This window comes from Stenella coeruleoalba (genome assembly GCF_951394435.1).
Source record: "Stenella coeruleoalba genome assembly, chromosome: 6".
In the NCBI taxonomy this organism is placed as follows: Eukaryota; Metazoa; Chordata; class Mammalia; order Artiodactyla; family Delphinidae; genus Stenella; species Stenella coeruleoalba.
In genome coordinates, this window is record NC_137151.1 from 1,070,771 (window position 1) to 1,196,560 (window position 125,790).

At 47.5% G+C, this 125,790-nt stretch overlaps 2 protein-coding genes across 2 annotated transcripts; both read left to right on the plus strand.

Moving 5' to 3' along the window:
• The first annotated feature begins 13,729 nt into the window (after positions 1-13,729).
• CFAP221 (cilia and flagella associated protein 221) lies at positions 13,730-89,613 on the plus strand. The gene is made up of 22 exons (XM_079924100.1): positions 13,730-13,784; positions 15,329-15,511; positions 18,083-18,183; positions 27,965-28,051; positions 28,212-28,310; positions 29,867-29,967; positions 51,867-51,970; positions 57,830-57,989; positions 60,162-60,282; positions 60,366-60,477; positions 60,640-60,748; positions 63,947-64,034; positions 65,515-65,604; positions 68,447-68,545; positions 72,072-72,177; positions 73,539-73,672; positions 75,296-75,376; positions 76,155-76,262; positions 76,348-76,482; positions 81,594-81,752; positions 83,122-83,213; positions 89,433-89,613. The coding sequence occupies exons 2-22, from the start codon at positions 15,373-15,375 to the stop codon at positions 89,551-89,553; spliced, it is 2,346 nt and encodes a 781-aa protein (XP_079780226.1). The 5' UTR covers positions 13,730-13,784; positions 15,329-15,372; the 3' UTR covers positions 89,554-89,613.
• Positions 89,614-104,063: 14,450 nt separating this feature from the next.
• TMEM177 (transmembrane protein 177) lies at positions 104,064-108,593 on the plus strand. Its single transcript, XM_079925326.1, has 3 exons — positions 104,064-104,083; positions 105,557-106,549; positions 107,174-108,593. The coding sequence occupies exon 2, from the start codon at positions 105,579-105,581 to the stop codon at positions 106,512-106,514; it is 936 nt and encodes a 311-aa protein (XP_079781452.1). The 5' UTR covers positions 104,064-104,083; positions 105,557-105,578; the 3' UTR covers positions 106,515-106,549; positions 107,174-108,593.
• The last annotated feature ends 17,197 nt before the right edge of the window (positions 108,594-125,790 follow it).

The following is a 125,790-nucleotide window of genomic DNA, read 5'->3' on the forward strand; positions in this document are numbered from 1 at the left end:
GTGTGAGCAGGACTGAGGGAACCGAGAGGGGACGTGAGGTGCCGGGCTCGGCCGCAGCGGGCCTGACAGGTGACAGAGACCCTCTCCTTGACCAGACGTTGGTCGGGCTCCTCTGAGCCTCTTCTCGACTAGGCTCTGACCTGGGCCCGTCTGTCTTTGGCCTGCACGCCCAGCCTCAGCGAGACTCCGGCCTTCGGTTCCTGGGAATCCTTCCCCCTTGATGTCTGATTGAGCTCCTCGTCCCCCACCTGTGATGTCTAATCCCACCCTGCCTTCAGCAAGAAGGCTGTTCTCTCAGTTTAGCAGGAAATCTCCCTGTCTTGATGCCTCCTCTGAGTAGTCTTCTATCCACTGCCGCCCTCACCCTGCTCCCTGGCTACGAATCCCCGCTTGTTCTTGCTGTATTTGAAGTTGAGCCCCAGCTCTCTGCCCTATTGTAATACCTCTGTTGTAACAGTCTTTTTTTAATTAATTTTTATTGGAGTATAGTTGATTTACAATGTCGTGTTAATTTCTGCTGTGCATACAGCAAAGTGAATCAGTTATATGTATATCCACTCTTTTTTAGATTTGTTACCCGTATAGGTCATTACAGAATACTGAGTAGAGTTCCTTTGGCTATACAGTAGGTTCTTATTAGTTATCTATTTTATACATGGTGGTGTGTATAAGTCAATCCCAACTTCCCAATGTGTCCCTCCCTCCCCTTATCCCCTGGTAATCTGCATGTTTGTTTTTTGTACAGCCGTGACTCTACTTCTCTTCTGTAAATAAGTTCATTTGTACCCGTTTCTTAGATTCCACATATAAGCAATACCATATGGTATTTGTCTTTCTCTGTCAGACTTAATAACATCACTTAGTATGATAATCTCTAGGTCCATCCATGTAGCTGCAGATGGCATTATTTCATTCCTTTTTATGGCTGAGTAATATGCCATTGTGTATATACACCACATCTTCTTTATCCATTCCTCTGTCGATGGACATTTAGGTTGCTTCCGTGTCCTGGCTATTGTAACAGTCTCGAATAAAGGCTTCCTTACCGTTTTAATAAGAATCAGAATAATCCTCCTTTAACAAGGAGCAGAGAGAGAAAGCAGTGTGCCCCGAAGCTGGCAAGAGCTGCCCTTGGGAATGCAGCCCCTGTCACAGCTGTGGCCTGGCAAGGGGTCAGGTTGGGATAAATACCCTGACCTCTCCTCTGCCCGCAGAATCTCCTGGCAGTGTCCTCCATCGGCTGGACCCAACCCAAAGCCAGAAACAAGGCAGACAGAGGGGGAAGAAACTATCCACAGAGTTTAACCTTCTGCGTGGAGAAGGTAGGGTTGAGGCAAAAGGAGAATAACCCCACTTGGATATATCATTGTGCCCATTTAACAGATGAAGAAACCAAAGTGGATGGGGCCAAAGGTCCAGATCACACAGGACTGTCTGTACTGAAACGCTGGTCTTTTGATTCCCAGCCCTGAGTTGTCTCCATCATGCTTATACCCCTTACACCTGAATCTAGTGATGGACAATCAGAGCAATGATTTGCTATCCTTTCGAAGTCCCGGGGGCTAACTGGGCTCGGCAGGCAGTTCTGGTTCGGGGTGTCTCACGTGGTTGCAGTCAGAGTCACCCTAAGACATGCTTGCTTGGATGGCTGGGGCTGGAGTGGCTGGGGTTCCTCGGGGTCCCCCTCTATCTCTGCGTGGATCTCTGCGTGGATCTCTGCGTGCTCCCTCCACATGGTCCCAGCGTCAGGCAGCCTCAGGGTGCCTGGGCTTCTTTTTTTTTTTTAACTTATCTTTTATTTATTATTTATTTATTTATTTATTTATTTTTGACCACACTGTGTGGCATGTGGGATCTTCGTTCCCCGACAAGGGATCTATCCTGCGGCCCTTGCGTTGGAAGCCCAGAGTCCTAACCACTGTACCACCAGGGAAGTCCCCTGCCTGGGCTTCTTACATCGTGGCTCTTGATCCCCAAGGTGCTTGTCCCAAGAGAGAGCCGGTGGACAGTATACCGTAAGTTATGACCCAGCCTCAGAGGTCATACAGTGCTGCTTCCGCTGCTTTCTGTTGTCTAGACAATCACAAAAGCCGGCCCCTGTTCTAGGCGAGGCAGAATAGATGCCGCCTCTTGATGGAAGAGTAGGAAGATCCTGGAGGAGCATGTGAAACCCTAAGTACTGCTAGGTGGGATGTGGAAAGAAACTGTATGTCCACCCTCTAAATTCATTATAACCCCTGTGAGCGTCAGAGAGGGGCATCTATTTGATTTTGATGATTTTCAAGGTCTTCAGTCCTATCCCTTTCTCCAAGTTACACTGCAGAGGTGGAGTGGGGCATATAAACCTAAGTCATGACCGCTTCAAACGCTAGAAGTCATGTTCTCACAACAGTAACTTAAAAGTTACCCTGAAACTCTAATTCGAAAAGATATATGCACCCCAATGTTCATAGCAGCACTATTTACAGCAGCCAAGATGTGGAAGCAACCTAAGTGTAAGCGTCCATCGACAGAGGAATGGCTAAAGAAGATGTGGTATATATAAACAATGGAATACTACTCAGCCATAAAAAAGAATGAAATAATGCCATTTGCAGCAACATGGATGGACCTAGACATTATCATACTAAGTGAAGTAAGTCAGAAAGAGAAAGACAAATACTGTATGATATCACTTATATGTGGAATCTAAAATATGATACAAATGAACTTATTTACAAAACAGAAACAGACTCGCAGACATAGAAAACAAACATAAGTTTACCAAAGGGGAAAGGGGGTGGAGGAAGGGCAAATTAGGAGTTTGGGATTAGCAGATACAAACTACTATATATAAAATAGATAAACAACAAGGACCTACTGTATAGCATGGAAACTATACTCAGTATTTTGTAATAACCTCTAATGGAAAAGAATCTAAAAAGACTATCTATCTATCTATAAATTATATATCTGAATCACTTTGCTGTACACCTGCAACTAACACAACATTGTAAATCAACTATACTTCAATAAAAAAAATTTTTTTAAGTTACCCTGAGGATGGGAGATCCTGTATTTGATTCCAGGGTAACTTGTTCCCTAACTGTTTCATACAGATATTCTTATCACCCCTGTAAGGCAGAGTGTAAGGCTAAATACTGAAGGGCACCAGCACGTCACCCCAAATATGCCGCTTTGGCATAAGGATTCTTTTGAGCTAAAGGGAACTGAGAAGCAGCAGACACAGGAAGAGCTCTTCACCTCCCCAGAACTGCCCAAAGTAAAGTCCAAAGCTGCCCTTATGTAAAGGAAATTTCCATTTATAAGAAGTCTCTGTAGCAGGAAGAGAGCTACTCCTGAAGACAAGCCTTATCATCTGAGAGAGCCTTACCTGCACAGCGAGACAAACCTCATTCACCATGCAGCCACCCCTCCTTCCTAGCTCAGCTCCCCACCCAGAAGCCCCGAAACCACTTTTCCTTTGTTTAGCCTAAGACGGTATATAAACCTCAATCACCTGGGGACTTCCCTGGTGCCCAGTGGTGAAGACTCCGCGCTCCCAAAGCAGGGGAGCCGAGTTCGATCTCTGGTCAGGGAACTAGATCCCACATGCCGCAACTAAGACCCGGCGCAGCCAAATAATTAAATATTTTTTAAAATAATAAATAAACCCCAATCATCTGGCTGCCTCCTGGACTCTGGTTTCCTTGTGAAAGTCCGTGCATAAGTGGGTAATTAAAACTGTTTTTTCTCCTGTTAATCTGTCTTTTACCAGACCGATTCGCACAGGCTTCAGCCATTGAAACTGGGAGGGGAAAGGGAATGAGGTTTCTCCTCCCCTACAGTGCAAATCCCCACCCCCTACCAAAATGAAATATAAACATTTCCCTGGCATCAAAAGGGAAAGAGAGCTTTTCCTCTCTCCCTTTTCTTTCAACAGTTCCTCTAGAAAACTTATAAATCCCATTTGTCTCTTTGAGATGTATGTAGATCTTTATAAAAGCTCAACAGCCTCTTGCCAGTTTTGCATCCCAGGAATGTCTTTCATGAAGGTCTTGGAACCATCTCTTTGCAATGTGAATGTCAAGGAGGATGGTGCCCTGTCTTCCTAATACTGTGGGAGTTTAGCCCAAGCACTTGGCTCCAAGTTGTAATTTCCTGCTTGTCAAAAGGATAGGAGAAGTTTTATTTTTCCTTTGTTAAAGACAATTAGCATGTGTGCTATGGATTGTATCTGTCTGGCTTTATAAAAGGGTAAGATTTCTATTTGTCTTTGCCATGGGATTGCCAGTGATGTGCATCAGAGTCTGGTTATTCATGGCCACTCAATAATAAAACGGATTCATTCTTTTCTTCATTTTGTGGAGAGGGGTCACATGGTTGGCTGGAGATTTATGTTTAACTACTTCAACAAGAAATTAGGATATATATATAGAGAGAGAGAGAGAACGTAGCTAAGCACATCCACTCAGTGCTTATTTATTGAGCAGCTACTGTGTTCCACGTGCTGTGCCGGACCAATAGAGGCCTGGGGAAATTGCCTGCATGAAGCCCATGGTGCTGTGATTGCACCCCGCTCCCGGGAGGCCTGGAAAGATGACTGAGGCTGGTAGTCAAGACTTCAGAAGTTTGCACAACCACACTTTTAACAAACCAATTGGTTGGCTGAAGTAAGCAACTGCAGAATGTATGGTGGGTATCATAAACTGGGATAAATTCTGTGGGAGCGTATACATACTAAAGGACCAGACTAAGCCTTGAGGGTTAATGTATTAGGCTGCCATGTCACTCATCATCTTTGTAGATAAATTACATTTGGATAGTGATGATTTTACAAGGTTCAACCTCCTAGGCGTGTGTTGGTTGTGTCTGGCCAACCGCCATTCCCTCTTCTTCTGCTACAAGGAGCTCCCTTGGCCGTCCCCACTCGCAGACCACGTGGCTTGGGTGGGACTTGCACCACAGGCAGCCCAGGCGTGAGCATGTGACCCAGACCTGGGCAAGGAGAGTCGCCCCCGCCAACTGACCACAGTGACTGCTTCAGGGCTGGACACACGGCTGAAGCAGGGCCAATAGGAGGGGCACCAACAGAACCTACGTGATGGCGTATTACGCAGAAGCTGGTAGCAAGATGGCAGCCTTCCAACGTTATGGAGAGACCCAAGGGACACAGAAGCCATCCTCTGGCACCTGCCCGCAGCTGTGGTGGACGCCTCGATAGATAGGTAGGTAGGTAGATAGATAGATACGTAGATAAACAGATAGATCATTTTTATTATTTTATTTTATTTTTAAATGTTGAGCATAGTTGATTTACAGTGTTGTGTTAATTTCTGCTGTGCAGCTAAGTGAATTAGCTATACATACATATGTATTCTTTTTCATATTCTTTTCCATTGTGGATTATCACAGGGTATTGAATAGAGTTCCCTCAGATAGATAGTTTTTAAACTTTTATTTTTTTAACTTTCGAATTCATTTCTGTCACTTGTAACAAAAAGAGCCCTGCATACACTATGGAAGCTTCCCAGGACAGTGATGCTTGAGCTGCAGGGGTTGGTTTGGGGGCGGGGGGATGAAGAGAGTGCTGGGGGAGGGGTGTGGTGGGGGAGCGAGGAGCTGGCCTGGGGGTCCAGGTCTAAGCCCCCTGAACGAACTACACCAGTGAAACCTCACTGAACTTGCTCTGCCCCTTCAGCTAATCAATAAACCAAACAAAAAGGTCTGTTCTCCCTTGAGGGTGAGCTCCTCTGGGACTCAAGCTAATGCATTATTGATGAGCCATAAATGATGGGGCCGGCATGCTTTCCTATTCAGTGCTGAAGTGCAAAGGTGTACACTGACGTTTGCATGAGGTTTTAGGGCTCGGGCCCACTGGTTACTTTGGTATGGGGGCTGGCTTTTTCAGGAAAGCAGTTTTTACTTCTCTAACTTTCCTCCTCCATTTGTCAGCATCCGTTTAAACATTTGCATGAAATATTATCATTAAAAGAGATCAGATAAAAGAGAGCAAATAAAACCATATCGGAAAGACAGCGTTGCTAATGCTCTCCAGGCCTTATCTTCACTGGACGGAGCGAAGAAAGGTCAGGTGCACGCTGGCCTCCCAGAGGCTCCCTGCTTTTCTGCCTACTAAGGCAGTTTGACTTGGCACACAGAAAAGAAGGTTGGCAACAGACAAACTTGGATTCTGTTCCTAATTTAGTCATCAATTACTGTGACCCTGGGCAAGTTACTTTAGCCCTTTAAGCCTCGATTTCCTCATCTGTAAAGTGGGGAAAATAATACCAATCTTTCAGCATTGCATGAGGTTGAAAATAATCCAGTGCAATTAAATTATCTAGCGATACTAATTAAGATGCATGTGGCGGGACTTCCCTGGTGGCACAGTGGTTAAGAATCCACCTGCTAATGCAGGTGAAACGGGTTCGAGCCCTGGTCCGGGAAGATCCCACATGCCGTGGAGCAACTAAGCCTGCACACCACAACTACTGAGCCTGCGCTCTAAAGCCCATGAGCCATAACTACTGAAGCCTGCTCACCTAGAACCCGTGCTCTGCAACAAGAGAAGCCACCGCAATGAGAAGCCCATACACCACAATGAAGAGTAGCCCCCACTCACCACAACTAGAGATCGTCCGTGCTCAGCAACAAAGACCCAACACAGCCAAAAATAAATAAATAAATAAATAAATAAAATAAAAAGATGTGATACACACACACACACACACACACACACACACACACACACAATGGAATACTACTCAGCCATAAAAAAGAATGAAATAATGCAATTTGCAGAAACTTGGATGGACCTAGGTATGATCATACTAAGTGACATAAGTCAGACAAAGACAAATATCATATGATATCACTTATATGTGGAATCTAAAAAAATGATAGAAATAGAAACAGAAGTAGACCCACAGACATAGAAAACAAAATTATGGTTACCAAAGGAGCTAGTGGGGGGTTGGGAGATAAATTAAGAGTTTGGGATTAACATATACACACTACTCTATATAAAATAGATAACCAACAAGGACCTACTGTATAGCACAGGGAACTCTACTCAATATCTTGAAATAACCTATAAGGGAAAAGAATCTGAAAAAGGATATATACATATATACGAATTACTTTGCTATACACTTGAAACTAACACATTGCAAATTAACTATACTTCAATTTAAAAAAATTTTAAAAAGGAAATACAGCTTAAACCTGGCTCTCTCCTGGGATACTTGCCCTGTGAACCCAGCAACCATGTTGTGAAGAAGTCCAGGCCACTTGTTGGTATTTTGGGCAAGATCTTCATCTACGCTTGCAGCTGGCAGCTTTAGCGTCAACTGCCTTCCGACAACTTCACCTCCCCGAATTTCGGGTCTTCCAACTGAAGCCCCAGACATTATGGAGCAGAAACAAGCCATCTCTGCTGTGCCCTGTCTGAACTCCTGTCCCACAGAAATCGCGACAGATAGTAAGTGTTTGCAGTTTTTTTTTAATTTTTTTTTTTTTTTTTTTTTTTACTATTTACTTATTTATTGGCCGCACCGCGTGGCATGTAGGATCTTAATTCCTGGACCAGGGATCGAACCCATGCCCCCTGCAGTGGAAGTGCAGAGTCTTAACCACTAGACCGTGATGGAATTCCCCATAGTTGTTTTAAGTCACTAAGTTTTGGGGTAATTTGTTATGGAGCAATACATGATGAATACAACATAAATTTTTTTAAAATTCTGCAAGGCAAAAACCATTAACAGCAAAGTCAAATAACAAGTGTTGGAAAAATTTTTGCAACACTTATCAAGGAATGAAAGACAAATTCCCTGATATATAAAGAGCTTCAACAAGTCAATAAGAAAAAGATCAAGAATCCAATGGAAAAATGAGTAAGGGACATGGATTACAGAAAAGGAAACACAAATGTCTCCTAAACATGTGAAAACATGCTCACCTTCACTGATCATTAGAGAGATATAAAATCAAACCAAACTGAAATACCATTTTTCACCTATCAGATTGGCAAAAGTATAAATGTTTTGTAATATATTCTGTTAGTGAGGCTGTAAGGAAACAAATGACCTCACACTTTGCAAGTAGGAGCAAAAATTAATGCAAAGCCCATGATGGGTGACCCAACAATAGTTATCAATAGGACAGAGGCACAGACCCTTTGGCCTAGCACTTCTACTTTAGGGACGTTTCCTACAGATATACTCACATGTACGTGAATGTATATATGCAAAAGTCTGTAGAAATGATATATGCATTGTATAAACCATTACAACACTTTTTTTTTTTTTTTGGCTGTGTTGGGTCTTCGTTGATGCACACAGGCTTTCTCTAGTTGTGGCGCGTGGGGGCTACTCTTCGTTGCGGTGTGCGGGCTTCTCATTGTGGTGGCTTCTCTTGTTGTGGAGCACAAGCTGTAGGCGAGCAGGCTCAGTAGTTGTGGCACGTGGGCTCAGTAGTTGTGGCTTGCAGGCTCTAGAGTGCAGGCTCAGTAGTTGTGGCGCACAGGCTTCGTTGCTCCGCAGCATGTGGGATCCTCCCGGACCAGGACTCAGACCCATGTCCCCTGCATTGGCAGGCGGGTTCTTCACCTCTGTGCCACCAGGGAAATCCTACAACATTGTTTATAATGGTGAAAGATCAGGAACAACCACATATCCAACGATAGGGGACAGGTTACATAAAATACTGAATATACGCAGCCATAAAATAAGAATGAGGAGGTACCTTATGTACAGACACGGAATGACTGTTACAGAACGGCCCATTCGCCGGACTCACAGCAAGCCAACCGCTAGGCGCCAAGGTTTACAGCAGAGAAAGAGTTTATTCACAAGGCAGCCAAGTGAAGAGATGGGAGAACCAGTCTCAGATCCACCTCCCCAAAGGCAAGGGGCTTGGGATATTCATGGGATAAGCAGGGTGGTCTTAGGCGTGAGGAAAGGGGATTGGAGGTAGAGGAAAGGTCAGATAATTGCTGTTCTGTGCAGGCGCATCTCGGATACCTGCTTCTGGATATTCAAAATGGAGGCACTGACCATGATTGGGGGGTGCGGTTTTCCAGTCCTCTGAGGTCAACAGGCCATTCATAGGGCATCTGCACAGGCCCAGTCTTAGGGTCTGTGGTCTCAACCAGCCCCAGCTGGCTCACACAGGGCAGGAGCTGAAAGATCTTGTAAAATAAGTGGGCTGAGTGAGGCTGGGAAGGTATGCAATTAAAGAGAGAGAGAGAAAGGAAGGGAGGGAAGGAGGGAGGGAGGAAAGAAACTAAAGCAAACGTCATCAGTGAAGGCTGTTGACAATGAAGACAGAAGCAAAGTGCTTTACAAGCTGTGCCCTTAGCTATTGTTCTGTAAGACAAGTTCAAGAATTTCTATCAGTTATCAGCTCCTGTGGGGCACAGTTTCATGATCACTCAGATTTATTGTAAGTGGAAAAAAGAGGAGACAGAAGAGTGAGCAATTTGGCTTTTAAACAGGGGATGAACTGCTTACAAGTAGAAGCATACATATAATTGCTTGTGTATGCATAGCATATGCCTGGTAAGATAAATAAGAATCTGGCAACATGTGTTACCTCTAGGAAAGGGAACCTGGTGGCTTATGGACAGGGGTAGGGGGGAGATTTTTTTACTTTTTGAATTTTGAACCATATGAATATATTGCCTATATTTCAAACACATATGTGTGTGTGTTCTAAATATATATGTGTGTGTGTATGTGTGTGTGTGTATATATATGTGTGTGTATATGTGTGTGTATGTATATGTGTGTGTATATATGTGTGTATGTGTGTGTATATACATGTGTGTATGTGTATATCTGTGTGTGTATATATGCGTGTGTGTTCTAAATATATGTGTGTGTGTGTTTGTGTATATGTGTGTATATATGTGTGTGTTTGTGTATATATATGTGTGTATATGGGTATATATATGTGTGTGTGTATATATACTGTGTGTATATATATGTGTGTTTGTGTATATATATATGTGTGTGTGTATGTGTATATACGTGTGTGTGTATATGTGTGTGTGTGTATATATATATATATATATATATATATATATAAAAGTTTAGGACTCTCTTGGCATAATTCATTAATGACTTAATTCTCTGAATATTTTGGAGGTCCCACCACGTGCCAGGCAGTGTGTAAGGTGATGAGTATATGGTGGTGAGCAAGTCAAACTTCGCTGAGCTTATGGTCTAGGAAGACAGAGGTCAAAGAGGTAAAGCCATCGGTCTAGAATCACACTGCGAAAAATGCAATGAAGGAAAAGAACCTGGGGCTGGGAGAGAGGATGATGGGGTAGGACATGATTTAGCTAGGGAAGCCAGGAAAAGCCCCTCTAAGGAAGGGATCCTTAGGCTGAGTAGGACTTAGCCAAGTTTTCCATTATTCATTGCTGCAGCTAGATGTATCCCAGAGCTTGCAGGCTTGAAACAACAACCATTTTATTCTATTGCATGAATTTTGGGGTCAGAAATTCCGGCAGGACTGGACTGGGCCGTTAAAGTAGTCGCAGACCCACCCAGATTCAAAGGGAGGGCACAGGGTCCCCACTTCTCATGGGAGGAGTGTCAGAGAACCTTCAGCCAGCTTTAACTCACCACACCAGGCAAAGGGCTGTGGGGGGAGAAGAGTGGAGCCAGGGGTGAGGGAGAAGGTGGAGAGAGGGGCCAGCAGTCAGGTCCTGCAGAGCCTTGAATGTTGTGTTAAGGATTTTGAATTTTATTTTCTGCACAATGTGAAGCCACCGAGGAGTTTCAGGCAAGGAAATTCACCGCTCCCCTGTGCATCAGCTTCCGTGCCTCTTGTCACACCCATTTTATTGCATTAGTTTGTCAGAGGCTGGGATACCCTTGTATTCTGCTCACTGCAAACGCTAAGTGAAATAAATGTGAAATACGTAAATGAATCGATTAAATAATTGATGATCTAGAACAGCTGGAATTGTACGGCATCAGTTCAGTCATTTCCAAACTTTAATGTGTCCATGAATCTCCTGGTGAGGGGCTCTTATTAAAATGCAGATTGTGATTCGGGCGTTCCGAGGTGACCTGAAATTCTGCATTTCTAACAAGCCTCTGTGCTACCACTTTTGATTAGTGAGTGTTTAGAAATCATTGTATGTCAGAATGTTTTCAGCTGAAAGAAAGAGGTCATGGGATTTGGGTACCAAACAATCAGAGTTGAGATGACGTCATCCAGGTGGAGTCTCATTCCTGCTCTGCTATCCTCGCCACCGCCACCTTCACCATAACACTAGGACCCCTCAATGCCTCTGGGGGCTGCTGCACTTCCAAGGAATCACTTCTGGATACTACACTGTCCAGAAAGAGAAAGATACTGTATGTCTCTTTCTTAGGAGAAAGGAAGCCTTTTTCCAGGGTCCCCTGGAAGCCTTACTCTAATGTCTCTGTGGCCAGAATTGAGTTACGTACTCAACCATAAATCAATCGTGGGCAAGAAGATTGGAAATTCGATGATTGGTATAGACTAATCAGAATCTAAGTGGGGTCTACGGAACTGGGGATTAGGGAGAAATCTTAGCAAAGCTGCGGTTCTGTTTGTAAGAAAGTGGAAGCAGATGACCAACAGTGAATACTACACAATAATATGCAATTTGCTTAATTGATTGTACAGAGACCTACATGTTATATGTATATCCCTATCTATCTATCTTTACATATAAAATAGGGAATTTGGCAAATTTATTTAAAAACTTAAGGGAAAATCAGGGAATTCCCTGGTGGTCCAGTGGTTAGGACTCTGCATTACCACTGCTGAGGGCCCAGGTTCGATCCCTGGTCCAGAAACTAAGATCTTGCAAGCTGCGAGGTGTGGCCAAAAAAACAAAACAAAACAAAAAACTTAAAGGAAAATTTTAAAATGTTACCCAATACCCCTTAAAAAGTGTATGGAGATAAGCATTTGATGATTTGATCTCAGGTGGAAAGGTCCGGGAATATGGGAAACATAATACTTGTTCTGAAATCTACATCCTTGTTGGGGCAACGAAACAGAAAAGTAAAAAGCAATCTACTATATAAGCAAGTGAATTAATTTTTTTGCCCACTTGACCAACAGTTACTGGGTACTCACTCTGAACAAAGAACTGTGCCAATGGCTGTGGGAGATGCAAAGATAAGGCATGGTCTCCTCCTCCTAAGAATTCTGCGGCTTCAAACACACACATAATGATGTGTTTGGCATATAAAAAGTGCCCCCAAAGATGACAAAACAAAGTGAATAGGAGCCCAGAGGAAGGAAACAGTCCTTGTGGTCTGGATGCTTAAGGAGCAGGTAGAGGTTACACCATCTCTACTGATACCCTTGAAAGATAGGGAGATTTTTAATCAGGGATGATGGTAGGGAGAAGGGAGGTGCTGGAAAATGGGAAGATGGGAAAAATGAGCATTCCAGGGTGGGGGAGGGGGAGGGGCACAAAAGCGCATGCAACACAAGTGATGTGGGTTTGGGAAAGGCAGGTATCCTTATTGGATTCCTACGATAATCTCTTATCAACATGAAGCCGTAAATAACATCAAGCAAGTGCCAAGTCATACAAGGAGGGAGCAGGACAAGGGCAGCTCCCAGGAAGAGAGACCTGAGCTGTCTGTGTAAGGAAAAATGTCCATGCATGAGCAGGGTGGAGCAAACAGGGCAAGAGGTCTGGGGAGCTGGCCCAGTTTCATGGTTTACAATCCCTAAATACCATTATTAAACAGAAACAGTTTCTTCAATGAATAAATTGCAACAACAACAAAAAGACATGGAGAGAGAATCTATTGATGAAGAGACCTAAAGGACATATCAATCTATTGTAATGTGTGGATTCTATTTGAATTGTGATTCAAAGTGTCAAACTAAAAGAATATTTTATGACGTTTATGAGACAATTGAGTACTCAGTATTTGAAGATGTTAAGAAATTATTGTAATGTTTTCGGTACTGATTGTGGTTATATTTTTAAAACGAGGCCTTTTCTTTTGGAGGTATATTCTGAAATATTTATTGTTGATACGATGTCTGGGATTTCAGACATGAAAAAAATACAGGAAGTAGAGGAAAGGTATAGATGAAACAAGATTGGCCATGATTTGATAATTGTTGCAGGTTGGTGTTGAAGGTTAATCAACTATTCTGCCTGTATATGTTTGAAATTTGTCATAATAGAAAGTGTATATGTTTGAAACTTGTATATGTTTGGAATTTGTCATAATAGAAAGTGTAAAATGAACTATATTACAGTAGGATGTCTAGGACTGAATGTCCCTCGGGGAAGCTCCACCCACTGAGCTTGGTAGGCCCCGCCCCCTTCGGTCCCGCCCCACCCCTTCAGCTTCAGCTCCGCCCCGTCAGCTTCAGCACCACCCCCTTAAGCCCCGCCCGTTTCAGCCCAGCTCTCCCGCCATCTGCTCTCAGGGTATGCAGTTTATGGTGTGTTCCGACTTCCTCATGTCCGCTCGGGAATTCCTTGTCTTCACACGCTATAAGTCGCTCTCTTTGTTCTTTCCCAGGCCGCAGAGACTGCTCCGAGTCCCCAGAACTGACCCACGGCCTCCAGACCTCCAGCAGCGGCCGCCCGGGTCCCCCCACGTCCCAGGGGAGTTTGGTCGCGTCCGGTCGTGACCCAGGGAGCGCGTCCGCGTCGTCATGGCGACGCTCGGGGAAGGTGGCGGCGCCCGCGGAATCCCACCCGGGAACCCGCTCCGGGGTGAGCGGCCTGGGACCTGGGGCCGTGAAGGCAGCCTGAACCCCGGACGGGTGTCCAGCCGCAAGTCAGCCTGGGTGGGGGGCGGAGGAGAGCTCGGGCCCAAAGGGTTAAATGAGGATGCGGGTGGCACGTGGGTCTGGGTTCGACCCTGCTCTGGGGTAAAGGGGTGCTGAGGGGAGCAGGCGTTTGCCGAGGGTGAGAGGGCCTGCCCCGTAAAGCATGGGGCCGCGAAACCGAGGATGCCTGGCGGGGGGGGGGGGAGGTGGGGGGAAGGGGGACAGTTCACCTTGGGGGTGAGTGACCTGGGATGGGAGCTTGGATGACAACGGTTTAGCTATTGTGTCTCCCTGAAGTACAGGCAGGGAAAGTGAGGGGAGGGGGCTGGAGAGTGAACCGGGGCGGGTGTTGAAGGGGTCGAGGGGAAGGAGCTGGGCGAGGTGAATCTTCAGCCGTGCTGGCGAGAGGGGAAGGGCCGAGAGTAGAAAGGAGAACCTTCCTTAAGAAAGTGATTGTTAAGCACCTCTTCAGTGTGGTCAGTGTATTTTGCTTGATGCTGTACTCTTTGGGGAATCTAAAGCTATGAGCCTTCTCAAAACAAAAAACAAAAGAACACACGTAAAGATCCACACGTGATTTCACGTCAGTCTCAGGGGCTTCACAGAGCAGCCCCCGAGCTTAGAGACGCAGCTGTGGGAGATATAAAGATGTGTGGGATTTGTAAAATGCCATCACAAGGCAATACATTATTAATGCCAGAAGTAGTGGAGGCAGCAATTGCTAAAGAACGTTAAGGGGCATTGGGATCAGTGTGAACTTTATGAAGGCAAGTCTGGCAAAGGGTGTGACGGAACCAGGACCCTCGGTCTTAGGACAGAGCTCCTAGGAAAGCACCCAGTGGCGGGGGAGGAGGTCTATGGCTCTCCACCTCCTCTCCCCAGAGAGGGGCCCAGGAAGGTGGCTCAAAAATGCCAGTGTCTGGGCTTCCCTGGTGGCGCAGTGGTTGAGAGTCCGCCTGCCGATGCAGGGGTCGCGGGTTCGTGCCCCGGTCTGGGAAGATCCCACATGCCGCGGAGCGGCTGGGCCCGTGAGCCATGGCCGCTGAGCCTGCGCGTCCGGAGCCTGTGCTCCGCAACGGGAGAGGCCACAGCAGTGAGAGGCCCGCTTACCGCAAAAAAAAAAAAAAAAAAAAAAAAAAAAAAAAATGCCAGTGTCTCCCAGTGTTGAAGGGTTTCATGGTCACGTCCATCCAAGAAACTGATTCGGAGAAATCTCAGAAAGAAAAGCCCCGTTTAACTGCTGACTTCAATATTTTCCAAACTTCATCAACTGTGAGAGCCTCAGGAAGCATCAGGGCTACATTTTGGGAAAAGCTCTTGAACAGAATGAAGGACCACGGAAGGGTTTTGAGCAACGGCACGGCACTGGGTTCCATGTGTGACACAAGATGAATGGGACCACCTGTGTGGGAACGGAGCGGCGAGAGAGGAGGGGGGGGGGCCCTGAGCCACAGTAAACCACACAGTGACAAGAAGTACATTTGTCAAGGGTTGAGAAAAAACAGTGTGTGGTTTCCTGTGGATGATTATACGACTACTGTTTTCTTCCCAGGAAATGACCTTTGGCTCTAAAAAGAAGACTCCATTTTTCATAAAATGGCAGCGGTGAAAACCCCCAGCAGAGAAGTAAAGAATGCTGAAGAACCATTTCATGATGTATCGCCCCTCCTTTTAAGGAGCCTAGTGGAGGAACCCAAGAAACCAAAAGAAGTACCTAATCACCTCCTGGAATCAAGTAGGTGGTTAGGAAACAGATCTGCTTTACAACTCACATCTTCCCAGAGGATCCAAAGTCCAGAAAGCATAAAGGAATGTTGGGTGCTGATTTATCTGTATTGTTTTACAGGCTGGTGATAGTGTTCATCATTAAGAACAATGGTTCCATTTAGATCCATCCACTTCACTGGTAGACTTTTTTTTTTTATATTTATTTATTTATTTTTGGCTGCATCAGGTCTTAGTTGCAGCACATGGGATTTTCCGTTGCGGTGTGGGCTCTTCGTTGTGGTGCTCGGGCTTCTCTCTAGTTGTGGTGGCGGGTTTTCTCTCTAGTTGTGGCGCTTGGGCTCCAGAGCGCGTGAGGTCTGTAGTTTGCGACACGCGGGCTCTCTCTTTGAGACGCGTGAGCTCAGTAGTTGTAGTGCGTGGGCTTAGTTGCCTGGCCACATGTGGGATCTTGGTTCCCTTGACCATAGATCAAACCCGCTTCCCCTGCATGGGAGGAGCGTGGGGTCTTATCCACTGGACAGCAGGGAAGTTCTGTAACTGGTAGACTTTTGTGGTGGAAATTGGTCGCCAAGTTCTGCCACCTCCACTTCCTCCAATATCTTTCCTCTCTGTCCCCATTGCATCCTCAGCAGGTCACCAGGACTATTGCAGGGCCCTCCTCCCTGGCCACACTCTTCACAGCCCTGGCATTCTCCTTCCTAGAATCCATGCTGGCTCCTGCCCCCATCCTGTTTGGATGCTCTCAGGGGATCCCCTGTGTGCAGTTCCTTTGCTTGGCACTTGGCCCTCTCTGCCGTTGGTCTAAGCCTGCCCACCCAGGGCCCCTCCAGTCCCCCAGCTCCGGCCATGCCTGTTACTCCTGCTTCTTCAAGGATACGTGCCTTTTCCCACGCGCATCCCTGAGCCTGGAAAGCCTGTTAAATCCTATGGCTGTTGTGCAGAAGGCTAATCATTTTGCCTGCGGTCTTCTCACTGAATCCATCACATCATCATGATACCGTCTATGTCCATTTTACTGTTGGGGAAGCTGGAGTGGCCCAGCTAAGCGGAGAGGTGGTGTTCAGCTGTTGCAGCCCAGTGTCCCGCTCCCTACGTCCCACTAGCTTGCTTCCCACTTGCCGTTCAAGGCCCATCACAAATGCTGGAAATGCAGCATTTGCTGTGGCTCTGTTGTCACTGAAGAACACACTGAGTGCGAGTTAGTATACTTGACTATTTCTGGGCATTAACAGAAAAATGCCCATTTTACATCTGTTTTGTGGCCCTACAAACAAAATCTTCAGCATTAAAAAAAATTACCAAGGGACTTCCCCGGTGGTCCAGTGGGTAAGACTCCACGCTCCCAATGTAGGGGGCCCGGGTTTGATCCCTGGTCAGGGATCTAGATCCCGCGTGCATGCCGCAACTAAGAAGCCCACATGCCACAGTAAGACCTGGTGCAGCCAAAATAAATATAAATAAATAAATTTTTAAAAAATTACCAAGTAATGTTCAATACTTAAAAGTAATTACCGATACTTACAAATTTGCCAAATAAACTACGGAGATCCTAATCCCCCTGAGACCCCACCCTTACCCCAGTCCAGCCCTTCAGTTTGGCCCACAGTTGATGACAGTGACCATTCGCCCGCAGAGGAGAAAAACACCAAATGTTTCACACCCACTGTAGATGGGTACGAAACATGGCGGGCGAAGGGTGGGGTCAGAGTGCCAGTGACTCACAAGATTTAGCTATAGCCAAAGGGGAAGGGTCGTCATTTGTAGGAAACTGGACAGGGCATTCATACCGCAGGAGGCAGTTTACTGGTCGGAGCCAGGCCTGGGTTTGATTTTTACAAAATGGAAAGAACGGGGGGTTATAAACAGATGCCTGGCGTGAAGCACGGAAGGCACGGAAAGGCTTGTGACCCAGTGTCTTCTCCACACATCTCAGTTCCTGCTGCGTGAAGAGCCGGGACAAGTTTTGTAGACCTGGACTCTTCTGTGAGCTCAGCTGTCCTAACCTTGTTCTCAAAACTGGGAGCAAAAAAAGACACTCACGTGACAAGAGCAGTTCGGGACTTTACCGTCCAGAGGCATAATTTTTCAGAGCCTTAGGATTACTCTGTATGGCACTGTAATTCAGTTCAGAGGAAATCAAATAATAGCAGTTAAATACGCAGTAATAAAATTAAACCCTTGCTGTTTGGATTCTTTGAAGTGGATATTCTTTACATAATAAGCAATTGCAGCGTTATACAGAGAAAACACAGGGTGTGTGCTCTTCACAACCTTGTTTTATTATGAAGACTTGTATAAAATGTGTACAGAGCAAGTTATTTTAATAGATAATAATAAATGTGAATTTGTATCGTGATGATAATATCCCCCAAGTGATGTGTAAAAATCGAGGGAGAAGCAGTCCAGTTCTTGTGGAACAATCATTAATCTTGTTGACAGCTGTATCCTCTGTCTGAAACCTTCGTATGCTTAAAATACCCTAGATTAAAGGGAGCTCATGTTGATAGGATCTTCTTTCATTTAATATACGTTTTTATGTCTAAACTCATGATATACTTAATCTGCATTGTTTTTATAGAGGTTTATGCAAATCTTCTGAATAATAAGGTCATACAGGCAAAACCTGGCATATTGCATTTTGGAGGCTATCAAGTAGAAAAACACCACCAGCAGATACTGGTAAGTACTTTAAAAAAAATTTTTTTTTTTAAATTTCGTTGAAATATAGTTGATTTACAATGTTGTGATAGTTTCTGCTGTACAACAAAGTGATTCAGTTATACATATATATACATTCTTTTTCATATTCTTTTCCATTACGGTTTATCCCAGGATATTGAATATAGTTCCCTGTGCTCTACAGGAGGACCTTGCTGTTTCTCTCTATAATAATTTGCATCTGCTGACCCCAAACTCCCGATCCATCCCTCCCCCACCCCTGGGTAGGTGCTTTCTAAGTGGGATAATTAGTCATAATAATGAAATGCCATGAATGTTCTACATTTATATTACTCATTCATCTAAAGAGAAGCATAATCAGCAGAAGTGCAGATGTAAATTGGACCAGAAAGGTAGTTCTAGGATGAGAAATTTTAAAGTTGCATCAGTGTCCTTGGACAGCTTTCCTCCCCCTGCCAAAGGCTCCTCCCAGCACTCTCTCCAAACTGGTGCCGTTGCTGAGTGACCATAGGGGCCAGGAACTGTGCTTTGCATCTCACGTGGTCCAGTTTAGTCTTTATACTAGCTTTGTGGAGGTTGTATTGTGGCTCTCTTTGTAGAGATGAGGAAACCGTGATTCCAGAATGTTAAATACAGTACTTGCCTCAAGAACACGGGGACAGAGACAGAGTGACTCTTAGGCTGCCTGCCTCCCAACCAGTGACCTTTTTTTTTTAGATTTATTTCATTTATTTATTTTTTGGCTGTGTTGGGTCTCTTGCTGTGTACAGGCTTTCTCTAGTTGCGGCGAGCAGGGGCTGCTCTGTTGCGGCGTGCAGGCTTCTCATCGTGGTGGCTTCTCTTGTTGTGGAGCACGGGTTCTAGGCGCACAGGCTCAGTAGTTGTGGCGCACAGGCTTAGCTGTTGCATGGCACGTGGGCTCTTCCCGATCCAGGGCTCGAACCCGTGTCCCCTGCATCGGCAGGCGGGTTCTTAACCGCTGCGCCCCCAGGGAAGCCCCTCAGGTGCACTTGCGCTCCACGCCTCTACCACCAGGGAAGGGGTGTCCCTTTCTTCGAAGGGCCCAGCAAAGCTTCCGTTTTGCCTGCTCAGGTCAGATGCCCAGGCCTAAATCAGTCACTGTGGCCAGAGACACTCTGGCCTGACCTGGGGCAGCAGCTCCGCTGAAAGGGCTCGGGAAGGGACAGGTGAAAGGACGCACCGAGGAGTGGCTGAAGCTGTGGGGACAGCAGTCCACCGCAGAGCCACATGAGTCCGGGCCTTTCTGGCTCCCCGTCCTTGACCCGGATGTCCAGACTGGGGAGGGCCCCCGGTGGCTACAGCACTCCTAATCCGCCACGAAAAGGGGGCCTGAGCATTAAAGCAGCTGTAACGCCTCAGAGACCCCGCCGTGACCCTCCAAAGTCACACTGAGCAGGACGTCAGAACTACGGCAGCCGGCCGTGGAGCTGGGCTAGACCGGGCTGCGGGCATGTGCTGGAGTGGGGCCGATAGGCGTGGGCCCTCTCGTGTGGGCCCTGCGGCTCCGGCTTTGTGGATGGCGTCCCCTCCCAGCGCAGGCGTCTCTGCGTTTACGCACAGTGCGTTCTTATCGGCCATGTCTTTCACTTATTTATTTTTGTTTTCACATAGCGTCTTTTCTAAAATTTTTTTAATTTAATTTTTATTTTATATTGGAGTATAGTTGATTTACAATGTATTCATTTCAGGCGTACAGTGAAGTGATTCAGTTATACACATACGTATATCCACTCTTTTTTAGATTCTGTTCCCATATAGGTCATTACAGAGTATTGAGTAGAGTTCCCTGTGCTGTACAGTAGGTCCTTGTTGATTATTTTATATATATAGTGTGTATATGTCGATCCCAAAGTCCTCATTTATCCCTCCCGCCGAAACCGTGTCTTAAAGTGGATCATTTAGAGCCAGAATTCCAACTATGGTGTTAGACTCATCCTCAGAGTGAGGAAAATCGCTGGAGGAAACTGACAAATGGTAAAGCTGTCAGGAAGTGAGGCCAGGTTCTATGGGGCAGACCCCTGCCGACAGAGAATGCAGCTTCCAGAGAATGCAGCGTCTGCGAGTCCTTACGCATCCAAGAGGGTGGAGAGAGAAGGGATCGGGAGAGGAGCCTGTTAGATGCCCAGTGCTTCCTCCTAGGAAAAGGGTCAGGATTTAAAACCGCAATTGGGAACTTTACCCCTCAATCTATCAGGACACATTCCTTAGAACACAGCATCAAAGACCAAAGTTAATCATTCATTTTGGAACTTGCTTTTCCTGGTTATTAGGTTTGCTATCTAGATGATGGTAGGGTAAATCTAAAATAATTATTGTTCATAATTACTCATTGTTTGCAATGAGTGAACAATTCACTACCCGTTCCCACCCGCCTCACTCTCCTCATTCCTTTACCCACCCACCCCCAACCTGGGCAGCCACTGATCCGCCTTCTGTTGGTATAGATTTGCCTCTTCTGGACGTTTCACATAAGTGGAATCACACAACATGTGGTCTTTTGCGACTGGCTTCTTTCATTCAGCGTGTTTTCCAGGCTCATTCAATTTGTAGCATGAATCAGTACTTCATTCCTTTTTCTGGCCAAATAATATTCTGTTGTATGGCTTTATTACATTTTGTTTTGTTTAAAAAATTTTTTTATTGAAATATACTTGATTTACAATGCTGTGTTAGTTTCAGATGCACAGTAAAGTGATTCAATTATACATATCTATGTAACTATATATATTCTTATTGTACATTCTCTTCCACTAAAGGTTATTGCAAGATATTGAGTATAGTTCCCTGTGCTATACAGTAGGTCCTTGTTGGTTATCTATTTTATATATAGTGGTGTGTCTCTTTTAATCCCAAACTCCTAATTTATCCCTCCCCCACCTTTCCTCTTTGGGAGTCATAAGTTTGTTTTCTATGTCTGTGTGTATATTTCTGTTTTGTAAATAAGTTCATTTGTATCAAATTTTAGATTCCACATATAAGTGATATCATATGATATTTCTCTTTCTTTTTCTGACTGACTTCACTTAGTATGAGAATCTCTAGGTCCATCCATGTTGCTGCAAATGGCGTTATTTCATTCCTTTTTAGGGCTGAGTGGTATTCCATTGTATATATGTACCACATCTTCTTTATCCATTCCTCTGTCAGTGGACATTTAGGTTGCTTCCATGTCTTGGCTGTTGTAAACAGTGTTGCTATGAACATTGGAGTGCATGTATCTTTTCAAGTTATGGCTTTCTCTGGTTATATGCCCAGGAGTGGGGTTGCTAGATGATATGGTAGCTCTATTTTTAGTTTTTTAAGGAACCTTCACACTGTTCACATTTCATCGGTTGATGGACGTTTGGATTTTGTCTTTGGGGCTGCTAGGAATAATGTCATCGTGGACATTCGTGTCCATGTTTTTGTGTGGATATATTTTTAATTCTCTCGGATATATATTAAGAAGTGGAATTGGGTTGTATGGTATGCTAGTTTTCTGTGGCTGCCATAACAAATTACCACAAATTTAGGGGCTTAGAAAACTAGAAACTTAGTCTGGAGACCAGAGTCCGAAGTCAGGCTGTGAGCCGGGCCTCGCTCCTTCCACGGGCTCTTGGGAGGAATCTTTCCTTGCCTCTTCCAGGTTGTGGTGGCTCTAGGTGTTCTCTGTTTTGAGGCTTCATGACCCTAAACCTTGGCCTCCATCTTCACATGGCTTCTCCTCCCACTCCCTTTTGTCTTCTCTTCTGTCTCTAAAAGGATACTTGTCGTTGGACTTAGGGCCCATCCGGGTAATCCAGGATGATCTCATCTCAAGCTCCTTAACTTAATAGCATCTGCAATCAGTCTTTTCCCAAATAAGGTCCCATTCACAAGTTCCAGTTATTAGGGTGTGGCTGTATCTTTTTGAGTTCACCATTCAACTTACTGTTGTTCTATTTGCATTTCCTTAATCACGAATGATGTTGAGCATCTTTCATGAGCTTACTGGTCACATGGCACCAAAGGCTTGTGGTGGAGAAGCCATTTGGGATAGCCTAGAGCAAAGTGAGAGTTGGGGAGCTGACACCCAGGGCATAGAGGGAGATGAGGAGAGAGGCTCGGAGGGAAAGCATGTGGCATATTTGGAGACCAGTGTGAGGTCTGCTTTACCTAGATCGTAGGCTTTTCGGAGGGAGGTAAAAACTTCATTCTGCTGAAGAACAGAGGCCGTCTCTGTCTTTTGTACAACACAATGCCTAACACACACAAAGCACTCAATAAACACTTGTCAAGATATTGACCTCACTTTATTGGAAGAGAGTGACTTGGTAGAGACTCGTGAATTCCAAGTAAATACAGGCTAGCATCTAAATAATCACACTGCTTCTATCAGACATTGAAACAAGCAGAAATGGATGCAAGTACAAAATTATTTCATCTTAATAACGTTCTGGGAGAGCCAGCCTCCTGTTTCTATCAGCAAACTCAAGCAGAAACCTAAGGGAATTACCTTGAGACTCTTGCCAAACAAGGGGGGGAAATCCAACTCTGCCTTTATCTTGGTTTTGTTACAGGAAACGGTGTAAATTACCCAAGAATGGAATGATTGCATGTGTATTTAAAAGGACAATAAATTGTTCATTAACATTTGAGATTGATCCAGATCTGGTTAAAGGCTTTAAAGCCTTTTACTTGGATTCATATCAAAATCAAGCTTTCGATTTAAAAGTTGAAATAATGGTTCCCACTTTTCTCAAAACCAAGACCTCTTAAAATCCCTTTCCCTCTGCGGAAAGACGTTGTCTGGGAAACTATATTTATTAAGGAAATAATTAATCAGTTTTCCCATGAGGCAACCGGTGTTACTGTGGCCAGCCCCAAACGAAGTTGTCAGCCGCTACAGCCTTATCTCACGCAGAGCAGCATTCCCTTCAGGCTTTCTGCAATAATTGTATTAGTTTTCAGGCCCCTGTTGCAGCATTCAGAGACACCCCTGCCCCAGGATCTTGCTTCTCAAACTGGAGCCACGAATCCCAGTGGCTTCTAGTCAGTGTGCGAGGGTGGGGACTTGAAGCTGCAGTGTAAAAAAACATGCTGCATCCTTCTGGAGCATCAAGTTTCCTCTCCCATTTCGGAGAAATGCAGTAGAGAGCAAAATTTTAGAGTAAAATCCATTACCAACCTGCATTTTAAGGTAAAACTGTTACTGGCCAGGGTTCTTGGACTCCGTAATCAGTAGAAATTAATAGGAGGCCAGAGGAGACATTCAGGCAAGGCTTTACTGGGGCCCTTGCTGTAGCAGGGGGGAGCGAGAACAGGTAGCCGGTTCCCTGTTCCCTTTCTGGCTCCTCGAGGCGGTGCGGGCTGGTTCCTTATATGAGGTGAGGCTGGGGGCAGGTCCAGGGGTCGGGCCTGAGGGGTGGCCTAGGTGCTCTGCCCACCCCCTTGGTGGGCTGTGTGCAGGCATCCTACGCAGGGCCCTGCTTTTGCTCCTGGCTCCTCAGAAGTGGCAGTTGGGTTTTTCTGTTTGTTTGTTTTTTGTTTTTCTTTGGTCTTTTTGTATCTTGTCCACAATTTGCCCCAGCTACACATGCACGCAGTTATTTTTAGTCCCTTATAGTTTCTTTGTATCTGTTGCTCCAGGAGACGCCTGTCCCCGTGCCAGCACTGCAGCAAAGGGTCCCGGGTCCCAGGTCCCAGCCTGTCTCAAAACACTTTAAAGAACTTATAGAGCTGCTTGCACTTTGCCCCCAGATCCCTGGCGTTGGGTATTAACCTCTGAGAAGCTGTGTCCCTGAAGGGAGGGGTCGAAGGACCCCGACTTGGAGGCTGAGCTGTGTTTGGAAAATACTATGATTAGTGCCCGGGGTTGAAGGTTAGGCCCGACGCTCTGCCCGGTGGAGGGGCTGGAAGGAAGGAGCAGAGTGGGGACGGAGGGGCGGGAGCTCTGAGCAGCCCTTGGGAGAGCCCTGTGACCCTCGAGTAAAAGCTGTTCAACCCGGGACTGCCTGGTTGGTGGTCCCATGCTTGCTTGCCTGTTCTGGGGGCCCGTTCTGAAACACTGAAGCGGGGGCTGTCAGTTGGGGCCCGGGGGGGTCAGGGGAGGGAGTGTCAAGGTCGTGAGGACCCACGGGGCCAGGAGGAGGTCAGCTCCCAGGGGCGCAGAGAGCTTGCAGGGGGAAGTAAGGACATCTATTGACCCCAGAATTGCGGGACAGAATAGGGTTTTAGGTGAGTTTATCTTGTCTCGCCTCAAGGGCAATCCTGGGTTGCTCACGTTTTCAAATAAACTTTCAATATTAATTTAACATACACTTTCTAAACACTTGATCTTCCCAAGGCTTTTTTTCCCCTTTCAATGATGATTATTTCACCCCCAGTTTTAGTTATAAATGAAAAGGCAGGAATGCCATTTTAGCCCTGAAAGCATATTACTTTTTAAAAAGAAATCAAACTGACCTGCTGACAAAGTGTAAAAAAAAAAAGATAGATAGGGAATGTAGTTTGGGTACTGAGACATCCTGAGCTCTGAGACGGGAAGAGCCCTAGGTTCCAGGCATCCTGGGCTCCAGCATACCAGTGTCTCCTGGAAGGACCATTCTCCTGGGTAGGAGATCCAGGAGCCCACACCTCACCAAGATTCCCCCATGCAGAACCCCTGGAGGTCAAGAGAGGCCTGGGCAACTTTTATTTTTTCAGGCTTCTCACATATTAAAGAGATATGCCAGACTTCCCCGGTGGCACAGTGGTTAAGAATCTGCCTGCCAATTCAGGGGACACGGGTTCAGGCCCTGGTCCGGGAAGATCCCACATGCCGTGGAGCAACGAAGCCCGTGCACCACAACTACTGAGCCTGTGCTCTAGAGCCCGCAAGCCACAACTATTGAGCCTGCATGTTGCAACTATGAAGCCCACATGCCTAGAGCCCGTGCTCTGCAACAAGAGAAGCCACTGCAATGAGAAGCCCGTGCACCACAACAAAGAGTAGCCCCCGCTCACCGCAACTAGAGAAAGCCTGCGCACAGCAGCGAAGACCCAACACAGCCAGAAATAAATTTTAAAAAAAAGTAACTTTAAAAATAAAATTAAAAAAATAAAGAGATATGCCATGTTGCTGCAAATGGCAATATTTCCTTCTTTTTTATGGCTGAGTGATATTCCATTATATGTGTGCACCACATCTTCTTTATCCATTCATCTGTTGATGGACACTTAGGTTTGCAGCAACACGGATGGACCTAGAGATTATCATACTAAGTGAAGTGAGGCAGAGAAAGACAGATATTATATCACTTATATGTGGAATCCAAAAAAAAATACAAATCAACTTATTTACAAAACAAAAACAGACTCATAGACAAAGAAAATAAGCTTATGGTTACCAGAGGGGAAAGGGGATGGGGGAGGAGATAAATTAGGAGTTTGGGATTAACAGATACACACTACTGTATATAAAATAGATAAATAACAGGCTTTTACTGTATAGCATAGGGAACTATTTTCATTATCTTGTAATGATCTATAATGGAAAAGAATCTGAAGCTTGAATTTGACACTTGAAACTAACACAGTATTGTAAATCAACTATAGTTAAATTAAAAAAATTTTAAAAAGATATGCCAAAACAGGGTCACAAAAATTGTGGTCCTTTAAGAATATTCACAGGTGAACAGATAACTAATAAGAACCTGCTGTATAAAAAAATAAAATAAGATAAAATTAAAAAATATATATTCACAGGTGACAAATGAGAACTTTTAACAAATGCAAGCATTGGTATAATCTCATCAAGAGATTGTGTCTTAAGTCTGACTTAGGGCCTCAGTGAACTCGAGGCCTTGGGCAGTGGCCGTGTGACAGGCTCAGCCTCTGGCCTGGACTTTGGAGACCAAGAGCCTCTTAGCTGTCCTCTGGCCCAGGTGAAGGCCACATCCCAGAACCCAAGGTCCTTGCTCTCCTTTCATGTAGAGGAAGGAAAAACCCCTCTACTCAGAGACCTTGTTAACTTACCCAGCAGGTTGTCCTGCCTTGAACGAGGGCCTCCTCCCGACCCCATCAGAGAACTCCTGACTTTGTGTTCTTTTTTATCAGCCCTAGCAATGGATTGGAGGCTGTCCTCTCCACACTTCTTTTCCTGATTTTTTGACTGCCTTAGTGTCACCAGGTCCCCAGGACAAGTGGCATGTAATTAGAGAAACTGGGAGTGGGTGGGTGGCTGGCTTCTTAGCTCAGCTGAACCACAGGACTAAGTTGAGTTCAACAAAAAGGTGCACAGGTAACCAGTCAGGGCAGGAGGAGGGGAGTGTGCAAGGCCATGCCGGGGGGTACCTGGGGCTGTAGCTCTGGAAAAGTCTTAGGTTGGGCAGAGACATATGGGCATATTTCAGTATTCTTTAAGTGGTGTTGTGTTTATTTTATTATTCGTTAAGTGGTGTATGATAGATTTTGAATCTCTTAAAGCGTTTAAACGTGCACTGAAGCCAGAGCAATCTTGAGAAAGAAAAAATGGAGCGAGAGGAATCAGGGTCCCTGACTTCAGACTATACTAGAAAGCCACAGTAATCAAAACAGTATGGAACTGGCACAAAAACAGACACACAAATCAATGGAACGGGATAGAAAACTCAGAGATAAACCCACACACGTATGGTCACCTTATTTTTGATAAAGGAGTCAGGATATATAATGGAGAAATGACAGCCTCTTGGATAAGTGGTGCTGGGAAAACTGGACAGCCTCATGTAAAAGAATGAAATTAGAACACTCCCTAACACCATACACAAAAATAAACTCAAAATGGATTAAAGACCTAAATGTAAGGCCAGACACTGTCTTCCTCTTAGAGGAAGACATAGGCAGAACACTCTCTGACATAAATCACAGCAAGATCTTTTTGGATCCACCTCCTAGAGGAATAATGAAATAATGCCATTTGCAGCAACATGGTTGGACTTAGAGATTATCATACTTAGTGAAGTAGGTCAGACAGAGGAAGACAAATACCATATGATATCACTTATATGTGGAATCTTAATGATACAAATGAATTTATTTATGTACAAAACAGAAATAGACTCAGAGACTCATAGACATAGAAAACAAACTTATGGGGACTTCCCGTGTGGCGCAGTGGTTAAGAATCTGCCTGCCATTGCAGGGGACACAGGTTCGATTCCTGGTCCAGGAAGATCCCACATGCCATGGAGCAGCTAAACCGGTGCGCCACAACTGCTGAAGCCCACGCGCCTAGAGCCCGTGCTCCGCAACAAGAGAAGCCACCGCAATGAGAAGCCTGCGCACCAATGAAGAGTAGCCCCCGCTGGCTGCAACTAGAGAAAGCCCGCGTGCAGCAACGAAGACCCAATGCAGCCAAAAAAAAAAAAAAAAAAATCATAAAAAAAACCCCTTATGGTTACCAAGGGGAAAGGTTGGGGGGAGAAATAAATTAGGAGTTTGGGATTAATATATACATACTCCTATAGATAAAATAAACAACAAGGATCTACCGTATAGCACAGGGAACTCTACTCAATATTCTGTAATGACCTAAATGGGAAAATGATCTGAAAAAGAATAGATATATGTATAACTGAATCACTTTGCTGTACACCTGAAATTAAGGCAACATTGTAAATCAACTATACATCAATATAGAATAAAAATTTAAAAAATAATAAAAGTGCACCGTATCTCCTCACATCCCTTTAGGAACAAGATGAGGTAAAGATAAATGAGGAGGTGCACGTGCAGGTAGATGAAGCAGTGTATTCATGTGAATGCTTCTTTTTCTCTCCAGCACGTGGTCAATATTTGCAATGAAGATTTACACGTTCATATTTTACCCCCACAAACCAAACACTTTCAGATCAAATATGTGAAAAAGGTAAGTGTCCCTGGGGGGCATATTCTCCCAAGGTGTTCATTGCCAGGTGTGGTTTTGTGTGCCGCAGGTCTGCCCGGGGCGGCGTGTAGCGTGTTGTCCGCGTGGTCCTGCTCCCTTGGGCGCTGGGGCTCGTCCGGACAGGAACCCCCTTGTCTTCTAGGAGCACCGCCTTATCCCTGGCTTGTCCCTCACGGTCACCGTTACATTTACTCCAGATGAGTGGCGATACTACTATGATTGCATCCGCATTCACTGTAAGGTATGTCCCTTAATATCAGGGGTTTTTGGGGGCTTGGGGGTGGCATCAAACCTTACATCTTCAAGGGAAGAAGAGAGACGGAGTGACAAGTATGAAGTTTCTCAGCCTGATGCCTTGGGCAGCCGGTCTGAGTGGCTTGAGGGTCCTAGTCCGGTGACGTGGGTCCCAGCTGGGGAAGCTCCAGGCTGCCGAGAACTGGGGCAGAGCCAGAGACACTGCTTGCTGCAGGTTCCCACCTGCCCTGGCCTAAAAATCTCATTTATCTTGTGGTGCTGGGAGTCGAGGAAGGCTTGTCAAATAACTTAAACATCGTCCTTTAAGAGCTAGGTGAGAAGATCAGCAACAACCCCGAGTTGTCACTGGGCACCAGCAGCAAATGTTCTCCGAGGTAGCCCTGGGGGTCTGCAGGGAGGCTACTTGTGTGGTCCGACCCCAGAGGCTGTGCTGTAGGAGCTCTCGAAGGCCTTTTCCAGGTCACCTAATTCATCCCCGGCCTCCAGCCTCCAGCCCCACGTGCTGTCAGTCCTTCCCTTAAAACTGGCACCTCCACACCCCTCCGCTCTGGGTTCCACGCCCAGCCCTTACAAGCTGAGAAGCCTTAAGGTTAAGGAAATTTACCTTTTCAAAATTAAAGTGGAAGAGTGTGCTTTAGTAACAGATGAGTCTCAGTTTTTAAAAAGAGGGGGAAAAAAAACTAAAAATGAAACCAGAATAGTGCTTTCAGGAGGAATATTCCGTACCAAGAACAAAAATCCTCAGGACAGGCATTGCGTAGAGCCCCAGGGCAGGCGTCCTGCTACTTCACAGCAATGCTATTAGTACCTTGTATTTATGTGGTGCCTTAAACTTTTTAAGGCCAGTGTCTGCTTTAATTCTCAAAAATACCTTTAAAGAAAGGTGGCCTTATCCCCACTTGAAAGCAAAGGAAGAGACGAGCTGTGGAGAGGTCAGAGGTCTTACTCGAGGTCACGCACTGTGCAGGTCTAGAAGCAGGCCTCTGTGCCTCTGGCTGGCCCAGTGCTTACTGTTCGGCACTGTCTGGATCAGCTGATTCTGTGCTGGTTTCTGTTTATCTCAGGCCGCTCACAATTGTGTTTCCCTATAACTTTCTGAAATCGAAACAGATGACTGTTTTCATCTCTAACGTGAAGGCATCATTAGCTTTCCTGGATAATATTGAATATCATTTCAGTGAAATACGCTAAAAATTTTCTATACTTTGTTTATAGCTAAGAAAACTCAATATTTCAACGTTATATTTAAGCACTCAGTGTTTTTTTTTTTAAGGAAATGTTTTCCCTTTTTTTCTGGAGGTATTTTTTAATGATAGAAAACAAGATAAGAAATAAAGGATCTACAAATTCATCTTTGAAAATTATAGTCTTGGGACTTCCCTGGCGGTCCAGTTGTTCCAAAGCAGGGGGCGTGGGTTCAACCCCTGGTCGGGGAACTAAGTTCCCACATGCTGCGAGACGCAGCCAAAAACAAAGAAAAAGAAAAAAAGAAAATTATAGTCTCAAGCATGGTAAACTTGACTTTTTTCCCATTAATTTTAGGGAGATGAGACTTTGCTTGTCCCCATCCACGCCTATCCTGTCATAAATAGACTGGACTTTCCCTCATTTATAAATCTATCAAATGTTCTACTTGGTGAAAGGTAAGTTATCAAAATGAATCACCAAACTGTCATGGGATGTGAAAAGTTAAGAGAGACTCACATAGATAAAAACTTAGGTTTCTGTTTTTCCTAATGGAAAGTTTTCCTTCTAGCTGAGTTAGACTGGACTTGTAGTTGCAAAGGCAAAGCAAACAACCAACAAACAAACCCAACCGAGTCAAAATATCGTTAAGCAAGAAAGGAATTTATTGGGTCATCAACCTGAAAGGTGCAAGATGGCACGCACCTTCAGGCACGGCTGCGTCTAGGGTTTTAACAGGGGTTGCTGGGACCTGACCCTCCCCGGATCTTGGTTTTGCTGCCCTGTGCAGGCTTCTTTCTCCACAGGCTCCCCTTCACAGGGCACGGTAGCTGCCAGAAGGTCCAAATACTGTTGGCAACAGCGGTAGTTGGAGGGCCTGCAGGGTTGGGAGTATTAGTGTCGGAGTCCCAGGGAGGCATCTCATGCCTGTGCATTAACCAGCATGTGTTTTTGGACGGAATGGCCACAGGGAAGGCCAAGACCCTGGACAGTCACTATGGAAGCCAAATCTCAAATCCGCCCTCCTTGTTGGGAAAATAGTTGATGACTCTAGTTGTATTTCAAGGTGTGTCTTGTTTCAGCAGTAAATATTTACTAAATACCTACTACCAGGCACAGTGCTGTCTGTCCCTAGGGACATAAAGAAGGTGACTATTGAGCTGTTAGATACCGAGATACAATGGCCGTGCCGGTTGTTAAAATCTTGTTAAACGCTGAAATATTTCTGTACTGGTTGGGAAATATATACTGTCCTGAGCCCCCAATCCCTCCCTGCCATCTGCTTGGCCCCTCTCCTGCCGCCCCTCACCTCCAATGATTCTGTAACTAAGTTGTTAATACCTAGCCATCTGGTGGTGGGGGGGGGGGGGGGGAGGGACCTGCAGGACCTGGCTCCAGCTTTGTATCCACACTAGTGGCGCACTGCCCGTGAAGTCCTGTTTGGGTGATATTTGGAATATCACCTGGGGTAAAAAGATGAATAGACAAAAGTTCTCATTCTGAAGGTCTTAAAGTCTGATGGGGACAGAACCACGTCACTGATTAATTACACCGCGTGCCAGTGTTGTAATCAGGGCACACACGGGGTCTCGTGCAGGAGGGATGGGGAAAGTCCTCACGCCTAAGCAGGGGACGTCCGGTTATCCTATCTGGTTAGCCACCACGGGGCGGGCTGTGAGGGTGGCATTCCAAGCAGGGAAACAGCACGTACAAAAGCACAGTGGTGGCAAAGAGTGTGGACTACATCTTGCAGGTGATGAAGCCACCCAGTAGCTGGTAGATACTAGATGCCTTGTGGTCTAGGCCCAGACAGTGAGCAAAGACTGTGGGCTTCAGCCTGTGTTTGGGGGTGAAAGCAAGTTCAGGTGCCTGCAGGCAGCTCTGAGCAGGGGATACAAGTTGCTAGTGACTGGGTAGTAGAGGTAGAGAGGGGGCAACTGAAGCTTTTTGGTGCTGGCGGGGGACCAAGGTGTATGAGCTTCAGAGCCCTTGAATGAAACTCACCATCTAGATCTGAACAATCGCGTCGGTTCAGCTGACGTGAGATCCCATCCCCCGCCCAGCGGCTTCGCATGAGCTTCTGATGCACCATCTCTCTTTACTTATTTTTTTAAAAACAGCTCTTTAAGAATTGTCAATAAGGGACTTCCTTGGTGGTCCAGTGGTTAAGACTCTGCACTTCAAACGCAGGGGATGTGGGTTCGATCCCTGGTCAGGGAACTAAGATCCCTGCACGGTGTGGCCAAAAACTAAAATTAAAATAAAATAAAATAAAAATTCCCCCCAAAAATAATTGTCAATAAATTATCCATACAAAAGGGGCTAATAGAGGTGAATCCCTCCTGGCAGGACCCACTCACTCTATGCATTTTGAGGCCAAACATAGCTATTTCCTTTAAATGGGTGAATAAGCAATTTTTAACCAAAATTGAAGTGGCAGGAAACAACTAACTTCCTAGTTCCTCTGTCTTCCTCCCTCCCTCCCTCCCTCTCTCCCTTCCTCTCTCTCTCTCCCTGTTTTTCTTTCTTTCCCTCCACAAATCACTCCTTGTCTGAACCGTAAGCAAGGCTGTTGAGGTTGAGAGCACTGGTCCATAGGCAGGAGGAAATGATGCAGAAATCAGCCTTGGTTCTTCTTCTTATTTTTTTTAGTGGGGTATAATTGCTTTACAATGTTGTGTTAGTTTCTGCTGTACAACAAAGTGATTCAGCCATACAGATACATACATCCCCTCCCTCTTGGACCTTCTTAACAGATAAACCTGCCCACTTCCCTGGAGGCTTCTCCCAAGCTGTTTTATACATCATGCCCTTCATTTGTAATCAGAATGAAAATTTCAGCTGAACAGTTTATGAAGCTGACTTACTGTGGGTAACACTGTGATATTTTAAAATTTTTCCAAAAGCTAAGTGTGCTACTTTGTTTCTCCAAGCATTCTGGCAGCAGCGCCTTCCCAAGACTTGATGCACTTGACTTAATGGCTTTTCCCCAACTTTTAACTATGCAAACTGCCCAGCACTGCATTCCATCCACAATGTCTGGCGTCGGGGGCGGTGGTGGTGGTGACTATTTGAAAGGGTTTTCACCTGAAATGTCCTCTGTTAATCCTAGGCCGCCTTGGGGGTTGAAGGTATTATTTGGGTAGGTTCCTTATTCAACATTCATTCATTTAACAAACCTTTATTGAATGCCTACTGTGTGCCAGGCACAATGGTAGGTACTAAGGATGTAGAGGTGATTAAACCCTCATCTCATGATTAAATAGACAATTCTTTATTTGTATTTTATTGAAGTATAGTTGATTTACAATGCTGTGTTAATTACTGCTGTATAGCAAAGTGATTCATATATATATATATATACACACACACACACACACACACACACACACATTCTTTTTTTTTTTTTCTGGCCGCACCACATGATATGCGGGATCGTAGTTCCCCAACCAGGGATCAAACCCGTGCCCCCTGCAGTGGAAGTGTGGAGTCTTAACCACTGGACCACCAGGGAAGCTCCCTATACACACATTCTTTTTCATAGTCTTTTCCATTATGGTTTATCACAGGATATTGAGTAGAGTTCCCTGTGCTCTGCAGTACGACCTTGTTGTTATCCATCCTCTATGTACTAGTTTGCACCTGCTGACCCCAAACTCCCACTCCTTCCCCCCACACCCCGCTCCTCAGCGACCACAAGTCTCTACATCTGCAAGTCTGTTTCTGTCTCGTAAGTTCATTTGTGTCATATTTTAGATTCCACGTATAAGCGGTATCATATGGCATTTGTCTTTCTCTTTCTGACTTACTTCACTTAGTATGAGGATCTCTAGGTCCATCCGTGTTGCTGCAAATAGCATTATTTCATTATCTTTTATGGCTGAGTAGTGTTCCATTGTATATGTACTACATATTGTTTATCCATTCCTCTGTCGATGGACACTTACGTTGCTTCCATGTCTTGGCTGTTGTGAATAGTGCTGCTATGAACATAGGGGTGCATGTATCTTTTGGAATTACAGTTTTGTCTGGATATATGCCCAGGAGTGGGATTGCAGGATCATATGGCAGCTCTATTTTTAGTTTTTTAAGGAGCCTCCATACTGTTCTCCATAGTGGCTGCACCAATTTACATTCCCACCAACAGTGTAGGGGGTTTCCCGTTTCTCCACACCCTCTCCAGCATTTATTGTTTGTAGACTTTTTGATGATGGCCATTCTGACCTGTGTGAGGTGGTACCTCGTTGTAGTTTTGATCTGCATTTCTTTAATAAGTAGTGATGATGAGCATCTTTTCACATGCCTCCTGGCCATCTGTATTCTTCTTTTTTTTTTTTTAAATAAATTTATTTATTTATTTTTGGCTGCTTTGGGTCTTCGTTGCTGCACGCGGGCTTTCTCTAGTTGCAGCGACTGGGGGCTACTCATCATTGCCGTGCGCAGGCTTCTCATTGCAGTGGCTTCTCTTGTTGCGGAGCATGGGCTCTAGGTGCATGGGCTTTGGTAGTTGTGGCACGTGGGCTCAGTAGTTGCGGCGCACGGGCTTAGTTGCTCTGCAGCATGTGGGATCTTCCCAGACCAGGGCTCGAACTCATGTCCTCTGCATTGGCAGGCAGATTCTTAACCACTGTGCCCCTAGGGAAGCCCTGTATGTCTTCTTTGGAGAAATGTCTATTTGGGTCTTCTGCCCATTTTTTGATTAGGAGGTTTGCTTTTTTGTTGTTGAGTTGTTTGAGCTGTTTGTTAACTGGACGATTCTAATTTCTAATTCAGTGTGTTCTGAGGAAGGACACGTAACCCAGCTCAGTGTGGCTGGGTGAGTTGGGGGCAGGTGGGACGGCGGAGCTCAGACAAGACTTCCTAGAGGAGAGTGCACCTGCCCTAAGCTTTTGAAGCGTGACTAGACATCAGGCAGCGGAAGGGAGCAGGAGGGAAGAAGGGTGTTTCAGGCAGTGTGGAGGCTTGGGCACAGACAGAGGTGTGGATGGAACGGCACCTGTGGACCGCTCTGGGGCGTTCGTGAGCCTGGACCTGGGTTATCAGCGCTGTGGCAGGGCAAGGGCTGAGCGAGAAGGGCCTCAGAGGCTTTGCTGGCAAAGGTGGATTTCACTGAGGCCACCACTGAACAAGGGAAGCAGAGAAATGCACGGTCGTGTGTACCTTGTAGAAACTGCACTCTGGGGACTTCCCTGGTGGTCCAGCGGCTAAGGCTCGGTGCTCCCAATGAGGGGCCCAGGTTTGATCCCTGGTCAGGGAACTAGATCCCGCATGCATGCCGCAGCCGAGTCCACGTGCCGCAGCTAAGACCAGCGCAGCCAAATAAATATTTTTTAAAAAGAAACCGCTTCTCTTTGAAATTTGGGGCATATTATATTGCATGTGATTGTCAGACTTTTAAGAGTTTGACTTTTCAAAGCTTACATTCACGTCATATTTGTGTGGGCTTATGTGACTATAGTAAAACTGTTTTGTACCTTTCTTTAAAATTTGCTTATAAGAGGTAAAAATACTACAACGATCATCAGAAGTATAATCATTTCACTGGTGTCTTTGAGCTAATGGATTGTATCTGAAAGCTATGTGAAAGCCAGGCGTTGAATAGAAGAGATTGTGAATTGAAACAGTGTTTTTATTTATTTACTTATTTATTTACTTATTTATTTATTATACAGCGGGTTCTTATTAGTTATCTATTTTATACATGTTAGTGTGTATATGTCCATCCCAATCTCCCAATTCGTTCCACCCCCACCCCCCGCCCACTTTCCCCCCTTGGTGCCCATACGTTTGTTGTCTACATCTGAAACAGTGTTTTTAATTAATTATAAATATTGCTGACATATTGTTTATTTTAAAATTTGGATTTTTTTTTTTTTTGCGGTACGCGGGCCTCTCACTGTTGTGGCCTCTCCCGTTTTGGAGCACAGGCTCCAGACGCGCAGGCTCAGCGGCCATGGCTCACGGGCCCAGCTGCTCCGCGGCATGTGGGATCTTCCCGGACCGGGGCACGAAGTCGTGTCCCCCGCATCGGCAGGCAGACTCTCAACCACTGCGCCACCAGGGAAGCCCAAAATTTGGATTTTTTTATACTCTTTACCTACCTCAGTTATCAGTGAGTTTCAGAAGGGGGCTTTGAAGTGTAATCTTATGTTCTACTTGATACTGTAGCAATTTCTATATATAGTATAACAACTCTATTAAATAAATACATCATGTACTTAACACTGCTGTGGAGAGGGGCCTGGGACACCTCAAAATCAGGCACTGATTGCAAGTATTTAAATGTAGTCGTGGGGCCTTAGGTTCCTTAGAAGCAGAAATAAGGATTCGTTGCACCTGACTTACTAAGGCATAACCCATAAAGGAGTGCAGGACAGGGATGGGGGTGGCCAGCCCCTCAGCCAAGGGCACTTCTCTGGAGAAGGTCAAGCGTGAGTCCTCAGCGCCAGCCCTCCCAGAGCCGGGCGATGGGTCCACCAGCTGGCCAAGGGGAGGGCACGCAGCAGCACCACAAATCCACAGCAGGCGGACAGGCCCTCGATTCACACACTCGCCTGTCCACCCTCCGTCCGGCTTCATCGGGCTCTGGAATTGTCCTTCTCTGGAGTGATGGTGTGGATTTGTGCGAGGTTGAGCTGGTGTGAGCTGCGGCCTGGCAGAGGGGACGGTCTTCCGGTGGACGGTGTCATGATGGAGAGTGTGGGGTGACTACGTGGCGGTCCATCTCTGGGCTGCCTTCCCTCCCTGGGGCAGAGGGGCGTTTGAATGTGGCCATGCACTGTTCAAAGGTTATTTATTGTTTTAGCTGGTGTAACACCTGGGTAGTTGCTGCGTTATTTATGTAGATTTTTCTTTTTTACATCACATGGCAATGTACACTCTTCTGATACATACAGTACATAAAATAAGATTCTTTAGAACGGTTATGCACAAGACATGCAGTACTGGATTTATACATTAGGTCCCAGGATGTGATTAATTGGAGGAAAAAAACGTTGGACTAGGCATTTTGACTACAGCAACCAGAAGTTTTATAACACAGAGCAGACACACATCTGGTTTGAAGGGCAGATGCTAAACATTAGCCGTGAGAAAACACTCCTCCCACAAGGGCGGGTTGGCTGCAGCCACTGCTAGGTGCATAAGAAGCGGCGATGCCTCATCTGTGACCTCCAGTCTCACTGTGGTCCCAAGGTCCCAAGCGTGCCACTCGCCTCGGAGCCCATCAGCCCTCACCCTCGAGGCTGCATTGCAGTCCGGCTCCTGCTGTTTCTCTGCCTCAGGCCTGCAGCCCCCAGTCCCACGCACACACGAATACCCCCGCTCTGCTCCGTCACTTCTTCAGGGGCTGCTGGTGAGGCCCGGCTGCGGGACCAGGAACGACACACCTGCAGGTGCTGCGTCTCTGTGCTTGTCCCAGCTGCTCGGCAGCTTCTGCGCCCAACCTCACCCACTGTCGCCCCCACCCCGCCCACCCAGAGGACCAGCACGCCCTCCAGCAGCACCGCCAACCTGTCACTGTGTCTTACGAGGTGGGCATCTGGCTGCTGGCAGCTGTACCTCTGGCTCCTTCGCCCATCTCATCCCCTCAACCTCAGTCTTTCCCTTTGTAGCTCCCTGTGGGGAGTAAAGTCCAGGATGGTTCTCTGAGGAATTTTTAGATTGTTGGGGAGAGTGGGGAGCGTCCCACCAATCCTCCTGTCTAGTCTGGTGCAGACAGTTTATCCCTCAGCCTGCCAGCCATCCATCCGTTCTGAATTTGTGGCTCTGATCTCATTAAACTGCTGACCTGCTTCATTTGTTCCACATGGTTGGGGACCACATGATTTATTTTTTGTAAACATTTCAGGCTTGTGGTTGCCAAAGGGGAAAGGTGGGGGGGGGGTGGACTGGGAGTTTGGGATTAGCAGATGCAAACTATTATGTATAGAATGGGTAAACAATAAGGTCCTACTGTAGGGCACAGGGAACTATATCCAATCTCCTGGGATAAACCATTATGGAAAAGAGTATGCAAAAGAATGTATACATATGTATAACTGAGTCACTTTGCTTACAGCAGAAGTTAGCACAACATTGTAAATCAACTAGACTCCAATAAAATAAATTTTAAAAATTTCAGTTAGTTGCCAACATTTAGAAATCAGAAGATTGCACATGAAAATTTAGATTTCCACTCTTTGTTAAAAGAAAAAAAAAAAGAGGAAGATCCAGCAGTACTAGGCACACATTCCTGCATGACCACAATCGGTTCCTCAGGGACGAACTGGAAGCTGCCCCGTCAGAGGGCAGTACCTTTGCCAGGCTGCCGCAGTCCCCACCACTCCCTGTTACCTCACACGTAGCCCTCTCCTCTCACTGTTACCTGCCTGGCCTGTGAGGACCCTCAATAAAGAAACTAAAAAGGAGACGAGGCAGTGCAGTGTCTAGATTCCAATCCAGGCTTTGCTTCGTGATGGCTATACGACCCTAAAAGTGACCCAAAAAATTAGGGGTTTTTTTCAAGTTTTTCTCACAAAATGTTGAATCCCAGACTTTCGACTCCTGGAGAAAGCCATCAAAAGGCTGAAAAACTGAAATTTGGGAAAGTAATACTGACCTTATTAGAGCCTAGCTTGGAAATTGTAATACTGGATACTGCTTTTCTCCCTTTGATTTTGTGCAAATTTTTTTTAATTTTATTTATTTATTTATTTAATTTTTGGCTGCGTTGGGTCTTCTCACTTAAAATTCTTAGAGACTGCAATTTCAGAACCAAAAGTATTTGAAAATACGCTGCTTTGCTTTAAAAATTCATTTCTTATTCCACTGCCGAGTGATTTTTTTGTCCTTATAATTGCTGGTGGGTGAGCGGCAGGGACTTGGAGCTGTAGCTGGGCGCCCGGCCGGCAGGACAGGTCATTCATCTCCAGCCGAGTGTGTGTGTGTGTGTTTTTTTGTTTTTTGTTTTTTTGCGGTACGTGGGCCTCTCACCGTTGTGGCCTCTCCCGCCGCGGAGCACAGGCTCCGGACGCGCAGGCTCAGCGGCCATGGCTCACGGGCCCAGCCGCTCGGCGGCATGTGGGATCCTCCCGGACCGGGGCACGAACCCGTGTCCCCCGCACTGGCAGGCGGACTCTCAACCACTGCGCCACCAGGGAAGCCCCAGCCGAGTGTGTTTTTAACACCTTCGGTGTGGGCTTGCTTCTCCCTTGTCTCCTAAAAGAGGAAAAGACCGTCAGTAGTTCTTAGTGTATCCTCTTATCTTCTCCCAATAAGTGCTATATTTTTCTCGACTAAAAGGGAACTGGATCTGCAGGAGGCTTTTCAAGCCTTTTCAAGGCCTTTTTGGTGACGGTTGTGTAACAGTGTGAATGCGCCTAATTCCACTAAAGTGTACCTTAGAAAATGGGTGAAATGGTAAATTTTGTGTTATGTACATTTTACCACATTTTTTAAAAGGTGTTTAACCAGTATGAATAGGGTACATACTGTCTCTGCAGACGACATGTCATCTGGTCACCTCTAACTTTTCCAGAATTCAGTTACCTTCCACCCCCCAGAGAAATACCGTAACTTCCTTTACCAAGTATGCAAAGGGGACCTCATTTAATTCCCACTGTTCCCTAGTGATTTCAGCAGAACTCCACCTTTTCCTAAACTACTGGGGTGTGGGAGAGGGTGAGGTTTTACCAGTAGGAAGAACTAAGTAGGGTTGGGGAAGGAATTGAAGTAAGGGCAAGAAAGGAGCTTGAAGGCCAGGCCAGCAAGAGAAAACACATCCAACCTCCCTGACGCCTTGATTCTTTATCGGTCTTTGCCTCTAACACTGGTCTAAGCCTAGTCTAAAATGAGTGTGGCGTTTAATTCTATAAGGGAAAAAGAATAATTAGACGCCTGTTCCCTGAACGTTTCTTTATGTGAATTTGTGCTTGTCTTTATTTGACTATATCATTAGGATCATGGGTCCACTGTGCTTCTGGTTTCAGGCCCCAATCCCAGTGAAGTTAATTATGTCTCTGAAAACAAGATAAGCAGCCTATGAAAGTTCACAAGAACATAAATCATCTGAGATAAAAGAGCGTACTTTGAAATTGGAAACATAATTTACTCTCCACTCTTTGTATCTTTTCAAATTGTGGCCCATTCGTTTGGGGGTTTGGGGGTCTGGCTTATCCGGCAACTAATCATTATGTCTGATTTCTTTCTGTTTTTGTTGGTCATATTCTGAATACAGCAATGTACATCTCAAGCTTAAAGGAAAATAACTGGCCAGGCCCCAGATTTCCCCCTTTCTCTCTACATGCATGCCAGGACTTGAGGGGAGGTGGGTAACATCCGAGAAAAGGTCTTGGGACTTTATAACCCTTTGTTGCTGATGGGCTAATTAAAGGACACGTCTTTCAAAAAGCTCAATAAATAAAGCACAGAGGGATCAGGGTTTTTTGTTTGTTTTGAATTTTATTCTATTTATATTTTTATACAGCGGGTTCTTATTAGTTATCCATTTTTTACATATTAGTGTATATATGCCAATCCCAATCTCCCAATTCATCACACCACCACCCCTCCCCCTGCCACTTTCCCCCCTTGGTGTCCATACGTTTGTTCTGTACATCTGTGTCTGAATTTCTGCCCTGCAAACTGATTCATCTGTACCATTTTTCTAGATTCCACATATATGAATTAATATACGATATTTGTTTTTCTCTTTCTGACTTACTTCACTCCGTATGACAGTCTCTAGATCCATCCACATCTCTACAAATGACTCAATTTTGTTCCTTTTTATGGCTGAGTAATATTCCATTGTATATATGTACGACATCTTCTTTATCCATTCTTCTGTCTTCTGGGCATTTAGGTTGCTTCCATGACCTGGCTATTGTAAATAGTACTGCAGTGAACATTGGGGTGCATATGTCTTTTTGAATTATGGTTTTCTCTGGGTATATGCCCAGTAGTGGGATTGCTGGGTCATATGGTAATTCTATTTTTAGTTTTTTAAGGAACCTCTATACTGTTCTCCATAGTGGCTGAATCAATTTACATTTCTACCTACAGTGCAAGAGGGTTCCCTTTTCTCCACACCCTCTCTAGCATTTATTGTTTGTAAATTTTCTGATGATGCCCATTCTAACTGGTGTAAGGTGATACCTCACTGTAGTTTTGATTGCATGTCTCTAATAATTAGTGATGTTGGGCAGCTTTTCATGTGCTTCTTGGCCATCCGTATGTCTTCTTGGAAAAAATGTCTATTTAGATCTTCTGCCCATTTTTCGATTGGGTTGTTTGTTTTTTTAATATTGAGCTGCAACAGCTGTTTATATATTTTGGAGATTAATCCTTTGTCCATTGATTCGTTTGCAAATATTTTCTCCCATTCTGAGGGTTGTCTTTTCATCTTGTTTGTAGTTTCCTTTGCTTTGAAAAAGCTTTTGTTTCATTAGGTCCTATTTGTTATTTTTGTTTCTATTTCCATTACTCTAGGAGGTGGATCAAAAAAGATCTTGCTGTGATTTATGTCAAAGAGTGTTCTTCCTATGTTTTCCTCTAAGAGTTTTATAGTGTCCGGTCTTACATTTAGGTCTCTAATCCATTTTGAGTTTATTTTTGTGTATGGTGTTAGGGAGTGTTCTAATTTCATTCTTTTATATGTAGCTGTCCAGTTTTCCCAGCACCACTTATTGAAGAGACTGTCTTTTCTCCGTTGTATATCCTTGCCTCCTTTGTCATAGATTAGTTGACCATAGGGTGTGGGGTTATCTCTGGGCTTTCTATCCTGTTCCATTGATCTATATTTCTGTTTTTGTGCCAGTACCATATTGTGTTGATTACTGTTGCTTTGTAGTATAGTCTGAAGTCAGGGAGTCTGATTCCTCCAGCTCCATTTTTTTCCCTCAAGACCGCTTTGGCTATTCGGGGTCTGTTGTGTCTCCACACAAATTTTAAGATTTTTTTCTTCTAGTTCTGTAAAAAATGCCATTGGTAATTTGATAGGGATTGCATTGAATCTGTAGATTGCTTTGGGTAGTATAGTCATTTTCACAATATTGATTCTTCCAATCCAAGAACATGGTATATCTCTCCATCTGTTGGTATCATCCTTAATTTCTTTCATCAGTGTCTTATAGTTTTCTGCATACAGGTCTTTTGTCTCCCTAGGTAGGTTAATTCCTAGGTATTTTATTCTTTTTGTTGCGATGGTAAATGGGAGTGTTTCCTTAATTTCTCTTTCAGATTTTTCATCATTAGTGTATAGGAATGCCAGAGATTTCTGTGCATTAATTTTGTATCCTGCAACTTTACCAAATTCATTGATTAGCTCTAGTAGTTTTCTGGTGGCAATTTTAGGATTCTCTATGTATAGTATCATGTCATCTGCAAACACTGACAGTTTTACTTCTTCTTTTCCAATTTGTATTCCTTTTATTTCTTTTTCTTCTCTGATTGCTGTGGCTAGGACTTCCAAAACTATGTTGAATAAGAGTGGTGAGAGTGGACATCCTTGTCTTATTCCTGATCTTAGAGGAAATGCTTTCAGTTTTTCAACATTGAGAATGATGTTTGCTGTGGGTTTGTTGTATATGGCCTTTATTATGTTGAGGTAGGTTTCCTCTACGCCCACTTTCTGGAGAGTTTTTATCATAAATGGGTGTTGAATTTTGCCAAAAGCTTTTTCTGCATCTATTGAGATGATCATATGGTTTTTCCTCTTCAATTTGCTAATACAGTGTATCACATTGATTGATTCGTGTATGTTGAAGAATCCTTGCATCCCTGGGATAAATCCCACTTGAACATGGTGTATGATTCTTTTAATGTGTTGTTGGATTCTGTTTGCTAGTATTTTGTTGAGGATTTTTGAATCTATATTCGTCAGTGATATTGGTTTGTAATTTTTTTTTGTAGTATCTTCGTCTGGTTTTGGGATCAGTGTGATGGTGGCCTCATAGAATGAGTTTGGGAGTGTTCCTTCCTCTGCAATTTTTTGGAAGACTTTGAGAAGGATGGGTGTTAGCTCTTCTCTAAATGTTTCATAGAATTCACCTGTGAAGCCATCTGGTCCTGGACTTTTGTTTGTTGGAAGATTTTTAGTCACAGTTTCAATTTCGTTACTTGTGATTGGTCTGTACATATTTTCTATTTCTTCTTGGTTCAGTCTCGGAAAGTTATACCTTTCTAAGAATTTGTCCATTTCTTCCAGGTGTCTATTTTATTGGCATAGAGTTGATTGTAGTAGTCTCTTACGATGTTTTGTATTTATGCAGTGTCTATTGTAACTTCTTTTTCATTTCTAGTTTCATTGATTTGAGTCCTCTCCCTCTTTTTCTTGAAGAGTCTGGCTAATGGTTTATCGATTTTGTTTATCTTCTTAAAGAACCAGCTCTTAGTTTTATTGATCTTTGCTATTGTTTTCTTTGTTTCTATTTCATTTATTTCTGCTCTGATCTTTATGACTTCTTTCCTTCTACTAACTTTGGGTTTTGTTTATTCTTCCTTCTCTAGTTCCTTTAGGTGTAAGGTTAGGTTGTTTATTTGAGATGTTTGTTCTTTCTTGAGGTAGGATTGTATTGCTATAAACTTCTCTCTTAGAACTGCTTTCGCTGCATCCCATAGGTTTCGGATCATCGTGTTTTCATTGTCATTTGTCTCTAGGTATTTTTTCATTTCCTCTTTGATTTCTTCAGTGATCTCTTGGTTATTTAGTAATGTATTGTTTAGCCTCATATGTTTGTGTTTTTTATGTTTTGTTCCCTGTATTGATTTCTAATCTCATAGCGTTGTGGTCGGAAAAGTTGCTTGACATAATTTCAATTCTCTTAAATTTACTGAGGCTTGATCTGTTCCCCAAGATGTGATCTATCCTGGTGAATGTTTCATGCGCACTTGAGAAGAAAGTGTAATCTGCTGTTTTTGGATGGAATGTCCTAAAAATATCAATTAAATCTATCTGGTCTATTGTGTCATTTAAAGCTTGTGTTTCCTTCTTAATTTTCTGTTTGGATGATCTGTCCATTGGTGTAAGTGAGGTACTAAAGTCCCCCACTATTATTGTGTTACTGTTGATTTCCTCTTTTATAGCTATTAGCAGTTGCCTTATGTATTAAGGTGCTTCTGTGTTGGGTGCATATATATTTACAATTGTTGTATCTTCTTCTTGGATCGATCCCTTGATCATTATGTAGTGTCCTTCCTTGTCTCTGGCAACATTATTCATTTTGAAGTCTATTTTATCTAATACGAGTATTGCTACTCCAGCTTTCTTTTGATTTCCATTTGCATGGAATATCTTTTTCCATCCCCTCACTTTCAGTCTGTGTGTGTCCCTAGGTCTGAAGTGGGTCCCTTGTAGACAGCATATATATGGGTCTTTTTTTGTATCCATTTAGTGAGCCCGTGTCTTTTGGTTGGAGCATTTAATCCATGCATGTTTAAGGTAATTATTGATATGTATGTTCCTATTACCATTTTCTTGATTGTTTTGGGTTTGTTTTTGTAGGTCCTTTTCTTCTCTTGTGTTTCCCACTTAGAGAAGTTCCTTTAGCATTTGTTGTAGAGCTGGTTTGGTGGTGCTGAGTTCTCTTAGCTTTTGCTTGTCTGTAAAGCTTTTGATTTCTCCATAGAATCTGAATGAGATCCTTGCCAGGTAGAGTAATCTTGATTGTAGGTTCTTCCCTTTCATCACTTTAAATATGTCATGCCAGTCCCTTCTGACTTGTAGAGTTTCTGCTGAGAAATCAGCTGTTAACCTTATGGGAGTTCCCTTGTATGTTATTTGGTTATTTGTCTTTTTTCCCTTGCTGCTTTCAATAATTTTTCTTTGTCTTTAATTTTTTCCAGTTTGATTACTATGTGTCTTGTTGTGTTTCTCCTTGGGTTTATCCTGTATGGGACTCTCTGAGCTTCCTGAACTTTGGTGGCTATTTCCTTTCCCATGTTAGGGAAGTTTTTGACTATAATCTCCTCAAATATTTTCTCAGGTCCTTTCTCTCTTCTCCTTCTGGGACCCCTATAATGCAAATGTTGTTGCATTTAATGTTGTCCCAGAGGTCTCTTAGGCTGTCTTCATTTCTTTTCATTCTTTGTTCTTTATTCTGTTCTGCAACAGTGAATTCCACCATTCTGTCTTCCAGGTCACTTATCCGTTCTTCTGCCTCAGTTATTCTGCTATTGATTCCTTCTAGTGTAGTTATCATGTCAGTTATTGTATTGTTCATCTCTGTTTGTTTGTTCTTTAATTCTTCTAGGTCTTTGTTATTCATTTCTTGCATCTTCTCGATCTTTGCCTCCATTCTTTTTCCAGAGTCCTGGATCATCTTCACTATCATTATTCTTTATTCTTTTTCTGGAAGGTTGCCTATCTCCACTTCATTTAGTTGTTTTTCTGGGGTTTTATTTTGTTCCTTCATCTGGTACATCTGCCTTTTCATCTTGTCTATCTTTCTGTGAATGTGGTTTTTGTTCCACAGGCTGCAGGATTGTAGTTCTTCTTGCTTCTGCTGTCTGCCCTCTAGTGGATGAGGCTATCTAAGAGGTTTGTGCAAGTTTCCTGATGGGAGGGACTGGTGGTGGGTAGAGCTGGCTGTTGCTCTGGTGGGCAGAGCTCAGTAAAACTTTAATCCACTTGTCTGCTGATGGGTGGGGCTGGGTTCCCTCCCTGTTGGTTGTTTGGCCTGAGGGGACCCAACACTGGAGCCTACCTTGGCTCTTTGGTGGGGCTAATGGTGGACTCTGGGAGGGCTCACGCCAAGGAGTACTTTCCAGAACTTGTGCTGCCAGTGTCCTTGTCCCCACAGTGAGCCACAGCCACTCCCCACCTCTGCAGGAGACCCTCCAACACTAGCAGGTAGGTCTGGTTCAGTCTCCCCTGGTGTCACTGCTCCTTCCCCTGGGTCCCGATCCACACACTACTTTGTGTGTGCCCTCCAAGAGTGGAGTCTCTGTTTCCCCCAGTCCTGTTGAAGTCCTGCAATCAAATCCCGCTAGCCTTCAAAGTCTGATTCTCTAGGAATTCCTCCTCCCATTGCCAGACCCCCAGGTTGGGAAGCCTGACGTGGGGCTCAGAACCTTCACTCTAGTGGGTGGACTTCTGTGGTATAAGTGTTCTCCAGTCTGTGAGTCACCCACCCAGCAGTAATGGGATTTGATTTTATTGTGATTGCACCCCTTCTATCATCCCACTGTGGCTTCTCCTTTGTCTTTGGATGTGGGGTATCTTTTTAGGTGAGTTCCAGTGTCTTCCTGTCAATGACTGTTCAGCAGTTAGTTGTGATTCTGGTGCTCTCGCAAGAGGGAGTGAGAGTACGTCCTCCTACTACACCATCTTGAACCAATCCTCAATTGAGTTTTAAATCGAGGGATCGGTTTTAAAGAGAAAGTCAATAGGGAAGAAGACGGCAGTGCTAACAGTGAGATGTTCTTAGCTCTTGGTTGCTATTAGAGACTGAGAAGAGAGGTATAGTATCGCAGTTAAGGGTCCTGGGGTCCTGGCTTTAATTTCCACCTCATCTCTTATTAACTGTGTGTCCTTGGACGGGCCCACAGATCAGTTTGTTTGTCCATGAAATGGGCATAGTAATAGTACTCACCTCACAGGGTTGTTAAGAGGGTTAGCTGAGGGGCAAGCACAGTGTGACTGGGACATATGAAGGGCTACTACCAAAAAGAGAAAAAAGACTTAAAAAATTGCCAAATTATTATTCCAACCAGAAGTGGGGTAAGGTAATCATTCACTAAAGGAGAAATGAGATGAGAAAGAGAGAATGCTGTTTGGGTCCGTTTTTTCCTTACTGCTGTGTAACAAAACACCCTACAAGTAGTGGCTTAGAGTAACAGCAGTTGTTTGTTTTGCTCCTGGATCTACTATTTGAATATGGCCTGATGGAGAAGGCTGCTTTGCTTCGTGCAGAGTTAGCTGGGGACTCAGACATCCACTTCCTGAGATGGTCCACTCACACGCTGGCCATTTTCTGGGCTCAGCTGGGTGGAGGGCGGGAGCCTCAGTTCTCTCCACATGGGCCTCTCCACAGGCTGCTTGGGCTTCCTGAGGGCATGGCAACGAGGTGAGTGTCCAGGAGGAGCGAGAGATAGCAGTTTCCCAGGCGTGGCCTTTAGAAAGCAGTATGGCATCATTCCACTGCATTCTAGTAGCTGAGTGGCCAGAGAGCCCAGATTCCAGGGAAGGAAACCTCTCAATAGAAGAAACGTTGAAGAGTTCATAGACTTTTTTGTTGTTGTTTGTTTGTTTTTTAATATTTATTTATTTACTTATTTGGCTGTGCTGGGTCTTAGTTGCCACGTGTGGGCTCTTAGCTGTGGCATGCAGGATCTAGGTCCCTGGCCAGGGATTGAACCCGGGTCCCCTGCATTGAGCGCACAGACTCTTAACCGCTGGGCCACCAGGGAAGTCCCAATAGATGCGTTTTTAAACTGCCATAATATGTAGTCCCAAAGCTCGCTCAGATTTGATTTTCCCATGAGTCTTCTGTACGTTTGGTAGGGAATGGATGTCACGCAAACATCATTGCTGTCCACATCTTCTGATCTATAAATGGTTCCTGTATCAGTGAGTAGTTGACAAAGGAGAAGTCCTGCTAAATTGACATGTTATAGTCTACGTTATAGTTTAAATTATACATATGTCTCTGTGGGAAGGCTTCCCTTTTTCTTGATGGTGTTTCTCTCAAAGTTTTGTACATGTGTAATAGCTAATGATTAATTTATTGTGCTGTCTGAATCCAGCATCTTGTGATAGTTAGCATTTGTCATGCTTATTATTGTTATCGAACCAAGCTTGGATCTGCTCACCCATGTGCAGCAAAGCCAATCTACAGACACCGGGTCGTGGTGAAGGAAAGTGCAGCATTTATTGCAGGTGCCAAGCAAGGAGTCCAGGCAGCTAGTGCTTAAAAGGGCCAAACTCCTTGGAAGCTTTCAGGGAAAATTTTTTTAAAGACAGAGTGAGGGAGGGGGGTCGTGGGGTGTGTGATCAGCTCGTGGGCATTCTGCTCGGCTGGTGGTGAGGTGATTTGGAGTCAGTGTCATCAACCTTCCAGTTCCAGTGGGTCTGGGGTCTATGTGCTTGTGGGCAGTGTGCAGTTAAGCTCTCCCACCTGGCGGGGGTTTCAGTATCTGCAAAACAGCTCAAAGGACATGGCTCAGAATATTCTCTACAGCCCTTGAGGAGGAACTAAAGATCCTTGAGATTGTATAATGGCTAAACTATTATTGTTTTGTCTTGCTTGACGGTTTTCCTTCCTTTCTGCATTTTCTCACTTCTCTTATTAAATTTACTCTTTGGAACTCAGGGAAGGCCTAGGAGGCTACAGGTTTTCTACAGCAAAGAAGCAGGTAGAGGACGTGAGTGGGGGGGGGGGGGGGGCTGTCTGTTCCGGGAAGGCCCCATGGTGTCCTGCTCACTTACATTATCAGTTATTACCATAATTCTCCAAAAAGGAGTCCAGCGCTATTGATGGCAAGATGGTTCACTCATTCCACTCTCTAAACATTGAGACTTTTTAATTAGGGAGGAAATTTGATTTCGTGTTATATACAATAAGTTCACAAGATGATTCATTCTCTCAGAAAAACCTTGATTACTCCTGAGACAAACACAATGTTAGATTTTAGGGTAAATGATAAAATAAGATCAGAGTAAAGTAAAAACAAATGTTATATAATTTACTAGAAATTACTGTGGTGTCTGGCCCTCTACTTGCATTTATTTAGAGAAGGGACAAGAAAGAAATTTGAGTTTATGTTAAGTCATTTTATAATCTTTCCTTTCTGTGAGGCAAATTTATACTCTTTTCTTCTAATAGGCACAGAGTTTGTACATGATCATAATGTATGAGTCTAGTATTTAAAAGGTGTGGGTTGGATTTTACTAAAAATAGGGAATAATTCTTTTAAAATACTTAATATATTTTTATACATAGCCTTAGCATGTTTGGTTAAATGTTTAAATACTAAAGTAGCAGGGGACTTCCCCGGTGGTCCAATGGTTAAGACTCTGCACTTCCACTGCAGGGGGCGCAGGTTCGATCCCTGGTCGGAGAAGTTCCGCATGCCTTGCAGTGCGGCCAAAAAAAAAAAACCACATAGAGTATCAGGGATAAAAGTTGTCATTACCTCCAAAAGGACTAACTTCTATCCGCTTTACTATGTTAATTGACTGCTTTCTGTAAGTTATGGAAGAACGCTTAATTCAGGCTCCTATTTGCATCTGAAGATTAATAGGCATAAGATATGTATATTTATTCACGTTTCTTCACCGCAGATCAGTTTTAATTGTATTTAGCAATGGGGATTTCGTTGATAATTTTTAAGTTCCCCCAGAATTGAACGGTATTCTGTTTCTTGACATATGGAAAACTTCTAAAAATACTAAACTTCATATTTGCCAAAATTGCTCTTGAGCCAAATTAATCCAGACTGTCCTTGATTTATGATGAAGGAAGCCAGCCACACTAATTTGACATCCGTAATGTGAACAGCAGCAATGAAAGCAAAGGTCAGTGCTTCCACTGAATTGGCATTTCTTGCACTGCTGTGTCTCTTTCTGAATCAAGGCCCTTGGAATTTTGTGCCCTTAAGGAACTGTTTGTTTTTCCAACTGGTTAATGCATCAGGAACTTGGCTTCATGTAATCATCATTAAACAAATACTCTGACACTTTTTCTATGGGAATTATCGGAGCTCTGAAATTAGCTACAGATTAGGCATACATAAAAAGCCCTAGCAGTTTTTGTTTGTTTGTTCAGGAAAATGCAAACATTCAGCTTCTAGCAGGAGAACCCTGAGCAGCTGCTGGGGCAGCTCTGAGCAGACCCCTGGGGGTACCAACTGGAGGTCCACGTAGCCCAGGTGGCCTGGGGGTCACTGGCCTGATCTTCAGGGACCAGGTTTGGGCAGTTTCATGCTTCACGTTGACCATTACCCAAAGCTGCTTACATCTTGAGAGGCATGTGTCATTTGTAGTGTTAGTTTTATCTACCCAGTGCTGTAAAGGACCTGATGCTCAGTGGGGCCTGAGTGTCTGTTAGGTTGAACTGCCTTGCAAATGTAACGACTTTTATGTACCCTGTATTTCAGAATTAGAAAGCGTCTCAGAGTGTTAAGATGGATGAACTGGTACTTCTAGTAGAGCCTGATTTAGGACAGAGTCTAGGAGTTTGGTAAGACAAAACAAAACAAACGAACAAACAAAACTATGAAGTATTCATCTCACTGTTGGCTGAAGTGATCACTCTCTATAATGACCCTTGTCTAGAATTTATACCAATGGATGTAATTGGCAAAATGAATATCTAGAATTTCCAAATTAATAAGAGAACAGAACAACCCAATAGAAAAATGGGCAAAGAATATGCACAGGCAGTTCATAGGAGAGGGAACCCAAATGGGTACCCATGAGCAGAAGCTCAACCTCAAAGAAATGAAAATGAAAATAAAATGAGATACCATTTCACCCCCATCAGGTTGGAAGAAGTTAATATGTCTGAGAATGCTGTGCTGGTAATCAGATGCTGCTTGTGGAAGGATAAATTGGTCCAAGTGCTTTGGAGGGTGTTTTGGCCGTATGTAGTAAAGCTGATATTTTCACTTTACTGCTAACCAGTAATTCCATTTCTTGGTTATAGCTAGAGCAGCTCTGGTCCAGATGCATAAGGAGTCCCACCCAAGGACTGTCCCCACCACATTGCAGTAGCGAAATGGTGCAAACAACCTAAACGCTTTCAGCATGGGAGTAGAGAAACAAGGATGATGTCGTCATACAATGGACTACTCGTCACTGGTGAAAGCGAACCAACAGAACTTCATGAGTCAACCTCAAAAGCATAGTGCTGGGCAAAACCAGCACGTTTTAGAACCATATTGTTGAAAACAAACAGTAAATATTATACATTTTATGGGCACATACGTATGTGGTGATACTATAAAAATCTGTGGGATTGATGGTGCATCCAGGTGAGGTCACCCCCGGGAAGGCAGGAAGGACCAGAGGCCCCGGGACAGGGGGACAGGGAGCTTCAGCTGTTCCACAGTGTTTTGTTTCTTTACGAATACGACATTGATTTACCCAAAGCAGAAGATTTGATAGGGGTTTGTAGTGGATAAAGGGATCTTTATTTATTCTTCTCAATATTTTTCTTTATATTTGGAATATTTCAGAAATGTTTAAAAGATAAGGAGTTTAAGGCCAAATAAAAATGCTCTTGGCATCGTTTTTCAAACCATGTTTGCACTGTACCGTATCCCCAAAGTCCTACTGACAAAGGGTGATTTCACTTTGCTCCGACAGGTCCTCGTTGGGCTCTGTGCGGGACTCGGCTTGGCTGAGGCCGAGCAGGGGAAGCCAGTCGACTCGGCTGTGCCTTCCATGAAGCTTGGAGCTCCCAGGCAGACGGGCGCTGGCCGCTGAGGGAGTGGGCCGCGATGTGAAAGCCCACAGCCAGCTCGGCGGCAGCACGAGAGCTGCCCAAACCCCCTGCGATCGAGCTGGCTCTCCCGGAGTCGGAGCCGGGTGCGAGGGGCAGAGCGGCCGCGCGCGACGGCGGGCGCTTTGGACGTGCGGAAGGGAGCACGCAGCCCCGGAGGGGGAGGAGCTGCCGGACGGGCCGGGGTGACCTGCCCCAGCCGCGCTCCGGATGCCACCGGACGCCTGGAGGGCTCTGTTCTCCTGCAAACGCGTCCCGCACACTCGGGCCGCCCGGGCGCGCCCCGTAGAAGGAGGGGCCGTCAGGGGAAGCGCAGGGCTCTCTAAGGAGAGCGGGTGGCCTTGTCCCCGTGAGAGCATTTCTCTCCAGCTCCTCTGCCGGTTTGCAGCTTCTAACCGAATAGCCTCTAGCATATTTCGGCCAACGAAAGCCACCGTGTGGTTTCTTCAACACGGGCCAGTTCCAGGCTCTGCAGGGGCCACGGCTTCCCAGGCTGTCCATGACGCCTGCTTCTGCAGCGTCCCCAGGCTCCCCGGGGCCCGTCGTGTGGCAGAGACGCCCTTTCCCTGCGACTGAGCACCCGTAGGTTAAAGCTGCCCGACTCGACAGGTGGCCGACAGAGCTGTTGTCGGGACAGTGGACCTGCACTGAATCCTGGTTCTGTCGCAAACCAGCTGTGTCCCCGTGGACAGGACAGAAACCTGCGCGGCGCCTTGGTTTCCTCTTCTGTCAGTGGAGAAATCATCTTACCACCTGACAGGATTAGCCTAGTTTACTGGCGGCTAGCCGTCACCGGGAATTACTGTATGAGTGTTGGCTGTCCTCATGGTTGTGGTTGTTTATTACATAACCTGGGTTTCTTTTCCTTGATACCAAAACATCTAGTTATAAAGAAAAATAATATTTTCCATTTTTCTTTTCTTTTCTTTCTGCAGCAAAAGCTATGTGATTCCTTTGCAATGCAGTTGTCCTGTAGATTTCGAGTTTCATGTTGCGTTGGTTCAGTCTCATCAAGCCTTTACTGTTGAGCCAACGGCAGGTAAGGAGAATTAATTCTCAAGTTGCCAGAGTTCTCAGATCGAAGATGATTTGGAAAGTAGCTCTCAAGTTATGGAGAAGAATAAGCCACATTTGAATAGTTATTTTCAAATGTGTAAGAGTAGCAGACTTTACATGTCTGACATAATGTGAATTGGACCCAGCAATTTGGGAGTAAAAACAGTTTGGGATAATTTGTGTCATGCAGATAATTTATAATAATGCCCAGGTAAATTTCTCCCAGAGTCAAAACTTGAAATCAGAAGTTAATCCATTCTAATTCTAGTTTTGACTCTTGGTACATCCTTGGTTTTGTAGTCACCTTTAATTCATGTCCAGATAAAAGGGAAAATTATTTCTTTCCAAGCCTTCAGAATCGTAGTGAAGGGTGTAAGGAATCTGTCTCACAGGTGGCGTAGACCATCTGTCTTTGCACGCCCCGAAGGATATAGGCCCCAGAGATGCTCAGGACCTCTGAGAGTGAAATCGCCACCTGAGCTGACTTCTGCTTCCCAGTTTCTGTCTCTTGACGTTTAGGTTTCAGATTTAAATATCTGCCCACTGTGATCTGCTGTGAATGCTAAAATCGTTTTGTTTTTATTTTGTATTTTTTCTTATTTTTTGAGGTATAGTTGACACATAAAATTGTTATCTTTTTAAAGTGTACAGTGTGATGATTTGGCATATGTACACATTGTGAAAGGATTCCTTCATTGAGTTAATTAATATATCCATCACATCACATAGTTCCTTTTTTTTGGGGGGTGAAACATTTAAGTTCTACTCTACTCTTAGCAAGTTTCCATTATACAGTAGGATGTTACCAACTATAGTCACCATGTTTTACATGAGGCCCTCAGACCTTATTCATCCTGCAGTTGGAAGTCTACACCCTCTTATCAACCTCTCCTTTTTCCCTCACCCCTCAGCCCCTGGAAGTCACTTTTCTACTCTCTGTTTCTAAGAACTGGGCTTTTTTCTTTTAGATATGCATATAAGCGATACCATGCAGTCTTTGTCTCTGTCTGGCTTATTTTACTCAGCATAATGCCCTCCAGGTTCGTACATATTGTCGTAAATAGCGGGGTTTCCTTCTTTTTTAAGGCTGAATAATATTCCATTGTATATATGTACCACATCTTCTTTTCCATTCAACTGTTGATGGACACAGATTGTTTCCATACCTTGGATATTGTGAATAATGCTGCAATGAACATAGGAGTACAGCTATCTCTTCAAAATAATGATTTCATTTCCTTTGCATATATACCCAGATGTAGGATTGCTGGACCATATGGTAGTTCTATTTTTTTTTAACGTTTTGAGGAACCTCCATACTGTTCTCTGTAGTGGCTGTGCCAGCTTGTATTTCCAACAGTGCACAGGGCTCCCTTTTCTCCACACCCTCACCAGGATTTGTTATCTCTTCTTTTCGATAATAGCCATTCTAATAGGTGTGAGGTGATATCTCGTTATGTTTTTATTTGCATTTCCCTGATGATTAGTGTTGTTGAACACGTACCTGTTGGCCATTTGCATATCTTCTTTGGAAAAATGTTTATTCAGGTCCTTTGCTCATGGAAAAAAATTGGGTTATTTGGGTTTTTCTGCTACTGAGTTATATGAGATCCTTGTATATCTGGGGTGTTAATGCCTGACTGGATACGTAGTTTGCAAATATTTCCTTCCATTCCATAGGTTGCCTTTTCATTTTGTTGATGGTTTCCTTTACTGTGCAGAAGCTTTTGAATTTGATGTAGTCTCACTTGTTTATTTTTGCTTTTGTTGCTTTTGCTTTTGGTATCAAATCCCCAAAATCATTGCCGAGACCAGTGTCAGGGAGCTTTTTTCTGTGTTTTGTTCTAGGAGTTTTATGGTCAAGTCTTACATTCAAGTCTTTAATCCACTTTGAAGTCATGTTTTTTAATGTTTTAAATTTTTATTGAAATATAGTTGATTTACAATGTTGTGTTAGGGTAGGGTGTACAGCAAAGTGATTCAGTTATACATTCATATATATATTCTTTTTTAGATTATTTTCCCTTATAGGGTATTATAAACTATTGAGTAGAGTTCCCTGTGCTATACAGTAGGTCCTTGTTGGTTGTCTGTTTTATATACAGTAGTGTGTACATGTCAATCCCAAACTCCTAAGTAATCCGCTTCCCACATTCACTTTTGTATGTGGTATAAGATAGTGGTTCAGTTTTGTTCTCTTACATGTGGCTGTTAAGTTTTCCCAACACTATTTATTGAAGAGACTGTCCTTTCCCCTGTGTATGTTCTGGGATCCTTTGTTGCCAATTAATTGACCACGTATGCATGGGTTTATTCCTGGGCTCTCTGTTCTTTTCCATAAATCTATTTATCTATCTTTATGTCACTATCATTCTATTTTGATTACTGTAGCTTTGTGATAGGATTTGAAATCACAAAGCATGATGCTTTAGCTCCATTCTATCCCAAGATTGTTTTAGCTACTCTGAGTCTTTTGTGATTCCATACAAATTTTAGAATTGTTTGTTCTATTTCTATGAAAAGTACCATTAGAAGTCTGATAAGGTTGCATTGAATTGTATATCTCTTTAGATAGCATGGACATTTTAACAATATTAATTCTTCTAATCCATGAACATGGAATATCTTTCCATTTATTTGTGTCTTCTTCAATTTCTTTCATCAATGTCTTATAGTGTACAGGTCTTTCACTTCCTTGATTAAATTTAGGCCTCATCACAAGAAGAATTTTTTCTTTTCTTCTTATTGTATCTATTTGAGATAGTAAACATTAATTAAACCTGTTGTGGTCATCGTTTCACAAATATGTAAATCAAACCATCATGCTGTGTACCTTAAACTTATACAGAAATGTATGTCAATTATTTCTCAATAAAACTGGAAAAAATTTATTCCTAGGTATTTTATTCTTTGTGTTGCTATTGTAAATGGGATTGTTTTGGGGGGTTTTGTTTTTAATTTTTATTTTATTTTTGGCTGTGTTGGGTCTTCATTGCTGTGTGCGGGCTTTCTCTAGTTGCGGCGAGCGGGGGCTACTCTTCATTGCGGTGTGTGGGCTTCTCATTGCGGTGGCTTCTCTTGTTGCGGAGCACGGGCGCAAGGGCTAGCGGGCTTCAGCAGTTGTGGCTCGCGGGCTCAGTAGTTGTGGCTCGTGGGCTCCAGAGAGCAGGCTCAGTAGTTGTGGCTCACGGGCCCAGCTGCTCTGCGGCATGTGGGATCCTCCCAGACCAGGGATCAAACCAGTGTTCCCTGCATTGGCAGGCGGATTCTTAACCACTGTGCCACCAGCGAAGTCCCCAGTGGGATTGTTTTCTTAATTTCACTTTCTGATGGTTTGTTGTTGGTGTATAGAAACACAAGTGATTTTTCTATATTGATTTGTATCCTGCAACTTTACTGACTTTTTAAATTAATTCTAACAGGTGTTTTTGGCGGAGTCTTTAGGGTTTTCTGTAGTTTTCTGAAGCACCGTGCCTGGGATCTGGGAAGATAAAAGAGCTCTGGGGCCTGGTGTCTGCCTTAGGGGCTTGCAGTCTAGTTGGGCGACTGGTAAACATAGCAGGGTGACAGCTGGAGTGGCACCCGGGGATCGCGGGGTGATGGAGTGTCGGGGGTGGAGGCTCCTGGGGGTGGTGCTGTAACACATAGGCTGGCGCAGGCTTTGAAGTTTTATTTACGGAGCTGGGACACCTGTAACGAGCAGGCACTTGCTTTTGTGAGACTTAGTAGGGGAGGCAGACGGCAGAGAGATGGTTTCAGGGGTGGGAATCAGCGGCTGAAAGAAGACTTGGAGGAAGGGCTTTCCAGGTCGGGGAACGGCGATGCCAAGGCCCTGGGGTGCAGGAGCCCGTGTCTGGGGATTGGAGCAGAGGCCGCTCTCCTCTTCACCTGAGCCTGATGTCCCCGGCGCTCAGACAGCTCCTTGTGCTTCACTTGCTTCCCCAAGTCCTGCTCTGTACTCATGCCATGACTTGAGAGTTTATCTTCACTTGCTTATTTCTTTTTGTTTGCTATCCCGACTAGCATGTAAACTCTGGGAACTCTGGGACTTTGCTTTGTTTATTGCTGTATCTCAAATGCCTAAAAGAGTGCCTGGCACCCAGCAGTGCTCAGTGAGTGCTTGGATGGCTGAAGGAAAGGGCTGTGCGGTTGGCACAGAGAGAAAGGCAGAGGGTGGACCACGATTCAGAGGCCATGGATGGGAAGGGGGGTGCCAGGCATTTATGAGGGGGTACAAGGCCTCTGCAGGGGCCATAGGAAGGCCCGATGCACCGGACAGAGGGAACCACCTAGAAAGCAAACCAGAGAGCCTTCAGTGGAAGTCAGAAACATTAGCCCCTCTCACACTTAGGGCATGGATCCTCCCTCCCTCCCTGCCTTTTATTTTCCTTTCCACGTTTTTTGAACACTTACTGGGTTCCAAGCCCTGCTGGCGCCAGAGATACAAAGGAGAAATAAACATCGTGTGATAGCTGACTTTGGAGAGAACAGTCATCCATCCTGAAGATTTGAAAGGAGAGAATCAAATTACACGAAAATATAGGGAACTGAATAATTTGGACACGAGCTTTTATGTGTGTTCCTTGCTTTTCCTTGTGGCTTACAGCATGAACATTGACATGTGGGAATTAGCTTAAAGATTATGGTTCTGGGAATTCACTTCTGAGTCAGTAACGCTGATTGATAGGTATATGTTTATATAACTGACACAATCGAGTTGTTATTATAAAGAATTAAGGTAGTAGTTGGATAAATAAGATCAGTGTAAACATGCAGCAGTTGATTCACGTGTATTTAATGAAAAGACTGTATAAAGATAGTAGAAACACCGGTGCTTCTCACGGGGAGAATGTATTTGTGTGTGTGGTGTGTGTGGTGTGGTGTGTGTGTATATGGTGTGTGTGTGTATGGTGTGTGTGTGTGGTGTGGGGTGTGTGTGTGTGTATGGTGTGTGTGTGTGTATGGTGTGGTGTGTGTGGTGTGTGTGTATAGTATAGTGTGTGTGTATGGTGTGTGTGTGTGTATGGTGTGTATGTGTGGTGTGTGTGGTGTGTATGGTGTGTGTGGGGTGTGTGGAGTGTGTGTGTGTATATGGTGTGTGTGTGTGTGGTGTGTGTGTATGGTGTGTGTGGTGTGTGTGGGGGGGTGTGGGGGGGTGTGTGTGTGTATGGTGTGTGTGTGGGGTGTGTGTGTTATGGTGTGTATGTGTGGTGTGTGTGTGTATGGTGTGTCTGTGTGTGGTGTGTGTGTATGGTGTGTGTGTATAGTGTGTGTGTGTGTGTGTGTGGCGGGGTGTGTGTGTGTGTGGTGTGTGTGTGTATGGTGTGTGTGTGTGGTGTGTGTGTGGTGTGTGTGTATAGTGTGTGTGTATGGTGTGTGTGTGTGTATGGTGTGTGTGTATGGTGTGTGTGTGGTGTGTGTGTATAGTGTGTGTGTGTATGGTGTGTGTGTGTGTATGGTGTGTGTGGAGGGTGTGTGGGGTGTGTGTGTGTGTATGGTGTGTGTGGGGTGTGTGTGGGGTGTGTGTGTGTGTGTATGGTTTGTGTGTGTGTTTATGGTGTGTGTGTGTGTGTGTATGGTGTGTGTGTATAGTGTGTGTGGGGGGGTGTGGGGTGTGTGTGTATGGTGTGTGTGTGTATGGTGTGTGTGTGTGTATGGTGTGTGTGTGTGTGTGGTGTGTGTGTGTGTGTGTATGGTGTGTGTGTATAGTGTGTGTGGGGGTGTGTGTGTGTATGGGGTGTGTGTGTACGGTATGTGTGGGGGATGTGTGTGTGTGTCAGCCTCTTTGCTGGGACTTGGCAGGAAGAGAACGCATCACGTTTTCTCATGTCTTTCCTCCCAGGAATAATACCAGCGAACGGGAAGATGGATGTGACAGTGACGTTTACCCCCTTTCAGTGTGGGATCGCACAGATAAAAGTGCAGCTGTGGATTGCACAGTTCAACTCGCAACCATACGAGTGTGTCTTCACCGGCACGTGCTACCCCAATATGGCTTTAAAGTACGGCTGCCTTGGGGGGCTTCTGTGTATTCTTCAAACTTTTTCAAAAGCCCAGGTCTTCCTTCCTTCCATTCTGTGTTTCTTTCTTGTAGCAGAATGCCATCAAAAGCGTACTTACTATGCCTGAAACTAATATACTGTTTTCTGTCAATTCTATGTCAGTTTTAAAAACTTATTTAAACGATGAACCTTCATAAAATACACTTAAGATACAACAGCAATGCAGAGGATAGCTCTGCACTTGGAGCTGTAGTTGCTTCTGGCAAGAGGGGAAGAGATGACTGAGGAAAGGAAAATTTCACAGTAGAAACCCCAATCTTGGAAAACCCTTACAAATATTTTGAAAACGATAAAGAAAAAGTTTGATTTTCTCCTCTCCCCTCCATGCACAGGTACACATCACACAGTAATATCATTAGGCATATTAAATAAAGTGGAGTAACAACCTAGTATCAAAATAAGAACTAACTCCACGGTTTATTATATATTTATGTTATTATTCTTTTTCTAAAGAGCCAAAGCAGCTCAAGTCAACTATAGACTCTTCGTGTGGCCCGCTGAACCCAAATCTTGGAAGTTCCCACAGTAGAACTAACATGAGTCAGCCGATGAAGAAGTGGCATTGGATGTAACTGAAAAGCAGTGCTCATTCTTCTGGTGTCAGTTACTGGCCGAGCAGAACGCCACTGACCAGCTCGGGTCACGTGCTGCGACACACAAACTGCCTCCTTAACGGCATCGCCTGAGTGGGACGTTGACTTGCCCCTCTTTGACCTTGACTTCCACAGGCGTGTTCGTACATGCAATGGCGCAGTGCGCGGCCCAGCCTCCGTACGAGAGTGGGAGCAGACCTTTCGTAACTGATGTTTTGGTTTCCCAACTGGAGTTTAACGTCTTGTTTAGAGCACTCTTGATGTTTTCCAGGACTGTGTCTCCCCAGGCTGCAGGTGGGGCTAGAACAGACATTCCACCAGGAAGGTGAAAAGTGACCCAGCTGCAGTGTGTTCTGAAGGTGTCATAGTTGCTTTTCTGTTTCAGAGTTGGGTATGTGATGGATGCACTCACGTATGTCCTGACTTTGGCACTGCCAATTCCACATAACTCTTTGGTTTCTCGTTTTCTCATTTCCATCCTTAACACTAGCAATTAGACTTCCTAAGGAGACTGGGCTTTTTGCTGTTGCTGTTAATTTTCATTGGAGTATGGTTGCTTTAGGAGACTGGTTTTTAACACCCTCAGAAATTTGGGGTTGTTTCCCAGATATTTACGGCAGAGGTGGTATCAGAGCTCTGTTGAGATGCAGATGCCGGGCCACAGCTCACTTGTCCCTGCACCTCACAGCGCGTCAGTCAGTGTGGACAGGTTCTCCCGTGCCGTGACCTTTCAGGACTCTCACACAGGCCACGTTAAGTTTGGGATCGCAGGCCTATGGCCCGTGTTGTGCAGTGGGGCCGGGTCAGTAGGCACTAGGCCAATGCACCTGGCATGTCAGAATGCATGAATGGTCGCAGTCTCTCATCTTACCTCTGTAACGTCATGGACACGTGTCATCCCACCAAACACGTGTTCACACATTCTTGCTTAAGAAAATGCTTTCATGGGTAGCATTTATAAACATACGTGGTTCTACTACATCTCATGATGAATAAGCAGCTTCTGCAGACATGGAAGCAGCCCTGTCTATACCTGCCTATGTTTAAAGCAGTTTTCATTCACAGAAAAGATCTCAAACATTAACCTGAATCACTTTTTTTTTTTAAAGATCTTGCTACAAACAGTGGGAAAAATTATTCTTTTACTAGGAACATAAATCAATGTAAGAGTTTTTAAATGTGGTAAGTAAATTTAGCTGTGGAAATCCAACAGCCCAGAAATGATTATGCTGGACGCTGAGAGCATTTTTCAGCATGTCCTGTTTTCCACTTGTTAGGTTCTTTGAGAACATAAGGAAAACAGCCATCGAGCAGCTGTTTGTATATGATTATGCTCTGTTATCCTGACCTTGCATTTATTTTAGTAAACCACTGTTTTAGCACTCAGATTGATTTCTAGTTTAGATATAGTATTGATATTTAATGGACTATAAGTCATGGTATTATTGGAAAGAACTAAAATTAGGAGCCTTGAGTTGTTGCATTACATACTAATTTAATAATCTGTTTTCAACTCTAGGTTAGAAGAATTTGAAAGATTCAATACTCTTTCTAGGAAAGTAGTTGTTCCTCCAGAAAAGGCAAGGACACATGTACATTTTCACCGATTGCCAGCAAAGGCAAAGCCTCCCAAGATTAAGGTAAAGTGGGCGTTATGTGAACCACGATGGAAGGAATGACAGAGAAGGCAAATAATGACTTTTCCCTCCTGGTTTGGTCTCAGGAAATCGAATATCAGAACTTGAGATTTCCAGTAGATTTATCGAATCCATTTGCTGTGGCAACTGTTCTAAACCAAGAACCGGGAAAATTGAAGATTAAAGAATTAAGAGAAGGTAAGCAGTTGATCCTCCGTAAATCAGCCCCTGGGCAGAATCTGAAGCAGCAGCAAAACTCAGTTAGATCGCTGTTTTGTTTTGCCATTAGAAATGTGTTTTTCTCTCAGCCAGTGATTCTGATTTGATTACTGGTATAATCGTGTTTGCTCCCTCCCTCAGTTTTGGACCAAGGCACTGAGGTTTCAAAAACAAGACAGATGAAGGAAACACTCTTTGAACAGAAAGTCAGACAGAACACTTACGAAGAGCTCAGAAATCACCTTAAGTGGTAAATATCGCACAATTATTTGCATCAAGTGACGGTGGTTTTGGTAATCCATGAGACATGAGACACAATGAAATGTAATACCTTTTTATGCCCTTTGAAAATTTTGATTATTCTCTCCCCTTTAATGGACCTTCTGTTTCAGAGTGAAGTTTCTTTTGGGAATAAACTAATGTGACCAAACCATGCTGTTTCCTAAGCATGACCAGTGGCAGAGCCAGAGTGCACCCCCCTTGCTCAGGACCGATCTGGGTGACAGGCACCCCGGGTCTTGCCCCGTCACCTCTCACCCCACCCCGAGCCCCCTGTGTCCTGGGCTGTGTGCCTCAGAGGCCATCCGGGGATCCCGGCAGTGCAGGCTGGGCTCGGGGAGGCTCCCGGTGGAGGTTTTCAAACTCAGATGCGAGGCTTCTTCTTTGCGCTCCTGCAAACAAAATGGAACCCTTTTTACAAATTTTTACCAGATCATACCAGGCGTATCTACGTGTACAGATTCAGCTGAAGTAACTTTAGAAACTCTTAAACTGAGTTCAAACGGAGACTCCTGGAGGAACTTCCCTGGTGGTCCAGTGGTTAAGACTCTGGGCTTCCACTGCAGAGGGTACGGGTCCCATCCCTGGTCGGGGAACTAAGAGCCCACATGCCGCCCAGACAGGCCACGCACCCTGAGCTCTGGGGCCGGCCCAGGTGTCCCCACCCTGCCACCCCCTCAGGAGAAACAGCCCCTTCTGTGAATTCACAGAATCCTGTGTGAGCCTGTACTCGGGGTCTGGCCTCAGTTGAACAGGGCGTATGCCAGGTTACCCAGGACCATTTTTTAAAAATACTCTTTCCCTGTTGTAAAAAAAGTGGACACATTGTCATTGTAGAAACTTGGAGATTTTATTTTGAGTGTAGAAGAGGAAAAAAAAAATCACTGTTAGTACAGTGACCACTGTTAACCCTCGTGTTTTCCCTTCCACGTATGCTTCTTTGTAACAGACTCAAAATCACATCCTAAATTTTGTTTTTTGTTTATTTATTTATTTATCTATTTATCTATCTATTTATTTGTTTTGGGCTGTGTTGGGTCTTCGTTGCTGTGCGTGGGCTTCTCATTGTGGTGACTTCTCTTGTTGCAGAGCACGGGCTCCAGGTGCGCGGGCTCAGTAGTTGTGGCGCGTGGACTTAGTTGATCCGCGGCATGTGGGATCTTCCTGGACCAGGGCTCAAACCCGTGTTCCCTGCATTGGCAGGCGATTCTTAACCACTGCACCACCAGGGAAGTCCCTAAATTCACTTTTTTTTTTGCAGTACGTGGGCCTCTCACTGTTGTGGCCTCTCCCGTTGCGGAGCACAGGCTCCGGACGCGCAGGCTCAGCGGCCATGGCTCACGGGCCCAGCCGCTCCGCGGCACGTGGGATCTTCCCAGACCGGGGCACGAACCCGTGTCCCCTGCATCGGCAGGCGGACTCTCAACCACAGCCCCACCAGGGAAGCCCCCTAAATTTACTTTTGATCATGTGTTGTTCACTTAATACTTTCTCCCTACTTTTTTGTTAAAAGATTTTAACCCCGCCAGTAAGAGGCACACACATTGATGTAGGGTCAGTGGTTAACGCCACGCGCGTGCACACGCGCACAAATGCACAGGCGCAGACACCCCCTTTATCCCCCTGAGCCCTTTGAAAGCGAGTTGCAGGTACAAGTGCCATGAACCCTCGCCCCTAAAGGCTTTAGCATGTAGCTCCTAAAAGCAGGGACGTTCTCCAACATCACCATAATCACGTCCAAGAGGTTTACCATTGATGAAGCACCAAATAATCAGCCTATATGCAGATTTACCTTGTTGTCCCAGTAATGACTCTTATACCAGGGGGTTTTGGGTTTTAAAGTGGGGAATCCAAGGTCCAATCAAAGATCATACAATTTGTGTGTAGTTTCCATATCTCTTTAGTTTCCTTTAATCTAAGACAGTTCTCCAGAACTTTAAAAACCACAGCTACTGTATCCTTGTTTTGTTCTCTTTTTTTTTTGGCCACGCCGTGCAGCTTTCGGGATCTTAGCTCCCCAACCAGGGATCGAACCCAGGCCCTCGGCGGTGAAAGCCGAGAATCCTAACCACTGGACCTCCAGGGAACTCTGTTACTATATACTTTGAACACATATCAGACTCCATGATGGGTACATTACATACCAGAGGTGTTTTAAGTGTGATGACATTCACATCACATAAAATGAACCATTTTAACCATTTTAAAGTGTACAAGAAATTATTAGCACGTTCACGGTGTTGTGCAACGGTCACCACTTTTTTCCAGAACATTTTCATCCCTCCAGAAAGGAAGCCCGTCATAAGCATGAAGCAGTCACGCCCCGTCCTCTTTCCCCAGCCCCTGGCGACCGCTAATCCGCTTTCTGTCTCTGTGACATTGCCCCTTATTTCACATGAATGCAATCGTAGGACACATGGCCTTTAGTAACTGGCTTCTTCCACCATTCGTGTGTTCAAGCTTCATCCACATCACAGCACCTGTCAGTACTTCATTCATGTTTATGGCTGAATAAGATTCTATTTTAGGGACATACTACATTGTGTTTATTCACTCATCAGTTGATGGACACTTGGGTGGTTTCCACCTCTTGGCTATTTTAAATAATGCTGCTACGAACATTTATATACAGGTTTTTGTGGGAACTTATCTTTTCAGGACACTTGGGTGTATGCGTAAGAGAGGAATCGCTGGGTCGTACGGTCATTGTATGTTTACCTTTTTGAGAACGGCCAAGCTGTGCTCTACGCGGCTGCAGCAGTTTACATTCCCACCCGCAACGTGCGAAGCTTCCAGTTTCTCCCCCTCCTTGGCATTCCTGTTATTTCCCTTCATTATGATTGTTGTCACCGTCATCATCATGAATCGTCACCCAAGGGGGTGTGCAGTAGTGGTCCATCACTGTGCTTTGATTTGCATTTCCCTGATGGCGACTGGGGTTGAGCATCCAGGTTTCTCTATCCATAAATATTTTGGTGTGTGTCACTAGAAGCTGAGCTTCGTCTTGTGGACACATTATTCACCCGAGTTGTGTTGCTGTGGTCTCTGCAGCTTCTCTGCGCCACGGTGTGTCCTCCCTCTTCAGCTGTGCAGTATGGCTAAGACACTCCATCCTGAAGTCGACTATGGTATTCTGATGGGTTCTGGAAGCTGGTTTTTTTCTCCCCAGGCAGGTACACCTCGGTAAAGATCACATGTCCCTTAAATTCAAAAAAGACCTTACTGAGGAGCGGCAGAGAGTAAACAACAAATACAAGGTCAGAATCACTGCTAATTCGATGTCATTTATTTCACTAAACATTGTTAATTCCTGCTGTATGCAAGATGTCATATAAGGAGAGAAAACCTTACAATTAAGTTGGGACGGGAGGCTGATAACCAGCCCTCGGTTAACTGTAAATCGAGGCTGCCTGTAACTGTCACCGAGACCACTGCTAAGCAGTGTGGGCCTTCAGAGTCCAGCTAGCAGGGGACTCATCTAGCTGGAAAGCTTCCTAGAAGACACGGTATACGTTTGAAAAGCAGTAAAGAGGAGAAAGGCGCCCAACTTAGAGGCAGGGAATGGCTCTGGTCTGGGCTGGAATGCTGGGCGTGAGCTGCAGAGCACGAAGGTAAGAGAGACCCAGAGACGGTGACCAGGAGCGAAGCCAGAGCCAAGTCCAGACCAAAGCTGGAGGCCGCGCCCTGTGGCAGGAAACCGAGCAAAAGCGAGAGGGAGGGAGGGTGCAGAGCTAGTGGGCACAGGAACCGCGCGGCCCAGACCCTCGGGGGCGGCGGCCAGTAGTGCTACATTCTGAGTGCTCATCGTAAGTGAGTGGAGTCTAAGTAGAGGCACAAGAAGTCTCCCTCCTCTTTCGTCTAACAACGCGTTTGCCAATCCCGTCTTTAAAGTCCCTCTATTTTATTTGACTTTTAGTCGTCCTGGAGTTCAGGGTCTCTCCCCACGGAATCTGTATTTTGAACCTAAGGTCCCCCGTCTCAAACTCAACCTCCTGCTGCGTGCAAATCAGACGGGACAGCTCACCACCCTGGTGACAATCGTAGACATCTGTTATTTCTTGTTTTCTTTGATTGCAGTAGAGTTGATTTACATTGTGTTAGTTTCAGGTATACAGCTCAGTGATTCAGTTACACACACACACACACATACACACACACACACACACACACACACACACACACACACATCTATTCTTTTTCAGATTCTTTTCCCTTAGAGGTTATTACAAAATATTGAGTAGAGTTCCCTGTTCTCTCCAGTAGATCCTCTCATTTTCGAGTAGGGTGTTAATGTTTTGGTCAGATTTCTTCCGATTTAGTCTATAAAAATGTTTGTGAACAGCATACCTGAAAGCCAAGCTAGTTTTAGAAGTTACCTAACACAGAAATAATAAAAACCACAGAGAGGCAAGAGCTAACACATGTGTGCAGGTGCACGGCCCTCTTACCGTGGAGGCAGGTGTGGGGAGACACTGAGCCAAGCCCGGCGGCCTTCCTGGGAGCGACCAGGCAGTGCCAGTGGCTCCGGGGTAGGGGAGATTGCTCGGGGGCCAGGGAGCAGGCGGCGGGGACACCTCTCCACGGAAGGGACAGACCCCCAACTTCCACCACCCAGGAAAGGGAAGGGATCACGTGCCTTTGACCAATGGCTTAATGGGTTTCTACCAGTTTCAAAGAGAAATACAGTTGTGTGCCTTTGTATTCCATTTTAACATTTTTGATGATTGAAAATCCCAGCTAGATAGAGGAGATCCTGTTTTGGATGACGAATTCCAGCGACTCAAGACAGAAGTTCACCCGAAACGGGTTGTACGCGACCTGGAAGAAGTAAGTAACTTTCTTTATTTGGAATCTAATTATCAGGAGCTCTTTATATGCTTATTTTTTAAGCATATAAACAATTTTATAGAAATCCTTTTACCAAGAGATTTTTAATAGTTTTTAAATTGCTTACCTTTCGGGGTGTTTTTTCTTATGACATATCCACAAGTCAGGCATCAATTTGTAGTTGTTTCCCTTGAAATTAACAGCCTTGTAAATGGGCCCCTGCTTCCCACACCTCCGATTTCTCCTCTTGGTCTCCTTTGTTCTTCCCCTTTGCTGCCCATGCCCCTGTCCGCAGGTCCTCAGGGTGGGTCCCTGGGTGGGTTCCTGGCCCCCTCCCCTCCCCTTGTAAGAAGACAGCCAGTCAGACGCCAGAGCTCTGGTCCCAGCTCCACCTCAGATTTGGGACCCGGGAAGAGCCCTCTGAGCCCTCGTGCCCTGGTGTCCTCAAACGTGAAGTGGGGACAGTAGCCACCCCACCCCCCGGAGTTTCCTCTGTCATGTGATAGTTTCTGGTTAAAACCCCAATTTTTAATTTTTTTTACTTAAAGAAATTTTTTTGAAGCATAGCTGATTTACAATGTTGTGTTAATTTCTGCTGTACAGAAGTGATTCACTTATACATATATATACATTCTTTTTCACATTCTTTTCCATTATGTTTTATCACAGGATAGTGAATATAGTTCCCTGTGTTCTACAGTAGGACCTTGTTGTTTACCCCAATTTTTAATTTTAACAACGAAAAAATGCTTCCCAGTCTCCCCACCTCCACCATTCTCAGTTTTCTCTTCTGGGTCTGCACGCCTGCACTGTTTTTACCTCTTTCCCCCCCCCGCCCCGCCCCATCTCATCTGGCCACACAGTTGTGCTAATCGCTCTTCCACGAGGCCATCCCCCGGTCCACCTTCACGGCTCACCCTCAGCTCATCCTGCAGGTGAATCGTTTGTGTTCCGCCCCTCTGCCGTCTCCTCCATGGCCCACTGCCCGGGCCAACGCAAGACTGACTCACTTCCGATGACTGTCTTCACGTTGCTCCCCTGTTCAGTGACCTGCAGCGCCCAAGGCTCTGGCCGGCGTCACGACACCCCCAGACACCCTTTCCTTCCCAGTCATTACTGACCCACACACGCTTGTGGCCCCGGTGCGTGGGCTCCACTGGGGACCACACGGTCTGGCCTCCTGCTTCTGCAGCATCCCAGCACCCGACGCAGGGTTCTGATTTCTGTGTGACTTTATTCTTCCTCTCTAGACTGTACATTTCGTTCTTTCTTTTTTTTTTTTTTGATGTAATAGTCACAGTTTTCTAAAAGGAAAACTCTTAACAAATGAGGGAAACAGAAGCTTTTGTAAACTCATAAATTGATTTTTCAAAAAAATTACAGTAAAAGTCATTCTAATTGGCGAAAAATTAGAGGTACTGTATATACAAGCAAGTACAAACTCTTTTATTCAATATTGTGTTAGAGGTTCTGGATAGTACAGTATGATAAGAGAAAGATACAAGAAAAGTTATAAGTATTGGAGAGAAAGAAATAAAAAGATCATTGATTTTATATGATATAATTAACTATGATTGTAGAAAATCTAAAAGCGTCTATTGCCAGATTAATTAAACCTACTGACTTTGTAAGAGAATTTGGGAATTGCAGATAAAATCATTATACAAGAATATCTACTGTATTTTCATATACAAGAAATGAAACGTTAACATATACTTTAATAGACATGTAATTTATAATAGCAAGCAAGTACCTAGAAGCAAATCTAACAATTACAAACTTTACATTAAAACAATAACAAAGATCTAAATAAATTGAAAGATATTTATAGATGTCTTATGGAAGAGAATAAGCATGTAAAGATGTTACCTTTTTCCAAATTGATCTACAGATTAAATGCAATCCCAATTAGTACCTCAGTAGGCTTTGTCATGGAATTTTATAACTCTTTAAGTACATATATATGTGTATATACACAACATGAACATGAATATTATGTAGATATACGTATATATATGAAAGAACAAAGGCTCAAGAATTTTTTTAACTTAAAATGAATAAACCGGGGGAGAGGACTTTCTCTGAAGGAGACAAAGCTTTTTGACCAAGTTGGATCCTTAAGGCAGTGTGGTATTATTGGCATACGGATAGGCAAAAGAGAAATGAAACCAAATAGAAAGACAGAAGCAGATCCACATATGTATCGAGTCTTGATATATGATAGATGTGGCATTGTAAATCACTTGGAAAATGAGATTAGATTGTACATTTCTTTTTTTTTTAATATCAATGTATTTATTTATTTATTTTTGGCTGTGTTGGGTCTTTGTTGCTGTGCGCGGGCTTTCTCTAGTTGCAGCGAGTGGGGGTTACTCTTTGTTGCAGTGTGCGGGCTTCTCATTGTAGTGGCTTCTCTTGTTGTGGAGCACGGGCTCTAGGCACGTGGGCTTCAGTAGTTGTGGCTCGTGAGCTCTAGAGTGCAGGCTCAATAGTGGTGGCGTACGGGGCTTAGTTGCTCCGCAGCATGTGGGATCTTCCCAGACCGGGGATCGAACCTGTGTCCCCTGCACTGGCAGGTAGATTCTTATCCAGTACGCCACCAGAGAAGTCCCTAGATTGTACATTTCTTGAAACCCAAATCTTGTCTTCCACTTTTGGTCCCTAACCCAAGAAGTATTCCCTATAATGCTGTGTACACCAAAAGTGCTTAATAAGTGCTCATTAAATGGAAGAACAAATAATAACTTGGTTTGGGATCCAACTCTGAAACATTTTTATTAAATGCTTTTATGCCAGGAGTTAAAATTTAAACCTAACATGCACCTATATTTTGTGTTCACAGAAAACCAGGGAATTTCATCCTAATTTTGATCCGCTCGTAAATAACACTTGGGTCAACAGGTTCTGGGCGCAGAGACGGTTTCAGCAAGCAGCACGCAAGGTAAGTTTCAGCACCAGGTTGGAAATTTAATTTCTTTAGTTATCAGCACAGGGAAATTGAACAGTGAGTTTTTTTTATAGCAGCTTTATTGAGATGCAATTCACATGCCTTAAAATTCACTCCTGTAAAGTGTACAGTTCAGTCGTTTTTAGTGGAGTACGGCCATCACCACTATCGGATTTTAGGGCGTTTTTATCACTGCTTAAAGAAGCCTGGTCGCCAGCAGCAGTCGCTCTCCACCCCCCACCCCCTTCCCTGTTCACTTTCTGCCTCTGTGAATTTGCCTATTCTGGACGTTTCGTATACACGGAATCCTACAATACATGGCCTTTCGTAACTGGCTTCTGTCACTTAACATGTTTTCAGGGTTCATCCACGGTGTAGCACGTTTCAGTACCTCATTCCTTTTTCAGGATGAATAGTATTCATCCTTGAACGGAGATACCACACTCTTTATCTAGTCATCGGTTGAAACATTTGGGCTGTTCTCACCTTTTGGCTGTCATGGTGAGAATAACGGCGCTACAGACATTTATGTGCAAGTTTGTGGCCATGTTTTCAGTTCTCTGGGGCGTGTACACCTAGGAGCAGAATTGCTGGGCCGTATGGAAGGATGCTGGTTAGTGATTTCTAGAGAGGACAGTGGGGTGCTCCTGTGCCCCTCGGCCTCTACAGTCCACAAAGGGTGTGAGGTGGCCCCCTGGCCTGGCTCCGCTCCCCCCGCAGCTGTCCCAGTCCTCTGTGTGGCCCCAGTCCTCTTCTTCTCCCAGGACACCACCTGAAACCCCATCCCATCTCCCTTCCCTCCACCCACACCTGTCCTTCGGCCAGCCCAGCCTACCCCTCCTCCAGCCAACAGTCCTGTAAGCACTAGCGCTTGGCCGTCTTGGGGTGCCTCTTGCATCTTATGCTGCCTGTCGACCTCTCGTCCCAGCCACTGGAGCCTGGCTGCCTGGGGGGCAGAAGCCCTCCTGCCCCCACCCCGGCAGGGAGACCAGCGGTGGAGACACGGACTCTGGAGACAGACTGCTTGCCCTTCATTCTTTTTTCTTTTTCTTTAATAAATTATTTCATTTTTATTTTAGATAATCATTTTACTCTTTTTTTCCACTAGTAAATGTATTTGATTGATGGATGGATGGATTGATTGATTTTTGGTCACACCGTGCAGCATGTGGGATCTAGTTCCCCAACCAGGGATCAAACCTGTGCCCCCTGCAGTGGAAGCACAGAGTCCTAACCACTGGACCACCAGGGAAGTCTCTTGCCCTTCATTCTTGGTGCTACTTCTTTTTTTATGGTTTTTAAAAGTTTTTTATTCAAGTATAGCTGATTTACAATGTTGTGTGAATTTCTGGTGTACAGCAAAGTGATTCCGTTATACATATATATTCTTTTTTTTATTCTTTTCCATATGGTTTATCACAGGGTATTGGATATAGTTCCCTGTGCTCTACAGTAGGACCTTGTTGTTTATCCGTCCTATGGATAATAGCTCACATCTGCTAATCCCAAACTCCCAGTTCTTCCCTCCCCCTCCCTCCCTCCCACTTGGCAACCACAAGTCTGTTTTCTACGTCTCTGAGTCTGTTTCTGTTTTGTAGGTAGGTTCCTTTGTGTCATATTTTAGATTCCACATGTAAGTGATACCATGTGGTATTTGTCTTTCTCTGTCTGACTTACTTCACTTAGTATGAGAATCTCTAGGTCCATCCATGTTGCTGCAAACGGCGTTATTTCATCCTCTTTGATGGCTGAGTAGTATTCCATTGTGTATATGGACCACATCGTCTTTATCCATTCCTCTGTTGGTGGACATTTAAGTTGTTTCCATGTCTTGGCTATCGTGAATAGTGATGCTATGAACATTGGGGTGCATGTATCTTTTCAAATTAGAGTTTTGTCCGGATGTATGCCCAGGAGTGGGAATGCTGGATCATTTCACAGCTCTATTTGTAGTTCTTTGAGGAACCTCCATACTATTCTCCATAGTGGCTGCACCAGTTTACATTCCCATCTTGATGCTACTTCTCATGAGTTTTCCAATCTTGGACAAGTTCCATGACCTCTGTGCCTTCGTTTCCTCATCTGTCACTGAGGAGACCAGTAAGACCTTTCTCAGGGCTGTCATGAAAGTCAGGCGAGTCAACACATAGAAGACTCCAAGAGTTTACGTTGCAGGTGATCTCTCAAGCAGTGCTTGCAGCCTAGGCTGATGTCTGTAAACCAGTGTCCCTGCTGGGGCTTTGTCTGGGTGGGCTCTGCGCCTGTGCGGGACAGAGGTGGCTATGAGACACTCGTGGGACAGCCCCGGCCACTCTGGAGCCAGTCCTCCTGGGTCAGCAGCTGTGTGCTTGGCTCTGAGTGGAGGCTCCGTCTTTCCCGCACACTCCCCGGCAGGTGCTGCCAGTTAGATGTGCCAACACGTCCCCAGCCCGACGGCCCCTGCCATCCCCCCGGCCCAGTCACAGCCCCGTGCTCTCTGCCTGGACCACCGCAGCCAGAAGAGGCCTCCCAGAGCTTGGACGTGATCGGACGTTGCCCCTGGGAAAACCTTCCAAAGGCCCCCCATTGCAATTGGAATAAAAGGCGCAATTTTTATCGAGGCGACAAGGCCATACTGGGTTTCTCTCTGTCCTTTAAGCATGTCTCCTTTGTTCCTGAATCAGGATCTCTGCACCTGCTGCTTCCCCTGCTCAGAACTCTTTCCAAGGCCAGTGTCTCCTCATTGTTCAAGTCTCAGATCGAACCTCACCTCCCAGAAAGGCCTTCCTTACGTCGTCCCTGCGGCAGCGGCCAGACCCCCTCCCAGCCCCTCAGTCACGCCCCCGTGTGTTTAGTCTTCTTCATTTGCTTCGTGGTGTTTAGCTTGTGTGCTCGTTTGTCTCCTGCCATCCCACTCCACACACACGCACGAACGGGACGTCAGCTCTGTGCGGGCTGGACCCTTGTCCGCCCCCCACTGTGTCCGCAGTACCTGAACAGGACTGTGCACGGAGCGGCCACCTCTTCACACTGGATAAGTGGCAAGGCCGTGGGCGGATGGGAAGGAGTGGCCCCAGCTCTGGGCGCAGGGAGCGCTCACCCCCAGCGGCGCCTGCTCTGGACGCAGAGCGTGCGGTGTGCAGCCAGCGCCGCCCAGCCCACCGCCCGATGTCTGTGGAACTGTCTGCTTAGTTTGTCCTTCAGCTCTGAAAACAACATGGCAGCAGTGTCACGACTCAGATATGCCGAGAAGAAAGACCGTAGAACTAGTCACCCTTCCACTCTGGAAATACGAGAAAACTGGGGCTCATAAATTGGGAGGGTCAAGGCCAGACGACAGCCGGGTCTCTGCGTTCAGGCGGGTCTGCACTTCCCAGACCTCGATGCCCGTGGCCTCGTCCAGGGCACTGTGACCCTCCCTGGGAATTTCACGTAGATCCGTGGCCTCAGCCCCTGACTGTGGTTGAGGAAATTGAGCTAAACTAAATGCCAAACTGAGCCCCGACGAACAGTGTGAGATCATTCTTCTTTCTAATTCCAGGTCGTGATTCAGCGCCGCTTGCTGAACATGCTGACTGCGATCCGTAACATGCACAGAGACGCCATCAAGAAAAGGTTCAGTCACGGAGGACAGTCCATAGCACAAGGTAGAGCCGGCTGCGAACAGCTGCGCTTCCATCCACATGTGTCCTGAGCAGCGGGCTTCTCTGTTAGGAAGTCAGCTGGGTACAAATGCACGGCTTCATCAATCACATGTACTGGATTTTTAAAAGTGTTACTGAAGTCTAGTTGATTTACAGTGTTGCATTGATTTCTGCTGTACAGCACAGTGATTCCGTCAGTTATACACATATGTTCATATTCTTTTCCATTGTGGTTTATCCCAGGATATTGAATATAGTTCCCTGTGCTCTACAGTAGGACCTTGTTGTTTAGACATCCTCTATATACTAGTTTGCATCTGCTGATCCTAAACTCCTGATCCTTCCCTCCCCCAGCCCCCTCCCCCTTGGCAACCGCAAGTCTGTTCTCTATGTCTGTGAGTCTTTCTGTGTCGTAGATAAGTTCATTTGTGTCATATTTTAGATTCCACATATAAGTGATACCATATGGTATTTGTCTTTCTTTTTCTGACTTACTTCACTTAGTATGATAATCTCTAGGTCCATCCATGTTGCTACAAATTGCATTCTTTCATTCTTTTTTATGGCCGAGTAATATTGCATTGTATATATGTACTACATCTTCTTTATCCATTCTTCTGTCGATGGACATTTAGGTTGCTTCCATGTCTTGGCTATTGTGAATAGTGCTGCTGTGAATATAGGACATTTTATTACATTTTAATTATCCTTTTTCCTCCTATATTATTTTATCTCTGATGCTGATGTTTCTAATAAAGAAACTCTTTTAAAAAACATTGTAGGGCTTCCCTGGTGGCGCAGTGGTTGAGAGTCCGCCTGCCGATGCAGGGGACGCCGGTTCGTGCCCCGGTCCAGGAAGATCCCACATGCCGCGGAGCGGCTGGGCCCGTGAGCCATGGCCGCTGAGCCTGCGCATCTGGAGCCTGTGCCCTGCAATGGGAGAGGCCACAACAGTGAGAGGCCCACGTACCGAAAAAAAAAAAAAAATTGTAAAATTTACCTGTGAGTTACATATGGACACCTGTAAAATGTCTTTCCGTGCTTCTTAAATTTGATCTTTTTCTTTGATGACAAGGGCAAAGAATATTCATCAGAGAGACTTCACTATGAATTAGAGTTTTTTGGAAGTAAAAATAAAATTTTTAAAAAATCGGAGAAGGGGTTGAGGTAAAGAACAAAAGAGAAACTAAAAACGAGACTACACACATACACACGTACACACACACGTTCTTTCTGAAATGGTGTGTGCCAAGGACCCAGTAACTGGTGTGTGGCAAATGCACACACGCACACAACCAGAGACGGTGGTCTCGCACAAATACCTTACGATTCTCCCAAAGCGCTGTTTTGTTTTTCACCCGCAGACGAGAATTCCTCCAGACACCTTCCGGCGCGGGTCAGTCAGGACGATTACTGCAGCTGCTTCTCCGTGTCACCCCAGCAAGTGCTGCCCTTCGCCTTCCCGGCCTACAGCGCCCCCCAGGGCTCCGACGAGCTGGTGGGTGTGCAGGGCTGCGGTGGCCCAGGCTCCATCAGGGTCGCAGGCAGGTGCCGAGGGGAGCCCCGCCCCGTCTCTGCCCCTCCACTGCCTCCTTAGAGGCTCCCAAGTCAGACCTGCGTCCAAGTTATTGTGATGAACGGGAAACTGGGTGGCCCCTGCTGCCCCCTGCCTGGCCCCTGGGATGCCCGTGCTCAGGCTCTGCCCAGCCTGGAGGCCGCCGGGCCCTGCCACACTGCCGGGGAACAGGGCCTGAGGGCCGCGGCAGATGTAGGACTGAGAGGCAGGCCCAGCCCAGCCGAGCCCTCGGGTGCGTGGGGTCTGCGGGGGCCGGGGGTGGGCGGCCACAGCCTCTAACAGGCCAGCCTCGGACTCACAGGTCCATCCCTCTCTCCCTCTCGGGGGCAAGAAGTGTGACAGTTAGCCAAATGATGCATCGTCATAATTCAGATCGTGGCCAGACCACGAGTCAGGCAGTTTCTTAAGCGCTTCAGTTCTATCAGTTCATTTAATCTTCAACAAGTCTACATGGTAGGTTTATCCCCTTACAGCTGAGAAGGAGCCTGGGACACAAGGTCACAGAGCCAGTAATGAAATGTTGCCCGAGTTCCCCAAGTTCACGTAGTTAGCAATAAAAAGTGTGTTTTAATCGATAGTGAAAGGGCACAAGCAAAACAGTTTTTTGGTTTCAAAGAATGAACTTGCCATTCACATCCTGTAAAATGATTCGAGCCTTGCAGGTTAATCTACTCAAGAATTACAGGAGTGGCTTTAGAAATTCCATGTGTTTTCCGCATTAGAAAATCAAATGACTTAAAAGATGAGCATATTTAGTTCCTAGGAAATGATAAATCTGAGATTTTCAAGCACTAAGAATTATCTGATACTCAATAATTAATGGGTGGAAAGAGTGATAGGGATGCAAAGGGATTATCACTGTGCTGTGGAGCCCGTCTTTTGTTTTTTTAATAATTCAAAGCTTATCATTTCACTTGGTACTTGAGTTAGTGCTGCAGAAATTTCTGTACTGCTCAGGGTTGATGAAAAACAGAATGCTCAGCATTCCTGTCCATAAAGAATTTTGTAATTCATTCCATAAATACTGTATTTCACCTATTCTAAGGTCACGTTTTAAAATATACAGCACCTTTGAGGTTGGGAAATGTCTCATAATTGGTGGCACATTCGCATTGCATCGTATCAGTCTGACGACGGTGTCTCAGCTCGGTGAGCCGTAGTCGTTACTGAGTGCCTGTCACAGGTGGGGCGCTGTTGCAGGCTCTGGGTGATGCAGCAGATCCGCCTGCAGGACATTTGTGAGGTGGTGCTCCGGGATTAGCACCCGTGGAAGGGAAGCGGCCGCAGTGGGCAGAGGAGAAGTTAGGCTGCATCCTTTGACAGAGGCCTCAGCTGCCGTCCTGAGAATCACACCCTAAGAGACAAGGGGGGCGGGGGCCCACGCTGCCTCCAAGCCACTCGCAGGAAGCAGCAGCTGTGGTCACGGGAAGGGTCACTTAGAGGGAGGAGCTGTTCGTGTAACGTGCAAAATGTGGAGAAATAGAAGCATAGCTGCCCTCGCTCCGCGATGATCATGTGTCACTTTTTTGAATTTTCCCATTTTAGGCTCCTGGTGGCCTTGGACCTGTTCCAATTAAACCTTCAGAAATTCAAATCAAGCAGGCCTATTCCTTCTTCAGTCTGCAGGTTAGACCTGTCATGTGGTTTTGTTAATTGGGTTTCTTATGAAATGAACAGAATAGTCTTGAATTTGAACTGCGCTATTTTTATTAGTTTCGTTCTATGACGGATTATGCCACGTAGCATACCGTGTGTTTTGCTCTGATGTTATTTTATGCGACGTGCGAAGTGTAGCAGATTCTCTTTTCCTAATGTGGCTTATGGAAACCAGGGTCTTTATTTGTGGATATACCATATAGTATGCATATCTGAAGCTGTCTGAACTGCATATGTTAGAAACTTGAAGAAAAGACACAAGTGAACAAAAGTGAGTCAGCCTTTGTGTATGACCACTTCTGTTTTTGAAAATATGCATGCTTTATTTCTTTTTCTTTTCTTTTTCTTTTCTTTTTTTTAATTGAAGTATAGTTGAATCCCAATATCTTGTTAGTTTCAGGCACACAGTGCAGTGATTCGGTTACACACACACACATCTATTCTTTTTCAGATCCTTTTCCCTTTTAGGTCATTGCAAAATGTTGAGTACAATTCCCCGTGCTGTCCAGTAGGTCCTTGTGAAATACGCATGTTTTAAACTGACGAACCAGTGTTCAGTGTATTGCAGAGTTAAGCCCTAAGACAGGGGCGAGGAACCGTGAACACCGCTGTGTGCTGGGACCCAGAACGGGGCCCAGGACGGCACTGACAAAGCTGCTGCTTAAACGTGGCGCTCGTCTTCCTTTTACCCCCAGGCGGCTGGGAAGTGCCTCCCAAGGGCTTCGAGCGCCTGCCTTCTCTCCCCCAGGTTCCTCAGCTGTACCAGATCAAGAAGTACCAGCCGGTCTCTGTGCAGAGGTCTTCAACCAGCTACTGGCCTCACAAGCTTGCCCGGGCCCTGAAGCCAGGAGCTGAGGTGACAGGTCCCCACCCTCGGGAACGTCCCATCTTCCCGCCGCCCTGGCGCGTGGACTAACGTGCTGTCCTTGGTCTTGGCCCAGGACGAAGCCACCGCCGTCATGGCCCTGCCCAAGCAGGACTCCGCGCCCCAGCTCCCCGGCGAGACCTCCGTCCTGAGCATACGACTCCCTGAGGCCTTGGCCCGGGCTCCAGAGTACGACCCACTTTATATCTTTGTAAGTGACATCAGCAGAAGTCATTGTTCCCTGTCCCTTTATCCAGCAGTTACTTCATAAGAAAGCAGAAGGGGAAAGGGGGGAGGGGTAAACTAGGGGTGTGGGATTAGCAGACACACACTACTGCACGTAAAAAAGATAAGCAGCAAGGACTGACTGTGTAGCACAGGGAACTGTACTCACGGTCTTGTCATAACCTGTAGGGGAAAAGAATCTGGGAAAAAAAAAAAAAAAATATATATATATATATATATATATATATAAAACTGAATCACTTTGCTGTATACCTGAAACTGACACAATATTGTACGTCAACTATACTTCAGTTTTTTTAAAAAAAACATTGAGAAAAAGAAGACAGAAGCACTAATTGGGAATATTTTTCTCTCTTTGGAATTTCAAGGGTTAAACCACATCTCACCTTTGAAATTGCTGGCCAGCCTTTATCATTTGGAGAATATCAATGTTTTTGTCTTTTAACAACTCCAGCATTTATTTTTTTATGACAATAGCTTTATGATCTTTTCTAATTATCTATAATATGCACCTGTGTATTTTTGTGTTTCTTTTAAGTATAGTTGCTGTGCAATATTATGTAAGTTACAGGTGTATAATACAGTGATTCACAATTTTTAAAGGTAGTATATATGTGTGTGTGTGTGTATATATATATATATATATATAATTTTTTTTTTTTTTTTTTTTTTTTTTTTTGTGGTACGCGGGCCTCTCACTGTTGTGGCCTCTCCCGTTGCGGAGCACAGGCTCCGGACGCACAGGCTCAGCGGCCATGGCTCTCGGGCCCAGCCGCTCCGGGGCATGTGGGATCCTCCCGGACGGGGGCACGAACCCATGTCCCCTGCATCGGCAGGCGGACTCTCAACCACTGAGCCACCAGGGAAGCCCTGTATATATATTTTAAGATGAAAATACAACAGAAAAAAAGTAAAGTCACCCCAGCCCCGTCCCGCGGCGCCTAGTTGATTCTTCATCCCATCTTCGGGCACCGTGGCCCGGCCACACCGACGCCTGATTCCCTGTCTTCTACCAAATTGAGTCCAGTCTCCCAGCGATGTGGGGTCCCGCCGGTTCTTCCCCCTCCCCTGCGTGTGTCCTCCTGTCACCCGCCCTCAGGGGCACCCCCTTCCCCCTTATCCTTAAGGATGCAGTACCCAAGCCCTAAGAGACTAAAGGCCAGACAGGAAATCTGAGGAGGTTCTATGTAAGAACGGAATCATCGGCGAAATGCCACGGTAGTCGCCCTAGTTACAGTCTGTTTTGTAAGGACACGCACACACACACGAACACACACGCACACACGCGCACACGCACGCAGTATGAGGAAGGGCCTCAGACACTACCTGAGAAAGGCTCCTCTGGGAGAATCTACACGTGAGCCTCTGAATCTCTGACAGGGCAGAGGTGCCGGTGGTCGCACCCAAGGGCAGAGCAGGGACAGACGCCTGCCTGTTTCCTGGTTGTTTGCCTTGGGGCTACTCCTCTGAGCTCTGCTGCTTTCCTCCAGGGAGCGGTGCTGTTTGTGTTTTGGCCAAACACAAACACAGCGTGTTCTGGTAGTCTCATTGCGGGGTGGGGGAGGGCTGTCCCTCACAGACATAGAGTCAGGGCTGGGATGGCCTCACCGGGCATCTAACTCAGTGATTTTCAGACTTCACTTGGCACCAGCACCCTATCGCCAGCTGAAATTTTACCTGAGGAGCGTATCCCTGCAAAACCCCAGGTCTTCACAGTCTCCCCCAGACCCACCCTCTACCACCCCTCACCACTCTGCAAGTGAGAAAGCTGGTCTAGAGACCGGTTTTGCAGATGTAACATACATCAATATTTACCAAATTACATACTTTTCACATGGGCAGTTTATTGCATATCACTTACACATCAGTATGGCTATAAAAGAAAGAATTCGAAAAGCCTAAGAAAAGAAACAAAAATAAAAGGCAAGCAATGCTGGTCGCAACGAGTAGAGCATTGCAGTGGAGTCTTGGTTGAAGTTTTTGTTTTTTGGGTTTTTTTTGCCGTACATGGGCCTCTCACTGTTGTGGCCCCTCCCGCTGCGGAGCACAGGCTCCGGACGCGCAGGCTCAGCGGCCATGGCTCACGGGCCCAGCCGCTCCGCGGCATGTGGGATCTTCCCGGACCGGGGCACGAACCCGCGTCCCCTGCATCGGCAGGCGGACTCTCAACCACTGCGCCACCGGGGAAGCCCCACAGTGGAGTCTTGGGGTGATATCTGTGCGCTGCCTGCAGGAGATGGGGTAGAGGGCTCTGGGGAGAAGACGCTGGGGCAGTGTGGACCCCATGCGCCGACGGTGCAGCTGAGGCCGTGGAAACGCTGGAGGGTCTTATAGAGGCGCGCTACTAAAGCAAAACGCAAGGCCGTTATAAACTCCAGGGGGAGAGCCAACTAAAAATAGAATCCATCTTGCCTTGATACTAGAACTGCCCTCTGTCACTGACCCAGAGGTCGTGATCGTGAACCTTCACCAGAAAGCTATAATCCAGGCCTCAGCTTGGCCTGGCAGAGCGACATACTTAGACAGTTAAGACAAAATAAATGCTGTTTACCAGTTTCCAGCTTGCAGAGACAACTTATGAGCAAAGCATACTGGTCTTGGTGTGGTTCCAGAATGCAGATGTTGACGATCTCAATAATACAAAAGTAAAATTGTGGAAGAGAGGAAGAAAGGAACGAGAAAGCATGGGAGTGGGAATGCCTTCATTTCACCTTGGGGGAGTTGGAATACTCAACTAAAGATGATGAAACAGGAAATAGGTGGATCAGTGGATCATTGCAGGTCGCAACCAAACTAACAATAACCATGTGATTTTCAAAGTCCGGAAGGAGCATCTGTGCACACGAGCAAGACCCTTACCTTACGGGGTAATGAGTCAGCAGATACTGTGAGGTCGACAGTCAAGAGGAGGAAGAAGCAGTGTGATGTTTAGAGTTAGTGACCATCCCAGGCACAAACCCAGACCCGAGCCTGGGGTAGGAGGGGCCCGCACGAGCCCCCTTGCTCTTCACCACGAATCCTCCCAGCCTGGGTGAGCCGCTCCCATATGCACGCAGTGGTCTGAGGGAAATTAAAATTAAAATAGTCACGGGCTGACCACTCAGACCTCCTGCTCTGGTAGCGATGGCCACCCTGGGGGAGGTGAGGTGTGACAACTGTTAGAGACGGTGGCATGGCCATTTCCAGAAAGATTTCATCCGCTGCACTTGACCCAAGGCAGGTCCAGAGAGTTGGCCACACGGCAGGTGTCCCCCCCACCCCAGTGCTGTGCACCTTTGACCCCGTCCCCGTCCCCGTGAGACTGCCAGCCCCTCCCCCATCAGTGACTCCACCTCTTGGTCACACTGTGACCAGGCCCAGCTGGGGTCTCTGTCATCCTGCCCCGAATCCCTGAGGCATCCCTTCCCAGGGGCTGTCCCGATTGTCCTTTGTTACCACAGGGGTGACTCCTGGTGGCGGAGGCCAGCAGCCTCCAGATTCTGGCCCTCGCCCCATTTCTGGGGAGGTAGTTGTGCCCAGAGCACCTGGGCAGCTCCAGCTGGGTGCTCACCCTGCCTCCTGTCCTTTGCCCCTCCTTCCGGCACGTCCTCGCACGCTGGGGCATTTAAGGGGCCCTGCGCGGCGGCAGGACGCGTCCCCCACTTGCCCACCCACACCCGCCTTCCTCTGCATCCTCAGTCTCCCCGGCTTTGTCTCACCACGCCCCACCTTTCCCCTCGTTCCCTCCCAGCCCTCCAGCCCTGACCTGGGTCAGGGTGGGGACCCAAGGTTTGCCTTCACCTCTGTCCCTGTCCCCATTCCGTGCGGCCCTATGAGGGACGGGAGAAGAGCTGCTGTGGACACACAGATACTCCACTCCTGACTCCCTCGAGGGGTTATCGCCTCCCTGCTGTTCTGCTGCCTTTACATCCGTGCGTCGTCACAAGAGCTTCTCCGTGGCCCTGGCTGCAAGTCAGCCTCCCTGCATGACTGGAGGACAGGCAGCCCAGCGTTCGTGGCCGGGACGCCTCCATCACACGCACGATAGCCGGGCCCTCCTCTGGGTGCTGTCACGTCGTCTTCAAGTTGTTGGGGACATTTGTTTCTTGGCGGTGAGACTGGGTTCCCGTCAGTCGTGTGGAGTTCTGTGGGTTTTTAAAAAAAAAATGTTTTTTAATTATTCAAACAAACAAAAAGAACAGAATCTCAACTTAGTGGTTCCTAAACATCTGTGATTAAACAACCACAAGGGAGCTAAAAGCTATGTTGTCTGGGAGAAGAGCTGGGTTTTTGTTGGACAGGCCCCAGAAGGAACATTAAAAGGCTCCACATTTTGATATAATTGCTCTGTGCCTCCATTAGTTCTGCTGGAAAATTAGTAAAAGACAGGAACTCCCTTAAAGCCAGATACTTCATCCAAATGGAGCCTTCCTGAATTAAAAACATCACCAAAACAATGTTAAATGCTGATGTTTCCTGATATATCACATGCCACCCTCTCCTTTGTCTTTTTTTTTTTTTTTGTGGTATGCGGGCCTCTCACTGCTGTGGCCTCTCCCGTTGCGGAGCACAGGCTCCGGACGCGCAGGCTCAGCGGCCATGGCTCACGGGCCCAGCCGCCCCGCGGCATGTGGGATCTTCCCGGACCGGGGCCCGAACCCGTGTACCCTGCCTCAGCAGGAGGACTCTCAACCACTGCGCCACCTGGGAAGCCCCTGTCTTCTCTTTAAAGTTACTTTTTAGAAGCTATTCTCTTGTTTCCAAAACCAGCAGCTCATTGCTTTTTAAAACCAGTTTGCTTATTTAATAAATCCCCCTAATTGATCAAATCCAGAAACAAATACTTTAAGTGAATCCGCGTGGTGTGTAATGAAGCGCTTCAACCAGAAAAGTGACATTTATGAATGACCATGACCACTGCCCATCTGAAGCCACCTCTGCTCTCCTGCTTCTCTTTCCCAGACGGGCTGACAGAGGTGGGGTCAGAGTGCGCGTGCCGGGGGAGGGGGGGCCGAAGGGAGCCTTAGCTGACGCCTGTGCTGTGGCAGAGGAGGAAACGGTCAACAAAAGAGACCCCGTTTTTCGTCTCTCCCACAGAACCCCAGCCCAGGGTTATTTGCCGTGAAGCACCCGCTGACCTACGTGGAAACCTCGATGGATTACCATCTGTGCACCCACCCCAAATACAAGTTCACCAAGGAGTCCCACTGCAGCTCCAGCATCCCCCTAACCCAGAAGCAGTTTCTCCATCACATGGTAAAGCCATCCCGGCTCAGCGGCAGAGCTGGCTCTGGGCTGCGGGGACGGGCAGGGGACAAGGAGGGAGGGTCACCGCTGGAACCAAGGAGTAGAGGGTTTGCTGCCACAGCTGCAGGACGAGGACAGTAACCGTGGCGCTGTGGACCCTGTCATGCCCCAGCCCTGAAGGGGGGCAGGTGGGGACTCAGCACCATCCCCATCAGCCCGTACCCAGCTCCCAGGCTTCACGTTGCCCCCTTTTCAACGTTCTTAGTCTCTTTTTCCTTGAAGGTCATGCCTAATATTCATCTTATCCCCGCTGCAACCATGGAAAAACAGTCACGTGGCGGCCATAACCCTGTGGGATGCCCCCCCTCTCTGTTTGGTCCCCAACAAGGACAGAAACGTCATAATGGGCAAGGTGGTGATGTGACAAATGCACAGTGAGGAAGAGGCCCCCGAGATCTCCTTCTTCCCCCAAATAACCAACCTGACCTCAGCCTCCAGGCACCTCCTGGGTGGCCCGCACCCTCCGCTCGGGATGAAACCCTAACTTAGGTGGCTGGCTGTCTCAGCCCTGGCCCCGCCAGCTCCGCCTCATGCCTCTTCCCGCATCACCTTCCTGCCTCTTGGTTCTAGGACTCCAGCCTGATCCCCGTGCTCCTTGCTTGCTCCCTCTTCCCCAGCCCCGCAGGCAGCCGCCCCTGGGCCCTCCCTGGATCCCACCGGCTGGCCTCACGCGCCATGTGACTCCCTGTCCTGCACCCCAGGGCCCAGGAGCGCACCGTCACCCTCCTGAAAAGCCTTCCTTCCACACAAATCCGATCCGGTCATTTTCCAGTTTGGAAACCCTCCGTGGTCCCTGCTGCCCCTGGGAGCAGCTCCAGGCTCATTAGCTTGGCCCACGAGGCCCTTCACAACCAGCCTGCCTCTCCAGCCTCATTTCCTGTCACCCCCGTCCCCCGCCCTGCACTCGGTGCTCTCCTGATGGCACCCTCCTCGCATTTTCCATGCCTTTGCACGCGCTTACCCCTGCCTGGACAGCCCTCTGATGAACTGACCCATCCTCTGAATCTTGCATTAGCATCACATGCACAGTAGTCAAAACGGGTGGAAAGGCCAGACCTGTCCTCCAGCACCAGGGCCGTTGCCCCTGTGCCACATAAGACAGGGGCGGGAGCCTCTCCGTCCTCCCTGCCTTAATGCCTGTTGCCTTGTTGCAGCAGTTGCTGGAGCAGCTGTCGTTTTTAGCCTCAGAAAAGTTCTACTAAACTTAATGGAATGATACATTTTGGAGCTCAACTTGGATTGAAAAATATTCAGTTGAATGAAACGGAAGTCTTTCCTGAACTTTACATGTGGTCCCCCTGTGCCGGCTCTATTACAGGATGTCATTCCTGGAGTGATGACCTGGAAGAGGTTCCAGTGCCCGGTCCTCTCGTCCCTGCCCGAAACCTCGAAGACAGAGATGACGCAGAGGTAAGCCCAGCTCCCCGTCGCCTCACGGAGGTGTGTGTGCCCTGCAGCGTGCAGAGGCTGCAAGCTCAGAAGTTACCTGCCAGTAGTATGTCAAAGCGTACTTTTAGTGCATCGTGAGGGAAGTCTGCTCACCAGAGGAATATGATGGTGTGTACAAAGTCATATCTTGACTTTATCTTAATTGAGATATACTTTATTTTTTTAACTTTTATTGAAATATAGTTGATTTACAATGTTATGTTAGTTTCGGATGTACAGCAAAGTGACTCAGTTATGTGCGTGTGTGTGTGTGTGTGTGTGTATACATATATTCCTTTTTACGTTCTCTTCCTTAATAGGTTATTACAATATATCGAATATAGTTCCCTGTGCTATGCAGTAGGCCCTTGTTGTTTACTTTTATAAATTAGTGGTGTGTATCTCTTGATCCCAAACTCCTGATTCATCTCCACCCACTTCCTCCACCCCCTCTCCCCCCTGGCAACCACAAGTTTGCTTTCTAGGTCTGTGAGTTTATTTCTGTTTTGTAAATAAGTTCATTAGTATCAGTTTTAGATTCCACATATAAGTGATATCATATGACATTTGTCTTTTTCTTTCTGACTTGCTTCACTTAGTATGATAGTCTCTAGGTCCATCCATGTTGCTGCAAATGGCATTATTTTGTTCTTTTTTATGCCTGAGTAATATGCCATTGTATATATGTACCGCATCTTTGTTTTTTAACATCTTTATTGGAGTATAATTGCTTTACAATGGTGTGTTAGTTTCTGCTTTATAACAAAGTGAATCAGCTATACATATACATATATCACCATATCTCTTCTTTCTCGTGTCTCCCTCCCTCCCACCCTCCCTATCCCACCCCTCTAGGCGGTCACAGAGCACCGAGCTGATCTCCCTGTGCTATGCGGCTGCTTCCCACTAGCTATCTACCTTACGTTTGGTAGTGTATATATGTCCATGCCACTCGCTCACCTTGTCCCAGCTTACCCTTCTCCCTCCCTGTGTCCCCAGGTCCATTCTGTATGTCTGCATCTTTATTCCTGTCCTGACCCTAGGTTCTTCATGACCATTTTTTTCTTAGATTCCATATATATGTGTTAGCATACGGTATTTGTTTTTCTCTTGCTGACTTACTTCACTCTGTATGAGACTCTGGGTCCATCCACCTCACTACAAATAACTCAATTTCGTCTCTTTTTATGGCTGAGTAATATTCCATTGTATATATGTGCCACATCTTCTTTATCCATTCATCTGTCGATGGACACTTAGGTTGCTTCCATGTCGTGGCTATTGTAAATAGTGTTGCTATGAACACAGGGATGCATGTATCTTTTCGAATAAGAGTTTTATTCAGATACACGCCCAGGAGTGGGATTGCTATATCATATGGTAGCTCTTGAGATATACTTTTAAAAAGTCAATGTCACAGGTGGCTAGTTGGCCATGCTTCAATAAAAGCAGACACCAATCCATATAATTCAGCCGAAATAGCCATGGTCCATTTTTAACATTGTAGTTGCCAAGATTCGCCGTCCACACCCTCCATATCCACTCCCAAATGATCCACCTCTCTCCATGCCCCAGCCTGGCCGTCTACCGGGCGGCCCCACAGCTGTCATCACACAGAGACAGGGCAGGTAGATGAGAATATTGTTAGACCAAAGAAGGAGGAAATTTAGAGTAAGCACATTTTTGCTAATTTGCTCATTTAACACCTCTCCAGAGCCCTAGGATCTCAAACAAGTAGACTGATGCCTTTTCTTTAAGACACGGCCTGGTCAGTGACCTGCTCCTGAGCCCTGGAGTTTGCTTCTTTGGCCCATTGTCCTTATAAAACGTAGTGAAATGAGTCGCTGGTGAGCAGATGTGACTAGTGTCCCAACACAATGACCATCAGCAGCGACATTCTGCTCAAACCCTTCGATTCAGGGTGAGGCCCAGCCCAAGTGGGGGCAGAGCCCTGCCACGGCCCAGGAGTGGCCAGCTCTGCCGGAGCACCGCCGCCAACCAGGGTCGGCAGGGACACGCACCCTTGACTCCCACCAGCGAGTGCCGGCTCTTCCCCGTCACCAGAATGGCTCGCAGCCTCCCGGAGCTGTGTGGCCCCGGCCATGCTCTGTGGCCAGCTCTCTGGGCCCAGTCCTCTCGTGCAGAACACAAGCCGATCGGGCTTGCTGTGAAGACCCCGCTCAGCCTCGACATTTTCGTTTTAGCAGAGGTAGGAAGGCTCACCCCGATGTGCACCTACCCCGTATGTACCACCCGTCACCGGCCCCTCCCCGGGTATTTGAGGAGATCGTTGCAATCCAGTTTGTGACCCTGGAACACTTACCTTTACTTCTTCCTGCACTGCCAGGCAAAAAGCTCTTCCTGAATGAAGCAGAATCTAGGCTTGTCCACCTGCTGTTCCCTTCGGGTTATTTCCTCGGTGCTTCCTGCCCCCCTCTGCCTGGAGATTAACATGAGACCAAGATTTGGCCCACGGTAGGGGCTCGAAAATATTAGTTCCTTTTCTGTGAGTTCATGTTACCGAACCAAACTTGGGTCCACTCGCCTGTGCACAGCAAAGCCAGTCTACTGACACCGGCTCGCGGTGGAGGCAAGTGCAGCGTTCGTTGCAGGCGCCAAGCAAAGAGTCAGTCAGTTAAAGGTCAGGAAGCCCCAACTCCCCGGTGGCTTCCAGGGAAGCATTTTTAAAGGCCAGGTGAGGGAGGGGCGTTGCAGGGTGTGTGATCAGCTCGCGCACAGCTCTCTGGGTGGTGGTGAGGTGACAGGGTGGTGTTTCATCGTCAGTCCTCAGGTGTGGGGGCTACGTGCTCATGGTCAAGTGGTCAACTTCCGCTTGACGGGTTTCGGCATCTGTAAGACAGCTGAGGAATGTGCATCAGATACTGTTACCTGGGTACACCTCAGAGAGGAGCCATGGCAGAGGACATAGGGAGGGGTCTGTACCTCCCCACCAGCCAGACAGAAGACGGTCACACACCCTGCAGCCCTCACCCCAAATTTTGCCTTTAAAAACGCCTGCCTGAAAACCACTGGGCAGTTCTGGGTTTTTGGGGCACAAACCACCTCATCTCCTTGCTGGCCCTGAACCTTTCTCTGCTCCAGACTCCGACGTTTCGGGTTGCTTGGCCTTGCTGTGCGTCAGGCACACGAAATTGTTTGGTAACATCATTAGCATATTTCTAGAATCTGAAAACTCCAGAATCAAGGGCTGGGTGGAACAGTGACCTTGTAGGGAGAAGGAGTGCTTTGGTGTCTGAGAGACCTGCCTCGTAACCCGCTAGCCCTGTCACCCACTCTGTTTCCCTGGGCCACATTTACCTATTACTGAAGCCCGTTGAGCAATCATTTCCTCATCTGTGAAACGGGGACGGTGAAGGGGTCCTCACGGACCACGTGAGTTGTAAGGACTCAAGTGGTGCATCTAGCCCCATCCTTAGTAACCCTTCCCACTTCTGCCCTCCCCCACCCACTAAACCTTGCGGTAACTCTGCTGCCACCATACGGCGATGGCCCGCCACCAGCTAGACACACGGCCTCATTTTGCTGTGGGGTGAGGGCACTTCCGAATGGACCGCAGTCATCAGCAGACCAAACACAGCTGGTGTGGGTACCGTCCAGAGGCTGAATACGCACATCGAGCAACGGCAGGCAGTGGACACGCCGGGGTCCACCAGCTGTCGGCAAGCACTGGTCTCGGGAATTAAGAAAAAAAAGCCTGTTTTTTTTCCCAAAGCAATGTTCTTGGAAAAATCTCACGAGGCTGTTCTTTCAAAAGGCACTCAGAACGCAGTCACCTTGGGCTTGAACTAACCATGAATTAAATGTGAATTAAATGTGAATTAAACAAGAAAACTCCCCAGCTAGGACTTGTTACCTCCAGCTTCTGTGCCCAAGTGCTCTGTTGGCCAATTTGTTTCATAATAAACCATAATTGCACCACAGATTATAAAATCAAGAGAGGATTCTTTATTTCTTTGTCATGGATTTCTATGATGTAAGACCCTAGATAATGTTTTTATTTCTAAAAGAGTTATAGAATTATAATAGTATTCCCTTTTAAATTCCTACACATCTGCTAATGATATTTCAACTCTGCGGTCATTTTTCTTGAATAGGTTACCTATTTCTTAGCTGCTATTTCCCCTGTATTTCTGCCCCTGAGAGTTGCTGTTAAACCAAGCAGTATCCTTAGTTAATGTTTATTCACTGCAAGTTATTTTTGCATTCGTAATGATCAAAACAGCTCACTTGGGTTCTTTGCTCATTAATAAATTCAGAGAGAATTTACTGAGTGTCTGTGACTTTCATGCAAGCTGAGGAAGTAGCGACAAAGAAGTCATCTAATCCAGTGGTGCCCAGACTTTGGGGTTTTATAGACAACTGAAATTTCCAGAATAATCTTAGGAATTGACTTAGAGCTGTCGGCGTTTTACTTTTCCAAGAAAGGCATGAAACAAAACAAAGCAAAACAAAACCCCCAATCTCCGTCCACTGCCACCACCCTTTCAATTCCAGAGGACATGGAAAAGTAAGCAGGACATGGTCTCAGAATTTTAAAATTAGGTAAGTTTGATCTCATGAAAAACCCTTGGTTGTTGCCATTCTGTCTTCCAGACCACCCTGGCCCCTGGGGAGTGGTCCAGGCTTCCACCTTCTCCCACCCTCCTCTCGGCTACACGCGCTCTGAGGTCTCAGTGGGATTGTCCGTTAGAACCTGTGTTCTCTGTCACCAAGTCAGTAAATAGGACTAATCTCTGGGTGGTGGAAGCCAGGTCCCTTTCCAGTGAGGAATGGTGTTAGAGACCAAAATCTGGGTTCCTGGTGCACACATCATTACTGGGGGTGGAGCGGGGGAGTCATCTCTTGGCCTCCTCAGCGGACAAGCCAGAGTGTGTACGTGGGGAAATGCATACATATATGTGCACACACACACACGTATGTACACATTCATACAAAAATACATGACTGCATACATCGACACACATATGCACATGTCCATGTGCGCGTAGGCACCCACACACACACCTACACCCATTTTCCACATCATGAATCCACACCGGTGCCTGTAATCCCAACCCACATTCATGGAGTTGCTGCTTGCTTTTCCCCGGTCCATAGTGGTCTGTCTCTTCTTTGCCCTGTGAGAACCCCTGGTCTCCTATCACACTCACTCCCTCAGTTTCATAGAACGTCAATAGTTTTATAGAACTGTCAATAGTTCTATAAATAGTTTCAGAATCGCTTCACCTATAACCACTTTAATAAACAAGCATTTTTGCTTATTAAACAAGGAGAAGAAACTTATCTCCAAGACGTATCTGCACGCACCAAGGAGGCTTCAATTAACCTCCTGGCTTTCCGTTCCTGCCGCCTGCCTTACCCTCTGCCTGCAGCCTTTCTAGAGCCTGCGAGGAGGTCAGTTTCCTGCTGTGGGTCATTCTTTACTCTCTTCTATGAGACAACACTCCTCTCAGCTTCTAGAAACTTATTCCAGAAAATTATCTTAAAAGTGTATCCATTTGTGACTCTTTTCCTATTCTCTTTGCTGTTGTGGGTTCCTCTAATATCATTTGAGAGGCATGTTAAGAAGGTGTTGAGACCCAAAAGAGGGGAAATTTTTTTAAAAGGTGAGTGTTTGCTCCACCAACTTGAAACAGAAGTCTGCCGCCGACTTTAAAAATAACAAAATGTCTTTTCTCCCCATCTCAATTCTTTTGATGTCCTCAACACCCAGTAATTTGTATATGAAGCTGTAAAATCATGATACCAAACAATATATAAGGGGGTGGGGAGGAGGTTTGAAACGGAATAAACAGCTAAGGAAGAGTATAAACGTGGGAAAAAATATTAAGAACAAAAAAAGCGAACTAACTGCCCCACACCAGCCCGACCCCTGGGAAATAGTGTAAGTTTAGACACCACAAGTTTGACAGTTCTGTTTCTAAACTCTGGGAAAGGTCTTTCTCAAAACCGAAGTATAGTTGATTTACAGTAACACCGGGAAGTGTCTTCTCTGGCCCCATTCTCTTGGGTTTGACTGGTACCTATCGCAGCCCCGCCTTTACCTCTAGGGAGACATGAGTGGGTTTGCAAGAACGAAGCAGGGCAGAACAGTAGCGTAAAACACCAGTGGTGGAAAGGAAAGTGCTTTAGGAAATTGTGTAAAGACCCCGAGACTACAAATGTGTGATTTTTCCACAGCTGCGATTCCTTCAATTTAGCCATGCTTCCTATAGACGTCCCTGCCGTTCTTGATGCCTTACCAGAGGAAGACAGAATGGAGACCCTCGAACGGTACTCTTTTACTTTTGGTCTCTCGTGATGTCTATTTTCCGGAAATAGTCCCGGTGCTGTGAGAGATTTCCAAGGAGCGCCCAGTGCCCGAGCTTGCACCCCGGCCGAGACACGGCTAACACCCAGCCATACGCCCAACTAGATAGGATGCTGGATTCGCGGTGGAGAACAGCCTAAGGTCTCACACTGGCTGATCTTTCCGTGCTGCAGGCGCTCAGGGGAGGGGTGAGCGGAGGGGGAGCTGAGTGGGCTTCCAAGGCTGCAGAGTCGCCTTGACTGGGGTTAGTACTCGAAGGGTGGGTGGGGTTTGGAGGGGCATAAAGAAATAGAGCGCCCCCAGATAAATAAAAAAGAGAAAAAAGAGAAAAACGAAAACAAAGGAAATTTTAAAAGAAAGAGCGAAAACAAACAAAAAAAAAAAAAAAGGAAGAAAATAAAAAGAAATATCAGCCCCAAACTAAGCTGCTTAAACTTGACTTTACTGATGAGCATCCAACATCCAGTGGGAATGCATCCTTGAATCTCCTGTGGCTGTACCCACTCGACCATTTTTCCCTGTAGATAATCAGTGAGTGAAGTCCCGAATATCTGAGGCGTGTGTCGGTTTTCGTGAGACCTGCCCCCACCCAAGTGTGACACTTGAGCGCCTGAAGCCTGGAACCCAGGGTGAACAGGGAGGTTGAGTGTCCGCCACTCAAACCCCGGAGCACGAGGGCGTTTCCTGAGGACACTGTAGCCGGGCGGGCGGGGATGACACACGGTTACTTGAGGGTCAGCGCTGGGGACAGCTGGGGAGATGCTCGGCAGACCCCTCCCCCATTCAGCACTGATGCGCGGACCCCTGGGGCTCGGTTCCCTCATCTCTGAAATGGGAAGAGTAGTACCTGCTTCTCAGGGGTTGTCACCCAGGACGACGGCGGGCGGGGGGGGGGGGTCACCGACATCTACTGCGCACTAAATGGGCATCTGGCAAAAGCCTCGCTCACCCGCAACAAGGTCTTGCTATTTTCCACTCTTGAGGGGTGAGGAAAGCGCTAAGGGGAAGGCGCTCTCCGCACAGCGCCGGCTTCGCGCGAGGCCCGGAGCCGCTGCTCAGCGAAGCTTACGGATCAGAACGACTCCGTGGGTTTCAAGGTGTTTTCCCAACAGAAAACTGCTCTGCCCACCTCTGTTTACGCATCGCTGTCAGCAGAGGGTTCCTGCTGCTAATTCTAAATTTTGAAGCCTTCGTTGATCTTGGGAGCATTTCTCTGAGTGTAGCAGAGACGGCCTCTCTCAAAAAAACTGTCCCTTCCAAAGAAATAGACTTGTGGAGACCGGAGGCTCACCGTCCCAGCCTCCCCTGCAGTTACGTCATCCATGTCACTCGGCCTGTGCCGAAGGGACAGGAGCAGCCGTGAGATCTCCTCCCGAGGGCAGGGCCAGGATGGAGTGGGCTCCTGCGCCCTCTCTCTCGCTGCTTCGTGGAGCTGGAACCCACATGTGCAGGGACCCAGCTGTAACCATCCAACACCCAAGCTCGAGGCCAGGGGTCCGCAAACGGCCGAATCCGGCCTGCCACCTGCTTTTGCAAACCGTTTTATTGAAATACAGCCACACTCATTCATGGATGTGTTTTTCCATGATTCCTTTCATGCTGCAACAGCAGAGCTGAGTAGTTGTATAAGAGACCCTACGACCCGCAGAGGCCTTTACAGGAAAAGTTTGCTGACCCCTGCTCTAGGGGATCGCAGAGCCCAAGATAAAAATAACCTCGGTCCCTGCGATGTCTTCTCTCACCCATAGGTTAGTTAGAAATATACTGTTTCATTTTTAAAGCAGTCGTGGATTTTTTTTACTCTTCTTTGCTATTGATTTCTGTTCGAATTCCATGTGGCCATAGAACATTCTCTGAATGATTTCAATCTTTTGAAACATTCATGCTCTCCTTATGGTCCAAGGTATGGTCAATATTGGCAAATGTTCCACGTGCACCTGAAGAGAATATGAATTCTGTAACCGCATTTCTAAACTGCTTTTTTTTTTTCTTTTTTCGGTACGCGGGCCTCTCACTGTCGTGGCCTCTCCCGTTGCGGAGCACAGGCTCCGGACGCGCAGGCTCAGCGGCCATGGCTCACGGGCCCAGCCGTTCCGTGGCATGTGGGATCTTCCCGCACCGTGGCACGAACCCGTGTCCCCTGCATCGGCAGGCGGACTCTCAACCACTGCGCCACCAGGGAAGCCCCCTCTAAACTGCTTTTTATTCTCTGCTTATAAATAACCATTCCCACTACTGTGGGTTGGTAGAAAGCTATTTGTCAGCCTTATGCTTTTTAACGTAGATTCCAGAAGAGTAGGTGGGAGGAATGTTGAAAGAACTGCGTAACTCTTAAATGACGACAATATTTCTCGATTTTATTCCTTTTCAGCGAGCTCTGTGAGCAGAGTATAGACATCATGCTGACCCCAGAAATGATGGCGGTGGAATTCCCTATGTTGAACTACAAGGACACCAAGAAGGAGAAGTAAGTGGATGCTTTGATGGCTTAGGAAGAGGCAGCCAGGATAAAGTTCACCCTACGGGACGCACAGAACTGCCGTGCTGTTTGGATCTAAGAACGTGTCAAAAGGGGCACGTTTCCAATGCTTCAGATGTTTAGATGTGTATTTTATGCATAGCGACGCTCCCTCAAATGTTGTTGGCAAATAAACCTTTAGAACAGAGTCCAGCATTCCCATTTGCTTATCGTGTGATTTCAGAGCTGTGTTTGTTTCTTATGAGTAGCTGAATGAGCTTCATGCAGTATCAGAGGCCCAGGCTCTGGAGCCTGGCGAGACCCGGGGCCGCAGCCCATTTAGCGCCCGTGCCGCCTGCAGCTGCATTGCTCATCTTAAGTAACTGGGCAGTTGTGAGGGTTAGATGAGATGCCAGTGCGAAGACACCTCTCCAGCTGCTCGATGTGAACTCGCTTGGCACACGTGAATTCTTCTCTTTGCCTCTCGCTCAGGGGCCAACTAGCCGAGCAAACCGTCACCCTTCAAGAAGTGGTTTTGAAGAATACTTTGGCAAAGTAAATAACCACCAGAGTTCATATGGTTTGTAAGTTTGAAATTCCAGTTATCCTTTTTAGAATTCTTTTTCTCTTTAAAAAAAAAAAAAGTCTTTTTTGGGACTTGCCTGGCAGTCCAGTGGTTCAGACTCCGCACTTCCACTGCAGGGGGTGCGGGTTCAGTCCCTGGTCGGGGAACTAAGATCCCGCATGCTGCGTGGCCAAAAAACAAACAAAAAATCAGTGATTTAAAAAAGATTCTACTGAAAAAAATAAAAATAAAGCCTTTTTTTTACTATTAAAATGTTAGAAACTACAGAAAAATATAAAGAATAAAATAAAAACAATAATCCTACCACCCAGAGGCAGTAACTTGTACATTTTGATGTGTGGTCTTCCAAGGATTTATTTGTTTGTTAGTTTCAATAAACCATAAACACCTATTATATTTTGTTAAACCGTACATACAGTCATCACTCGGTATCCACAGGGGATTGGTTCCAGGACACCCCCATCCTGAGTACCCAAATCTGTGGATGCTCAAGTCCCTGTATAAAATGCTGTAGAATTTGCACATAACCTACGCACATCTTCCCAGATACTTTAAGTCATCTCTAGATTACTCATAATACCTCATACAACGTAAGTGACTTGTAAATAGTTGCCAGCGCACGGCAAATTCAAGTTTTGCTCTTTGGAACTTTCTGAAATTTTTTGTCATCCGGGGTTGGTTGAATCTGAAGATGCAGGGCCTATGGCTACAGAGTGCCAACTGTATGTGTTGCCATGTATTCATACACGCATACCTTATATATATATGAACTCAATCATATTGTTTTATCTTCTAGAACTTTATTTAGCAGTATAGCATGAACATAGCTGTATAGACACAGACATACGCCTTTGTATCTCGTTCGTGGGTGTGCCATCGTGTGTTCACACGCCCTTCCGATGATCACATCACCTCTTTCCAATGTTCTGCTGTTGCCAGTAGCGCTGCAACAAACCTCCTTGTGTCATAATTCCTTGAAAACTTATCAGACTGTCTCCTTGGGATAAATTCCTAGACACATAAATGCTAGGTTCATGTTCATTTTAAGGTTTTAATATATAGTGCTTCACCACCATCCAGAAAGTTCATCAACAAACCTCCTACCAGCAGAGGTCAGGATGCGCACATTCAAATGCCTTGAACAACGTGTTACGGTATCAGGCTTTTTTCTTTACCAATATGATAGGTTTTTAAATGACCATATCATTGTTTGAATTTTAAACGTCTTTGTTTACAAGTGATGGTAAAAAATTTCCTATGTTTATCAGTTGTTTTTCTTCTTTTATGAAGGGATTTTTTACCTATATTGTAGAAAGTGTTTATCTTTTTCTTACTTATTTGTAAGAGTCCCTCATATTTTAGGGATAATTACCCTTCCTGTGGATACTGTAAATTTCTCAGTTTGTCTTCCTTGTTTGGGGTGTTTTGGGGAGGCCCTGCCTTTTTGGAAGGGAATACCCACATATCTTAGAGGAGCATGGGGTTCCTTTGGTTTGTTTGTGATAGTAGCAGAGGCCTACAGCAAACCAACACTCTCAGAAGGTAGACTGGCAGTTTCCCGTAAAAGAAAATCGAGGAAATAAAAATTTTAAATAGAATTTCAGTGAGCATCAGTTTTAAGCAGCTAATTAACCATAAAATATCATGTTACACTACAGAGCACATAGAACCTCTGACACCTCAACAAAGACATGTACTTTGCATTCTGTTTCAGGTTTCAAACAAACAGTTGACCAAGAGGCTATTTTTCAATTAATTTTTTAAAAATTATTTTATTTATTTATTTTTGGCTGCATTGGGTCTTTGTTGCTGCATGTGGGTTTTCTCTAGTTGCGGAGAGCGAGGGCTACTCTTCATTGCAGTGCACAGGCTTCTCATTGCGGCGGCTTCTCGTTGCAGAGCACGGGCTCTAGGTGCGCGGGCTCAGTAGTTGTGGCTCGCAGGCTTAGCAGTCGTGGCTCGCGGGCTCTAGGTGTGCAGGCTCAGTAGATGTGGTGCACGGGCTTAGTTGCTTCACCACCTGTGGGAAGCCCGCAGACTGGCTTGGGAGAAGAGGGTGAGGCCTCTGCAAGGGTTCTCGGGAGCAGCTGGGGCGCGAGGGCGTCGCCTCGGGCCCAGGAGTCCCTGCGAAGGGTCAGTGGCAAGCAGGCCTTTTGACCGTGTGTGGCAGCATGACTCCAGTTCTTACGCATAGGCTGGCTGCACGTCAGAATCACTTGGAGAGCTTCAAAAACAACAGCTGAATCACTGCTATTCTTAAAATGGATAACCAACAAGGACCTTCTCTACAGCACGGGGAACTCTGTTCAATATTCTGTAATAACCTAAATGGGAAAAGAATCTGAAAAAGATTAGATACATGTATATGTATAACTGAATCACTTTGCTGTACTCCTGAAACTGACACAGCACTGTTAATCAACTCTACTCCAATATAAAAAACAAAACAAAACAAAACCAAGAAACAGCCGAGTCAGACTTCCTGGGGTAGGTAGGACCCAGGCAGTAATCATCTCTAGAGCTCTCCGGAGGATCTGATGTGCAGCCCAGACTGCGACCCACTGGCCTCCAGGATAAAGTCCAGATTCCTCACGGGGGGCTGCAAGCCCCTGCGTCTCTGGGTCCCGCCTCTAGCTTCCTCTGCCCTGGCGCCAGGCTCTCCCTGCGGGGCGGTGGGGGAACTGGCCTGGGCAGCCATCTGGTCCCAGGTGAATCCTGGTCCTGTTCTCATCAACCACACGGCTTCCTTAGTGTCTGTGAGCTTCCACTTTCCCCGTACGACCGGCTCCAGGGCTCGCCTCCCATGGGGCTGTGAGGATTACATTAGGAAATGTGAAAAGTGTACCTGGCATTAAACAAGAGTTCAGAAATCTGAGCTCCCCTTAACTCACAGGGCAGGACCGAGGCAGCAGTAATTTCAAAATTCTTTTTCATTTTGAAATAATTTTTTTTTTATGTTCCCATATCTCTTCCCGCTTGCGTCTCCCTCCCTCCCACCCTCCCACCCTCCCTATCCCACCCCTCCAGACGGTCACAAAGCACCGAGCTGATCTATGTGGCTGCTTCCCACTAGCTATCTACCTTACGTTTGTTAGTGTACATATGTCCATGCCTCTCTCTCGCTTTGTCACAGCTCACCCTTCCCCCTCCCCATATCCTCAAGTCCATTCTCTAGTAGGTCTGTGTCTCTATTCCTGTTTTACCCCTAGGTTCTTCATGACATTTTTTTTTCTTAAATTCCATATATATGTGTTAGCATACGGTATTTGTCTCTCTCTTTCTGACTTACTTCACTCTGTATGACAGACTCTAGGTCTATCCACCTCATTACAAATAGCTCAATTTCGTATCTTTTTATGGCTGAGTAATATTCCATTGTATATATGTGCCACATCTTCTTTATCCATTCATCCGATGATGGGCACTTAGGTTGTTTCCATCTCCGGGCTATTGTAAATAGAGCTGCAATGAACATTTTGGTACATGACTCTTTTTGAATTATGGTTTTCTCAGGGTATATGCCCAGTAGTGGGATTGCTGGGTCATATGGTAGTTCTATTTGTAGTTTTTTAAGGAACCTCCCTACTGTTCTCCATAGTGGCTGTACCAATTCACATTCCCACCAGCAGTGCAAGAGTGTTCCTTTTTCTCCACACCCTCTCCAGCATTTATCGTTTCTAGATTTTTTGATGATGGCCATTCTGACTGGTGTGAGATGATACCTCATCGTAGTTTTGATTTGCATTTCTCTAATGATTAATGATGTTGAGCATTCTTTCATGTGTTTGTTGGCAGTCTGTATATCTTCTTTGGAGAAATGTCTGTTTAGGTCTTCTGCCCATTTTTGGATTGGGTCGTTTGTTTTTTTGTTATTGAGCTGCATGAGCTGCTTGTAAATTTTGGAGATTAATCCTTTGTCAGTTGCTTCATTTGCGAATATTTTCTCCCGTTCTGAGGGTTGTCTTTGAAATAATTTTAGACCTAAGGAAAAGCTGCAAAGCCAGAATGGAGAGCGCGCATACACAGTACTCAGCTTCCCCTGATGTTAACCTCTACTGTGGCACAGTCACCAAAAGCAGGAAATGAAGGCTGGCTCTGCGCTGTCGACTCAGGGGCTTTCACTGTTCAGGAGCCACGTGGCATGTAGTCTCAAGTCTCCTTACTTTCTTCTCACCTGTGACAGCCCCTCAAGTCCCTGAGCCAAGCAGTTCCCAGCCAGCCCGCTACCAGGGCCCTGCCTCACAACAGCCCCTCTTTTCTTGAGGAAGTTTGAGGGCGTCCGTGTCTTACACCAAGGAGCTGAATCAGATCTCAGGACTCAGCCAAGACATGGACACGGGGGTCTGGTGACACGTTCTCCAACAGTGATGTCTTCAACAGATGTTTCTTTTCAGATACTCTGTTTGCGGGAAGTTTGTTAAAGCCCTTGTGAAAAGAGGGGAAGCGACGCAAAGGAAAGAGCTAGAAGCATATACAGAAGATCAACAGACAATACTTAGATTCCCCAAGCCCTTGTGTACGCACACACACATGCCCTTCCCAGGCCCAGCTCAATGTCTTGCCAGCTAGAGGCCCGCAGAAGGTGGGCCCTTTTTGATACACTTCCTCTCCCTGATGGTAGAGTTGACCTGAACCTGAGGACAGGCTACTCTTCAGGTCCCCACTGCCTGGAGCTCGGCCGGCCACCCCTGGGGCACCAGTGGCCCTGCTACTCCCCCTCCCACCCCGGCCTTCCAGAAGCTCTCCCCTCTGCGTCAGGCTGATGCGTCTGAACTGCAAGGCTGCACAGGATGCCCAGGGCCTGTCCTGTAATTACTGTCCAGCGAACTACTCTGCACCTTTCCCTGGATCCCACGTCTAGAGGACTTACCAAGACTAATCTCCTCCTGCCTCGCAGTGCCGAGGCACCTTTAACCTCCAGCACCGCCAGAAGTCCAGCTGGATTAGCCGAGATGGCTACAGCAGAGACAGGAAGGTGGTTACCACCAGCCTCGGCTGTTCACATCATGACCTGCAGGAAGGAGGGCCGCCGGTGAGCAGTCGTGGAAAGAAACATCGTTCTTCCTCTTTCTGTCTTTCCCACCAGCTGAAGAATCCCTAGGACAAGCGCTGTGGGCGAGAGTGCAGAGCCTCTGCGCCCACCAGAGCCAGTGGAGCCACATGTCTAGTCTTTACTGGGGAGGGTGCTGACATGATGGGGGCAGGGCTGGGTGAAAGATGAAACTGAAGTTTCAAAACAGACAACAAGCCTCAACCAAAATGATACTGTCCCAGTAACTGATACTGACTGACAAATTATAGATTTGGACTGTGTGTCCTTAAGGGACCCTGTCAGTAAGCAGGGAATCAGTGAAGAGTACAGCTGGTAGCAAGCACTGGAAAAATAAAGTCATTTCATTTATCCCTCAATGAGCTGATATCACTCAGTCAAACTGTCCCCACTACAGTCACCACCAAAAGTACCAGCTTCTGATGTCAAAAAGATACCAAGGAAGGACAGTCAGTGGAAAACTAGGATCTCAGAAGTGAGAGGGGGCTGTGCAGTGCAGCCTAGGCAAGGGGCCCAGGGTCTGATTTGGCCTCCGCGGGTCGGTATTATAATAGACAGCATTCACGTTAAAGTTAGTAAAAAAATGTATTTGTGGCAATAAGGAAGCTGGTATTCAAGAAAAGACAAAAATTTTTTTATATTAGAAGGTTTAAGTAGTCCATTAAATTGGAGTTAAATTTAAAATGGTATGATTCCATGACATGTTAAAAATCTCTCTTTTCGGGGCCTGCCCCTAAAGTGGCCTCCGTGCTCTCACCCACTCCCAGGGCCAAGCAGAGTGGTCTAACATGCGCCCAAAGCGCCTAGATTTTGGCTCTCAAGTACAGCTCCCCGAAAGGAAGCCAGGAGCCGTGGAAAGTGTCTGATCCTGTGTCTTAGGGCAAGGATAATTAAGATGGGCCTGGAGTACCAGTGTGTTGCCAGAAAGAAAGTGTGCTTTCAAAATGATCCAGGGCAATTTTAAAGGATAAAGGAGCCAGTTGAAAGGGGCTCCCACTGAGCAGCTGGTGACAATTTGGGGACTAGAAAGAAAGCAGTAGTTCTCTGCAGAGCCATAGGAGGCATGCTAGAAAAACAAAAGAAAAGAAAAAGAAGGCATGTACGAGTTTATAATGATGTTTACGGTATGTTGGCAAAGCCAGACTGTGTGTATACTATATACTATATTCAAGTTTTGGTCAGCATCAAAATTTCATCATTACAAATCAAACAGCTAAAATATTCATTGCACCCCTGGTAGGGGATGTAGAATCTTATCAGCTCTACTCAGGCAATGAAAAATTATGGAAGATTTTACTATTACAAAAAAAGACACAGGCTTGGGAAGTCCAATTAGCTCCACAGTGACTCAGCCTAATAAATACTGACTCATGATGAATCATCCTGGAAATCATGCTGGACCCCAGTCCTGGGCAAGAATATCCCACCAAGAGTTCAGCCTCCAGCACCTCAGTGTGAAATGGCCCGAGAGGATGGCTGTGTGCCCTTGGGTTAGGAAAGCACATTTGTGGTGTCCAGATGAATAAAAGAATCTGCCTGGGTTGATATTTGGGTGCTGAGTAGGCTATCTGTAATAATGAGTTTTATTCCACTGTTTTATATGTACTTCATTTAAGATGTTTAGAACAGGTAAGAGAATCTGTTAGATTTATGTCCATTTTATTAGATTTATAAGAGTTGCTTAATGGTTTAGTAAGGTTTTGCTTATTAGATTTGGCTCGGGAATTAAACTCCTTGGGACGGGGTGGCTATTGGTGTATTTAAGAGTCGGCTAAGTCAAATTTGAAAGTATGGTTTGAGATGCCCGAGGGAATTTGATCAACTGAGTACAGAAGTGTGGGGTAAAATTAAGGAAGATTTAATCTGTAAAGCCCGTGGTTAACTGAAGGCTAACCAAAGAATAGGGAGAAACAAAATCTTATTTTCATACAAAGATCACTGAATTTATTAAGATAACAGTATTTGCAAACTGACGTTTTAGGCTTTTAGGCTTAAGAGATATGAGATATTTAAACTTGATACTTTAATCAACTGAATAGTAATTAAAATATAAGTGGGCTTCCCTGGTGGCTCAGTGGTTAAGAATCCACCTACTGCCAATGCAAGGGACACGGGTTCAAGCCCTGGTCCGGGAAGATCCCACGTGGCGCGGAGCAACTAAGCCCGTGCGCCACAACTATTGAGCCTGCACTCTAGAGCCCGCGAGCCACAACTACTGAGCCCGCGCACCACGACTACTGAGCCTGCACTCTAGAGCCCACGAGCCACAGCTACTGAGCCCGCACGCCACAACTACTGAGCCTGCGCTCTAGAGCCCGTGCTCCGCAACAAGAGAAGCCACCACAATGAGAAGCGCATGTATCGCAACCAAGCGCAGCCCCTGCTCGCCACAACTAGAGAAAGCCTGCACGCAGAAACAAAGACCCAACACAGCCAAAAGTAAATAAATAAATTAATTTATAAAACATAAGTAACTCTTTAAGTATTCCTTTCATGCCCAAAAGCCCCCTCAGAAAAATTTTTAGGGAAAAATAGAAAACCTGAAAAGCCCTATAACAAGTAAGGAGATTGAATCAGTAATCAAAAACCTCCCAACAAAGAGAAGCCCTGAAGCCTACGGCTTCACTGGTGAAGTCTACCAAATATTTAAAGAACTAATACCAATCCTTCTCAAGCTTTTCCAAAAAACTGAAGAGGAAGGAATGCCTCCTGATTCATCCTAGAGGCCAGCATCACTCTGATACCAAAGTCAGATAAAGACACTACAAGAAAAGAAAACTTCAGGACAATATCCCTTATGAACATTGATGCAAACGTTCTCAACAAAATAGGAATTCGGCAGCATATTAAAGAGATTATACATCATGACCAAGTGGGATTCATTCCTGCAATGCAAGGATGGTTCAACATATGGAAATCAATCAATGTAATACACCACATTAACAGAATGAAGTACAAAAACCACATGATCATCTCAACTGATGCAGCGAAAGCATTTGAGGGACTTCCCTGGTGGCACAGTGGTTAAAGCTCCGTGCTCCCACTGCAGGGAGCCCGGCTTCGATCCCTGGTCAGGTAACTAGATCCCACATGTATGCTGCCACTGAGAGTTTGCATGCCACAACTAAGGAGCCCGCGTGCCACAACTAAGACCCGGCGCAACCAAATAAATAAAAATAAATATTAAAAAATAAAAGTATTTTAAAAAAGCATTTGAAAAGTTCAACTCCTTTTCATTAATAAACACTCAACAAACTAGGAATAGACGGAAACTGCCGCAACATAATAAAAGCCATATTTGAAAAATCCACAGCAATGGTGAGAGACTGATTTTTCACTAAGATAGGGGACGTGCCAAGGATGCCTACTTTCACCAGTTCTATTCAACATAGGACTAGAAGTTCTAGCCAGAGCAATTAGGCAAGGAAAAGAAATAAAAGGCATCCAAATTGGAAAGGAAGAGGTAAAATTATGTCTGTTCATAGATGATATGAAATTATGTTTAAAAAACCCTAAAGATTGCACGAAAACCTGTTAGAGCTAATAAATGAATTCAGCAGGATACAAAGTCAACATACAAAAGTCAGTTGCTATATACTAACAATAAGCAATCTGAAAAGGAAATTATGAAAACAATTCCATTCACAACAGCAACAAAAAGGAAAAATACTTAGGAATGACCTTAACCAGAGAGGTGAAAGACTTGTACACTGAAAACTACAAAACATTGCTGAAAGAAATTAAAGAAAACATAAATAATGGAAATATATCCCATGTTCGTAAATTGTGGACTTAATATTATTAAGACGGCAGTACTACCCAAAGTGATCTAAAGAGTCAATATAATCCCTGTCATTTTTTTTTGTAGAAATAGAAAAACCCATCCTAAAATTCATATAAAATCTCAACTGATCCTGAATAGCCAAAATAATCTTGAAAGAGAAGAACAAAGCTGAAGGATTCATACTTCCTGATTTCAAAACTTACTACAAAGCTACGGTATTAAAACACTGTGATTACCAGCATAAAGACACACATATATAACTGAATCACTTTGCTGTACACCTGAAACTACCACAACATTGTAAATCAACTATGCTCCAATAAAAATTACAAAAAAAAAGGCATACATATAGACCAATGGAACAGAATAGAGAGTCCAGAAATAAATTCTGGTATATATGATCAAATGATTTTTGACAAAGGTGCCAAGACCATTCAATGAGGAAAAGACAGTCTTTCAGCAAGTGTTACTGGGAAAACTGCATATCCACATGCAAAAGAATGAATTTGGACCCTTACCTAACACCATGTTTAAAAATTAACTCAAAATGGATCGAAGACCTAAATGTGAGACCTAAAATTATACAACTCTTAGAAGAAAACATAGGGCAAAAACTTCACGACACTGGATTTGGCAATAATTTTCTGGATATGACACCAAAGACATAGGCAACAAAAGAAAAACAATTTGGACTCTAAGAAAATTTAAAATCTTGTGCCTCAAAAGACAATATCCTCAGAGTAAAAAGGCAACCCAAGAATGGGTGAAAATATTTGCATCATATATCTGATAAGGTATTAATATCTAGAGTATACTGAGAACTCCTAAAACTCAACCACACACACAAAAACCCAACCCAATTCAGAAATGGACAAAGGTTTTTAATAGACATTTCTCCAAAGAAGATATACAAATGTCCAATAAGCACATGAAAAGGTGCCCAAAATCGCTAATCATTAGGGAAATGCATATCAAAACTACAAAATACCACCACACACACATTAGAATGGCTACTATCCAAAAAAAAACAGAAGATAAATGTCGGTAAAGATGTGAAGAAATTGGAACCTTGAGCACTGTTGGTGAGAATATAAAATGGTACAGCCCCTGTGGAATACAGGATGCCAGATCCTCAAAATATTTAAAAATGAAATTAACACATTATGCAACAAGTCTACTTCCGGGTACATACACAAAAGAATTGAAAGCAGGGTCTTGAAGAGATATTTGCACACTCATGTTCATAGCAGCATGATCATAGTAGCAAAAATGTGGAAGCAACCCAAGTGCCCATCAACAGGTGAATGGATAAGCAAAATCTCCCATATTCATGCAATGGAATATTATTCAGCCTTAAAAAGGAAGGAAATTCTGACACATGCTACAACATGGATGAACCTTGAGGACGTTATGCTAGGTGAAATAATCCAATCACCAAAAGATAAATTCTGTATGATTCCACTCACATGAGATACTTAGTGGTCAGAATTACAGAGACAATGTAGAACGGTGGTTGCCAGACAGTAGAGGGAGGGGAATGGGAGTTACTGTCTGATGGACGTAGAACTTCAGCTTTACAAGATGAGTTACGGAGAGGGACAGTGGCGATGGTTGCACAATGTATTTAATACCACTGAACCATACGCTTTAAAATAGTCAAGATGGTAAATATTATGTGTACTTTACCACAATGAAAAAAAAAAAAGCAACCATCAGATGCCCTGTAATCCGTCATTCCCCAGGGTCTTATCCCTGTATTTATTTCCTGTTTATCCCCTAATGTAGTCCCAACCACCCACCCCTTGCAGCCCTCCCAAACTGTGCTGTGACTTTACAATGTTTGGTCCATCACCAGCAAATTGCCCACACCTTCACCTGTACTGCAGGGGTCCACAGACCTTTTCTGCAAGGGGCCGGAGAGTAAATGTTTTAGGTTCTCTGGGCAGACTGTCTCTGTCCTCGCTACTCGACTCTGCCCTTCTAGGGAAAAGCAGCCACAGACAGCGCGAAAAGGAAAGGCCTAGGAGCAGGCAGGGCTGACCCCTGACCCTCTCACAGAGCAGCTGGGAAAGTGAGCTGACAGGTGTAACGCTGCTCCGTGGACTGTACAGTGCGGATCACCTGGGAGGAGCCGGCAGCAGAGGCCATGGTAATAAAAATCCTGCTCAGAGCCTCCGCCAGCAGAGAGTGCTTCCCGACGGGAAAGGACGGGACCCGGCGGAAGGACGGGGCCTGGGTTCCGACGGGGGTTCCGCCAATGGCCGCCTCCTGACCCACGTGGAGACGCCGGTCCTTCCAGAGCGAGACGGGACGGTCCGGGCCACCTGTGTGGAAGGACGCTCAGCCCCGCCCCCGAGCGTCCCACCCCTTTGCCTCCGCCCTCGGGGCCCCGCCCCCATAGCCGGGCCTGCGTGCTTTGCGTCCAGCCCCGCCTCCAAGAGTCCCGCCCTTCTGTCTCTCTCCCGGGGCCCCGCCCCCAGAGCCGGGCCGGCGTGCTTTGCGTCCCGGCCCCGCCCCCAAGAGTCCCGCCCTTTTGCCTCCGCACTCGGAGCCCCGACCCCGGAGCCGGCAGGTGTGCTTTGCGCCTGGCCCGGTCTCACCCTGCGCACGTGCTCGGCGTCCTGGGCTGCTGCGGAGGCGGAGGTGAGCGCGCGGAGCGGGCCGGGCTGACGTGCGGCTGCGGGCGGGCTCCCTCGGAGGTGTGTTCCAGCCGCGGGGCGTAGCCTAGGGGTTGGAAGTGGAGTGAGGGTCCTGCGGCCCCTTCTCGCCGGGCTGCCCGCAGGATGGGCGGCACCACCCCCCAGGCCTCCTTGGAGCGCGCGGCCTTGGCGCTGGTGGGCCTGGGGGCGTTGGGACCTTCGCCTGGCACCTTTCTTCCCCGGCCTCAGTTTCCTCGTTGGCGAAAAGGCCCAAGTGATGTGACTCCTCAGGACTCTGCTGCCCCCTTGTTTGCAGCAATTAGTTTGCTGATTAAACACTTCTCGGACAGGAGGACAGGGAGCTTCAGCGAAAGTTAAATAATTGTGAATTTTTACTGAAATATTTTCGGATGAAATAATAGGATGCCCCGAATGTGTTTCAAAATAAACCAGTTGGAGGGGAGTATGTGTGGGATTAGAGGCAAAGCAAGACTGGCCATGACTTGATAGACTGAAGTTGGTTTATGATGTACTATTTTGTCCACCGTTCTGTATGTTTGTAATTTATCATCAGAAATACTCTATAATGAAAAATCTGCTGTGGACGCCTGTGTTCAAATACTGGGCCTGTATTAGTCTGCTAGGGCTGCAGTGACGAGAACTGGGTGAGAGACATGTCTTTCAAGGTGTCAGCAGGGCCCTCCCACTGGCTTGTAGATGGTCACCTTCTGGCCTGTGTCTTCATGGTCCTTCCTCTGCGCCTGTGTCCTAGTGTCCTGTTCTCATAAGGACACCAGTTATATTGGATTAGGGCTCATCCTAATGACCTAGTTTTAACTTAGTTGCCTCTTTAAAGATCCTATCTATGTCTAAATACAGTCACATTCTGAGGTCCTGGGGGTTAGGACTTCAGCATATGAATTTGGAGGGACGCAATTCCGCCCACAGCATGGCCGCTTTACGTTTGGGATTTTGACCAGTTAGCCTGTCTGTGCCTCGGTGTTCCCTGGTGTAATGAGTCACAGAGGTGTAAGGAGTCCGTCATTAAATCATGTCTGCAGCACTCTCAGAAGTGTGTCGAACACGTAGTAAGACTGAGTGAGTGGAACATGCTTCATGTGTCCTGGGATCGTGCTCAGTAGGGGTGGGTGGTGGAGTGAGGGGTTGGTTGCTTGGTGCTGTGCCTAGCCAAGGGCATCAAAGTTGTAATCACAGCCATTTCCTCAAGGGTGTCTGCTCCTTGCTGGGCACCGATTGTTGCGTGTGTGTTCACTGACAGCACAGACACCCTCTGGTGGGCCGCTGTCACATGCCCATCTGACCCGTGGGGAAGGCGATGCAGAGATAGGGCTGGAGCCTGTGCTCTGACTACCGTGCGTGCGTATCGCCTCCGTTAAAGAGGATGTGGCCCTGGGGGTGTTCAGTCTGCAGGTAGACCCGAGGAGCTGTTGGCTCACTTCTCTTTCTCTTGGCCCAGGTTTACAGAGGTGGCAGCCCTCATGGCAGGTCCCCTGTGGCGGGCCACAGCCTTTGTGCAGAGACACAGGACGGCCCTGTTGGTGGGTTCCTGTGCAGGCCTGTTTGGGGCTCAGATCTCGTACCACCTCTTCCCGGATCCTGTGGTCCCGTGGCTGTACCAGTACTGGCCTCAGGGCCAGCCGGCCTCCCTGTCCCCAGAGCTGCAGAGCCTGTTCGAGGAGGTGCAGCAGGATATCGGGGTCCCCTCGGGCCACCGCTTCAAGGCCTTCACCACCTTCACCTTCCAGCCTGTGAGCGCCGGCTTCCCGAGACTCCCTGCCGGGGCCGTGGTGGGCATCCCCGCCAGCTTCCTGGGTGACCCAGTGACCAACGCTGACCGGCCCGTGGTCGTCCACGGGCAGCGAGTGGACTGGCAGAGCCCAGTGGGTGCCCGGCTGAGAGATGCCCTGACTCTGTCCCACGACGCCCAGAAGTTCGCCTTGGCCAGGGAGGTGGTGCACCTGGAGAGCGGGGCGGCCGCCCTGCAGGCCCTGCCAGCCCCCGCCTGCCTGGTGGGCACCTGGGCTCTGGGCGTGGGAGCCAAGCACGCCCTGGGGCTCTACGGAGGCCCCATGAACTTGCGAGCCGCCTTCAACTTGGTGGCGGCAGTGGCGGGCTTCGTGGCCTATGCCTTGTCCACGGACTCTCTCACTCACTCCCTGGAAGCCTGGCTGGACCGCCGCACGGCCTCGCTGTCCGCAGCCTATGCCCGGGGCGGGGTGGAGTTCTACGAGAAGGTTCTGTCGGGCAACCTGGCCCTGCGCGGCCTCCTGGGCCGGCCCGGAGAGAAGCTGTACACGCCCAGCGGGAACGTGGTTCCCAGACACTGGTTCCGCATCAAGCACCTGCCCTACACGGCCCGCCGGGACTCGGTGCTGCAGGTGTGGAGGGCGGCGCTCAGCCCCCGCAGCCCCTGAGGGCCTCATGGCAGGGGCGGTTCCAGATGGAGCAGGTACCACCCCGCCCTGGACTTGGGGGGGGTGTAGGGGGGAGGGGCGCTCCTGGGGCCTCTGCGCCCGCAGCCCGGTGTCAGCAGACCTGCCGGCTATGGAGCTCAGCAGCCCAGATTCTCCCCCCCTGGGCCTGACGGGGAGAGAAGGTGTTGCTGGAACCCAGCAAGACCTCCTGGTAGGAGCGCTGGCCGAGGGAGGGGAAGGAACAGGCCTGCGAAGCCGAGGCCCTGCAGTCAGGAGCCTGGACGCGCAGAGCACAGAGCGGGCTTGGGGAGGAGCTGCGGTGAGGGACGATGGGGGCGAGGCGAGCGCGGCTCGCCGGGAGGTGAGGAGGGCGGAGCGGGGCAGGTGGGCAGTGGGCCAGGCCTGGTGTCCCACTTGGGACCCAGCGGAGGCTGCGGCCTTGCCCGCTTGTGTGCCTCCAGCCCTCTGGATAAAGCAGACCCCACTTTTTTTTTTCCTATTTTATCTTTTTATTTTATTTTTTTAACATCTTTATTGGAGTATAATTGCTTTACAATGGTGCGTTAGTTTCTGCTGTATAACAAAGTGAATCAGCTATATATATACATATATCACCATATCTCTTCTTTCTCGTGTCTCCCTCCCTCCCACCCCTCTAGGTGGTCACAAAGCACCGAGCTGATCTCCCTGTGCTGTGCCGCTGCTTCCTGCTAGCTGTTTTACATTTGGTAGTGTATGTATGTCCATGCCACTCTCTCACTTCGTCCCAGCTTACCCTTCCCCCTCGCCGTGTCCTCAAGTCCATTCTCTAGGTCTGCGTATTTCTTTTTTTTTTTCAGTACGCGGGCCTCTCACTGTTGTGGCCTCTCCCGTGGCGGAGCACAGGCTCCGGACGCGCAGGCGCAGCGGCCATGGCTCACGGGCCCAGCCGCTCCGCGGCATGTGGGATCTTCCCGGACCGGGGCACGAACCCGTGTCCCCTGCATCGGCAGGCGGACTCTCAACCACTGCGCCACCAGGGAAGCCCTATGTCTGTGTCTTTATTCCTGTCCTGCCCCTAGGTTCATATCCTTTTTTTTTTTTTTTTTTTTTAGATTCCATATATATGTGTTAGCATACCGTATTTGTCTTTCTCTTTCTGACTTACTTCACTCTGTATGGCAGACTCTAGGTCCATCCACCTCACTACAAAATGACTCAATTTCGTTTCTTTTCATGGCTGACTGATTGTATATATGTGCCACGTCTTTATCCAGTCATCTGTCGATGGACACTTAACATTGCATCCATCTCCTGGCTATTGTAAATAGAGCAGCAATGAACATTGTGGTACATGACTCTTTTTGAATTATGGTTTTCTCAGGATATATGCCCAGTAGTGGGATTGCTGGGTCTTATGGTAGCTTTTTTTTTTAGTTTTTTTAAGGAACCTCCATACTGTTCTCCATAATGGCATTCCCACCAACAGGGCAAGAGGGTTCCCTTTTCTCCACACCCTCTCCAGCATTTATTGTTTGTAGATTTTTTGATGATGGCCATTCTGACTGCAGACCCCACTTTTGACCCTTGGGCAGGAGACCCCAGCAGGAAAGGTGAGGAGGGTTGTGATGAGCAAGCCAGGCTCACTTGGTCATTTATGTGTTCTTTTTTTTTTAATATTTCTTTATTTATTTGGTTGTACCGGGTCTAGTTGTGGCAGGTGGGCTCCTTAGTTGCAGCACGTGGGCTCCTTAGTTGTGGCACACGAACTCTTAGTTGCAGCGTGCATGTGGGATCTAGTTTCCTGACCAGGGATCGAACCCGGGCCCCCTGCATTGGGAACACGGAGCCCCATCCACTGTGCCACCAGGGAAGTCCCTCATGTGTGCTTTTTTTAAAATTTATTTTATTGAAGTATAGTTGATTTACAATGTTGTGTTAATTTTTGCTGTACAGCAAAGTGACTCAGTTACACATATATACATTCTTTTTTTATCTTCTTTTCCATGATGGTTTATCACAGGATATTGAATATAGTTCCCTGTGCTCTACAGTAGGACCTTGTTGTTTATCCGTCCTATATGTTTAATAGTTTACATCTGCGAATCCCCAACTCCCAGTCCTTCCCTCCCCCAGCCCCTTCCCCTTGGCAACCACAAGTCTGTTTTCTATGTCTGTGTGTATATTTCTGTTTTGTAAATAAGTTCACTTGTATCATTTTTTTAGACTCCACATATAAGTGATATCATATGGTATTTGTCTTTCTCTGTCTGACTTACTTCACTTAGTATGATATTCTCTAGGTCCATCCATGTTGCTGCAAATGGCATTATTTCATTCTTTTTTATGGCTGAGTAGTATTCTATTGTATGTATGGACCACATCTTCTTTAGCCATTCATCGTCAATGGACATGTAGGTTTCTTCCATGTCTTGGTTATTGTGGATAGTGCTGCTATGAATATTGGGGTGCATGTAATCTTTTCAAATCAGAGTTTTCTCAGGGTATGTGCCCAGGAGTGGGATTGCTGGATCGTATGGCAACTCTTAGTTTTTTGAGGAGCCTCCATACTGTTCTCCACAGTGGCTGCACCAATTTACATTCCCACCAGTAGTGTAGGAGGGTTCCCTTTTCTCCACACTCTCTCCAGCATTCGTTATTTGTAGACTTTTTAATGATGGCCATTCTGACCAGCATGAGGTGATACCTCGTTGTAGTTTTGATTTGCATTTCTCTAATTATTAGTGATGTTGAGCATCTTTTCATGTGCCTCTTGGCCATCCATATGTCTTCTTTGGAGAAATGTATATTTAGGTCTTCCACCCATTTTTTGATTGGGCATCTTTTCAAGCCATTCATGTATTCTTTTTGTTGGTGGTTATGTTTTCCCTGGAAGAGTTGAATAATTCAGGCCTGGTGCCAGTGTAACTCGGGACAAAGGGATTAAGCCACACCCAGGAAGGGCACAAAGCCAGCCCAGGAGGCCCACTCAGAGGCCGGGCGGTCCCTGCATAAGACTGTGGATGGAGAGAGCAGGCAGGGGTGGCCTGATTCCTGCTGGGTCCTTGACCGTGATCTGGGCTCAGCACTCTGGCCCCATTCTGGGTGAGCCTTGGGGTCCCCGCCCTGGGCCCCGGCAGACGGGTTTCTGAGGGCAGAGCATCCGCTCTCCCAGGGCCTGCTCTCAGTAACGCAGGAGCCGGGAGGAGGCCGGCGTTCCTGCTACTCCGTCCAGGTGGGAGGGTAAGGGGCCCCAGCGTGGGTGGGGCGGGGAGGCGACCCCCTGAGACGGCCCCTTAGTTGGCTCCGTCTACCCCAAGTCACCAACTTTGTCTCCACTCAGGGGCTGTTCCCAGACCTCACACGCTTCCCGTGGCCCAGCCCCAAACCTGGGCTGGCCGCGAGCCCCGACTCCCGGGCATCCGCGCAGCCCCGCATCCCGCGCAGCCCTGCCATCTGGCTCAGGCCGGTCCACTCCCAGGCAGAGCTCTCCCGCCGCAGCCCTGGCAGACAGCTGTTGCTAAGAACCTGCTCTGGGCTGGACCTCCCCCCACCCACCCCTCCATCCCACCTCGTGTCTAAACCAGGGCCCGGCCTCGTGATGTCCCTGCCCAGCGGCTCCCGGCTCCATCCCTTGCCCTCCCCAAGCGGTTCCTCATGTGGGCTTCCTGCCCATTCTCCCCACCTCCCCCAGCTCTTAGAAGCTCAGGTCTGACTGGGTTCTCTCCTGCTTAAAACCCTTTGCAGGCATCCCTTTGTTTTCAGCCAAAGCCGAGCCTCCGAGCCTGGGCCGCTCTGGAATCCGGCCCTATAAGCATGTGGGTTCCTCAACTGCCCTCCCCTCCCCACATGGGCCTCCGTCTGGGGCCCTCTCTGCTGGCCTGCCCTGTCCTGGATTTTTAGGTGCTCCCTCTGCAGGAACCCTCAGGGACCGAGCCCACCATGCCCTGCCCCTCTTCCTAGCCTCTGCTGCCAACGGTAATTAAGGGAGCGCGGCTTAGCATCTCCTCTGCTGAAATGTACTGTCTGCAAGAGCAGCGTTGTGTGTCCCGTTGACAGCTCTGGACTGAGGCTCTCCACGTTTTTGAATAAATGAATAAGGCTCTTAAGCTCCGACACACACGGGCCTGGCACCTTAGGGTCTCCGAGCAAGTACAGTACGGCTGGCTGGATGCCCCGGATAAGGCCATTACGAATCCTGTGACCCTGTCCTAGCTTCCCAACTTGGGACGCTTTCCAAGGGCACGGCCTGGCCCCGCTCTTCCATGGTTGCTGACTTCATTGGGGAAACCAGGACACTTGTGGGTCCCTTTCTTTCCTATAGAGCACAGATCAGTTCTCAGAGCACCAGGGACCCCAAGAGGCTTTAGGGGAGGCTGACCCCCCGAAATTCTGTGGTATTTTGTGCCCCTACAGGCGGTTCAGGGTCGATCCCAGAAAGGCTTTGAAGCTGGGCCAGGTGGCAGGAATTTACCCTGTAAATGCTGCCCTGCGCGTTTCCTTCTCAGATGCCTGCTGCAGACCTTAGTCATCAGGCTCTGCAGGGGACCCCAGAGAACGCTCTTCTAGTGTGTTATGCCCCACACACATTCATGGTTCTCGGAGCTACATCAGCACGCAGGTACTCCCCCCTTCCCCCGACACGGTCAGAATGCGGGGAAGGGAGTCCCAGGGTCCCGGTGCTGGCACTGGCCCTGACCCTAGCAGGCTCCACTGCCTCTGTCCCCACCAGCCACTGTCCACGATACAGGGCCGCGTGCAGCACGCCTGGAGCTGGGCGCATGCATGTGGGCTCCTGGTCTCCACGTGTGCACGTGTCAGAGGCTAGGTCCCAGATGGGTGCGTGGTCCCCACCCCGTGAGACCTCCTGCCTGTTGCATCCCCGGAGTCACGTTTATGGGGCCCTTATTGGGCACCAGACACTGTGCTAGGTTCTTAGAGGTATTTTCGTAAATTTACGCCCAAATTGGAACATGTAGTTGGTAACATCCTTTTGATTTTGCAGGCAAGCACGTAGCACAGAAAGGTGAAGAAATTTTCCCCAAATCTCAGAGCTTTGTAAGTGGCGGAACCAGGATTTGAAGCTGGCAGTCTGGCCCCAGATCCCGTTCTCACAGCCCTGGACCTGTTGATCCTGAGGGCTCCATGGTGCAGACTTGTCCTGTGGCCTCTCTAGCCTTTCTCCCCATGCCACTGAGGGGTGACTTTGCAGCCTCCCCTCTTTTATCAGGAAAAAATGGTCCCGAGCCGAGCCTTCTGGAACTTCCAGGGGAGACCCTTCCAGCTAGCTGAAGAGGGGCCGCCCAGTCCATCATGCCTAGGGCTGCGGTGGGGATGGGCAGAGGGGAGGGCTGTTACAGAGCCTTAGGAGGCCCCAGCTGAGGAACAGGGGTGCTCAGGAGGTGGAGAACACGGCGGGGGCGCAGCCGGGGCGGGCTCAAGTCCTGGTCCTGCCGCTTTCGCGAAGTGACCCCAAGCAAGGGCCTTCACACCTCTGGTCCTGAGTTTCCTGTCTGTACGATGCGGACATTAATGTGTGTCGTGCAGCATTCTTCTGACAAGGAGAGTAAAAGAAAACTTGCAAAATGTGAATCCCAGACAGGGTTTACAGTAAGCTTTAAAAGAAGATTGGTTCCTAAATGTTAGTGCTTTTAAGCGGTCCAGGTAGCAGGGTGTTCAGGTCTTGCAGTTGTCCCAAACACCAGCAGTTGCTTGTGGCTGGAACCTTCCCGGGGAGCCCTCACCACCTCACACGGGGCTCCACTGCAAGCTCTCAGAGCCGCGGTGGGGGCAGGGCCCTACCTTGCCCTCAGCTGACGCCTTTTGGGAGATTACTCAGCAGCAGCTGAGAGCAAAGGACCCAGGGGGCCCTGGGGAGACAGCAAACGGGAGAAAAGGGCATTAAAATAGGAGATGGTGGGCTTCCCTGGTGGCGCAGTGCTTGAGAATCTGCCTGCTAATGCAAGGGGACACGGGTTTGAGCCCTGGTCTGGGAGGATCCCACATGCCGCGGAGCAACTAGGCCCGTGAGCCACAACTACTGAGCCTGCACGTCTGGAGCCTGTGCTCCGCAACAAGAGAGGCCACAATAGTGAGAGGCCTGTGCACCGCGATGACGAGTGGCCCCTGCTTGTCACAACTAGAGGAAGCCCTCGCACAGAAACGAAGACCCAACACGGCAAAAATAAATTAATTAATTAATAAAGTCCTACCCCCAACATCTTCTTTAAAAAAAAGTAGGAGATAGTGGGGTTTCTTTAATTGAAGTCTAGTTCATTTACAATGTTGTCTTAATTTGCACTGTACAGCAAAGTGATTCACTTTTATATATATACACATTCCTTTTCATGTTCTTTTCCACTATGGTTTATCACAGGATATTGAGTATAGTTCCCTGTGCTCTGCAGTAGGACCTTGTTGTTATCCATTCTCTGTGTAATAGTTTGCATCTGCTCATCCCAAACCCCCAGTCCATCCCTCCCCCAGCCCCCTCCCCCTTGGCAAACACAAGTCTGTTCTCTATGTCTGTGGGTCTGTTTCATAGATAAGTTCATTTGTGTCATATTTTAGATTCCACATATAAGTGATTTCGTATTTGTCTTTGTCTGACTTCACTTAGTATGAGAATCTCTGGGTCCATCCATATTGCTGCAGATGGCATTGTTTCGTTCTTTTTTATGGCTGAGTGGTATTCCATTGTACGTGCACCACATCTTTATAAAATGGGAGATGGTCTTTTACACCTACTACACAGGTAATGTTTAAATCCTAGAACCTCTGGATGAGTGAGGGTGTGGTAAAGTCGGTACAGCGTGTGCCCTTGGTGACACTGTAGGAAGCAGCCTCCAGGGTGGCCCCCAGTGGTCTCTGCTCCTGCTGTTCTCAGCCTGTGTCAGCCTTTCCTCTTGCTCTTGGTTTAAAACAACAGAATAAGGCAAGTGTGATTATGTTACAAAAGACTGTGGCTTCCGTCTTACTAGCAGACTGTTAATCTTCTCAGACACGTGCTTTGATGAAGCGTCTTGCTGCGCTGCACAGGCCCACATGGCTCAGAAGTAAGGGCGGCCTCTGAGCCACAGCTGGCGGAGCAGTGAGACCCTCAGTCCAGCAGCCCACAGGGAACTGAATCCTGACAACAGCCGTGTGAGCTTGGAAGAAAATCCCTCCCCAGTCAGGTCTCAGATGAGACCCCAGCCTCGGCCGGTGCCTTCACTGCAGCCTGTGACACCCCGAAGCAGAGGACACAGCTAAGCTATGCCTGGATCCTCAACCCACAGAAATGCTGAGATGGTTGTCGTGGGTTATGTTAAGCCTTCGTTTTATGGTAATGTTTCATGCACAGTAGGTAACTGACCCACATGGTTAATTGACATACTATGTTTAGGAAGCAGTTTAGCAAAAGTTGACACGCCACATGGGTAACTTCAAACCTAGAAACTCATTCTAGAGCCATCATCCAGCAGAGACTAAATCAGATATGCCCAAAGATGTGCATAAGAGCACTACCTATAATATAAAAAAAATAGGGATAATGGAAATACTGAAAAATAGCGACTTAGGAAACTTTGGTTGGTATATTCGTTTGCTGAATATTGGTCAGTCACTAAAAAGCATAAGTATGAAGACTATGGTAGAAACATGTAGAAATAGTCTAAATATCAAATGTTCTTAAAAATATGAAGTACAACATGCAAGAGGATTGCAATAATGTAAATATGGTAAAAGACCTGTAAGGAAATTTGCAAAATTTCTGTAATTCAAAATTTCATAAGAGAAAGTAATTCTGTAATGGTGGAATTTTGAATGGCTTTATTCATCAGTATATATATAAGGACTTACCTCTATAGCTGTATTAATATAGATGTGTATGAAGGCTCCCTCAGAGGGGTCCAAGGACCCACCCCCTCTCCCTGCATCAAGGTGACAGATCCTGGCATCACTGCTTTTGGCCTATATCCTTGGGGCGTGGCCAAGCTTCTGCCTGTCAGTTACCATGGCAATCAGGAAATGTGCTGCTCAGATCTGCTGTGGGAGCAGAATTGACTGACAGTCCCAGCTGCTGTTTCTCTAGATCCACCACCATGCTTTCACTGAGGCCGTGCCTCTCGCGGGCTGCTTTCAGGCAGGGGTTGATCCTGGTGCAGTACTCACGCAAGCCCATTCTGGTGAACTGTGGGACCCCTCCAGTGGTGGACTGTGGCTCAAGGACACCCTAGTGGCCTGGGCAGATCTTTCTTAGAACTGCTCTGAGGTCTGAGACCCTTCTACCCAGGCCTCCTTCCTTCCCCACCTCCTTCACAGATGTCAGCCCTGCTTTGTGGTTTCCCCAGCACACCTCTTACTCAGGTAATCCCGTCTCGGTGTCTCTTTCTCAGAGGATCTGAACTAACAGTTACCCCTCCCTCAGTCGGGTGCTCTGTGAGGCCCGGGGGGCGCACCCTGCCCTGTCTGCCTCTGGGGTTCGCAGACCTGCAGAAGTAAACCTGCAGTGACAATACGGTGCAGTGAAGGTTAGTGTGGAAGCACAAGGGAGGGTGCCTAACTCAGCCTGGGCTGGAAGTGGCCAGAAAGGACTCCCCAGAGGAGGGGCCCCTGTTGCTGAAACCCTCAGTGTGAGTTGAAAGAACCCAGTGCTGATAGTTAATATTAAATACGTATGTAACACAGATGTGCCAGACCCTTTACATGTGTTAATTCACGTAATGCCTGCGACAGTCCTCTTATCCCCATTTTACAGATGGGAAGATCCAGGCATAGACAGATGAAGTGGTTTTCCTCCAGCCAGTGCTAGACTTGGGGTCTGAACCCAGGTGGTCTGGCCCTAGAGGTGGTGTTCTTAGCCACTGGACCATGTTAGCCAGAGACAGGCTATGGGAATAGCTTGTACAAAAGCTAGAAACAAGACAGTTTGTGTGGTTTTTGTGTCAGCCAGAGCCCAACTGGGAGACTGAAAGCCCACAGTAATTTGAACAGGGAAAGCTTAACATGAAGAATTATTATTGTTGACAGTGGGTTGAGAGGCCCAGGCAGGAGCAGAGAGACCAGTTTGCGGGGCGGGGGGCGGGGAGGCACTGTGATACCAGAGGAGACATGAGGCTGGCTTGAACTTGGCAGTGGAGGTGGAAAGAGTCAAGACTCAGACTACATTTAGGAGGCAGTATGGGTGAAATTCGGTGATAGACTGGGTCTGGGGGGTGTGGCAGAGGAAGGTCAGAGGTCAAGGGTCAGGAATGTCTCCTGGGTTCCAGGTTGATAGATGGGTGACTGCGGTCTGCCCTTCTCTCTGCTGCAGAGCTCACAGACACTGGATCCCATTCTCCTCCTGTCTCCTGGACATCCCTCCTTCCTTATTGATTATGCCTCCTTGGAAACGCAGTTTTGTTGTTAATGACGATGATGGTTGTGATGATGGAGATGATGATGGTTGTGATGATGGAGATGATGATGATGGAGATGATGGTGGTGATGATGATGGTGGTGATGAGGATGATGATGGTGGTGATGGTGGTGATGATGGTGATGGTGATGATGATGGAGATGATGGTGGTGATGATGGTGGTGATGATGGTGATGATGATGGTGATGATGGAGATGATGGTGGTGATGATGATGGTGGTGGTGATGGTGATGATGATGGAGATGGTGATGGTGATGATGGTGGTGATGATGATGCTGGTGATTGAAGCCTTTCAATGCACTGGGAGCTTGAGAGTTCCCAGATTGAGGCAGCACCCACAGATTGTTCAGAGCAAAGGCCAATGGGGATGAGTAGCTGTGCCCATAGGCTTGATCCTGCTGATCCAGCAGGCCTGGGGGACACAAGCTTATCTTTTGCAGTTCCTGGGACCACCTGGACTCAAAACCATCCTGACTCTGGACTTCCTCCAGTCCCACCCCCGTACAGCCTTTGTTCCCCAGAGGGCCCTCTACAAGTCAGAGGTAAACTGCATCAGTGGATCGACTCATGCTGTCACCCACCTGCACATACCCCTCCCCCGACCTGCTGCAGAGACAGTTGCCCCTGCTGGGCACTGCCGACCTTGTCAAGGGCTGGAGGGTGCTCAGCTGGGGCCAGAGCCTACGTGGAGGGAGGGAGGGGGCCGGGCATCCACACGCTGCACAGACAGCAATATCATTGCTTTATAGTCAGACCCTCTGTATTGATAGACTTTACTGCTGTCACCAAACAAGACCAACCAGAGTCTGATACCTTGACACTGACCCTTTGACCGGCTAGTTCAACACAGACATTTCCAGCATGACTGTAATTAGGCTCTCACACAGCACAATCTGGTGGACGCTCTGTCTCTGCTTTCTGGCTCGGTTTTCCAAGCACTCAATATCAGTTTTGAATTTTCCCTACATTGTCCACACGTGGATCCTAGGCCTTTTCCCCAGCAGAGGGTCTCCCTCACTTTCCTGGGTCGCTGAGCTTACCTGCCCTGAGCTGGTCCCCTTCAGAGCTGAGCACACCAGCTGGAGGCCCCTTCTGGTTCCCACTGCTTGTGCGCAGCCCTGTGGCCTGAAATAAGTATGTCTTTGTCGATGTGCTTAGGTAAGAAAACATGGGAATCAGGGTCCTGGGAGACTGGGGTCGACGGGGGGGGCCTCGGCCAGGGGCTGACCCTGCAGGTGCATCTCCAGGAAGCCTTTAGCCTCAGGACCAGCCCAGAACCTGGTTGTGCAGCTTACTACCACGGGCACATTACTTACCTTCTCTGTACCTTGGTTTCCCGTCTGTAAATGGGAATAATGGCAACGCCCATCTCCTGGAGTTGTTTTAAGAGGTTAATGAGTTGGTACTTGTAAAGCACTTCGAACAGTGCCTGGCACAGAGTTAAAGCTAAGGAAGTGCAGGATGACTTGTATTCCCCGAGATGCCACGCGGAGCCTTTGGAAACGCCTCCGGTGGTTGTGATGGGGGTCGGGCTGGCAGTACTGCCCTGCACAGAGCTCTCACCCCCCGGCAGAGCCTCATTCGTGTGTCTGACACCTCCACCAGCCCCCGGCCTCTCTAGGGGCAGCCACCGGGCCACCCCAGCCTTTATTCCCTGGGCCTGACATCGTCTTCGGGGTTCAGGAAGTGTTGGCCAAATCCAGGACTGAGTCGCGACTGGCGGGAAGGCCTGTGACAAACGGGCAGACAGACCCCAGCGGCGCTGGCCTGTGAGGGTTGGCTCAGCCCGCGTTTCTCAGGGGTGCACGGGGGAGTGGCTGCTGAGCAAGGCGTCTAAACCCCAGTCTTGTCGCCTCTGGATAAAGCACCTCCAAAGCGGGCCCAGTGCCTTCGGACACTGCTCCCAGCGGCAGCTGAAGGCTGCCTCGGCATCAGCCCGCAGGTCTGGACCGGCTGACTGCCCTGTGCGGGCGCCTGCAGAGGGAGGGTGTCCCAGGCCTGAGACCTGGACTGGGCCCCTGCCGAGGAAGCTTGTCAGATGCCCCGGGTGGCAGAGGGGCACATCTCAGAGCCCCAGTGGGAATCAGGCCAGAGCTGCGCCCCCCCCCCCCCCGCCCCCCGCGCCACCCCTCCTGCAGACCCAGCGCTTCCCCGCCTCCAGCTCCTGTCCAACCCGTTTTGGATCTGGGCCCTAAGGCTCCCCCTGCAGGCCGAGCGAGTGCCAGGAGCCATCTGCTGCGTAAGCCTGCGGGCTTGCAGACACACCAATTGATTCTGGTTTGCCTCCTGATGAGGTCTTCAGTTGAGCCAAGGTATCAGAGGCTACGTTAACCTGAGGAGTGCAGGGGAAGGGCGGGGGCAAGAAGCCCAGGGACAGCTGAGGCAGCCCAGCAGGCAGGAGGCCTGTGAGAGCACGAGGCCCACGGCCCCCTGCCCCTGCCTGGCCTGACGCTGGGCCGGCCCTCCGCAAAGCTGGCAGAGCCCCCTGGCTTCCCCAGGGCCTGGCGGGCAGTCGTCCCCTAGGCCTGCCCTGTCCAGTCCCCCGTGGAGCTCCCTCCACAGATCAGTATCACCCCCGCACGTAGGAAGCAGCCGCTCCACTCCGGCTGTTGCCTTACATTATCTACTTAAATGACCGCAACCCCCTTAAAGAGACGCAGGATTACGCCCCTGGTCCAGTTGGGAAGCAGCGGCTCAGAGAAGCTAGGGAACTTGCCCATGGACACACAGCTGTTGCTGGTGCAGCCACCACGGGCCCCCCGGAGCCCTGACATGATGCCTGTGCTGTTTCCTCTGTCAAGGCTGCAGCCTCACCGGGGAAGCAGGGATCACCCTGGGTTTCCACAGCTGGGACAGCAGCACCCTTTTGTGAAGCAGCAAAGCCTCCTGCAGACCCCAGGGAGCCCCAACCCCTCCTGGGACATCCGTGGTGAACAGATTCGGAGGAGTAGCGCGGGGGGCACCCAGGAACCCCGACTGGAGCATTTCAGTCGCCAGGTCACCGCTTTGTCCTCTGGGGATATGATGCTGGCCTGAGGTCTCTCTTTGAAACCCAGTCCCCCTAAAACCGAGTTCCCCTGCCGAGTTTATGAGTGATCTCTCAGTCCCGGACCTTATTCCCTCTCTCGTCTCCTCTGACCTCAATCCTGTGCTCACTGGACACCGAGCAATCAGAGTCAGATGAGAACAGTTGCTGTTGTCGGCAGTGTGATAGTGAACTCAAATTACCGGTGTAGACATCACCGCTGAGGTACACACGCAGGGTGTCTCTCCAGCACAAGATGAGCTCACACACCCGTCACTGCTGGGAGTGGGTTGTGCTGTGTGCATTTGTGTATCGCTGTGGCCGAGGTGCTGTCCCCACCTGCTCCCTCCCCCTTTGAGGGCGGCTGTGAGCCATGAGGGGTCGCTTCCCTGGGAAAGTATCTGACAGCCAGGGGTCTCCATTCCCCCTGTACCCAGCCCGCGTGGTTTTACAGCCCAGATTTGGGGGTTGTTACCACTGAATTAGGTCCTCCTTCCTGCCACTAGACCACACGGAAGAGCCCAACTACAAGAGTCAAACTCTCTTGGCTTAGACAGTTCATGTTCACTGGGGGTGCGAGGCGCTCATGAATAGGAGGTGAGGCTTCTGCTCACGGAAGCAGCCTGCAAATCCTGCAAATTCTTACCGCTCAGACCCTCACGGCCTGGTGTCAGCTGATGCCGCAAAGCCTTTCTGAAAACAAACGTCAAGAAGTGATTGTGCAAGACAGAGCCGCTAGAAATGCCTCGTTTATGGGTGTGTGAGAAGGTCTTTGTGCCTTTCTTTTTCTTCCATTGGAAGAGCATAAGCTCAACTAAGGTGACAGCCCTGGAATGCGAACAGAACCGGCCGGGTCCCCCCCGCCACCCGCCTTCACACCCAGCTCTGAAACGCTGAAAGCAGACTTGAGGGGCTGTCTTCCTGCACGCGGTTCGAGCACCACCCCCGCCCCGTTCCCATGGCAGCCTGGCACGTTCCACTGCACTCTTCACACTGCACCCCGTCTGGTCCCTTGTCAGTCTGTCCCAACTGGGCTGTGAACGCCTGGCGCCTGGCGAGCGGGGCGAGCCTTCCTGCCTCTCGGCCACCTGGCTGAGCACCTGGCAGGCTCTAGGTGGGAGCGGGGATGGGCAAGAGTGGAGAGGCCAGAGGAAGCCCCAAGAGGGGAGGACCCCCTGTGGGCCTGAGGGCCACCACACCCCAAAGCATTTACCGAGCACCCTGGGTACCGTCGCAGTGCATGGCTCTGGGGAAAAGTCCAGGTTCGTAAGATGCAGGCATCAGCTTACAAACACTTGCACGTGTTTTGAACTTCACACGCTGTCATGAGTAGATTGTACACAGTCAGCCTGTTTACCTGAGAAGAGAGTGGTTCTGCAGCGTTCACATGGGGTGTAACAGAAGGGGCGGGAGCCTTGGGCCACGCACGTGTTTTGAGTCCCCAGCCAGCCTCGGACCTGGCGGAGCTTCATCGCCCTGGTTTCTGGGGATGGGAGCTCTGCAGCCACACCCCTCTTACCGTGCCCCAGCCTGGCCTGGGACCTAGGACAGCAGGACTTGCCAGACAAGACGTGCACGGGTGCCCTGAGTCAGGAGTGGCCCACGCCTGCACCACCTCACGCCCAGGTCCACAGAGCACCCTCCAGGGCCCAGCCGAGGAGGCAGGCAGCAAATACATGCAGGAGCCGGGCAGCCTGGATGGGGCGTGTCTGGAAATCCCAGGGCCCAGAGGTGAGATCCGACCCGAGGGGCCGTGCCCTGGGAGCTGGGGCTGGGTGGACAGCGGCTGAGTTCGTTGCTGAGAGCCCTGTGTGTCCTAGGACTGACCCGGGGAACCGTCAGTTGCCAGTATTGTCACCCGCCTCACGGTGACCACGGGGGTAGCCCGACCCTCCATCCATCAGCACACAATTCTCAAGCCCTGACTGTGCACCAGGCTGTGTTCTGGGCCCTGCAACCATGGCGATGGAGAAACATCCCTGCCTACATCCCACAGACAGTAAGCAAGGAACAGGCCGTCGTGGAGCCTGTGAGACCACGCGCAGGGCTGCTTGGGACAAGGAGGCAGAGGTGCCGGCTCGGGGGGTGAGAGTGGCCGAGAGAGGCCCGCACGGAGGAGGGGACCTTGGGGCAGAGCTGAACGGAGTGAGGGAGCCAAGTGGACACGGGGGTGGGGGGCGTTCCCAGCAGAGGTAGGGGCCGGGCCAAGGCCCGGGGGCAGGGGCGAGCCTGGCACGCCTGGGGCAGCAGGAATGGGAGATGCCGCGAGAGCCGAGGGGGGCGAAGCTCAGCGCCCCCCCTCGCTGGGGCACCTTCGTTGCTCTGTGCTCTGCGCTCTGCGCTTGGAGTCAGCTGTCTTTGGCCAGGGAAGCAGCCTGCCTGGACGAAACTCCCCACGGTTGCCTGTGGCCTGAAGCGGCCACCTGCAGGCCGGTGCTGAGCGCCCGGCGCACCTGGGGGACATCCAAAGGCGCGGCCCCCAGGGGTGCCCGTCTCACCCAGCTTGCGCTTGAATGGAACTGCCGCAAGCCAGGGAAACCACAGACTTGGAGGGGTGGCGGGCTTCTGCCCCTGCTCCGTCCGCCGCCTGCCTTGGTCACCAGCTCCATGTAACCCCGGGCTGTCTTCCTCACCTGCAGGCGTTTCCTCTGCAGCCTTCAGGCCTGCTCTCCGCCCCCAGTCTGTGCACTGCAGCCCTCCCCTTCCTGCCAGCCTGGGGGCTCCTCTGCGGGCAGCCTCCCGGTCTCTCTCCTTCTCCTGAGGTGCCTGTTTCGTCCCCTTGTACGCAAGCACCCAGCATTGCTGCCACTGCAGAGAGAATCTCTAGAAATTCTGGTTGAACAGCGGGGAAAAGAAGCTGGCTGTTGGCTCGCTGGTTCTGGTGACTGGACCTCAGGGTGGACGGAACCGGGAGATGGGGACACAGGCCATGGAAGGAGGGCGGGGACGGGAGGGGGCCGTGCAGGAGTCTGCAGTCTCCTGAGGTGACGCATCCCTGAGTCCGCAGTTTCCTTGTGCTGGCTGGGAGCCTGGGGGTCCCGCGGCGCTGGCCGAGGCGTCCCCAGACACTCGAACCAGGCTTGTCCACCTGGCGGGCATGCACGTCTGCATCTGCCAACAAGTAGCCTGTGGTCCCTGCTCATCTGTGCTCATTTATCCTCACAGCAGCACACAAAGCGGAAATTCTGGACTCCTCAGAGGTTACATGCCGGCCCACGTCACACCCGCCGCGGAGCCACGGCTCATGGGGCAACGTCAGCTGCAAAGACCAGAATTTCTTCTGGCTCCCCTCCCGGACTCAGTGTGTTCTTGGCTGGCCTCAGCCTGCAGCGGCTTGAAGCAGGGTTTCGGTTCCCGGCCAGAGACTGAGGTCGGGCCGTGGAGGTGAGAGCACCGAATCCAAGCCACCTGACCAGCGGTCAGTGACAAGGCCCTGGCCCTTCAGCTTTGCAGAAAAGAATTCCCGCAAAGACAGAAGGTAGAGAAGCAAAGTGTTTATTAGGAGAAAAGAAGAGTGCAGTACGTGTGGATAGACACACGGGCGGGCTCAGAGAGAGAGTCGCGCCCTCGTGGCCATTTGAATCACTTTTATGGGGCATTTCTGCCGGGTTTCCCCTGGCCAGTCATCTCGCTCTGCCTGCCTCTGTGTCCGTATTTGTTTATCTCAGGGTCCTGGCCTGTGCGTGCGCATCTCTTAGCCGAGGCGGATTCCACCGCAGAGGCCTGTGGGGAGTTGCCATCACCTACTGCGGGGCGGTGCCCCTCCCTTTTTGACCTCCAAGGAGCTTCCTAGCCGGGAGTGTCTCCTTGACTTCGAGAATGAGGAGTATGTGGTCTCTTATCTTCTGTGGGGCAGGGCCCAGCCTCCTCTCTCGATTGTCCTGCTGATCTGGTCTTGGAGTATTGGTCCACAGGGCATGAATCTCCAGTTGCTTACCCTGGGGCGGCCCGTGGTCAGACCTGGCTCCAGGCGAGACTGAAGCACATGTTCAAGGTCTCACCGAAGGGCCCCAGCTCGCAGCAGGTCTCTTTTCTCCCTGCGCTCTTCTCTCTGCCGCTCACCTTCTCGGTCTCTCTCTTTCACGAGCGGATTCCCTCCTTGCTCTCCCTGGTCGTCTGAAGATGGCTCCTGACAGCAGGCACGGCCCTGCAGCTCAGAGCTCTAAGAGGGCAAGTCCCCTCTGCAGCCCCGACCCTACAGGAGGGGTGAGGGAGGGCAGGGACGCGGGGGGCGTGCCTTGGGAAACAGGCTCTCTCTTCCACCCCCTCCTTTACTCTCCTTCCGTGCTTCTCCCCATTTAGCCGCTGTGCCCCGGCCCTCTGGAAAGACAGGCAGATATACAGAGCAGAAAGCAGAATAAAAGCAGTCGCTTCCTCCCAGACCATTAGGGGAAGAGAGTCACTGGGAGCAGACAAAAGATCTGGGAGGAAACCACCGGGGAGTGGGAGCTGATTCCCTGCGGAGGAACTGGAGCGGAGGTGAGAGGCGGACCTTGGCCCTGGGCTGTGGCAGGACCAGCTGGGGCGGTGGGATGTGAGGGCAGAGCGGACCTGCCCTCATCAACCTGTGAGGCACTGGGTGTGGGGAGGGAAGAAGTTGAAAAGAGCTGAGCTTTTTCTTTTCCTTAGCTGTCCTTTCAGAAAGCCAGGTGCCCCTGTGAAGTGATGGAGCCGCAGGCGGATTCCCGGGAATCCAGAGGTAACCAGCGAAGGAGTCCGCTAGCAGGAACGTGGGCCCTCTCGGTGGGGACTCCCTGGGTGCTGCCTGCAAGGACAGATGACAGGAGGCGGCCCGGTGGCTGCACACCATCTGTCTTGGCTCCATGAGCATTCCCTCTTCCCTCTACCTGCCTCGAGGACGTAATCCCAAGGAGAGGGCAGAGAGAAACCCTGAAATGATGGAAATCAGGTTGCTACAAATACTTGGTGAAATTGGAGTTCAAAAACAGAGCAAAATAAATTTGCTCTTCTTGACCTGGGTCAGAGACAAGCAAAAACGCTGCAGGGAAAAGGGGCATAGATTACACTGGGGTGTTGGGGGTATGTGGACATGGAAGGCTTCCTGCAGGAGATGAGGCTGGATCAAAAACTGAAGGTTCTTGGGACTTGAAGAACCTGGTGGCGCAGTGGTTAAGACTCGCGATCCCAGTGCAGGGGGCCAGGGTTCGATCCCTGCTCGGGGAACTACATCCCACATGCATGCCACAGCTGAGAGTTCGTATGCCACAACTAAGGAGCCAGTGAGCCACAACTAAGAGCCGGTACAACCAAGTTAACTAATTAATTAGTATTGAAAACATTTTGAAGGTTCTTGATACGCACGCACGTTTCCATTTCCACCAGTGTCCGAGAGATCCTGCTCTAACCAAGACAGTTCTCGTCCCCAGGGGTGTGAATCCAAGCATCCCTCAGGTGCTCAGAGCCCTGTGGGAGCTCTTCAGGGGGCCAGTTCCAGGGCCCGCGCTCATGCCAGGGACTGTGCTCAAGGTGGCTGGTGCTTGGCGCCTGCAGGACCGGCGCTGGCAACGTTTCTCGCAGATGCCTGGCTGGCCGGCAGGGGGCGCAAGCTCGCCACAGCCCGGGGCCCAGGAGCCCCCGGGAGCAGCCGGGTGGGTGGAAGCCAGGATGCTGAGTCTCCTGGCATTTAATAGTCTTCGAGGGCCCACCCCAAGGCATCCCCCCCGCCCTCCCCGAGCGCTGAATCCAGCCCTGCGTTTTCTGAAGAACAGTTCCTTCAGGGGCCGCCCAAGCCTCCTCCTGACTCGTAATTCGAAAGGTAAGAGGTGACGACCCAGAGTGGTTTCCAGGGGTCCCGGGATGGCTGGGGAGTGTTCTCACCTGGGCTCTCCAAGCCTGCAGACTGTGGAGAGACCTCCATGAACTGAGTCACTTAACATGGCAGTTGTAGAAAAATAATTCCGGGCAAAGATGCTGGTTGTAGCAATTGGGCAGAGACCAATCTAAGTATCTTCTAATACTACTGCTGCTGCTACTACTAATAATGTCATAGACCGACCAAATGATGAAATAATTCTTAGCCATTGAGAACCCTGTCTTCCATGGAAGCAACCTAAGTGTCCATCGACAGATGAATGGATAAAGATGTTGTTCATATGTACAATGGAATATTAGCCATAAAAAGGAATGAAATAATGCCATTTGCAGCAACATGGGTGGACCTAGAGGTTATTATACTAAGTGAAGTAAGTCAGAGAAAGACAAATATCAAATGATATCGCTTATATGTGGAATCTAAACTATGACACAAATGAACTTATTTAAGAAACAGAGGGCTTCCCTGGTTGTGCAGCGGTTAAGAATCTGCCTGCCAATGCAGGGGACATGGGTTCAATCCCTGGTCCGGGAAGATCCCACATGCCACGGAGCAACTAAGCCCGCAAGCCACAACTACTGAGCCTGTGCTCTAGAACCCATGCTCCACAACAAGAGAAGCCACTGCAGTGAGAAGCCCGCTCGCCGCAAGTAGAGAAAGCCCGCGCGCAGCAACGAAGACCCAATGCAGCCAAAATAAATAAATAAATAAATTTATTTAAAAAATAAACAGAAACAGACTCAGAGACATAGAAAACAAACTTATGGTTACCAAAGGGGAAAGGGGGTGGAGGAGGGATAAATTAGTAGTTCGAGATTAGCTGATGCAAACTACTATATATAAAATAGATAAACAACAAGGACCTACTGTGTAGCACAGGGAACTATATAAGATATCCTGTAATAAACCATAATGGAAAAGAATATGAAAAAGAATATATATATATCTGAATCACTTTGCTGCTCTCCTGAAACTAACACAACATTGTAAATCAACTCTAAGAGCACTGTCTTCAAGAAATCTCTAATGACGTAGGATAATG

Excerpts from the sequence above, each read along its gene's own strand:
- CFAP221 (XM_079924100.1), top strand. The coding sequence starts at position 15,373 with ATGGCAGCGGTGAAAACCCCCAGCAGAGAAGTAAAGAATGCTGAAGAA. Across the intron at positions 57,990-60,161 it reads TACCCCAATATGGCTTTAAA|GTTAGAAGAATTTGAAAGAT; the intron begins GTACGGCTGCCT and ends TTTCAACTCTAG. Across the intron at positions 73,673-75,295 it reads CCCAGGGCTCCGACGAGCTG|GCTCCTGGTGGCCTTGGACC; the intron begins GTGGGTGTGCAG and ends TTCCCATTTTAG.
- TMEM177 (XM_079925326.1), top strand. The coding sequence starts at position 105,579 with ATGGCAGGTCCCCTGTGGCGGGCCACAGCCTTTGTGCAGAGACACAGG.